General features: G+C 37.6%; 2 protein-coding genes, 2 pseudogenes and 23 gene segments (V, D, J or C); 25 read left to right on the top strand and 2 right to left on the bottom strand.

Moving 5' to 3' along the window:
* The first annotated feature begins 2,239 nt into the window (after nucleotides 1–2,239).
* LOC132861623 (Ig heavy chain V region 6.96-like) lies at nucleotides 2,240–5,290 on the top strand. The segment is given in 4 exon segments: nucleotides 2,240–2,282; nucleotides 2,366–2,447; nucleotides 4,830–4,897; nucleotides 4,983–5,290. Coding segments are annotated over 4 exon segments (501 nt in total).
* A 7,704-nt stretch (nucleotides 5,291–12,994) lies between these two features.
* Nucleotides 12,995–13,427, top strand: LOC132861624 (Ig heavy chain V region 186-1-like; annotated as a pseudogene).
* Nucleotides 13,428–17,586: 4,159 nt separating this feature from the next.
* LOC132860704 (Ig heavy chain V region 5A-like) lies at nucleotides 17,587–18,018 on the top strand (the record flags this gene model as incomplete). The annotated part of the segment is given in 2 exon segments: nucleotides 17,587–17,629; nucleotides 17,723–18,018. Coding segments are annotated over 2 exon segments (339 nt in total), but the record flags the coding sequence as incomplete, so codon positions are not given.
* Nucleotides 18,019–19,031: 1,013 nt separating this feature from the next.
* LOC132861625 (Ig heavy chain V region 914-like) lies at nucleotides 19,032–19,525 on the top strand. The segment is given in 2 exon segments: nucleotides 19,032–19,077; nucleotides 19,167–19,525. Coding segments are annotated over 2 exon segments (405 nt in total).
* Nucleotides 19,526–23,145: 3,620 nt separating this feature from the next.
* Nucleotides 23,146–23,592, top strand: LOC132861626 (Ig heavy chain V region 6.96-like). The segment is given in 2 exon segments: nucleotides 23,146–23,197; nucleotides 23,282–23,592. Coding segments are annotated over 2 exon segments (351 nt in total).
* A 5,174-nt stretch (nucleotides 23,593–28,766) lies between these two features.
* On the top strand, nucleotides 28,767–29,363 carry LOC132861627 (Ig heavy chain V region 914-like). The segment is given in 2 exon segments: nucleotides 28,767–28,872; nucleotides 28,996–29,363. Coding segments are annotated over 2 exon segments (411 nt in total).
* Nucleotides 29,364–30,985: 1,622 nt separating this feature from the next.
* Nucleotides 30,986–33,117, top strand: LOC132861628 (Ig heavy chain V-A2 region P-MU-3-like). The segment is given in 4 exon segments: nucleotides 30,986–31,037; nucleotides 31,125–31,490; nucleotides 32,471–32,747; nucleotides 33,102–33,117. Coding segments are annotated over 4 exon segments (711 nt in total).
* A 440-nt stretch (nucleotides 33,118–33,557) lies between these two features.
* Nucleotides 33,558–34,011, top strand: LOC132861091 (Ig heavy chain V region 914-like). The segment is given in 2 exon segments: nucleotides 33,558–33,609; nucleotides 33,698–34,011. Coding segments are annotated over 2 exon segments (366 nt in total).
* Nucleotides 34,012–36,397: 2,386 nt separating this feature from the next.
* Nucleotides 36,398–40,281, top strand: LOC132861629 (Ig heavy chain Mem5-like; the record flags this gene model as incomplete). The annotated part of the gene is made up of 5 exons (XM_060893199.1): nucleotides 36,398–36,440; nucleotides 36,508–36,797; nucleotides 38,745–38,802; nucleotides 39,760–39,870; nucleotides 39,977–40,281. Coding segments are annotated over exons 1-5 (807 nt in total), but the record flags the coding sequence as incomplete, so codon positions are not given.
* A 6,137-nt stretch (nucleotides 40,282–46,418) lies between these two features.
* Nucleotides 46,419–46,852, top strand: LOC132861630 (immunoglobulin heavy variable 5-51-like; the record flags this gene model as incomplete). The annotated part of the segment is given in 2 exon segments: nucleotides 46,419–46,461; nucleotides 46,560–46,852. Coding segments are annotated over 2 exon segments (336 nt in total), but the record flags the coding sequence as incomplete, so codon positions are not given.
* A 754-nt stretch (nucleotides 46,853–47,606) lies between these two features.
* LOC132861631 (Ig heavy chain V region 914-like) lies at nucleotides 47,607–48,095 on the top strand. The segment is given in 2 exon segments: nucleotides 47,607–47,649; nucleotides 47,743–48,095. Coding segments are annotated over 2 exon segments (396 nt in total).
* Nucleotides 48,096–56,705: 8,610 nt separating this feature from the next.
* Nucleotides 56,706–57,785, top strand: LOC132861632 (immunoglobulin heavy variable 3-7-like). The segment is given in 3 exon segments: nucleotides 56,706–56,757; nucleotides 56,846–57,142; nucleotides 57,742–57,785. Coding segments are annotated over 3 exon segments (393 nt in total).
* A 378-nt stretch (nucleotides 57,786–58,163) lies between these two features.
* LOC132861456 (immunoglobulin heavy variable 4-39-like) lies at nucleotides 58,164–58,615 on the top strand. The segment is given in 2 exon segments: nucleotides 58,164–58,206; nucleotides 58,290–58,615. Coding segments are annotated over 2 exon segments (369 nt in total).
* A 2,701-nt stretch (nucleotides 58,616–61,316) lies between these two features.
* LOC132861634 (Ig heavy chain V region 914-like) lies at nucleotides 61,317–62,690 on the top strand. The segment is given in 3 exon segments: nucleotides 61,317–61,362; nucleotides 61,452–61,758; nucleotides 62,597–62,690. Coding segments are annotated over 3 exon segments (447 nt in total).
* A 636-nt stretch (nucleotides 62,691–63,326) lies between these two features.
* LOC132861636 (Ig heavy chain V region 914-like) lies at nucleotides 63,327–64,857 on the top strand (annotated as a pseudogene).
* A 34-nt stretch (nucleotides 64,858–64,891) lies between these two features.
* LOC132861637 (Ig heavy chain V region 914-like) lies at nucleotides 64,892–65,335 on the top strand. The segment is given in 2 exon segments: nucleotides 64,892–64,943; nucleotides 65,028–65,335. Coding segments are annotated over 2 exon segments (351 nt in total).
* A 517-nt stretch (nucleotides 65,336–65,852) lies between these two features.
* On the bottom strand, nucleotides 65,853–70,913 carry LOC132861249 (Ig heavy chain V region 3-6-like). The segment is given in 3 exon segments: nucleotides 65,853–66,411; nucleotides 66,518–66,987; nucleotides 70,874–70,913. Coding segments are annotated over 2 exon segments (450 nt in total).
* A 554-nt stretch (nucleotides 70,914–71,467) lies between these two features.
* LOC132861638 (Ig heavy chain V region 5A-like) lies at nucleotides 71,468–82,322 on the top strand. The segment is given in 4 exon segments: nucleotides 71,468–71,507; nucleotides 71,614–71,915; nucleotides 81,595–81,652; nucleotides 82,081–82,322. Coding segments are annotated over 4 exon segments (642 nt in total).
* A 2,951-nt stretch (nucleotides 82,323–85,273) lies between these two features.
* Nucleotides 85,274–89,647, top strand: LOC132861639 (uncharacterized). The gene is made up of 4 exons (XM_060893201.1): nucleotides 85,274–85,316; nucleotides 85,400–85,741; nucleotides 88,392–88,686; nucleotides 89,632–89,647. Exons 1-4 carry the CDS (start codon nucleotides 85,274–85,276, stop codon nucleotides 89,645–89,647), a joined length of 696 nt encoding a protein of 231 aa, XP_060749184.1.
* A 2,074-nt stretch (nucleotides 89,648–91,721) lies between these two features.
* LOC132861641 (Ig heavy chain V region 914-like) lies at nucleotides 91,722–92,768 on the top strand. The segment is given in 3 exon segments: nucleotides 91,722–91,767; nucleotides 91,857–92,195; nucleotides 92,647–92,768. Coding segments are annotated over 3 exon segments (507 nt in total).
* Nucleotides 92,769–93,729: 961 nt separating this feature from the next.
* On the bottom strand, nucleotides 93,730–94,714 carry LOC132861499 (Ig heavy chain V region 3-6-like). The segment is given in 2 exon segments: nucleotides 93,730–94,346; nucleotides 94,453–94,714. Coding segments are annotated over 2 exon segments (585 nt in total).
* An 18,460-nt stretch (nucleotides 94,715–113,174) lies between these two features.
* On the top strand, nucleotides 113,175–113,684 carry LOC132861642 (immunoglobulin heavy variable 1-69-2-like). The segment is given in 2 exon segments: nucleotides 113,175–113,226; nucleotides 113,314–113,684. Coding segments are annotated over 2 exon segments (423 nt in total).
* A 1,478-nt stretch (nucleotides 113,685–115,162) lies between these two features.
* Nucleotides 115,163–115,593, top strand: LOC132860602 (Ig heavy chain V region PJ14-like; the record flags this gene model as incomplete). The annotated part of the segment is given in 2 exon segments: nucleotides 115,163–115,205; nucleotides 115,304–115,593. Coding segments are annotated over 2 exon segments (333 nt in total), but the record flags the coding sequence as incomplete, so codon positions are not given.
* A 1,623-nt stretch (nucleotides 115,594–117,216) lies between these two features.
* Nucleotides 117,217–120,728, top strand: LOC132861644 (immunoglobulin heavy variable 3-33-like). The segment is given in 4 exon segments: nucleotides 117,217–117,262; nucleotides 117,341–117,658; nucleotides 118,940–119,125; nucleotides 120,712–120,728. Coding segments are annotated over 4 exon segments (567 nt in total).
* Nucleotides 120,729–120,818: 90 nt separating this feature from the next.
* On the top strand, nucleotides 120,819–121,331 carry LOC132861645 (immunoglobulin heavy variable 1-3-like). The segment is given in 2 exon segments: nucleotides 120,819–120,870; nucleotides 120,958–121,331. Coding segments are annotated over 2 exon segments (426 nt in total).
* A 738-nt stretch (nucleotides 121,332–122,069) lies between these two features.
* Nucleotides 122,070–123,941, top strand: LOC132861646 (Ig heavy chain V region MOPC 141-like). The segment is given in 3 exon segments: nucleotides 122,070–122,109; nucleotides 122,211–122,497; nucleotides 123,933–123,941. Coding segments are annotated over 3 exon segments (336 nt in total).
* A 5,395-nt stretch (nucleotides 123,942–129,336) lies between these two features.
* LOC132861648 (Ig heavy chain V region 914-like) lies at nucleotides 129,337–129,778 on the top strand. The segment is given in 2 exon segments: nucleotides 129,337–129,388; nucleotides 129,471–129,778. Coding segments are annotated over 2 exon segments (351 nt in total).
* Nucleotides 129,779–144,179: the final 14,401 nt, after the last annotated feature.

The following is a 144,179-nucleotide window of genomic DNA, read 5'->3' on the forward strand; positions in this document are numbered from 1 at the left end:
CACTCCTGATTCCATTTCTTGAAGCAGATTATTTTAGACTTTTGATTAAGAAAGAAGAAGAAGAATAAAGAATAGTTTCAACATCTAGCTGTTGTGATATTAGATTTCAGTTTTCTCTTCTGCTCACTAGAGATTACAAATCTTCTTTAGGATGTAAAAACACCTGATCTAGAATCTTCTCATCTCTTTCTCTCTGGATTCGTCAGATAAATCCTCTAGAGTGTTTCAGCCTATACCAGAATTAACGTCATGTTCGGTTACACGGTTTGATTATAATGTTCAATGTAGTTCAGGAAAGTGTTAATTACATCACAACACGTTCATATCATTATTAATAATAACAAACAGCTGAATTATTTCCCACATTAAATTGATATGGAGATGAAACGGGGTGTGTGTGTGTGATTAACAGCTGCAGAGCTGCACTCAACACAGCAATGTTTTGTCTGAAACACATGATGTTTTTATATCTCTAGTGGGTGTGTCATGCAAACCAAATCCTGTGTTTGAACCATTTATGCTGAAACATTCAGCCCAACAACATAGCAGCAGTTTGTGTTCATTTACAGCAGCAGGAATCATTTTAATTCTTTGAGATGGGACTAGGCAGAGTTTTGAGTTACTTTACTCTAGTAATCTTCATTCAATGTTAGTATTATTTATTACATAATTAATTTTTTTTTGTTTTGGTCCTGTTTTAATGTTAATTCCTACCTTTGATTATTCTTCGATTTCAGATTCCTGCAGTCAGACACTGATCGAGTCTGATCCAGTGATCATCAAACCTGATCAGTCCCATAAACTGACCTGCACAGCCTCTGGATTAGACATTAGTAGCCATTACTTGGCTTGGATCAGACAGGCACCTGGAAAAGGGCTGGAATGGGTTGCAAGCATCTACAGTAGTAGCATATATTACTCCAGTGCTGTTAAGGGCCGCTTCACCATCTCCAGAGACGACAGTAAGAAGCAGGTGTATCTGCAGATGAACAACATGAGGACAGAAGACACTGCAGTTTATTACTGCGCCCGTGACACACAGTGATACTTCCCCTTAGACATCAGTACAAAAACACAGACTTGCTATAGACACATGACAAGATCACAGTGTCTGGACATTTATACTGATATAATATTTATTTAATTCCCTGAATATATCTAATATTTATTGACTATATTTCACATTGTGACAAACTGACTACAAAATGTTGTAGAAAGGACATTATTTACATTTACATTATTTACTGTCCTGTGTCACCCAAATGAGGATGAGGTTCCCAACTGAGCCTGGATCCTCTCAAGGTTTCCTCAAAATGTTACTAAATTTAAACTTATTTAATATATATATATATGATTCTGTTCTTTTGTAAAGCTGCTTTGAGACAATGTACATTGTTAAATGTGCTAAACAAATAAATTGAATTGAATTGATAGATTGAGAACTGAGGAAGTAGATGTTCATTTGTAAATAATCATTGAGACAAATATTGATTTCACAATTAATTGATTAGTTAAACCAAATGATTTACTATGTTACTGCTGATACTGTATCTGAGTGTTTTCTCTCTTTTAAACCATGCTGATAAAAATTTCTCCATTTCTGAATTCATACTTTCTTTATTTCCGCTAGTCCATTTGAAAATGTATTGCTATTTAATTGTTTTTTTTTTCTGGCAGCCAGAACATTTTCAACTTCTGTATCTGCACCTGTAGGGGGCAGCAGCTGCTTGTTTTCTAGAAGGATTCATGAAACTATGAAATCTAACAGCTGAAGTGTGTTTATGCAAATTCACTCTGTTATGAAAAAAACACCAAAACAGAAAAAAACATGAGAATCATTTCTGTGTTAATGTAATTCTCTAGAGTGCACCCTACACATGACTGATAATGACATAAAGGATCGTTTATCTAATTATTATCATATTCATGGATTATGGTGGAGATTCAGATTAATTTGTGGGAAGTGGAAATAGATCAGTTTTCAATCTGACCATCACAGGAAGCGTTAATTACATCATAACACGTTCATATCATTATTAATAATAACAAACAGCTGAATTATTTCCCACATTAAATTGATATGGAGATGAAACGGGGTGTGTGTGATTAACAGCTGCAGAGCTGCACTCAACACAGCCTCTCTGTAATGTTTATGCAAATCTGTATCTCCTCTTGTAATATTAGCAGCGTTCTGATCTAGAGAGGAAACACTTCTCATTAGTCTTCCTTCAACACAAACATGTTTGCTTCAGCTCCACTGCTGCTGCTGGCTCTCGCCCCCTGTGAGTGTTTGGATTGAAGCTTTATTATTTCATCTGATCCTTTCAGTTCGACATGTCCACCTTTTCTTTTTCTCTTTTTACAGATGTGTTCTGTGCTACTGAGCTCATCCAGCCAGACTCACTGCTTATAAAGCCAGGAGAGACTTTAACCATCACCTGTAAAGTGTCTGGAGCTTCTATCACTGATGAGAGCAGCCACTATGGAACAGCTTGGATTCGACAACCTGCAGGAAAAGCTTTAGAATGGATCAATTTAATTTATTATGATGGAGATAGGGGGGCACGGTGGCTTAGTGGTTAGCACGTTCGCCTCACACCTCCAGGGTCGGGGTTCGATTCCCGCCTCCACCTTGTGTGTGTGGAGTTTGCATGTTCTCCCCGTGCCTCGGGGGTTTCCTCCGGGTACTCCGGTTTCCGCCCCCGGTCCAAAGACATGCATGGTAGGTTGATTGGCATCTCTGGAAAATTGTCCCTAGTGTGTGATTGCGTGAGTGAATGAGAGTGTGTGTGTGTGTGCCCTGCGATGGGTTGGCACTCCGTCCAGGGTGTATCCTGCCTTGATGCCCGATGACGCCTGAGATAGGCACAGGCTCCCCGTGACCCGAGGTAGTTCGGATAAGCGGTAGAAGATGAATGAATGAATGATGGAGATATTCGTCAAAAAAAATCACTTAAAGACAAGTTTGTGGTCTCTCGAGACACTTCCAGTAACTCCGTGACCTTACGGGGACAGAACAGACAGACTGAAGACACAGCTGTGTATTACTGCGCTCGTGATCCACACAGTGGCACAACAAGCTGCAGTGCTGCACAAAAACCTCATCACAATTCACTTCTTTAATTAAATAACAACTACATTTTACTGAGTAAATAATCCCCATATTACAAATATTTCAACATAGACACTAACACTGGCATTAATAAAATAAATAAATAAAAGTTTACTTAGGAATAATAGTCTCTTTTTATAACTAGTTGAAATGAAATGTGTCTGCAAAAGACATTTATTATAAAGAACAACATCCATTCACACTCAGCACTCAGGCTTTAACTCTTCATCCTGAATGAACAAAAACCATCCAAAAACTCCTCGATCTAAATCTAATAATTAATAAGAATCCCGTGAAATTAAATGTGAAATATGTACATTGTATAATTTGATTACTTATTTTTTGGTAATGTACAAATGAAAAGGAAAAAAACAAACAAAAAGTTTTTTATCATCTCACCAAATAAGTTTTATTAATTGATCATTGGAAAACCAGAATTAGCTAAAATGTAAACTTTAAAATTTTTATTTTATGTTTCTGTACTTGTGTAAAGCTGCTTTGAGACAAAGTCCATTGTTAAATGCATTACAGAAATTAATTGAGTTGAATTGACAGATTGAGAAATATGGAAGTAGATGTTTACAAACTAGAAAAAGAGCTCAGTGCCATAATCATTGAGACTAATATTGATTTCCCAATTAACTGATTATTTAAACCAAATGATTTACTATGTTACTGCTGATACTGTATCTGAGTGTTTTCTCTCTTTTAAACCATGCTGATAAAAATGATAAATTACTGAATTCCTACTTTCTTTATTTTCATTGCTGGTCCATGTGAAAGTTTTTTTAATTGACAGCCAGGACATTTGAAACATTTTCTCATTTAAGGTGTGTATAAATCTGACACCAGGTCTTTTTGCCACTAGAGGGCAGTCTGTACAAACTCAACCATCTCCATCTGTTTCCATCTGCACATTTAGACAATCTCTCTTTTCACATTCTGCTCTGACTGCATCCAGCATCATGACACTCAGATTAAACTCAGTGACATAAAATGTCTGTGGTGACCTGTTTAGTGTTGATCAGTAAATAAGGCTCTTTATTATGGAAAACCTGATTTCATGGAAAATTCAAGTGGAGTCGATCGAGTGAAACGAATGATTGTCTAAGTTTATACAAACAAAAGCCTGATTAAACATTTGATTGATTTAGATCTTGTAGGTATCAATGTTCAAAAGGATCCTCAACCATACATAATAATTATTATGTTAAAATTCATTTGTGTTCCTTGTTTACTTCATCGAGTCTTTAAGATTTCTGGTTTGGGAAAAGGACAGTATTTGATAGAAAGGCTGCTGTTCCATTATGAATTCAGATCAGATGAATCTCCTCCTCATGACATAAATACGTTTCAGATACATTCTCCTCCCATCATCAGCAGATAAACAAATCCAAGTGTCAGAGCTGGATCTCACTCTATTTATATGATGTGATGGTGTGTGTTAAACTTTGGAGAACAGAGAAGACTCCAGTCCAAACAACACACACCATGTTGTCTACATCTCTACTGCTCCTGCTGGCAGCTGCTTCTTGTGAGTGCTTTATCAAATTCATTCATTTACTAGATGAAGAATAAAGGTGCAGCATATATTGTGTGAGATATCACCATGTGTTTTCCTCCACAGATGTGCATGGTGTGGAACTGACTCAGCCTGCTTCCATGACAGTCCAGCCAGGCCAGAGTCTCTCCATCCAGTGCAAGGTTTCATATTCAGTTACGAGCGATTATACAGCTTGGACAATGCAATTTTAGGACAATGTATCTTATTGCTACTCATTTCATGTATGTTTATGTTTTTTTATGTGAAGATTATTAGCATTATAATCAGTATAAGATAACATTACTGAGTTCTATTCTTCTCTTCCAGATTCTTATGGACAGTCCCTGACTTCCTCTGATTCTGTGGTGAAGAGACCTGGAGAGTCGGTCACTCTGTCCTGTACTGTCTCCGGATTCTCAATGAGCTACTACATGCACTGGATCCGTCAGAAACCAGGACAAGGACTGGAGTGGATCGGGCGCATTGATAGTGGCACAGGCACAATATTCGCTCAGTCTCTACAGGGCCAGTTCTCCATCAATAAAGACACCAATAAAAACTTGCTGTACCTAGAAGTGAAGAGTCTGAAAGCCGAAGACACGGCAGTTTATTACTGTGCACGAGAGTCACACTGACACAACAGACTCCAGAGCTGTACAAAAACTCACACAAGCACGTCCTCGTGAGCTGTAAATATTCCCTCAACAGGAAGCTGCACCTCAGAGACCTTTATTATAAACATCATCATCTATTCACACTCAGCACTCAGGTCTTCCTCTTTATTCCAATCTCTTCTAGCAGTTATTAATATTAATAATATTAATAATAACCATCTTATGTATCACATTTACATTATGATGTCTTTATGTATTTGACTGGAGGTAAATCAGCTCTAGGACAATGATTGTGATGACTAGTTGGGACTATATACTGTACTATTCATGTTTTTATTCCTCCTGATTGTGATGCCAGCTGCAGGAACACTACAGGTCGATGGTTCATTTCCTGAATTTAGAAACACAGAGTCTGTTCAGCAGCACAGAATCTGACGAGAGATCAAACTGAAATGCAGATGTTTACTGCAACATCACTACTACAAACTCCTGGAATTAAAAATCACCTGTAGGGGGCAGCAGCTGCTTGTTTTCAAGAAGGATTCATGAAACTATGAAATCTAACAGCTGAAGTGTGTTTATGCAAATTCACCCTGTTATAATACAAAAACATCCTCTTGCTCACCCCAAGTTCAGATTCAGACATGTTCATATTCCGGTTCTTTAAATGACTCTGTAAATAAACTGCAGCTCATTTTCCCCGTCTGCGTCTGCAGGTTTTATGTGTTCAGGAGTCCAGAAGAGAACAAATGTCTGTGCTCTTATTAATAGAGAACAAAACTACTGGAATTAGAGGTGTAAGGATATATATACTGTAACTAATCATATAATCATTCAGTATCACCAGACAATAATCAGGGTAATGTATTCAGTCACTCAGTCATCGTCACGTTCAAACACACTTATTCTGTCTTACTATGACTGACTTTCATTCCTCTTCTTTCCAGAGCAGACATCTAACTTTCCAGGTATTCCTCCACCTGCTCTCTACTCTCACTACAGAATTTCCTGAAATCTCACTTCTTTAAAATAAGGAGACTGATAAAAAGTGTTTGTAAAAGCCACTCTACACTGTGCAATTCCAGTATATTGATATGACTGAGACAGTAAAGGATGAGATAAATGTAGAGATCAGATGATGAACATTGGGACGATGACAAAAGGCATGAGGCTGATCTGAGGAGGTTTTTGTACAGGCACTTCTGTTATCTGTAGCACTGTGTTATGATAGCGCACACAATAATACACAGCTGTGTCTTCCATCTGCACATTCTGACCATGGAGGGTCACTGTGTTACTGGAGGTGTCCTGAGTGATGCTGAACCTGTTTTTCAGTGACTCTGTGCCCCCTGTGCTTCCATCACTACAAATGTATCCAATCCACTGCATATTTTTCCCAGTAGCATGTCGAATCCAGTTTGTACAATAACTGCTATCAGTCAAGCTGTAACCAGACACTTTACAGCCAGTGGTCAAAGTCTGTCCAGGCCGGACAATCACATGACCTGGCTGAGTAAAATCAATTGCGCTAAAAACAACTGCAATAAAAAAAATATATAGATAGTAAACATAATAATATTTTTTCTAATAGATCTCAACATGAAATAGACAAAGTACAACAATGTATGGTTTAAACAAACTTACAGGACGTAGATATGTCCAACACTAGGAGATAAACAAGCAGCATGGTTACAGTTGAAGCTGTACTGGTGGGAGCTGCTCTCTAATCATCCAGCTTTATTGATGTATAGTCAGGGACAGAGTTTACATAATTTACCCTCATGCAAAATAGTACTATTGCTCATTTGGTGTAATGGTGAAGGGGCTGCAGAATACAGCTACTGACATGTCCTAAAGTAGTTACTGTAACAGATAGACTACTTTTTTTACCTTAAACATTTTAGTGTAAATCATGTCTAAATTATAAGAATTAGAATCAGGAGTTTATTGAGACTGGAAGTCATTGGAAATCAGAGATAACATTAAAATATAACATTTAGATTCCTGAAAGAGGGGGGCATGGTGGCTTAGTGGTTAGCGCGTTCGCCTCACACCTCCATGGTTGGGGGTTCGATTCCCGCCTCCACCTTGTGTGTGTGGAGTTTGCATGTTCTCCCCGTGCCTCGGGGGTTTCCTCCGGGTACTCCGGTTTCCTCCCCCGGTCCAAAGACATGCATGGTAGGTTGATTGGCATCTCTGGAAAATTGTCCGTAGTGTGTGAGTGCGTGAGTGAATGAGAGTGTGTGTGTGTGCCCTGTGATGGGTTGGCACTCCGTCCAGGGTGTATCCTGCCTTGATGCCCGCTGATGCCTGAGATAGGCACAGGCTCCCCATGACCCGAGGTAGTTCGGATAAGCGGTATAGAAAATGAGCGAGAGAGTGAGATTTCTGAGAGATTTTTTTTCTTTCCATTCATTAAGGGGTCAAATGTCACTGATTTATGTATATCATAGTTTATTGTCAACCCAAGAATAGTTCGGATAAGCGGTAGAAAATGAATGAATGAATAGTTTACTGTCAAATGTTGTAACTAGTTATTAATTCATTCCACAGAGGATTTTTAGTTATTGTTAACTAAACAGGTGTATTGTTTCTTTTGTTGTTAAAATGTCTGCAAAGTCAGAGTTAATCTTTTTTTTTGTACAAAACCTTTATTCCAACATAGAATTTAAGAATTAATATGATTAGAATTCTCTCTTTGTAAAGAAAATCTTCTCAGTCTATTTGAACACATTCCGTGTCTCTTTCTTAAACACTCTAATCGTTCTCCAGCTTCATTTAACTCACTGGACAGATTAATGATTTTTGGGATTCTGCAAAAGTGATTCATATTTAACTACAATATTCTGTGTATTTTATAAATTCTGCAGTTATATTCACTTTTTGTGGTTTTATAGTTGATTTAAATAATAAATGCTGAATGAGTCGGATCAGGAAAGTTCATGTATTTATGTCAATCTCAGTGCAAGAAAAAGTCTAATTCAAACCCAAGCAGCAGGAGTGTTAGGGAGCGTTAACTAATACTACAAACAGAACAGTTAGTGACCTGACAATGTGAAACTTACAGAAATAGTTTTCTCCTCTCGTCTGTTCCTCTGTGGATGTTTTTATATCTCTAGTGGGTGTGTCATGCAAACCAAATCCTGTGTTTGAACCATTTATGCTGAAACATTCAGCCCAACAACATAGCAGCAGTTTGTATTCATTTACAGCAGCAGGAATCATTTTAATTCTTTGAGATGGGACTAGACAGAGTTTTGAGTTACTTTACTCTAGTAATCTTCATTCAATGTTAGTATTATTATTTACTTCATATAGAGAAACATTTTAATGATTTTTAATATTTCTTCTTTTTTAACTTTAACTAATACTTTTAAATATTTTTCTATTTCAGATTCCTGCAGTCAGACACTGATCGAGTCTGATCCAGTGACAATCAAACCTGATCAGTCTCATAAACTGACCTGCACAGCCTCTGGATTTAACTTTGGTGACTACTGGATGGCTTGGATCAGACAGGCACCTGGAAATGGGCTGGAATGGGTTGCAAGCATCTACAGTAGTAGTAACATATATTACTCCAGTGCTGTTCAGGGCCGCTTCACCATCTCCAGAGACAACAGTAAGAAGCAGGTGTATCTGCAGATGAACAACATGAGGACAGAAGACACTGCAGTTTATTACTGCGCCCGTGACACACAGTGATACTTCCCCTTAGACATCAATACAAAAACACAGACTTACTATAGTCACATGAAAAGCTCACAGTCTGTTACAAAAAATGTTCCAAAATTTAAACTTATTTTATAAGTTCTTATAAAAATTTTTAAATTTTTATTGTATGTTTCTTTTCTTTTTTAAAGCTGCTTTGAGAAAATATCCATTGTTAAATGTGTTATATAAATAAAGTGAATTGAATTAACAGATTAAGAACTATGGAAGTAGATGTTCACAAATCTAGGGAAAAAAAAAATAATATTAATTTCCCTAATAATTAATTTGGTTAAACCAAATGATTTACTATGTTACTGCTGATACTGTATCTGAGTGTTTACTCTATTTTAAACCATGCTGATAAAATATATATATTTTTTCATTGTTGGTCCTTGTGAAAGTTTTTTTTTTACTGACAGCCAGAACATTATAATCTTCTGTATCTGCACCTGTAGGGGGCAGCAGCTGCTTGTTTTTGAGAAGGATTCATGAAACTATGAAATCTAACAGCTGAAGTGTGTTTATGCAAATTCTCTCTGTTATAAAAAAACAGCCTCTTGCTCACCCAAGATCGACAAGTTCGTGTCACACGACTGAATCAAAGAGCATGATGATGGGGCTGAGGGTCACTCAGTACTACATCTTTGTTATAATGTTATATATTTATAACCAAAGGTACCTGAGACTTCTGTACTGTATATTTCTTCCCTCAGAATATCTTGACTGTGTTGATGATGATCTTTCAGACTGGACCAGTCTCCTGCTGTGATAAAGAGACCTGGAGAAACTGTGAAGATCTCATTCATTCTTTCATTTTCTACCGCTTATCCGAACTACCTCGGGTCATGGGCAGCCTGTGCCTATCTCAGGCGTCATCGGGCATCAAGGCAGGATACACCCTGGACGGAGTGCCAACCCATCGCAGGGCACACACACACTCTCATTCACTCACGCACTCACACACTACGGACAATTTTCCAGAGATGCCAATCAACCTACCATGCATGTCTTTGGACCGGGGGAGGAAACCGGAGTACCCGGAGGAAACCCCTGAGGCACGGGGAGAACATGCAAACTCCACACACACAAGGCGGAGGCGGGAATCGAACCCCCAACCCTGGAGGTGTGAGGCGAAGGTGCTAACCACTAAGCCACCGTGACCCCCCACTGTGAAGATCTCCTGTAAGATAAATGGATATTCAATGACAAGCCACAACATACACTGGATCAGACAGAAACCTGGGAAAGCTCTGGAATGGCTTGGCAGGATGGATACAGGCAATAATGCACCAATATATACAGAGTCTGTGAAGAACCAGCTCACTTTAACAGAAGACGTCTCAGCAAGCACACAGTACTTAGAGGCCAAGACCCTGAGGACAGAGGACACTGCGGTTTATTACTGCGCCCGAAGTCCCACAGTGACTGGAGCTGAGGAAGCAGCTGTACAAAAACCAGACACACATTGTAACTGAACTAACTGAAGTTGCTTCACTTATAACTGAAACACAGATGAACAGAGTTTGTATCTATTTACTGCTCCAATTATCTATAAATGTACCTGGATATAACCCTAAAATGGGCGTGGCCTAAATTAATTATCATGAATGAAAATATACATAAACCCTGTTTCTATGCTCATGGAAACATTGGAAAAAGCCACAGGTAGAAATAACAGCTCTGTCAGCATGCTGTGTTAATGTGGTTCTGACTGTTCCTCAAACCAACAAACTAGTAGACGTCCCATTCCCAGTACACACTGTAATACACACATCCCAGTCCAAATACACACTGTAATACACACATCCCATTCCCAATACACACTGTAATACACACATCCCAGTCTCAACACACACTGTAATACACACATCCCATTCACAATACACACTGTAATACACACATCCCAGTCTGACTACACATTGTAATGCATACATCACAGTCACAATACACACTGTAATACACACATCCCAGTCCCAATACACACTGTAATACACACATCCCAGTCCCAATACACACTGTAACACACACATCACAGTCACAATACACACTGTAATACACACATCCCAGTTTCAATATACACTATATTACACAGATCACAGTCACAATACACACTGTAATACACAACCCAGTCATCCCAGTCCCAGTTTAACTCACTGGACAGATTATTGATTTTTTGGATTCTGCAAAAGTGATTCATATTTAACAACAATATTCTGTGTATTTTAGAAATTCTACAGTTTGACACTTTTATATTTATGCATTTATGTGTATCACAGTGCAAGAAAAATCTAAACCCAAGCAGCAGGAGTGTTAGGGAGCGTTAACTAATACTACAAACAGAGACAGAGTGAGAAGTGTAGGTGTGTAGGTATATATATATATATATACACACACACACACACCTACAGTTTTGATCTTAGACTTTTCATTAAGTTATTTATTTCCACTATAACACTTGTGTTCCTGATATTATTGCATTTAATGAGGCCTTGTTGTATTTATTCTTACAATAGATTCCAGATGTGGTCAAGCTACAATTTTTTGACTAAAACTAGACTAAAATTAAAAGACTTTTAGTCGACTAAAACTTGACTAAGATACCTTGAGTTTTCTTTTGACTAAAACTAGACTAAAATGACGAGACTTTTAGTCGACTAAAACTAGGACTAACAAAAAAGATATATGAATGACTAAATATGACTAAAACTAACAAGGACATTTGGCACAAGACTAAGACTAAATTAAAAATAGGTGACGAAATTAACACTACAGCGAGCAGCGTGTGGTTGTGTGTTGAACACCTCCATAGTGGTCATGGACGCTCCCTATTTACATTATGACGTCTTTACTTATTTGACTGGAGGTAAATCAGCTCTAGGACAATGATTGTGATGTATTATTTGTTACATCATTTAAAAAATATTTTGTTTTGTTCTATTTTTAATGTTAATTCCTACCTTTGATTATTCTTCTATTTCAGATTCCTGCAGTCAGACACTGATCGAGTCTGATCCAGTGATCATCAAACCTGATCAGTCTCATAAACTGACCTGCACAGCCTCTGGATTAGACATTAGTAGCTCTTGGATGGCTTGGATCAGACAGGGAAAAGGGCTGGAATGGGTTGCATCAATCTCAGGTAGCAGTAGTTACATATATTACTCCAGTGCTGTTAAGGGCCGCTTCACCATCTCCAGAGACGACGATAAGAAGCAGGTGTATCTGCAGATGAACAGCATGAGGACAGAAGACACTGCAGTTTATTACTGCGCCCGTCACACACAGTGATACTTCCCCTTAGACATCAGTACAAAAACACAGACTTACTATAGACACATGACAAACCCACATTTGGAGATTCTTGAATGTGAAAGACATTTTTGCTGCTGACTTTTACTGGACTATTCTGAACATTGTCTGGACATTTATACTGATGAAAGATCATTAATTTTCTTCTCAACATTTTTGCAGTCATGTGAAAAAGAAAGTGCACCCTCTTGAATTCTGGGTTTAACTATTAAGACATAATAAAAAAAAATCTAGTTTTTAGCAGGTCTTAAAATCAGGTAATAAAACCTCAGATGAACAAGAACACATGACATATTACATCATGCCATTATTTATTTAACAAAAATAAAGCTAATATGGAGAAGCCATGTGTGAAAATATAAGTACACCCTCACTGCTTCCAAAGGAATTAAAAGTCTTTTATATAACAGGCTTATAAGCATTAACTACTTCATACAAGAAGTAGAATGATGTAAATCACAATATAAGATCAATTATAGGATGAATATTGTAAGGAAACCTTTTAACAACTCCAAAGAGAAAGAGTTGAGTTTATGAACCCACACATCCTCCTTTAAATACATTTCAGATACATTCTCCTCCCATCATCAGCAGATAAACAAATCCAAGTGTCAGAGCTGGATCTCACTCTATTTATATGATGTGATGGTGTGTGTTAAACTTTGGAGAACAGAGAAGACTCCAGTCCAAACAACACACACCATGTTCTCTACATCTCTACTGCTCCTGCTGGCAGCTGCTTCTTGTGAGTGCTTTATCAAATTCATTCATTTACTAGATGAAGAATAAAGGTGCAGCATATATTGTGTGAGATATCACCATGTGTTTTCCTCCACAGACGTGCATGGTGAGGAACTGACTCAGCCTGCTTCCATGACAGTCCAGCCAGGCCAGAGTCTCTCCATCCAGTGCAAGGTTTCATATTCAGTTACGAGCTATGGTACAGCAACCTGCAGGAAAAGCTCTGGAATGGGTTGCAACTATGGGCTCTGCTGGTGGCACTTACTACAGTGAGAAACTGAAAAGCAGGTTTCAGGTTTCCAGAGACACGTCCAGCAGCACAGTGACATTAACAGGACAGAACATGCAGACTGAAGACACAGCTGTGTATTACTGCGCTCGTGAACCACAATGAGACGAATAAACAACATCCCTGTACAGAAATTCCTCATTCAGTGTTCACAATAACAGTAAAAAATAAATAAGTAAGTAAGTAAATAAATAAATAAATAATCCACAAATATGAACAAACAGATTAAATTTGTTAATTTAAAAAAAAAATTGTAATATAGATTTTAAACCATAATACAATTTTTTTATGTTTCTGCACATGATAAACACTGTAATAATCATATCACTAACAAGAACTTGTGATAATGTAGGTTGAAGGATTAGTTGTTGTTCCTCTCTGTTACATCATTTGGATCAGACAAGCTGGAAAAGCTCTAGAATGGATTGGGGCTATCTGGCATGATGCCAGTTAAACACTATACGGCAAAGACATTGTGGGACATTTGGAAATGACCAGAGACAACTCCAAAAACATGGTGTATCTGCAGCTGACTGGTTTGAGTGCCCAGGATTCTGCTGTTTATTACTGTGCTAGAAACCACAGTGGTACAAACATGTTAATCAACCGTCCAAAATCCTCCCCAAGATGTGGTCAAAGAGAAAAGAGCTTTCAATATACGGTACATTTTCACAAGATCTGCAGGTGGCGCTACAGCACAACAAATATACTGTAACATTGTAGGTTTATTTAAAGTACAACATATTCTCATATCCTCAGTCAGATCTAGATACTCCACAATTTCTATGTATTTCTGACACAATGAACACTGAGACTGTCTCTTATAGTCATATTCTATAAGGGACCAAAAGGGAAATAAATAACATTTAAAGAAAAATGTCAGACTTTAATTAGTGATTATTAAATACATACATTTCACAAAAGTTCCATAACATTAACTGTAACTATAAACGTAAAAAGAATTCACCATATTCTTCTTTAATTAATAAATAAATTGTCACCGTTCACAAACTGCTGCTGTATAAGAGGAAAAGTGATCATAGTAATCAGTGCCATTGATTATTAGAAAATAATTATCTTCATGTTTGTAGCAGTAACTTCATGTCACAGTAGAGCCAAAGGGTGCAGAATTACACAATTTCATTGGTTTTGTTTGTACTTTACACAATAAATTATCAGCACCTGCATCCACCACCTCTACAATTCCTGACATCACACCACCTGGTCCTTGATTATTGTCCTATAACAACACACACATGTGTTTTACTCCTTACTGAATATGCTGATATGAAGAGTGTGTTCACTTCACATAAATTCACCTGAGAACATCTCTTAATGTTCCTAATATTATAGATTTAAAATCACAGTTCAGAGATGTTCATGAGATTAGGAGGTTTTCACATTTAGAGGAATCTATCACATGTTGACCCTAAGATAAGGAGTGTCTCTATGCAAATCTCCTTCTCTGTTAAAGATTTATGCAACATAGACCAAGAGCTTTTATTATGATGACTAGTTGGGACTATATACTGTACTATTCATGCTTTTATTCCTCCTGATTGTGATGCCAGCTGCAGGAACACTACAGGTCGATGGTTCATTACAGGTCGATGTTTACTGCAGCATCACTACTACAAACTCCTGGAATTAAAAATCACCTGTAGGGGGCAGCAGCTGCTTGTTTTCAAGATGGATTCATGAAACTATGAAATCTAACAGCTGGTGTGTTTATGCAAATTCACCCTGTTATAATACAAAAACATCCTCTTGCTCACCCCAAGTTTAGATTCAGACATGTTCATATTCCGGTTCTTTAAATGACTCTGTAAATAAACTGCAGCTCATTTTCCCCGTCTGCGTCTGCAGGTTTTATGTGTTCAGGAGTCCAGAAGAGAACAAATGTCTGTGCTCTTATTAATAGAGAACAAAACTACTGGAATTAGAGGTGTAAGGATATATATATACTGTAACTAATCATATAATCATTCAGTATCACCAGACAATAATCAGGGTAATGTATTCAGTCACTCGGTCATCATTAGGAAGTGTTTTATTGGGTCAGAGTGCAGGCTCCAGAGTCCATCCCAGGAACACTGAGCGTACATTCTGGTCATGTTACACATTCACACACTCATTCACACCGAGGGGCAATTTAGAGAAGACGAGTCACCTGCTTCACTCCTGATTCCATTTCTTGAAGCAGATTATTGTAGACTTTTGATTAAGAAAGAAGAAGAAGAATAAAGAATAGTTTCAACGTCTAGCTGTTGTGATATTAGATTTCAGCTTTCTCTTCTGCTCACTAGAGATTACAAATCTTTAGGATTTAAAAACACCTGATCTAGAATCTTCTCAGCTCTTTCTCTCTGCATTCGTCACATAAAGCCTCTAGAGGGTTTCAGCCTATACCAGAATGAACGTCATGTTCGGTTACATGATTTGATTATAATGTTCAGTGTAGTTCAGGAAAGTGTTAATTACATCACAACACATTCATGTCATTATTAATAATAACAAACAGCTGAATTATTTTCCACATTAAATTGATATGGAGATGAAACGGGGTGTGAGTGTGATTAACAGCTGCAGAGCTGCACTCAACACAGCAATGTTTTGTCTGAAACACATGATGTTTTTATATCTCTAGTGGGTGTGTCATGCAAACCAAATCCTGTGTTTGAACCATTTATGCTGAAACATTCAGCCCAACAACATAGCAGCAGTTTGTGTTCATTTACAGCAGCAGGAATCATTTTAATTCTTTGAGATGGGACTAGACAGAGTTTTGAGTTACTTTACTCTAGTAATCTTCATTCAATGTTAGTATTATTTTTTTACATTATTAAAATATATACAGTATATATATTTTTTATTCTTTTGTTAATGTTAATTTTTACCTTTGAATATTCTTCTATTTCAGATTCCTGCAGTCAGACACTGATCGAGTCTGATCCAGTGATCATCAAACCTGATCAGTCTCATAAACTGACCTGCACAGCCTCTGGATTAGACATTAGTGGCTACTTGATGGCTTGGATCAGACAGGCGCCTGGAAAAGGGCTGGAATGGGTTGCAACCATCGACGTTACTAGCATATATTACTCCAGCGCTGTTAAGGGCCGCTTCACCATCTCCAGAGACAACAGTAAGAAGCAGGTGTATCTGCAGATGAACAACATGAGGACAGAAGACACTGCAGTTTATTACTGCGCCCGTCACACACAGTGATACTTCCCCTTAGACATCAGTACAAAAACTAAAGCCCCGTTCACACTGCAGGTAAAAGTGGCCCAAATCTGATTTTTTTGGGGTCAAGTGACCAGGTCAGACTTCTTCAGGAGTAGTGTGAACACTCACATGTAGCCCAGATCTGATTTTTTCAAATCAGATTCAGACCACTTCCATATGTGGTCCTGAATCAGACCGAAATCTGATTTTTTCCAATGTGGCCGCAGTGTGAACAACCAAGGCGGATTTGATTACAGTGTCTCTGACTTACACGTTAACACTTGCTGACTTTTACTGGACTGTTCTGAACATTGTCTGGACATTTATACTGATGAAAGATTATTAATTTACTTCAAGAAAGTGCACCCTCTTGAATTCTGGGTTTACTATTAAGACATAATAAAAAATTATCTAGACTTTAGCAGGTCTTGAAATTAGATAATAAAACCTCAGATGAACAAGAACACATAACATTTTACATTCATTATATATTTAACAAAAATGAAGCATCAGCAGTTATCTTAGAGAATCTGTCCGTCAATCTGGAAAGTGTTATAAGGTCATTTTTAAATAATTTGAATGACCATAGAGTTCAGTTGTGTGTACTTTCTATTTAACATGACTGTATTACATCACACCCACAAGTGTTTTATATCTTGTATAACACACTTTTTAGCATGAACTACTTATCATTTGTAAATACACACAGTTAAGAAAGAAAAACTCCAGTCATTCTTTATGTTCATGGTGGCAGTTGAATGATGAAAATCAATTATCAATCAATTATAGCATGAACATTGTTAGAAAACATGTTTACAACTCCAAAGAGAAAGAGTTGAGTTTATAAACCCACACATCCTCCATCAGATGAATCTCCTCCTCATGATTTAAATACATTTCAGATACATTCTCCTCCCATCATCAGCAGATAAACAAATCCAAGTGTCAGAGCTGGATCTCACTCTATTTATATGATGTGATGGTGTGTGTTAAACTTTGGAGAACAGAGAAGACTCCAGTCCAAACAACACACACCATGTTCTCTACATCTCTACTGCTCCTGCTGGCAGCTGCTTCTTGTGAGTGCTTTATCAAATTCATTCATTTACTAGATGAAGAATAAAGGTGCAGCATATATTGTGTGAGATATCACCATGTGTTTTCCTCCACAGATGTGCATGGTGAGGAACTGACTCAGCCTGCTTCCATGACAGTCCAGCCAGGCCAGAGTCTCTCCATCCAGTGCAAGGTTTCATATTCAGTTACGAGCGATTATACAGCTTGGATTCGACAACCTGCAGGAAAAGCTCTGGAGTGGATTGGATACATCAGAAGTGCTGGGAGTACAGTTTACAGTGAGAAACTGAAAAATAAGTTCAGCATCTCCAGAGACACTTCTACTAACACAATAACAATTGGAGGACAGAACATGCAGACTGAAGACACAGCTGTGTATTACTGCGCTCGTGAACCACAGTGAGACAGAATAGTGGATTCCTCTTACAAAAACCTTATGAGACATGTTACAGACATCCTCTCAGTGTAACTAATAAATCATCTCAGTCACACTTTCACTTTCTTCCACTGGAATGAAGTTAGAATCATTTGCAGCATTTTAAAACAGTCACACAAAGTCATTTTTAAATGAAAAAGAAAACATTTTTGAAAGAGTCTTCATTCTGAACCATTATTAATCCCTTCATTTTACAGGATTTTTAACCAGCAGTTGGAATCAGTGTTTAATGAGTGGATTCAGGAATAATACAGCATGTTTCCAGCAGTGTGTTGTGTTTAACACACAGTCTGTTCTCATAGTCTGAGGTTCAATAACTGAAACAACTGAAGGAGGCAGCAGAGCTCAACAAATAAAGTGAAAAAACGTGAATCCACAAACTGCATTCTGTATGAGACTCATTCAGTATCAGTCATTATCAGACAAATATCTACATTTTCTCTTCTTTTTCACTCTTTCCATAATGTGTGATTATTTGGGTTGTTAAACACAGGTTGGACAAATAAAAACACTATAATTTATGTAACTACATCCTCCTGTGGTTGTGAAGTTTCTCAGTAACATGACAAGATGTATTTTATAATGCTGTTATAATGTAAGGTTCTAAATGAAACAGAAGTATAAATGAATAGAAATAAAGTTTCCTGTTCTAAATGAATAATAATTTCTGTAAGTTTTCTTATTATAAATTCACCTGAAAACACCTGATAGTGTATAAACTTACTCATTAACACCTGCCTTAAGCTTCTTATTGGTTCAAACATAAACTCAAGCTGCAGTGATAGATATCTCTAAAAAATACAGACATGTTTAAAAGATGAGGAGGTTTTCTCATTTAAATTTATATACAAGAATCCATCCCATTTTGACCCTAAGATAAGGAGTGTCTCTATGCAAATGTCCTCCTCTGTTATATATTTAAGCAACAAAGACCAAGAGCTTTTACTTCTTCTGCTCCAACACACACCATGATCTCTACATCCCTACTGATGCTGCTGCTGGCAGCCGTACACTGTAAGTGTTTTTACATTTGACATGTAATACAGTTTTGGTTCCTTAAAGCTTTTTGCTTTTACATCATTAAAATAACTTTTCTTTAACAGGTGTTCACAGTGTTGAGCTGATCCAGACCGGATCCACAGTATTAACTCCTGGTCAGTCACTGACTCTGACCTGTAAAGTGTCTGGATATTCATTAACTGATAGCAGCTACTGTACAAGCTGGATACGACAACCTGCAGGAAAAACTCTGGAATGGATTGGATACATATGTTCTAGTGGGGGCACTTCCTACAGTGAGAAACTGAAAAGCAGGTATCAGATTTCCAGAGACACGTCCAGCAACACAGTGACATTAACAGGACAGAACATGCAGACTGAAGACACAGCTGTGTATTACTGCGCTCGGTACACCACAGTGAGACGAATAAACAACATCCCTGTACAAAAACTCCTCATTTAGTGTTCATTATAACAGAATGTTCACAAGACACAACACTGATCTATCTGAGTCTAACAAAATGAAAAATAAATAAATCAATAAATCAATAAATAAATAAATAATCCACAAAAGAGAACAAAGTGATTGAAGTTAGTTAATTCTTTAAATAATTGTAACAGATTTTAAACCATGCACTGGATCAGACAACAAGCTGGAAAAGCTCTAGAATGGATTGGGGTTATCTGGTATGATTCCAGTAAAACAATATACACCAAAGACATTGAGGGACGTTTGCAAATTACCAGAGACAACTCCAAAAACATGGTGTATCTGCAGCTGACTGGTTTGAGTGCCCAGGATTCTGCTGTTTATTATTGTGCTAGACACCACAGTGGTACAAATATGTTAGTCAGCTGTACAAAATCCTCCCCAGACGTAGTCAAAGAGAAAAGTGCATTTAATATAGTGGTCATTTTCACAAAATCTGCAGGTGGCGCTACAGCTCAACAAATATACTGTAACAAGTTTCTTTAAAGTACAACATATTCACATATCCTCAGTCAGATCTAGATACTCCATGTTACGACCTTTTTGGGTGTGGTCTAGGGTAAGGAGTAACATTTATGGCTGTGGTGTTCTTTTGTGGGTGTGATAAGCAAAGAAATGCAGGGACGTGAAATAACCCTGAAATGCGGTTTACTGCCAAAAAAAAAAAAAAAAAAAAAGAGATAACGGGACAACTCTAACGAAAAATATAAAACGGATAAACCAAGAGAAAATGAGACGGTAGTGATGCCAAAGAAAATAAAGAAAAATAACAAAACCAATACTAACACTTTAACCCTCTAACATATCTAATGAAAATAAACTTGAAACAAATATCTTCAGTGCCGAGCGCCGTATACTTCCCTACTCTATCCTACTTAACAAAACATACAGGGGGTGGTGTACACCTCTTACCGAGTGTGTCTAACATCGAGTTACCTACGTGAGGTGCTATGGAAGTCGCGCGACATCTTCCCTGTCCCACTTCCTCTGGTATAACAAAAATGAACAAAAAGGAGCAAAAGCTCCTTAGACAGAGAGAGGAAATGCGACCCCAATGTTTTTAAGGTAACAGTGTGATTAATTATTATACATACTGAATAGCGTGCAACAATAGCAAAAAGAAAGAAAAGCGGAAGGGTTTCCCCTTTGTCGAATTAGCATACACCCAAAAGTAGCTTGGCAACCACAGCACAAGGACAAACGGAAGTCTCCCGTCGCTTCTTTTCCTGGCGCTTCTATATCCGCCGGCTGAAGTTCATTGCCAGCAGATAGGTCAAGCCAAGGGAGGATTGACGTCCCCGAGCCAATCAGTACTCCGGGAAGTGTCTAAGAGTGAGAGAGAGAGAGAGAGAGAGAGAGAGAGAGAGAGAGAGAGAGAGAGAGAGAGACAAAACACCAGCAATCCCCCAAAACAGGGACGCAACACTCCAAAATTTCTATGTATTTCTGTGACACAATGAACACTAAGACTGTCTCTTATTGTGAAATTCTTACAGTGAAACCAAGAAGAAAATAAATAACATTTTTAAAAAAATGTCCGACTTCAATCAGTGATTATGGAATACTTACTTTTCACAAAAATTTCACAACAATAACTGTAATTATAAACATAAAAATAGTTCACCATATTTTTCTTTAATTAATAAATAAATTGTAACATTGACAATTACAGTAAGTGGCATAATTATTGAAAGTGGCATTGATTATTAAAAAATAATTATCTACACATTTGTAGCAGTAACTTCATGTCACAGTAGAACCAAAAGGTGCAGAAATTCACAATTTCATGGGTTTTGTTTGTATTTTACACAATATATCATCGGCACCTGCATCCACCACCTCTACAATTCCTGAGTGTGATGTAACCTGGTCCTTGTGATCCACCTGGTCCTTGATTCTTGTCTTATAACAACACACCCATGTGTTTTACTCCTTACTGAATTTGCCAATTTGAAGAGTGTGTTCACTTTACATAAATTCACCTGAGAACATCTCTCAATGTTCCAAATTTTATAGATTTAAAATCACAGATTTGAGAAGTTTATGCGATGAGGAGGTTTTTACATCTAGAGGAATTCATGTTTCACCCTCTAAGTTTCTCAGAAGTGTGAGAAGACGACATCAGCTAGCTTTCTGTCAGATGATTTAATGAGATTGTAGTGCTAAATTTTAAACTACAATTATATTTTAAACGTATACTTTTTAAATCAAGTAAATTAACACTGACATCTATACATCATATTATAATTGAGTTATGATTTAGATTGATCATGACCAAATTTACAGTCCTGCTCACTGAGTCATTGTTCCTTGTCCCTGTGGGATTGACCTGTACATAATTGTAGGAAATGATAAATTGATATATAGTAAAATTAGTTTTCTTTCAATTTGTATTGTAAATTTGTAAAACAGGATTTATTCTTAAATATGTTAGACAAATTAATCTATTAACATTGATATTATTTAGATATTTTCATTGATTTTCTGTGAATCATGAGGTTTTCTGAATGTCCTTTTTTCTGGCTTCAATGTGTAAGCTCTCACTATGTTCACTTTTTGTTTATGTTTGGTGTTCACGTGTCTGCCAGACACTTTACAGGTGATGGAGCTTCTATCACTGATAGCAGCAGCCACTATGGAACAGCTTGGATTCGACAACCTGCAGGAAAAGCTTTAGAATGGATCAACACCATTTATCATAGTGGGAGTATTGATAAGAAAGATTCACTTAAAGACAAGTTTGTGGTCTCTCGAGACACTTCCAGTAACATGCAGACGGAAGACACAGCTGTGTATTACTGCGCTCGAGATTCACACAGTGAGAGGAGTAAACAACATCCCTGTACAAAAATTCCTTATTCAGTGTTCACAATAACAAGACACAACACTGATCTATCCGAGTCTGAAAAAAAAAAAAAAAACGTAAAATAAATAAATAAATAAGTAAATAAATAATCCACAAATGAGAATAAATAGATTGAAGTTAGTTAATTTTTTAAATAATTGTGATATAGATTTTAAACCGTAATTCAAAATTTTAACATTACTGCACATGATAAACACTGTAATAATTATATCACTAACAAGAAAAATTGTAAATGGTGATGAATAAAAGACTTCATCTTGTGATGATAACAGAAACTCTGCTTTGATTCGTTGTTGATTATTTTTCTGTAACAAAACCTCCCAAAGTGTTTTATTCCTTACTTTCTGTCACTGAGCTTTACTCCTTCTCAATACAGGAGCAGGAGAAAGCCGTCTGTGTGAAATAAACCATCACCACGTAACCATTCCTACATTTAGGTTTCCTAATGTGTTCCTTAGATGAGTGAGGTGTCTTCTAAAAATGATTCGATTTGGTTCCCTTTCTGATAGAGAAACATTCTGTTGTAGAGATTTACATAGTACCTTATCATCCACTCATCTATCCAGTGAGCAGCGTGTGGTTGTGGGTTGAACACCTCCATAGTGGTCATGGACACTCCCTATTCAAATAGAGTGGTGTATAAACAGCATGTTCTTGGCTGCTCTAGTTTACAGTGAGTTCTGTGAGAGATAACACTCCCATACAATTTAAATCTGGGTGAAGCAGAACTCAGAGAAGGATGATTTTAGGACAGTGTATTTTATTGCTACTCATTTCATGTATGTTTATGTTTTTTGTGTGAAGATTATTATCATTATAATCAGTATAAGATAACATTACTGAGTTCTATTCTTCTCTTCCAGATTCTTATGGACAGTCCCTGACCTCCTCTGATTCTGTGGTGAAGAGACCTGGAGAGTCGGTCATTCTGTCCTGTACTGTCTCCGGATTCCCAGTGAGCAGCTACTACATGCACTGGATCCGTCAGAAACCAGGACAAGGACTGGAGTGGATCGGGCGCATTGATGGTGGCACTGGCACAATATTCGCTCAGTCTCTACAGGGCCAGTTCTCCATCAATAAAGACACCAATAAAAACTTGCTGTACCTAGAAGTGAAGAGTCTGAAAGCTGAAGACACGGCAGTTTATTACTGTGCACAAGAGTCACACTGACACAGCAGACTCCAGAGCTGTACAAAAACTCACACAAGCATGTCCTCGTGAGCTGTAAATATTCCCTCAGCAAGAAGCTGCACACCAGAGACCTTTATTATAAACAACATCATCTACTCACACTCAGCACTCAGATCTTCCTCTTTATTCTAATCCCTTCTAGCAGTTATTAATATTAATAATATTACTAATAACCATCTTATGTATCACATTTACATTATGATGTCTTTATGTATTTGACTGGAGGTAAATCAGCTCTAGGACAATGATTGTGATGACTAGTTGGGACTATATACTGTACTATTCATTCTTTTATTCCTCCTGATTGTGATGCCAGCTGCAGGAACACTACAGGTCGATGGTTCATTTCCTGAATTTAGAAACACAGAGTCTGTTCAGCAGCACAGAATCTGACGAGAGATCAAACTGAAATATAGATGTTTACTGCAGCATCACTACTACAAACTCCTGGAATTAAAAATCACCTGTAGGGGGCAGCAGCTGCTTGTTTTCAAGAAGGATTCATGAAACTATGAAATCTAACAGCTGAAGTGTGTTTATGCAAATTCACCCTGTTATAATACAAAAACATCCTCTTGCTCACCTCAAGTTCAGATTCAGCATGTTCATATTCCGGTTCTTTAAACGACTGTAAATAAACTGCAGCTCATTTTCCCCTTCTACGTCTGCAGGTTTTATGTGTTCAGGAGACCAGACGAGAACAAATGTCTGTGCTCTTATTAATAGAGAACAAAACTACTGGAATTAGAGGTGTAAGGATATATATACTGTAACTAATCATATAATCATTCAGTATCACCAGACAATAATCAGGGTAATGTATTCAGTCACTCGGTCATCATTAGGAAGTGTTTTATTGGGTCAGAGTGCAGGCTCCAGAGTCCATCCCAGGAACACTGAGCGTACATTCTGGTCATGTTACACATTCACACACTCATTCACACCAAGGGGCAATTTAGAGAAGACGAGTCACCTGCTTCACTCCTGATTCCATTTCAGATTTCAGAAGCAGATTATTTTAGACTTTTGATTAAGAAAGAAGAAGAAGAATAAAGATACGTTTCAACATCTAGCTGTTGTGATATTAGATTTCAGCTTTCTCTTCTGCTCACTAGAGATTACAAATCTTTAGGATTTAAAAACACCTGATCTAGAATCTTCTCAGCTCTTTCTATCTGGATTCGTCAGATAAAGCCTCTAGAGGGTTTCAGCCTATACCAGAATAAACGTCATGTTCGGTTACACGGTTTGATTATAATGTTCAGTGTAGTTCAGGAAAGTGTTAATTACATCACAACACGTTCATATCATTATTAATAATAACAAACAGCTGAATTATTTTCCACATTAAATTGATATGGAGATGAAACGGGGTGTGAGTGTGATTAACAGCTGCAGAGCTGCACTCAACACAGCAATGTTTTGTCTGAAACACATGATGTTTTTATATCTCTAGTGGGTGTGTCATGCAAACCAAATCCTGTGTTTGAACCATTTATGCTGAAACATTCAGCCCAACAACATAGCAGGAGTTTGTGTTCATTTACAGCAGCAGGAATCATTTTAATTCTTTGAGATGGGACTAGGCAGAGTTTTGAGTTACTTTACTCTAGTAATCTTCATTCAATGTTAGTATTATTTATTACATCATTAAAAAAACATTTTAAATTAATTTTTAACATTAATTCCTACCTTTGAATATTCTTCTATTTCAGATTCCTGCAGTCAGACACTGATCGAGTCTGATCCAGTGACCATCAAACCTGCTCAGTCTCATAAACTGACCTGCACAGCCTCTGGATTAGACATTCTTTACTATGGTATGGTTTGGATCAGACAGGCACCTGGAAAAGGGCTGGAATGGGTTGCATATATCTCCTGGGAAAGTAATGATATATATTACTTCAGCGCTGTTAAGGGCCGCTTCACCATCTCCAGAGACAACAATAAAAAGCAGGTGTATCTGCAGATGAACAGCATGAGGACAGAAGACACTGCAGTTTACTACTGCGCCCGTCACACACAGTGATACTTCCCCTTAGACATCAGTACAAAAACACAGACTTACTATTGACACATGACAAACCCACATTGTCAGATTTTACTGGACTGTTTTAAACATTGTCTAGATCTTTATACTGATGAAATATTAATTCACATGTCAATATATTTACAGTCATGTAAAAAAGAAAGTGCACCCTCTTGAATTCTGGGTTTAAATACTAAGACATAATAAAATTAATCTAGTCTTTAGGCAGTTGAATGATGTAAATCACAAATTAAGATCAATTATAGGATGAGTATTGTAAGAAAACCTTTTAACAACTCCAAAGAGAAAGAGTTGAGTTTATAAACCCACACATCCTCCATCAGATGAATCTCCTCCTCATGATTTAAATACATCTCAGATACAATCTCCTCCCATCATCAGCAGATAAACAAATCCAAGTGTCAGAGCTGGATCTCACTCTATTTATATGATGTGATGGTGTGTGTTAAACTTTGGAGAACAGAGAAGACTCCAGTCCAAACAACACACACCATGTTCTCTACATCTCTACTGCTCCTGCTGGCATATATTGTGTGAGATATCACCATGTGTTTTCCTCCACAGATGTGCATGGTGAGGAACTGACTCAGCCTGCTTCCATGACAGTCCAGCCAGGCCAGAGTCTCTCCATCCAGTGCAAGGTTTCATATTCAGTTACGAGCTATGGTACAGCATGGATACGACAACCTGCAGGAAAAGCTCTGGAATGGGTTGCAACTATGGGCTCTGCTGGTGGCACTTACTACAGTGAGAAACTGAAAAGCAGGTTTCAGGTTTCCAGAGACACGTCCAGCAGCACAGTGACATTAACAGGACAGAACATGCAGACTGAAGACACAGCTGTGTATTACTGTGCTCGTTACTCCACAGTGAGAGGAATAAACAACATCCCTGTACAAAAACTCCGCATTCATTGAAGACACAAGACACAACACTGATCTATCCAAGTCTAAATAAAAAAACAATAATCCCACGAATTATCACAGAAAGTTTCAAGCTAGTTATTTGTTTAAGTTCATTTAAATCCATAATATTATATCTCTAATATTGCTGCACATCATAAAGACTATTATAATAATATCACAATCCTGAACTTTATATACTGTTGTATTTTTAACTAGTACTAATCCCATCAACAAATTAGAATTTGTGTGAACATGTGTGAGAAAGTGTGAGAGCATTATTCCATGACTATAGAAAGGTAAAACTTGTTCTATGATCATAATCATAATCTTCTCATTCATAGATAATAATATAATTCTTGATGGCTGTTTCTACATATGATTCACATTTCCTCCATCAGATGAATCTCCTCATCATGATTTAAATACATTTCAGATTCATTCTGGTTTGACTGGTTTGAGTGCCCAGGATTCTGCTTTTTATTTATTGTGCTAGACAACATAGTGGTACAAACATGTTCATGTGCCATCCAAAATCTTTCCCCAGATGTGGTAAAAGAAAAAAGTGCATTCACTATAGAGGCCATTTTCACAAGATCTGCAGGTGGTGCTAAGGCTTAACAAATATACTGTAACATTTTAGGTTTCTTTAAATTATAACATATTCTCATATCCTCAGTCAGATCTAGATGCTCCACAATTTCAGTGTGTATCTGTGAGACAATGACCACTGAGACTGTCACTTATAGACAAATTCCCACAGAGGAACAACGAGGGAAATAAATAACATTGACAGAAAAATAGTCTTGAAAAAAATCAACTTTTAATTCATAATTATTAAATACATACATTTCACAAAAGTTCTACAACATTAACTGTAAGTATAAACGTAAAAAGAGTTCACCATATTCTTCTATTTAATTAATAAATAAATCAGAACCGTTCACAGACTGCTACTGTATAAGAGGAAAAGTGATCATAGTAATCAGTGGCATTCATTTTTGAAGCAGTAATTTCATGTCACAGCAGAGCCAAAGGGTGCAGAATTACACAATTTCATGGGTTTTGTTTGTACTTTACACAATAAATTATCAGCACCTGCATCCACCACCTCTACAATTCCTGACATCACACCACCTGGTCCTTGATTATTGTTCTATAACAACACACCCCATGTGTTTTACTCCTTACTGAATATGCTGATATGAAGCGTGTGTTCACTGCACAAAAATTTACATGAGAACATCTCTTAATGTTCCAAATTTTATAGATTTAAAAATTACAGATTAGAGATGTTCATGAGATGAGGAGGTTTTTACATCAAGAGGAATCCATGTTTCACCTAAGTTTCTCAGAAGTGTGAGAAGATGACATCAGCTAGCTTTCTGTCAGATGATTTAATGAGATTGTAGTGCTAAATTTTAAACTACAATTAAATATTAAATGTATGCTTTTTAAATCTAGTAAATAAACCCTGAAATCTCTACATCACATTATAACTTTGTGAATCATAAGTTATGATTTAGATTGATCATGACCAGATTACTGTCCTGCTCACTGATTTATTGTTCCTTGTCCAGTGGGATTGACTTCTACATAATTGTAGGAAATGATAAATTGGTATGAAGTAAAATTAAAGTTTTGTTTCGATTTTGCATGTATACAGTAAGCTCTCACTATGTTCACTATTACTTTATATGCATAAGAAACATGCTGCTATCTAAAAGGTGATGTGATGAACACTGGAAAGTGATGTACTTATTATTTATGGTGTATCATTTTTGTAATTTTTTTATGCAGTTAATGCATAATTCTACATATTTTATAAAAAGTCTTTGAATAATACAGTTGTGGTCACTTCATATATATGTCTGTAATAAATGTAACAATTACAGTTAATGTCAATAGTAGGATGTTCTGTGTTCTAAATATTATAGATAGAAGGGGAAAATCATACTGATTGTTAGTCAGAAGCTACAGACTGTATAAATGTATACTAAATCAGTTCAGTCAGGTGTGTATAGAGTAGTGATAATTCCAAATTGAATAAAGTGAGCAGAGACTGCAAGTCCTATTCTGAGAATGTGAATGAAAGAGGATGATGCTCATGATTAAAACACAATATGAGAAATTTGCATGTAAGTCTCTGTCTCCTCCCTCCTCTCCCTTTTTCTCATCAAGTCGGGAACAGAAACGTAATAAAAAGCTCTCTGAACTGTGGAGATTCTGGATCAGCAGCCGTACCCGGTGCTAATCAAATCACCATGCGCTCCATCTGTCTCCTGCTGTTTCTAACAGCTGTGTCCAGTAAGTGCAGTTTTTTCACTCGCTAAAATATCTTTTTTATTTCATTGTGCATCTCTTATGGATATGAAAGAGCATTGACTGTATCGTCAAACAAAGCATTTGATTCTGTGTTGCTCTTTACAGGTGTGGATTCGGTTGAATTTACTCAGTCAGATAATATAGTGGTTCGACCTGGAGAGGTGTTTACCATCTCCTGTAAATTCTCTGGGTTTTCAATATCCAGCTACTGTCCAAACTGGATTCGACAAACGCCATCCAAGGCTATGGAATATATTGGATATGTGTGTAGCAGCAGCTCTTCTGTAAAGGACTCACTCAAGAACAAAATCAGTTTCTCTGCAGACGTTTCCAGCAGCACAGTGTTTTTAAAGGGGCAAAACTTTCAGACTGAGGACACAGCTGTGTATTACTGTGCCCGAGAGCCACAGTCATTCAGATTACTGGTACAGCTGTACAAAAACCAAGGTCATGCTGTGATGATCTCCCTTTAGTCTGCATTTGGTCATGTCAATGATGAACCTTTATGTTTCATGATTTTAGAACTTTATGTGTTTGCTTATTTAAACAAATAAAATGTAATAAATAAAATCTTCAAAATTTTGTATATTCAAGCACATGCAGTAGCAGTCATGTGGAAGTGATACATAACAGAGAGCTACTTAACTCACAGTCATTAAAGCAAATTTAAGTTTATTTGTTATTACATTTGAAAAAAGTGTCTTGGCCATGTGGTCAACATTTGTCTAGTATAAATAAATCTGAAAACTACAGACGGTGGATAGTGGATTCCTCTTGCAAAAACCTTATGAGACATGTTACAGACATCCTCTCAGTGTGACTAATAAATCATCTCAGTAACACTTCATGAATGAAGTCCTAATCGTTGGTAGCATTTTAAAACACAGTCACACAAAGTCATTTTTAAATAAAAAAGAAACAATTGAAAAAGACTATAGGATCAGTGTTTAATGAGTAATCAGCAATGATTTGTGACCTGAATTATTTCTTTAATTAAATTTAGTTTTTATTAGACACACAGATGAACAATGACAGTTTCTGAAAAGGCCAGAATGTTCTTCTGGATGTTCCAGTGATCCACAGTGATGGACTAAAAAGACATGAGATCTAATGACTAAAGAGCAGTGATGAAGCTGACAGCATGAAACACACTCTGAGTTTTACAGGAAGCTTTTTCTCCTCTCGTCTGTTCCTCTGTGGATGTTTTTATATCTCTAGTGGGTGTGTCATGCAAACCAAATCCTGTGTTTGAACCATTTATGCTGAAACATTCAGCCCAACAACATAGCAGCAGTTTGTATTCATTTACAGCAGCAGGAATCTGTATCTGTTCCTAGTGTTTCTAGCCCTTTGTCATTTTTTTCCCTTAATAATACCCTTTATGTTATCCCTGCATTTGGGTCTTTTAATCCTTGAAGACACCCCTGTTTCCTGACACAAGATTTCTTCTTCATATCATCTTAAGAAAATGTTCTTGACTTGTTGCCACAGACTTGCTCATTAAGGATAAATGTTAGAGATAAATATTTATATCAATTTTAAACTATTTTATTTTTCTATAAAAGCTGCTTTGAGACGATATCTATTGTTAAATGTGCTATGCAAATGAATTAAATTGAATTCACAGATTGAGACCTATGGAAGTAAATGTAAATGCATGTGTGTGCCCTGTGATGGGTTTGCACTCCGTGCAGGGTGTATCCTACCTCGATGACCGATGACGCCTGAGAATAGTTCGGATAAGCGGTAGAAAATGAATGAATGAATGAATGAATCAATGAATGAATGATTAGAAATCCAAATTATTTACTATGTTTCTGCTGATACTGTATCTGAGTGTTTTCTCTCTTTTAAACCTTGCTGAAAAAAATGTTCAGTTTCTGAATCCCTCCTTTTTTCTTCTGACAGCCAGAACATTATAATATTTTGTATCTGCACCTGTAGGGGGCAGCAGCTGCTTGTTTTTGAGAAGGATTCATGAAGCTATGAAATCTAACAGCTGAAGTGTGTTTATGCAAATTCACTCTGTTATAAAAAAAACAGCCTCTTGCTCACCCGAAGTTTGTGTCACACGACTGAATCAAAGAGCATGATGATGGGGCTGAGGGTCACTCAGTACTACATCTTTGTTATAATGTTAACCAAAGGTACCTGAGACTTCTGTACTGTTTATTTCTTCCCTCAGAATATCATGACTGTGTTGATGATGATCTTTGTTATGTTTTATCTGCTAGGTGTCAGCAGTGATGAGATCAGACTGGACCAGTCTCCTGCTGTGGTAAAGAGACCTGGAGAAACTGTGAAGATCTCCTGTAAGATTCACGGCTTTGATATGACTGAGTACCTCATGCACTGGATCAGACAGAAACCAGGGAAAGCTCTGGAATGGCTTGGATATGTGAACTCTGGTACAACAGATGAACCCACATACGCAGACTCAGTGAAAGGGCATTTTCTCCTCTCAGAAGACGTCTCAGCAAGCACACAGTACTTAGAGGCCAAGACCCTGAGGACAGAGGATACTGCGGTTTATTACTGCGCCCGAAGTCCCACAGTGACTGGAGCTGAGGAAGCAGCTGTACAAAAACCAGACACACATTGTAACTGAACTAACTGAAGTTGCTTCACTTATAATTCATAGAGAGATAAACACTCTGTATCTGTTTTCTGCTACAATTATCTATAAATATATCTGGCTATAACTCAAATGTGGATGCGGCATAAACTACTTTTTTAAAAATATACATAACATACAAACCCTGTTTCTATGCTCCTGAAAACACTGGTAGAAATAACAGCTCTGTCAGCATGCTGTGTTAATGTGGTTCTGACTGTTCCTCAAACCAACAAACTAGTAGACATCACAGTCCCAATAAACACTGTAATATACACATCCCAGTCCCAATACACACTGTAATACACACATCCCAGTCCCAATACACACTGTAATACACACATCCAGTCCCAATACACACTGTAATACACACATCCAAGTCCCAATACACACTGTAATACACACATCAGAGTCACAACTACACACTGTAATACACACATCCCAGTCTCAATATACACAGCTTCTGTTCTAGAAATGTAACTTACACCTTCTGAACACAGAAACTGTGACTTTATCGTGTAAGGCTCATTTTAGACGATTGTTGATTGAACATGTTCAGTTCAGTTAATCACAGAGACACGTTAGTGTTTTGTTCATTTCACTATAAGACCAATTCTTCTAAGAGGAAGAACATTAATGTATAAATGAGTAAACCTGAGACTTCAAGATCATGATGATGCATTTCATGCAAATCCTCCACTTGTGTCTCTTACATTAAGGAGGTCTGTGTGAGTGTGTGTGTGTGTGTGTGTGTGTGTGAGTGTGTAGTGAGGAGGAGGAGAGCAGCTGAGCATTTTACTTCACTTCACTTTTATATCAACAACAATTCTGTCATTATCAGTGTTGCTGCTGCTTTCAGCTGCATTCTGTACGTCTCCGTGTCGGCTGAATGAATTTAGATTTAATTCTCGTTTCGTGAAAATGACTTGATGACTTTTGATGATGTTCTGTCACTCTTATTCACAGGTGGTGTTGGAGGTGTGGAGCTCACTCAGACAGACTCTGTGCTGGTGAAGCCTGGAGAGTCGTTCTCCATCTCTTGTAAGATCTCAGTGTCGAGTTATTGTATTCACTGGATACGGCAACCTGCTGGAAAAGCACTGGAATGTCTCGGATATCTGTATAGCGGTGATAGCACTGATCTCAAAGACACGATGAAGAGCAAGATCAGTCTCAGCCAGGACAAATCCAGCAGCACAGTTTATTCAAGAGGACAAAACTTTCAGGTCGAGGACACGGCTGTGTATTACTGTGCCAAAGACACAACACTACAAACTCACTGAAGCCTTGTACAAAAACATCCCTGGTCATTTTCCTCTCTCTGCAGTACACATGTCCCCAGAGGGGTCTGGTATATATGAGCTAGCAGAGATAAGACACTTCTGTAGTTCAAAGATATCTACATAAAGTTTCATCTTTGTCTCAACATTAAAATAAATTGTTGTCCTGAACACAAGTGAATACACAGTTAATACATCATTAATACACCACCAATCTATTCCAAAGCTTTTGTGCAGCTTCCTGAAGTGGATGTCGGTGTAACTCACAATTAAAGCTATTATTATGATTATAATTGTCTGTGTTTTTATGCCTCTAGATGTCAGTATTTGTAAAGAAAATCTTTTTAGTCTATTTGAACACATTCATTGTCTCTATCTTTAAACACTCTAATCGTTCTCCAGCTTCATTTAACTCACTGGACAGATTTATAAATGATTTAAATAATAAATGCTGCATTAGTCGGATCAGGAAAGTTCATGTATTTATGTCAATCTCAGTGCAAGAAAAAGTATAATTAAACCCAAGCAGCAGGAGTGTTAGGGAGCGTTAACTAATACTACAAACAGAACAGTTAGTGACCTGACAATGTGAAACTTACAGAAATAGTTTTCTCCTCTCGTCTGTTCCTCTGTGGATGTTTTTATATCTCTAGTGGGTGTGTCATGCAAACCAAATCCTGTGTTTGAACCATTTATGCTGAAACATTCAGCCCAACAACATAGCAGCAGTTTGTGTTCATTTACAGCAGCAGGAATCATTTTAATTCTTTGAGATGGGACTAGGCAGAGTTTTGAGTTACTTTACTCTAGCAATCTTCATTCAATGTTAGTATTTTTTGTTACATAATTAAAATATTTTTCATTCATTCATTTTTAACTTTAATTCCTACCTTTGAATATTCTTCTATTTCAGATTCCTGCAGTCAGACACTGATCGAGTCTGATCCAGTGACTATCAAACCTGATCAGTCTCATAAACTGACCTGTACAGCATCTGGATTAGATTTTGATGCCTATTACATGGCTTGGATCAGACAGGCACCTGGAAAAGGGCTGGAATGGGTTGCATCAATCTCAGGTAGCAGTGGTAGCATATATTACTCCAGCGCTGTTAAGGGCCGCTTCACCATCTCCAGAGACAACAGTAAGAAGCAGGTGTATCTGCAGATGAACAACATGAGGACAGAAGACACCGCAGTTTATTACTGCGCCCGTCACACACTGTGATACTTCCCCTTAGACATCAGTACAAAAACACAGACTTACTATAGACACATGACAAGATCACAGTGTCTGGACATTTATACTGATATAATATTTATTTAATTCCCTGTATATATTTCACATTGTGACAAACTGACTACAAACTGTTGTAGAAAGGATATTATTTACATTTACATTATTTACTGTCCTGTGTCACCCAAATGAGGATGAGGTTCCCAACTGAGCCTGGATCCTCTCAAGGTTTCCTCAAATTGGTACTAAATTTAAATAAAAAAATATATACTGTATACATGATTCTGTTCTTCTGTAAAGCTGCTTTGAGACAATGTACATAGTTAAATGTGCTAAACAAATAAATTGAATTGATAGTTTGAAAACTGAGGAAGTAGATGTTCATTTGTAAATAATCATTAAGACTAATATTGATTTCCCAATTAACTGATTAATTAAACCAATAATTTACTATGTCACTGCTGATACTGTATCTGAGTGTTTTCTCTCTTTTAAACCATGCTGATAAAAATTTCTCCATTTCTGAATTCCAACTTTCTTTATTTCCGCTAGTCCATGTAAAAATGTATTGTTATTTAATTATTTATTTTTCTTTCGGCCAGAACATTGTAATCTTCTGTATCTGCACCTGTAGGGGGCAGCAGCTGCTTGTTTTCGAGAAGGATTTATGAAGCTATGAAATCTAACAGCTGAAGTGTGTTTATGAAAATTCATTTATCATTTATTATAATGGGGGTATTGCTAAGAAAGATTCACTTAAAGACAAGTTTGTGGTCTCTCGAGACACTTCCAGTAACTCCGTGAACCTACGGGGACAGAACATGCAGACTGAAGACACAGCTGTGTATTACTGCGCTCGTGATCCACACAGTGACACAACAAGCTGCAGTGCTGCACAAAAACCTCATCACAATTCACTTCTTTAATTAAACAACAACTACATTTTACTGAGTAAATAATTACAAATATTTCAACACAGACACCAACACTGGCATTAATAAAAATAAATAAATAAATAAAAAATTAAAGTTTACTTAGGAATAATAGTCTCTTTTTATAACTAGTTGAAATGAAATGTGTCTGCAAAAGACATTTATTATAAAGAACAACATCCATTCACACTCAGCACTCAGGCTTTAACTCTTCATCCTGAATGAACAAAAACCATCCAAAAACTCCTGAATCTAAATCTAATAATTAATAAGAATCCCCTGCAATTAAATGTTAAATATAAGCATTGTATAATCTGATTACTTATTTTTTGGTAATGTACAAATTAAAAGGAAAAAAACAAACACAAAAATTGATCATTGGAAAACCAGAATTAGCTAAAATGTAAACTTTAAAATTTTTATTTTATGTTTCTGTACTTGTGTAAAGCTGCTTTGAGACAAAGTCCATTGTTAAATGCATTACATAAATTAATTGAGTTGAATTGACAGATTGAGAAATATGGAAGTAGATGTTTACAAACTAGAAAAAGAGCTCAGTGCCATAATCATTGAGACTAATATTGATTTCCCAATTAACTGATTATTTAAACCAAATGATTTACTATGTTACTGCTGATACTGTATCTGAGTGTTTTCTCTCTTTTAAACCATGCTGATAAAAATGATCCATTACTGAATTCCTACTTACTTTATTTTCATTGCTGGTCCATGTGAAAGTTTTTTTAATTGACAGCCAGGACATTTGAAACATTTTCTCATTTAAGGTGTGTATCATCTGACACCAGGTCTTTTTGCCACTAGAGGGAAGTCTGTACAAACTCAACCATCTCCATCTGTTTCCATCTGCACATTTAGACAATCTCTCTTTTCACATTCTGCTCTGACTGCATCCAGCATCATGACACTCGGATTAAACTCAGTGACATAAAATGTCTGTGGTGACCTGTTTAGTGTTGATCAGTAAATAAGGCTCTTTATTATGGAAAACCTGATTTCATGGAAAATTCAAGTGGAGTCGATCGAGTGAAACAAATGATTGTCTAAGTTTATACAAACAAAAGCCTGATTAAACATTTGATTGATTTAGATCTTGTATGTATCAATGTTCAAAAGGATCCTCAACCATACATAATAATTATTATGTTAAAATTCATTTGTGTTCCTTGTTTACTTCATTGAGTCTTTAAGATTTCTGGTTTGGGAAAATGACAGTATTTGATAGAAAGGCTGCTGTTCCATTATGAATTCAGATCAGATGAATCTCCTCCTCATGACATAAATACGTTTCAGATACATTCTCCTCCCATCATCAGCAGATAAACAAATCCAAGTGACAGAGCTGGATCTCACTCTATTTATATGATGTGATGGTGTGTGTTAAACTTTGGAGAACAGAGAAGACTCCAGTCCAAACAACACACACCATGTTGTCTACATCTCTACTGCTCCTGCTGGCAGCTGCTTCTTGTGAGTGCTTTATCAAATTCATTCATTTACTAGATGAAGAATAAAGGTGCAGCATATATTGTGTGAGATGTGCATGGTGAGGAACTGACTCAGCCTGCTTCCATGACAGTCCAGCCAGGCCAGAGTCTCTCCATCCAGTGCAAGGTTTCATATTCAGTTACGAGCTATTATACAGCTTGGATTCGACAACCTGCAGGAAAAGCTCTGGAGTGGATTGGATACATCTATTCTGGTGGGAGTACAGCTTACAGTGAGAAACTGAAAAATAGGTTCAGCATCTCCAGAGACACTTCTACTAACACAATAACAATTGGAGGACAGAACATGCAGACTGAAGACACAGCTGTGTATTACTGCGCTCGTTACACACAGTGAGACAGAATAGTGGATTCCTCTTACAAAAACCTTATGAGACATGTTACAGACATCCTCTCAGTGTAACTAATAAATCATCTCAGTCACACTTTCACTTTCTTCCACTGGAATGAAGTCAGAATCGTTTGCAGCATTTTAAAACACAGTCACACAAAGTCATTTTTAAATAAAAAAGAAAACATTATTGAAAGAGTCTTCATTCTGAACCATTATTAATCCCTTAATTTTACAGGATATTTAACCAGCAGTTGGAATCAGTGTTTAATGAGTGGATTCAGGAATAATACAGCATGTTTCCAGCAGTGTGTTGTGTTTAACACACAGTCTGTTCTCATAGTCTGAGGTTCAATAACTGAAACAACTGAAGGAGGCAGCAGAGCTCAACAAATAAAGTGAAAAAAAGTGAATCCACAAACTGCATTCTGTATGAGACTCATTCAGTATCAGTCATTATCAGACAAATATCTACATTTTCTCTTCTTTTTCACTCTTTCCATAATGTGTGATTAGTTATTTGGGTTGTTAAACACAGGTTGGACAAATAAAAACACTATAATTTATGTAACTACATCCTCCTGTGGTTGTGAGGTTTCTCAGTAACATGACAAGATGTATTTTATAATGCTGTTATAATGTAAGGTTCTAAATGAAACAGAATGATAAATGAATAGAAATAAAGTTTCCTGTTCTAAATGAATATAAATTTCTGTAAGTTTTTTTATTATAAATTCACCTGAAAACACCTGATAGTGTATAAACTTACTCATTAACACCTGCCTTAAGCTTCTTATTGGTTCAAACATAAACTCAAGCTGCAGTGATAGATATCTCTAAAAAATACAGACATGTTTAAAAGATGAGGAGGTTTTCTCATTTATATTTATATATAAGAATCCATCCCATGTTGACCCTAAGATAAGGAGTGTCTCTATGCAAATGTCCTTCTCTGTTATAGATTTAAGCAACAAAGACCAAGAGCTTTTACTTCTTCTGCTCCAACACACACCATGATCTCTACATCCCTACTGCTGCTGCTGCTGGCAGCCGTACACTGTAAGTGTTTTTACATTTGACATGTAATGCAGTTTTGGTTCCTTAAAGCTTTTTGCTTTTACATCATTAAAATAACTTTTCTTTAACAGGTGTTCACAGTGTTGAGCTGATCCAGACCGGATCCACAGTATTAACTCCTGGTCAGTCACTGACTCTGACCTGTAAAGTGTCTGGATATTCATTAACTGATAGCAGCTACTGTACAGACTGGATACGACAACCTGCAGGAAAAACTCTGGAGTGGATCGGAGAGATATGTGGTGATGGTAACACTTACTACAGTGAGAAACTGAAAAGCAGGTTTCAGGTTTCCAGAGACACGTCCAGCAGCACAGTGACATTAACAGGACAGAACATGCAGACTGAAGACACAGCTGTGTATTACTGTGCTCGTGAACCACAGTGAGACGAATAAACAACATCCCTGTACAAAAACTCCTCATTCAGTGTTCACAATAACAGGACACAAGACACAACACTGATCGATCCAAGGTTAAATTAAAAAAATGATCCCACAAATGATCACAAAACATTTCACTCTATTTATTTGTTTAAGTTAATGATGTTGATTTAAATCCATATTATTATATCTCTAATATTGCTGCACATCATAAAGACTATTATAATCACAACACTTTCCTGAACTTTATATAAAGTAGTGTTTTTGTCTAATAATAATCACATCAACAAATTAGAATTTGTGTAAACATGTCTGAGCAAGTGTGGATCAGACAACTGGATCAGACAACAAGCTGGAAAAGCTCTAGAATGGATTGGATTTATCTGTCTGATGCCAGTAAAACAATATACACCAAAGACATTGAGGGACGTTTAGAAATTACCAGAGACAACTCCAAAAACATGGTGTATCTGCAGCTGACTGGTTTGAGTGCCCAGGATTCTGCTGTTTATTACTGTGCTAGAAACCACAGTGGTACAAACATGTTAATCAATCATCCAAAATCTCAGATGTGGTCAAAGAGAAAAGCGTATTCAATGTAGAGGCCGTTTTCACAAGATCTGCAGGTGGCGCTACAGCTTAACAAATATACTGTAACATTGTAGGTTTCATTAAAGTACAACATATTCTCATATCCTCAGTCACAGCTAGACACTCCACAATTTCTAAGTCTTTCTGTGAGACATTGAACACTGAGACTGTCTCTTATAGTCATAATTTCCTGAAAGAAACAACAAGGGAAATAAATAACATTTACAGAATATTCGCTAACGTTTATCACCAACTTGTATTTTACAAAATTATCACAACAAGAACTGTAACTATAAACGTAAAAAGAATTCACCATATTCTTCTTAGATTAATAAATAAATTGTCACCGTTCACAGACTGCTACTGTATAAAAGGAAAAGTGATCATAGTAATCAGTGCCATTGATTATTAGAAAATAATTATCTTCAGGTTTGTAGCAGTAACTTTATGTCACAGTAGAGCCAAAGGGTGCAGAATTACACAATTTCATGGGTTTTGTTTGTACTTTATACAATAAATTATCAGCACCTGCATCCACCACCTCTACAATTCCTGACATCACACCACCTGATCCTTGATTATTGTCCTATAACAACACACACATGTGTTTTACTCCTTACTGAATATGCTGTTATTAAGAGTGTGTTCACTTCACATAAATTCACATGAGAACATCTCTTAATGTTCCTAATATTATAGATTTATAATCACAGATTAGAAATGTTCATAAGATGAGGAGGTTTTTACATCTAGTGGAATCCATGTTTCACCTGAAGAATTACAGTTTCTGAAAAAAAACAGAAAGTTCTTCTGGATGTTACAGTTGATCCACAGTGATGGACTAAAAACAACACCAGCATAACAATATGCAAATGAATATGTAAAATGTTCCCCTTACAGCTACATATAGAGAAATATCAGCCACGGTCACTGTGGGCTCTGGAGAGTTTAGCACAGCTTTTAGTTATACGATGTTCCTTCCAGTTCTGCTGCTGCTGGTAGCTTCATCCTGTGAGTTTCACTTCACTAATGATCTCAGAGCTGCTAGTAAATTCCTGCAGTTATAACCTACTGTACATAGATTTTTGACTGGAATTGTGACATGTCTTTTTTTCAGATGTGGAATGTGCAGTAGAGCTCACTCAGGACACCTCAGTGATGTCAAAGCCTGGAGATTCTTTAATCCTCAGCTGTAAAGTATCCGGTTACTCAGTTACTGATAACAGCTACGCCACAGCTTGGATTCGACAACCTGCAGGGAAAACTCTTGAATGGATAAACTACATTTGGGGGGGTGGAAGCACGTATCATAAAGAGTCTCTAAAAAGCAAGTTCAGTATTTCTAAAGATGCCTCCAGCAGCACGGTGACACTGAGAGGACAGAACATGCAGACTGAAGACACAGCTGTGTATTACTGCGCTCGTAATCTACACAGTGACACAACAAGCTGCAGTGCTGCACAAAAACCTCATCACAATTCACTTCTTTAATTAAATAATAACTACATTTTACTGAGTAACTAATCCCTACATTCCAAACACTTTATACATTATTTAAAAACTTCTCAAACAATTATGAATACATTGAAGTACAAATTGTTTGTGAACATTTAATTAGAAGATAAAATATCTGCAGTGTTTGATATGATGAAGATTTCTGTAAAGAGAATGTTTATTTCGTGTTGTTGGAAGGAGTCTCCAGTGTCAGAGCTAGATCAGGGTTAAAGCTGTGACTTTATTTTTTTTTTCCTGAAGAGAAAGTCTTCAGGACAGAAAAGTTTGTACTTTTTCCTCAGTTTCAGGACAAGTGTTGAGGGAAGGATTGTTTCTAGCTGTAATAATGAACACGATAACAGGAAATAACTTGTTTTTCTGGCCTTAACACAAGATTAAACATAACTATAAAAAAATAAAAAAAAGAAAAATCGTAAATAGTGATGAATAAAAGACTTCATGTTGTGATGATAACAGAAACTCTGCTTTGATTCATTGTTGATTATTTTTCTGCAACAAAACCTCCCCAAGTGTTTTATTCCTTACTTTCTGTCACTGAGCTTTACTCCTTCTCAATACAGGAGCAGGAGAAAGTCGTCTGTGTGAAATAAACCATCACCACGTAACCATTCCTACATTTAGGTTTCCTAATGTGTTCCTTAGATGAGTGAGGTGTCTTCTAAAAATGATTCGATTTGGTTCCCTTTCTGATAGAGAAACATTCTGTTGTAGAGATTTACATAGTACCTTATCATCCACTCATCTATCCAGTGAGCTAGTGTTAATTTCGTCAGACGAGACTAGACAAAATATGTTCGTCAACAACCTTTTTTTCATGACTAAGACGAGACGATGACAAGACTGCACCACTGTCCAAAAACGCTGACTAAGACTAAATTAACATGCATTATTGATGACGAAAAAAGACGAGACGAAAATGTTTTGTATAAAATAAAAAACTAAGATAAAATCTCTCTTCATTTTCGTCTACAATTGTCTCTGCTTTTTCATCAGCTGTTCCGCCTTTAAAATATTCAGCACGAGTTCGCGGCTTCGCTGTTGCTCAAGTTACAGGTCCGCGAAGCGGATCCCGCTTATTATATTGCTACCTACCAAATAAATCAATAATTTGACTCAAAATGATGATTTAAAAAGGTGTTTATTGATTTAAAAACAATTGTATTGTTTCTGCTAAAGAAAATAGTGTGTCCATGGCAACGCTCTGTTTTTCATGGCAACGGTGTGTTATACAGTAGTTCACAGCGGTCTGTTATCAAGAAATAAAATAGTGTGTGCGTAGAAAGAATTCATCCACACGCCGCTCAAATAAATAAATAAATAAATAAATAAACTCCTGAGCGTAAGTCCACCCTAGTTCTAGGCAGCTTTTTGTGTTAAATTATATTTCCTGTCACTGCTCAGGCTCTTTTATTGTACATGACAGCTTATGTCCCGATGACCGGTCTTTGCATTACGATTAAAAGCAGTATCAATAAAGTAAATAATGTGATGTGCAGTCAAGTTCGAGTGTATGCACTGTTTAAACGAGTGTTCTCAACTTCTCACTGATACTTTTGTGATTCGCAGAGTTTTGACAAGTTTTATAGCCTTGATACTGTTTCTTATTCAAAAGTGGTGACAGAAAAAACTCAGCAACCCGAACCTGAAACCTCTTCCCACCCCCCTGTCACAATCACATCATAATCAAAATTAATCATTAGGCTTAAAAGCAAATGTATATGTAAGGGAATCAAGTTTAACAATTACATGTAATATTGCTCCAAATATCATCAATAATGGTGTGTGCAATACCATGTATAACTTGCATTAAGTCGGTAATTTATATATATAAATTACCGTTTTATACAATTTTTTGACTAAAACTAGACTAAAATTAAAAGACTTTTAGTCGACTAAAACTTGACTAAGATACCTTGAGTTTTCTTTTGACTAAAACTAGACTAAAATGACAAGACTTTTAGTCGACTAAAACTAGGACTAACAAAAAAGATATGTGAATGACTAAATATGACTAAAACTAACAAGGACATTTGGCACAAGACTAAGACTAAATTAAAAATAGGTGACGAAATTAACACTACAGTGAGCAGTGTGTGTTTGTGTGTTGAGCACCTCCATAGTGGTCAAGGACGCTCCCTATTTACATTATGACGTCTTTACGTATTTGACTGGAGGTAAATCAGCTCTAGGACAATGATTGTGATGACTAGTTGGGACTATATACTGTACTATTCATGTTTTTATTCCTCCTGATTATGATGCCAGCTGCAGGAACACTACAGGTCGATGGTTCATTTCCTTAATTTAGAAACACAGAGTCTGTTCAGCAGCACAGAATCTGACGAGAGATCAAACTGAAATGTAGATGTTTACTGCAGCATCACTACTACAAACTCCTGGAATTAAAAATCACCTGTAGGGGGCAGCAGCTGCATGTTTTCAAGAAGGATTCATGAAACTATGAAATCTAACAGCTGAAGTGTGTTTATGCAAATTCACCCTGTTATAATACAAAAACATCCTCTTGCTCACCCCAAGTTCAGATTCAGACATGTTCATATTCCGGTTCTTTAAATGACTCTGTAAATAAACTGCAGCTCATTTTCCCCGTCTGCGTCTGCAGGTTTTATGTGTTCAGGAGTCCAGAAGAGAACAAATGTCTGTGCTCTTATTAATAGAGAACAAAACTACTGGAATTAGAGGTGTAAGGATATATATACTGTAACTAATCATATAATCATTCAGTATCACCAGACAATAATCAGGGTAATGTATTCAGTCACTCGGTCATCATTAGGAAGTGTTTTATTGGGTCAGAGTGCAGGCTCCAGAGTCCATCCCAGTCCTCATTCACCTAAATGGATAATTAATGTAATGTACTGAGCAACGAATCCCTACATTCCAAACACACTGTTATATAATCACAATAATTCCTCCAATAATGTTGATTCAATATATGACACCACACAGAAAGAGGTCTTAGAGGAACAAAAGACGTCCACACATGCTACTGCATACTGTCACCCTGCCCTTGATTATTTTCCTAGAACATCATGCCTCTATGTTTATAATTCCTTACTCTATGTTTCACTGAGCTCTTATGCTTCTGTTGGATTTTAGATAAAGGTCCAGGTCTTCATTTCTTCTAGGAGAAATTAGAAATTATTCTCAATACAGGACCAAGTTACTGATGTTTGATGCCTTGTGAGAGCGATCTGTGTGAACAAGACCATCTTTAACTGTTCATTAATACACATTCAGCTTAAAAAAAAAACATCTAATGAGTAAAGAGCAGTGATGAAGCTGACAGCATGAAACAGACCTTTAGTCTTACAGGAAGCTTTTTCTCCTCTCGTCTGTTCCTCTGTGGATGTTTTAATATCTCTAGTGGGTGTGTCATGCAAACCAAATCCTGTGTTTGAACCATTTATGCTGAAACATTCAGCCCAACAACATAGCAGCAGTTTGTGTTCATTTACAGCAGAAGGAATCATTTTAATTCTTTGAGATGGGACTAGACAGAGTTTTGAGTTACTTTACTCTAGCAATCTTCATTCAATGTTAGTATTATTTATTACATCATTTAAAAAAATGTTTTGTTCCTGTTTTAATGTTAATTCCTACATATTCTACTATTAATGTTAATTACTACATATTCTACTATTAATGTTAATTCCTACATATTCTACTATTAATGTTAATTCCTACATATTCTTCTGTTTCAGATTCCTGCAGTCAGACACTGATCGAGTCTGATCCAGTGATCATCAAACCTGATCAGTCTCATAAACTGACCTGCACAGCCTCTGGATTAGACATTAGTGGCTATTACATGACTTGGATCAGACAGGCACCTGGAAAAGGGCTGGAATGGCTTGCAAGCATCTACAGTAGTAGTTACATATATTACTCCAGCACTGTTAAGGGCCGCTTCACCATCTCCAAAGACGACAGTAAGAAGCAGGTGTATCTGCAGATGAACAGCATGAGGACAGAAGACACTGCAGTTTATTACTGCGCCCGAGGGAGTTACAGCACACAGTGATACTTCCCCTTAGACATCAATACAAAAACACAGACTTACTACAGACACATGAAAAGCTCACAGTCTGTTACAAAAAATGTTACAAAATTTAAACTTTAATTTTTAAATTTTTATTTTATGTTTCTTTTCTTTTTTAAAGCTGCTTTGAGAAAATATCCATTGTTAAATGTGTTATATAAATAAAGTGAATTGAATTAACAGATTAAGAACTACGGAAGTAGATGTTCACAAATCTAGGGAAAAAAATTAATATTAATTTCCCTATTAATTGATTTGGTTAAACCAAATGATTTACTATGTTACTGCTGATACTGTATCTGAGTGTTTACTCTCTTTTAAACCATGCTGATAAAAATGCTCCAATTCTGACTTCCTACTTTCTTTATTTTTATTGTTGGTCCATGTGAAAGTTATTTTTTAATTGGCAGCAAGAACATTATAATATTTTGTATCTGCACCTGTAGGGGGCAGCAGCTGCTTGTTTTCAAGAAGGATTCATGAAACTATGAAATCTAACAGCTGATTTATGCAAATTCACCCTGTTATAAAAATAGCACCCTTTTGCTCACATGACTTTCGTGTCACACAACTGAAGCAAAGATACCTGGATATAACCCTAAAGTGGGCGTGGCCTAAAGTAATTATTAGGAATGAAAATATAAATTAACTATTCTAAGCTCCTGAAAACGCTGGGAAAAGCCCACAGGTATAAATAACAGCTCTGTCAGCATACTGTGTTAATGTGGATCTGACCAACAAACTAGTAGACATCCCAGTCCCAATACACACTGTAATACACACATCCCAGTCCCAATACACACTGTAATACACACATCCCAGTCCCAATACACACTGTAATACACACATCCCAGTCCCAATACACACTGTAATACACACATCACAGTCGCAATACACACTGTAATACACACATCCCAGTCCCAATACACACTGTAATACACACATCCCAGTCCCAATACACACTGTAATACACACATCCCAGTCCCAATACACACTGTAATACACACATCCCAGTCCCAATACACACTGTAATACACACATCCCAGTCCCAATAAACACTGTAATACACACATCCCAGTCCCAATACACACTGTAATACACACATCACAGTCCCAATACACACTGTAATACACACATCACAGTCCCAACACACACTGTAATACACACATCCCAGTCCCAATACACACTGTAATACACACATCACAGTCCCAACAAACACTGTAATACACACACCCCAATCCCAATATAGACTGTAATACACACATCCCGGTCCCAATAAACACTGTAACACACACACCACAGTCCCAATACACACTGTAATACACACATCCCAGTCCCAATACACACTGTAATACACACATCACAGTCCCAATACACACTGTAATACACACATCACAGTCCCAATACACACTGAAATACACACATCACAGTCCCAATACACTATATAATACACACATCCCATCTCAGTACACACTGTAATAGACACACCACAATTCCAATACACACTGTGATACACACATTCCAGTCCAAATAGGCACTGTAATACACACATCCCAGTCCCAATACACACTGTAAAACACACATCCCAGTCCCAATACAAACTGTAATACACACATCAAAATACACAGCTTCTGTTATAGAAATGTAACTAACACCTTCTGAACTCAGAAACTGTGACTTTATCGTGTGAGGCTTATTTTAGACGGTTGTTGATTGAACATGTTCAGTTCAGTTAATCACAGAGACATGTTAGTGTTTTGTTCATTTCACTCTAAGACCAATTCTTCTAAGAGGAAGAACGTTAATGTATAAATGAGTAAACCTGAGACTTCAAGATCATGATGATGCATTTCATGCAAATCCTCCACTTGTGTCTCTTACATTAAGGAGGTCTGTGTGAGTGTGTGTGAGTGTAAGTGTGTAGTGAGGAGGAGGAGAGCAGCTGAGCATTTTACTTCACTTCACATTTATATCAACAACAATGCTGTCATTATCAGTGTTACTGCTGCTTTCAGCTGCATTCTGTACGTCTCCGTGTCGGCTGAATGAATTTAGATTTAATTCTTGTTTTGTGAAAATGACTTGATGACTTTTGATGATGTTCTGTCGCTCTTATTCACAGGTGGTGTTGGAGGTGTGGAGCTCACTCAGACAGACTCTGTGCTGGTGAAGCCTGGAGAGTCGTTCTCCATCTCTTGCAAGATCTCGGTGTCGAGTTATTGTATTAACTGGATACGGCAACCTGCTGGAAAAGCACTGGAATGGCTCGGATATCTGTGTAGCGGTGATAGCACTAATCTCAAAGACACGATGAAGAGCAAGATCAGTCTCAGCCAGGACAAATCCAGCAGCACAGTTTATTTAAGAGGACAAAACTTTCAGGTCGAGGACACGGCTGTGTATTACTGTGCCAAAGACACACAACACTACAAACTCACTGAAGCCCTGTACAAAAACATCCCTGGTCATTTTCCTCTCTCTGCAGTACACATGTCCCCAGAGGGGTCTGGTATATATGAGCTAGCAGAGCTAAGACACTTCTGTAGTTCAAAGATATCTACATAAAGTTTCATCTTTGTCTCAACATTAAAATAAATTGTTTTCTTGAACACAAGTGAATACACAGTTAATCCATCATTAATGCAACACCAATCTATTCCAAAGCTTTTTGTAACTCACAATTTAAGCTATTATTATAATTATAATTCTTTATGTGCCTCTAGATGTCAGTCTTTTTAAAGAAACTCTCTCACTTTAAACATTATAATCGTTCTCCAGCTTCATTTAACTCACCGGACAGATATTTGATTATTGGGATTCTGCAAAACTGATTCATATTTAACTACAATAATCTGTGTATTTTATAAATTTTACAGTTATTGTTTAGGTCAATTATAGCATAAATATTGTGAGAAAACATGTTTACAACTCCAAAGACAACATTCCAAATAAAAAATCTTGTTGAAAGTTGAGTTTATAAACCAACACATCCTCCATCAGATGAATCTCCTCCTGATGATTTAAATACATTTCAGATACAATCTCCTCCCATCATCAGCAGATAAACAAATCCAAGTGTCAGAGCTGGATCTCACTCTATTTATATGATGTGATGGTGTGTGTTAAACTTTGGAGAACAGAGAAGACTCCAGTCCAAACAACACACACCATGTTCTCTACATCTCTACTGCTCCTGCTGGCAGCTGCTTCTTGTGAGTGCTTTATCAAATTCATTCATTTACTAGATGAAGAATAAAGGTGCAGCATATATTGTGTGAGATATCACCATGTGTTTTCCTCCACAGATGTGCATGGTGAGGAACTGACTCAGCCTGCTTCCATGACAGTCCAGCCAGGCCAGAGTCTCTCCATCCAGTGCAAGGTTTCATATTCAGTTACGAGCTATTATACAGCTTGGATTCGACAACCTGCAGGAAAAGCTCTGGAGTGGATTGGATACATCGATAGTGGTGGGAGTACAGCTTACAGTGACAAACTGAAAAATAAGTTCAGCATCTCCAGAGACACTTCTACTAACACAATAACAATTGGAGGACAGAACATGCAGACTGAAGACACAGCTGTGTATTACTGCACTCGTCTGCGCACAGTGAGACGAATAAACAACGTCCCTGTACAAAAACTCCTCATTCAGTGATCACAATAACAAGACACAACACTAATCTATCCAAATCTTAAAAGATGTAAAATAAATAAACAAATAAATAATCCACAAATGAGAACAAAGAGATTGAATTAGTTCATTTTTTAAATAATTGTAATAAAGATTTTAAACCATAATACAATTTATTTTTATGTTACTGCACATGATAAACACTGTAATAATCATATCACTAATAAGAACTTCTGATAATGTAGGTTGAAGGATTAGTTGCAGTTCCTCTCTGTTACATCATCAAGACTCCCACATGCTTTCTATCATGGCAGTATTTATGTGCAGCTGAGCTGAGTGGAGCGATCGAGTCTCATCAACACTCACCATGAAGCTCCCACTCTCCTTATTCCTGCTACTAATCAGCCTCATAGGTGAGTTCTCATGCTGAATCCCAAATATATTTTATTATTTATTTTTAAATGCACTAATGTCTTTTTTTCTGTATCAGGTATTCAGTGTCAGAGTCTTTAGTCTATTCCCACTGGTTCAGTGGTGAAAAAAACCTGGAGAAACTCTGAGTCTTTCCTGTAAAGGATCTGGGTTTAACTTTGGTGGCTATGGCATGAACTGGATCAGACAACAAGCTGGATAAGCTCTAGAATGGATTGGGGTTATCTGGTCTGATGCCAGTAAAACAATATACGCCAAAAACATTGAGGGATGTTTAGAAATGACCAGAGACAACTCCAAAAACATGGTGTATCTGCAGCTGACTGGTTTGAGTGCCCAGGATTCTGCTGTTTATTACTGTGCTAGAAACCACAGTGGTACAAACATGTTAATCAATCATACAAAATCTCAGATGTGGTCAAAGAGAAAAGTGCTTTCAATATTTGGGGCATTTTCACAAGATCTGCAAGTGGTGCTACAGCTCAAGAAATATACTGTAACATTATAGGTTTCTTTAAAGTACAACATTTTCTCATATCCTCAGTCAGATCTAGATACTCCACAATTTCTATGTATTTCTGTGACACAATGAACACTGAGACTGTCTCTTATAGTCATATTCTTACAGAGGAACCAAAAGGGAAATAAATAACATTTACAGAAAAATGTCAGACTTTAATTAGTGATTATTAAATACATACATTTCACAAAAGTTCCATAACATTAACTGTAACTATAAACATAAAAAGAGTTCACAATATTCTTCTTTAATTAATAAATAAATTGTCACCGTTCACAAACTGCTGCTGTATAAGAGGAAAAGTGATAATAGCAATCAGTGCCATTGATTATTAGAAAATAATTATCTTCAGGTTTGTAGCTTTATGAATTGAATATCTCAACTTCAACTGTGAAGATCTCCTGTAAGATACACAGCTTTGATATGACTGAGTATGTAGTGATACAGTATGGATTCAAGTAGTCATGCATGTGTTGTTTCTCATTAGTATTATTAGTTATCATTTGTTCAATATGGTTCTTGTGTTAAATGTATATGCAAATATATTTGTATATAGTACTGTGCAATGATGCCAGCTTGAACATCATCTAGACCTGTAGATGCTGGCGAGTGACGCTAGAGGGTGATCGTGAGCCGCAGGACATAGAGCTTCATTTACTGTATATATGAATAAGCCACTCTGGCAGTCACTGTTACACAGTTGAAAGATAACTAATTTCTATCTTTGTTTAGGTGTTTTTACAGGTAAGATGAGTGATGTGGCATCACAGTTTGTGTTCATAAAATGTTTATTCGTTAGTTATATGTGTTAGTTTGATCAATGTGTATATTTTATTGATAAATAGAGCGGTTGAGGTACGGCTGGCTGCACCCGCGCAATTGTGAGTATTATTGTCTGTCTGATGTCATGAAAATGTTAATGTGTTACAGACAGTATTCAGCAATATATTCTCATTTTCTTTTGATGTGTTGTCATAAGATTGTGCAAAGTGAGTTTGAGGACATAGACCTTCATTTATATATGAAGAAGCCACTCTGGAGTCACTGTTACACAGTTGAAAGATAACTAATTTGTATCTTTGTTTATGTGTTTTTACAGCAATAAAACAATATATGTGCCACCAGAAGTTTCTGCCTTTTCTGTGTGTGCAACAAGTACATACATCATTTAAAAACTTCTCAAACAATTAGGAATACGTTGAAGTACAAATTGTTTGAGAACATTTAATTAGAAGATAAAATATCTGCAGTGTTTGATATGATGAAGATTTCTGTAAAGAGAATGTTTATTTCGTGTTGTTGGAAGGAGTCTCCAGTGTCAGAGCTAGATCAGGGTTAAAGCTGTGACTTTATTTTCAGCATGAGAAAGTCTTCAGGACAGAAAAGTTTGTACTTTTTCCTCAGTTTCAGGACAAGTGTTGAGGGAAGGACTGTTTCTAGCTGTAATAATGAACACGATAACAGAAAATAACTTGTTTTTCTGGCTCTAACACAAGATTAAACATAACTATAAATAAATAAAAAGAAAAGAAAAATTGTAAATAGTGATGAATAAAAGACTTCATGTTGTGATGATAACAGAAACTCTGCTTTGATTCATTGTTGATTATTTTTCTGTAACAAAACCTCCCCAAGTGTTTTATTCCTTACTTTCTGTTCTTCTACCTAATCTATTGTTTGAATCTTTAAGTAGAAGAACTTGAAGAGGATCCTTTGTTAGAAGACCGAGGGGACTTGGAAGGACACCTGAGTTCATGGTCAGACCAACTCTGATAGTTTATCTTGTGTTTTCAACACTAACCCGTGCAAACTAGGACACATTCCTTAGTGGGATTGTGGAAGGGTTTCCTACACAATACGAAAACGTGTCACTAAATTACTTCAAAAAGCACGTCCTTGTGAGCTGTAAATATTCCCTCAGCAGGAAGCTGCACCCCAGAGACCTTTATTATAAACAATATCATCCAATCACATTCAGCACTCGGATCTTCCTCTTTATTCCAATCTATTCTAGCGGTTATTAATATTTATAATTGTAATGACCGAGACAACACCTGAGACGTGTACTTTACAAAGAGGTTTACTGCATACTTTTCTTAGCAACACTACATGCTCTCCGTTCATAAATCACAACAGCAATCAACGCCGGGAACGTTATTTCTTAAAGGGGCAGTACAACACTACATCCCTCCCTTTGTTTTAGAAGAAAAATGTCTAAACATGACAACAATAACACATTATCCTAGACATGTTCATTATTGATAAGACTTGAGAGAACTGGGAATGCATTTTCTCGAAATTATGTTCGCTTAAATCCTCAACAGAATTATAGTACATTCCGCATTGTGACTAAAAAACTCAGAACATATTAACTTTCTTTTTAATGCTATAACTGTTCCTCATAGTGCTTTAATCTTAGTTCATCAAGTGTAATCCATTAGCTTTCGAGGTCTTTTCCTATTCTCTCTTCTAGGATAACGTCTTTCTCGTTGCTCAGGATTTTCAGGAACATTTGGAGGTCTTCTTTGTTCTTGAGGTCTGTCTCTATAATCGAATTCATCCATTTCATCATCAGAGAGATCACAGAGTGGTACATGTACTCTTTGTTTCAGGGGTTTAAAGTGTGAGGTGTTTCTTGTAATGATGTGTTGTCCTCTTTGTGCTGTAATCATTGTGCCTTTTGTTTTTATCACTTTGCATGGTTTTGGATTATATGGCGTTTTGAGTTTTCCTTTTGTCTTTTCACGAATGAGTTGAGAATCTCCTGTCATGGGTTCAGATGTTGAAACTCTTTTTCTCTTGTCCGAGTATTGCTTCATCTTCTCCTTTTTGTGGCAATCAGCTTGCCTAAGTGCATCGTCGTGTACTGGGCTGTGCACTGTCGGTAATTTGATGTGCATAGGTCTTCCGAACAACAATTCGGCCGGGGATATTCCAGTGGTCTGATGGGGGGTTGCTCTGTAGTTCCTCAGAAATTTGTACAATTCTTGTTTCCAAGGTTTTCCTTCAGCAAAAGCTGTCGACATGGCTTTTTTTACCGTTCTCATGAATCTCTCAACTTCACCATTGGCTTGAGGCCAGTACGGAGTGATCTTGCGATAGTGTATTAGTGGGTGTATACCTAGGTGTGTAGTGAAGTTAGCTAGTTCTTGGCTGAAGAAAGGAGGGCCATTATCAGATTTCATTACGTTAGGGATTCCTGCGATGGAGAAGACTTTGTCTAGCAATGGAATGACTTTGTTTGCTGATGTTGATGGTGTTATCTCTACAAAAGGAAATCTGGAGTATTCGTCCAAGATAACTAAAAGATAGTCACCTGATGGGAATGGACCGCAAAAATTCACAGAAACATTTTGCCATGGACCTTCAGGTAGTTCAGACATCTGAAGTGGTGAGTGTTTGATCTGCGTTGAGGATGCTTGGCATGGTATACAGTTTGAAAGTAAATGTTCTGCCTGTTTGTCGATTCCCAGAAACCAAACTTTTTCCCTGAGTAGTTGTTTAGTTTTCACTAGGCCGAAGCAAGGGCTTCTCTCTCTGTCTGTGAGTATCTTTGCTCAACTGGGGTTAATGCTCTACTAGCATAAGCGACAACGTAGGTGTGATCTGTGGTTCTATCTCTCTGAGCTAGTATGCCTCCTAGACCAACGGGACTAGCATCGACAATTACGTTGGTTTCTCTGTCAGGATGGAAGTAACTCATTACAGGAGCATTCACCAGGTTGTGTTTGAGTGTTTTCAGTGCATCTCTTTGTTCTTTTCCCCATATCCACTTTGAGTCTTTCTTTGTGAGCTCTCTCAGAGGTTGAGTTGTTGATGAGTAGTTAGGAATGAATCTCACACTGTAGTTGGCCATACCTAGTAAACTTCTCATCTCACTTTGGTTTTGTGGGGGTGGCATGTCTGTGATTGCCTCAATTTTTTTGGGGTCAGGTGCGATACCTTTGTTGGAAAAGAGGTATCCGAAAAACTCAAGGGACGTTTTGTGAAAGTCACATTTGCCTTTGTTGATTGTCAGATTGTTTTCATGTAGCCGTTGGAAGACTGCTTCGAGGGATCTGTTGTGTGCGTCAGCTGTGGTACCATATACCAGAATGTCGTCACTGAAATTTCAAACTCCAGGGATGCCTTGTAGGACCTGTTGGATGGTGTTTTGGAAGACTTCAGCAGCTGATGAGATACCAAAAATGAGTCTTGTGTATCTTCGTAATCCAACATGTGTGGAAAATGTTGTGATGTATCTGGATTCAGGTGCTAATTCAAGTTGGTGATATCCTGAATTGAGATCCAGTTTGGAGAACATTACCGCACCATTTAGGTCACGAATAATGTCATCAACGGTTGGTGAAATGTGTCTCTCTCTCAATACAGCTTGATTTGGTAATCTCATGTCAACACAAATTCGGATTTTCTCAGGGTTTTTTGGTTTTGGCATCGCAACAATAGGTGAAACCCAAGGTGTTGGACCCTCTACCTTTTCTATGATTCCCTCATCTTCCAGAAGTTGTAATTCCTTCTCAACTTTCTTTCGAACATGGAAAGGAATTCTACGATGTGGTTGAGCAACAGGTTTGACTGTCTCATCAATGTGTAGCTTAACTTGAACATTTTTCAGCTTTCCTATGCCATTTGTGGTGTTTGGGTACTTTGACAAGAGCTGGTCAGCGACAGAAGGTGTAGGTTGAATTATGTCTGTAGAAAGGACAATGTGAATGAGTCCAATTTCAGTAGCCGTTTTGTGACTGAGCAGAGATCCATGATCTCCTTCAACTACATAGAATGTTGCCTCAGTGGTTTTACCATGTGCTGAGATGTTTGTAGTTAGCTTTCCTAGTAATGGAAGTGGTTGTTGTTTACCATATGGCAGTATTTTCTTGTTGGTTGGTTGTAGTTTTGTTGACGTTTTGATTTGGTCATGTGCGTTTTTGTCTAACAGGTTGATTGTAGCACCTGTGTCTATTAATATATCTAGAGGTTGTTGGGCTATCCAGACTTTTGTCATTGGTTGTTTGACATTTGCAGGTTCTTGTGTGACATAGACATATTCATCATCTGTGCTTGAAGTTGTATCCGGCTCCAGTGTTTTTGTTGGTGGGCTGTTTTCACTTAGCTTTACTGCTCTCACCTTTTGTGAGATGTCTTGTCTTTGTCGTGGCTTTGTGTATCTTTTGTTGTCCCGCTGCGTCCGTGGTCTGCTGAGACAACAACGAGCAAAGTGATTTGGTTTACCACATAATTTGCATGATGCTCCTTTAGCTGGGCATGTTAACTGTCCTCCAGGATGTGGGAAAGGGCCACCACAGTTCCTGCATGTCATATGTGGTGTTCTCTGTGTTATTTTCTGCTGGTGGTTTGTAAGTGCTCTCTTATTGAGGTTTGTTTTTGGTACTGCTGCAACACTTTCGAAGGTATTAGCCTGTGTGTCATTTTCAATTCCAGCCGCCTGCTGCTCTGAAGTTTCAAATGCTCTGGCAAAGTCTAGCAATTGTTTTAATGTGAGATTACTATCCCTCAATGCTCTTCTTCGCCAATTGAGATGATGTGCATGTGAGTATGATCTGAGATTTTATTTCTCTGTCTGCATTTGAAAATTCACAAGTCGTTGCAAGCTGTCTTAATCTTGTGTGAAACGCATCAATTGTCGCTCCTGATTTTTGTTTAGCCTGTCTGAACACATACACTTCATACCCCGTATTACGGCTTGGGCTGAAATATTCAGTCAGAACTTGTGCTGCTTTATCATAATCATCACTGTCGCCATTTTCTGGAATTGTGTCGAAAATGTCCTGTACTTGTTCTCCTGCATAGTGCAGTAACATCGCCCTTTGCCTGGTCTTGTTCGTTACACCAGCTGTTAGAAATGTTCCAAATCTTGATAACCATTTCTTCCATTTCACTGCAAGTGAGCCTTGATCTGAGTCAATGTCAAATCTTGGAAAATGTGGAAGTACAGCAGTGGCATCCATGTTTTATCGAATAATGGTAGCTTTGTTGTTGAGCACGTTTTTAGCTTTTGCTTTTAGCGTTTATTCGGGCTTGGCAAAGCGTGTGAAGCTGTATGAAATTTACACACGCGTGTGTGAAATCCACTTTATACTTTTCTGCGTTTTGGTTTAGTTTCTTTCTTGATCGTTTCTGTGTAGTTTTACAGAAACGATCTGTAGTTTTTGTGTAGGTAACTTTTTTTTCGTGCCGCGTCTCAGGCTTTCCCTGCGTCTTTTTCTTTTTTCTTTTTTTCTTTAGTTTGTCCTCTCTTTGTGGTTTCGGATTTTTTTTTTCACGTTATTTTGCCTTTTACTCACTCGTCGCCATTGTAATGACCGAGACAACACCTGAGACGTGTACTTTACAAAGAGGTTTACTGCATACTTTTCTTAGCAACACTACATGCTCTCCGTTCATAAATCACAACAGCAATCAATGCCGGGAACGTTATTTCTTAAAGAGGCAGTACAACACTACAATAATATTCCCCATCTTATGTATCACATTTACATTATAACATCTTTACGTTTTTGACTAGAGGTAAATCACCTCTAGGACAATGATTGTGATGACTAGTTGGGATTATATACTGTACTATTCATGCTTTTATTTCTCCTGATTGTGATGCCAGCTGCAGGAACACTACAGGTCGATGGTTCATTTCCTGAATTTAGGAACACAGTCTGTTCAGCAGCACAGAATCTGACGAGAGATCAAACTGAAATGTAGATGTTTACTGCAGCATCACTACTACAAACTCCTGGAATTAAAAATCACCTGTAGGGGGCAGCAGCTGCTTGTTTTCAAGATGGATTCATGAAACTATGAAATCTAACAGCTGAAGTGTGTTTATACAAATTCACCCTGTTATAATACAAAAACATCCTCTTCTTCACCCGAAGTTCAGATTCAGACATGTTCATATTCCGGTTCTTTAAATGACTCTGTAAATAAACTGCAGCTCATTTTCCCCGTCTGCGTCTGCAGGTTTTATGTGTTCAGGAGTCCAGAAGAGAACAAATGTCTGTGCTCTTATTAATAGAGAACAAAACTACTGGAATTAGAGGTGTAAGGATATATATACTGTAACTAATCATATAATCATTCAGTATCACCAGACAATAAAGCAGATTATTTTAGACTTTTGATTAAGAAAGAAGAAGAAGTATAAAGAATAGTTTCAACGTCTAGCTGTTGTGATATTAGATTTCAGCTTTCTCTTCTGCTCACTAGAGATTACAAATCTTCTTTAGGATTTAAAAACACCTGATCTAGAATCTTCTCAGCTCTTTCTCTCTGGATTCATCAGATAAAGCCTCTAGAGGGTTTCAGTCTATACCAGAATAAAAGTCAAGTTCGGTTACACGGTTTGATTATAATGTTCAGTGTAGTTCAGGAAAGTGTTAATTACATCACAACACGTTCATATCATTATTAATAATAACAAACAGCTGAATTATTTCCCACATTAAATTGATATGGAGATGAAACGGGGTGTGAGTGTGATTAACAGCTGCAGAGCTGCACTCAACACAGCAATGTTTTGTCTGAAACACATGATGTTTTTATATCTCTAGTGGGTGTGTCATGCAAACCAAATCCTGTGTTTGAACCATTTATGCTGAAACATTCAGCCCAACAACATAGCAGCAGTTTGTGTTCATTTACAGCAGCAGGAGTCATTTTAATTCTTTGAGATGGGACTAGGCAGAGTTTTGAGTTACTTTACTCTAGTAATCTTCATTCAATGTTAGTATTATTTGTTACATAATTAAAATATTTTTCACTCATTCATTTATAATATTAATACCTACCTTTGAATATTCTTCTATTTCAGATTCCTGCAGTCAGACACTGATCGAGTCTGATCCAGTGATCATCAAACCTGATCAGTCTCATAAACTGACCTGCACAGCCTCTGGATTTAACTTTGGTGGCTCTTGGATGGCTTGGATCAGACAGGCGCCTGGAAAAGGACTAGAATTTGTTGCAACTATCGAGTATGATAGTGCTAGGAAGTTTTACTCCAGTGCTGTTCAGGGCCGCTTCACCATCTCCAGAGACAACAGTAAGAAGCAGGTGTATCTGCAGATGAACAGCATGAGGACAGAAGACACTGCAGTTTATTACTGCGCCCGTGACACACAGTGATACTTCCCCTTAGACATCAGTACAAAAACACAGACACATGTATATACTGTAATATTTATTTAATTCCCTGAATATATCTAATATTTATTGACTATATTTCACATTGTGACAAACTGACTACAAACTGTTGTAGAAAGGACATTATTTACATTTACATTATTTACTGTCCTGTGTCACACAAATGAGGATGAGGTTCGCAACTGAGCCTGGATCCTCTCAAGGTTTCCTCAAAATGTTACTAAATTTAAATAAAAAAAATATGTGATTCTGTTCTTTTGTAAAGCTTCTTTGAGACAATGTACATTGTTAAATGTGCTAAACAAATGAATTGAATTGATAGATTGAGAACTGAGGAAGTAGATGTTCATTTGTAAATAATCATTGAGACTAATGTTGATTTCCCAATTAAATGATTAATTAAACCAGATGATTTACTATGTTACTGCTGATACTGTATCTGAGTGTTTTCTCTCTTTTAAACCATGCTGATAAAAATTTCTCCATTTCTGAATTCCAACTTTCTTTATTTCCGCTAGTCCATGTAAAAATGTATTGTTATTTAATAATTTATTTTTCTGGCAGAATCATCAAATGAGAATCATTTCTGTGTTAATGTAATTCTCTAGAGTGCAGCCTACACATGACTGATAACGAAATAAAGGATCGTTTATCTAATTATTATCATTTTCATTTATTATTGTGGAGATTCAGATTAATTTAAGAGAACTGGAAATAGATCAGTTTTCAATCTGACCATCACAGGAAGCGTTAATTACATCACAACATGTTCATATCATTATTAATAATAACAAACAGATGAATTACTTTCCACAGTAAATTGATATGGAGATGAAATGGGGTGTGAGTGTGATTAACAGCTGCAGAGCTGCACTCAACACAGCCTCTCTGTAATGTTTATGCAAATCTGCATTTCCTCTTGTAATATTAGCAGCGTTCTGATCTAGAGAGGAAACACTTCTCATTAGTCTTCCTTCAACACAAACATGTTTGCTTCTGCTCCACTGCTACTGCTGGCTCTCGCCCCCTGTGAGTGTTTGGATTGAAGCTTTATTATTTCATCTGATCCTTTCAGTTCGACATGTCCACCTTTTCTTTTTCTCTTTTTACAGATGTGTTCTGTGCTACTGAGCTCATCCAGCCAGACTCACTGCTTATAAAGCCAGGAGAGACTTTAACCATCACCTGTAAAGTGTCTGGAGCTTCTATCACTGATGGCAGCAGCCACCGAGGAACAGCTTGGATTCGACAACCTGCAGGAAAAGCTTTAGAATGGATCAACATCATTTATTATAATGGAGATATTTATAAGAAAGATTCACTTAAAGACAAGTTTGTGGTCTCTCGAGACACTTCCAGTAACTCCGTGACCTTACGAGGACAGAACATGCAGACTGAAGACACAGCTGTGTATTACTGCGCTCGAAGACCACAGTGACACGACAAGCTGCAGTGCTGCACAAAAACCTCATCACAATTCACTTCTTTAGTTAAATAATAACTACATTTTACTGAGTAACTAATCCCCATATTACAAATATTTCAACATAGACACCAACACTGGCATTAATGAAATAAATAAATAAATAAAAGTTTACTTAGGAATAATAGTCTCTTTTTATAACTAGTTGAAATGAAATGTGTCTGCAAAAGACATTTATTATAAAGAACAACATCCATTCACACTCAGCACTCAGGCTTTAACTCTTCATCCTGAATGAACAAAAACCATCCAAAAACTCCTCAATCTAAATCTAATAATTAATAAGAATCCCGTGAAATTAAATGTTAAATGTGAACATTGTATAATTTGATTATTATTTTTTGATAATGTACCAATGAAAAGGAAAAAAACAAACACAAAAAGTTTTTTATCATGTCACCAAATGAGTTTTATTAATTGATCATTGGAAAACCAGAATTAGCTAAAATGTAAAGTTTTAAATTTTTATTTTATGTTTCTGTACTTGTGTAAAGCTGCTTTGAGACAAAGTCCATTGTTAAATGCATTACAGAAATTAATTGAGTTGAATTGACAGATTGAGAAATATGGAAGTAGATGTTTACAAACTAGAAAAAGAGCTCAGTGCCATAATCATTGAGACTAATATTGATTTCCCAATTAACTGATTATTTAAACCAAATGATTTACTATGTTACTGCTGATACTGTATCTGAGTGTTTTCTCTCTTTTAAACCATGCTGATAAAAATGATCCATTACTGAATTCCTACTTACTTTATTTTCATTGCTGGTCCATGTGAAAGTTTTTTTAATTGACAGCCAGGACATTTGAAACATTTTCTCATTTAAGGTGTGTATAAATCTGACACCAGGTCTTTTTGCCACTAGAGGGCAGTCTGTACAAACTCAACCATCTCCATCTGTTTCCATCTGCACATTTAGACAATCTCTCTTTTCACATTCTGCTCTGACTGCATCCAGCATCATGACACTCAGATTAAACTCAGTTACATAAAATGTCTGTGGTGACCTGTTTAGTGTTGATCAGTAAATAAGGCTCTTTATTATGGAAAACCTGATTTCATGGAAAATTCAAGTGGAGTCGATCGAGTGAAACGAATGATTGTCTAAGTTTATACAAACAAAAGCCTGATTAAACATTTGATTGATTTAGATCTTGTACGTATCAATGTTCATAAAGATCCTCAACCATACATAATAATTATTATGTTAAAATTCATTTGTGTTCCTTGTTTACTTCATCGAGTCAAATTCATGACTCAAATTCATTCTTTACTAGATGAAGAATAAAGGTGCAGCATATATTGTGTGAGATATCACCATGTGTTTTCCTCCACAGATGTGCATGGTGAGGAACTGACTCAGCCTGCTTCCATGACAGTCCAGCCAGGCCAGAGTCTCTCCATCCAGTGCAAGGTTTCATATTCAGTTACGAGCTATGATACAGCTTGGATTCGACAACCTGCAGGAAAAGCTCTGGAGTGGATTGGATACATCAATAGTGCTGGGGGTACAGCTTACAGTGACAAACTGAAAAATAAGTTCAGCATCTCCAGAGACACTTCTACTAACACAATAACAATTGGAGGACAGAACATGCAGACTGAAGACACAGCTGTGTATTACTGCGCTCGTGAACCACAGTGAGACAGAATAGTGGATTCCTCTTACAAAAACCTTATGAGACATGTTACAGACATCCTCTCAGTGTAACTAATAAATCATCTCACTCACACTTTCACTTTCTTCCACTGGAATGAAGTCAGAATCGTTTGCAGCATTTTAAAACACAGTCACACAAAGTAATTTTTAAATAAAAAAGAAAAGATTATTAAAAGAGTCTTCATTCTGAACCATTATTAATCCCTTAATTTTACAGGATTTTTAACCAGCAGTTGGAATCAATGTTTAATGAGTGGATTCAGGAATAATACAGCATGTTTCCAGCAGTGTGTTGTGTTTAACACACAGTCTGTTCTCATAGTCTGAGGTTCAATAACTGAAACAACTGAAGGAGGCAGCAGGGCTCAACAAATAAAGTGAAAAAAAGTGAATCCACAAACTGCATTCTGTATGAGACTCATTCAGTATCAGTCATTATCAGACAAATATCTACATTTTCTCTTCTTTTTCACTCTTTCCATAATGTGTGATTAGTTATTTGGGTTGTTAAACACAGGTTGGACAAATAAAAACACTATAATTTATGTAACTACATCCTCCTGTGGTTGTGAGGTTTCTCAGTAACATGACAAGATGTATTTTATAATGCTGTTATAATGTAAGGTTCTAAATGAAACAGAATTATAAACGAATAGAAATAAAGTTTCCTGTTCTAAATGAATATAAATTTCTGTAAGTATTTTTATTATAAATTCACCTGAAAACACCTGATAGTGTATAAACTTACTCATTAACACCTGCCTAAAGCTTCTTATTGGTTCAAACATAAACTCAAGCTGCAGTGATAGATATCTCTAAAAAATACAGACATGTTTAAAAGATGAGGAGGTTTTCTCATTTGTATTTATATATAAGAATCCATCCCATGTTGACCCTAAGATAAGGAGTGTCTCTATGCAAATGTCCTTCTCTGTTATATATTTAAGCAACAAAGACCAAGAGCTTTTACTTCTTCTGCTCCAACACACACCATGATCTCTACATCCCTACTGCTGCTGCTGCTGGCAGCCGTACACTGTAAGTGTTTTTACATTTGACATGTAATACAGTTTTGGTTCCTTAAAGCTTTTTGCTTTTACATTATTAAAATAACTTTTCTTTAACAGGTGTTCACAGTGTTGAGCTGATCCAGACCGGATCCACAGTATTAACTCCTGGTCAGTCACTGACTCTGACCTGTAAAGTGTCTGGATATTCAGTAACTGATAGCAGCTACTGTACAGACTGGATAGGACAACCTGCAGGAAAAACTCTGGAATGGATCGGAGAGATATGTGGTGATGGTAACACTTACTACAGTGAGAAACTGAAAAGCAGGTTTCAGGTTTCCAGAGACACGTCCAGCAGCACAGTGACATTAACAGGACAGAACATGCAGACTGAAGACACAGCTGTGTATTACTGCGCTCGTAAACCACAGTGAGACGAATAAACATCATCCCTGTACAAAAACTCCTCCTTCGATGTTCACAATAACAAAACACAAGACACAATACTGATCGATTCAAGGTTAAATAAAAAAATTATCCCACAAATGATCACAAAACATTTCAATCTAGTTATTTGTTTAAGTTAATGATGTTGATTTGAATCCATATTATTATATCTCTAATATTGCTGCACATCATAAAGACTATTATAATCACAACACTTTCCTGAACTTTATATAAAGTAGTGTTTTTGTCTAATAATAATCACATCAACAAATTAGAATTTGTGTAAACATGTCTGAGCAAGTGTGGATCAGACAACTGGATCAGACAACAAGCTGGAAAAGCTCTAGAATGGATTGCGGTTATCTGGTCTGATGCCAGTAAAACAATATATACCAAAGACATTGAGGGACGTTTAGAAATAACCAGAGACAACTCCAAAAACATGGTGTATCTGCAGCTGACTGGTTTGAGTGCCCAGGATTCTGCTGTTTATTACTGTGCTAGAAACCACAGTGGTACAAAAATGTTAATCAACCGTCCAAAATCTCAGATGTGGTCAAAGAGAAAAGCGTATTCAATGTAGAGGCCATTTTCACTAGATCTGCAGGTGGCGCTACAGCTTAACAAATATACTGTAACATTGTAGGCTTCATTAAAGTACAACATATTCTCATATCCTCAGTCACAGCTAGACACTCCACAATTTCTAAGTCTTTCTGTGAGACATTGAACACTGAGACTGTCTCTTATAGTCATAATTTCCTGAAAGAAACAACAAGGGAAATAAATAACATTTACTGAATATTCGCTAACGTTTATCACCAACGTGTATTTTACAAAATTATCACAACAAGAACTGTAACTATAAACATGAAGAGTTCACCATATTCTTCTTTAATTAATAAATAAATTGTCACCGTTTACAGACTGCTGCTGTATAAGAGGAAAAGTGATCATAGTAATCAGTGCCATTGATTATTAGAAAATAATTATCTTCAGGTTTGTAGCAGTAACTTCATGTCACAGTAGAGCCAAAGGGTGCAGAATTACACAATTTCATGGGTTTTGTTTGTACTTTATACAATAAATTATCAGCACCTGCATCCACCACCTCTACAATTCCTGACATCACACCACCTGGTCCTTGATTATTGTCCTATAACAACACACACATGTGTTTTACGCCTTACTGAATATGCTGATATGAAGAGTGTGTTCACTTCACATAAATTCACCTGAGAACATCTCTTAATGTTCCTAATATTATAGATTTATAATCACAAATTAGAAATGTTCATAAGATGAGGAGGTTTTTACATCTAGCGGAATCCATGTTTCACCTGAAGAATTACAGTTTCTGAAAAAAAAAAACCAGAAAGTTCTTCTGGATGTTACAGTTGATCCACAGTGATGGACTAAAAAGAAAACCAGCATAACAATATGCAAATGAATATGTAAAATGTTCCCCTTACAGCTACATATAGAGAAATATCAGCCACGGTCACTGTGGGCTCTGGAGAGTTTAGCACTGCTTTTAGTTATACGATGTTCCTTCCAGTTCTGCTGCTGCTGGCAGCTTCATCCTGTGAGTTTCACTTCACTAATGATCTCAGAGCTGCTAGTAAATTCCTGCAGTTATAACCTACTGTACATAGATTTTTGACTGGAATTGTGACGTCTTTTTTCAGATGTGGAATGTGCAGTAGAGCTCACTCAGGACACCTCAGTGATGTTAAAGCCTGGAGATTCTTTAATCCTCAGCTGTAAAGTATCCGGTTACTCAGTTACTGATAGCAGCTACGCCACAGCTTGGATTCGACAACCTGCAGGGAAACTCTGGAATGGATAAACCGCATTTGGGGGGGTGGAAGCACGTATCATAAAGAGTCTCTAAAAAGCAAGTTCAGTATTTCTAAAGATGCCTCCAGCAGCACGGTGACACTGAGAGGACAGAACATGCAGACTGAAGACACAGCTGTGTATTACTGTGCTCGTGATCCACACAGTGACACGACAAGTGCTGCAGTGCTGCACAAAAACCTCATCACAATTCACTTCTTTAATTAAATAATAACTACATTTTACTGAGTAACTAATCCCTACATTCCAAACACTTTATACATTATTTAAAAACTTCTCAAACAATTGGAAAATGAATTACAAATTGTTTGTGAACATTTAATTAGAAGATAAAATATCTGCAGTATTTGATATGATGAAGATTTCTGTAAAGAGAATGTTTATTTCGTGTTGTTGGAAGGAGTCTCCAGTGTCAGAGCTAGATCAGGGTTAAAGCTGTGACTTTATTTTCAGCATGAGAAAGTCTTCAGGACAGAAAAGTTTGTAGTTTTTCCTCAGTTTCAGGACAAGTGTTAAGGGACTGTTTCTAGCTGTAATAATGAACACGATAACAGGAAATAACTTGTTTTTCTGGCCCTAACACAAGATTAAACATAAATAAATATAAAAAGAAAAATTGTAAATAGTGATGAATAAAAGACTTCATGTTGTGATGATAACAGAAACTTTGATTCATTGTTGATTATTTTTCTGTAACAAAACCTCCCCAAGTGTTTTATTCCTTACTTTCTGTCACTGAGTTTTACTCCTTCTCAATACAGGAGCAGGAGAAAGTCGTCTGTGTGAAATAAACCATCACCACGTAACCATTCCTACATTTAGGTTTCCTAATGTGTTGCTTAGCCCTGCGATGGGTTGGCACTCCGTCCAGGGTGTATCCTGCCTTGATGCCCGATGACGCCTGAGATAGGCACAGGCTCCCCGTGACCCGAGGTAGTTCGGATAAGCGGTAGAAGATGAATGAATGAATGTGTTCCTTAGATGAGTGAGGTGTCTTCTAAAAATGATTCGATTTGGTTCCCTTTCTGATAGAGAAACATTCTGTTGTAGAGATTTACATAGTACCTTATCATCCACTCATCTATCCAGTGAGCAGCATGTGGTTGTGGGTTGAACACCTCCATAGTGGTCATGGACGCTCCCTATTCAAATAGAGTGGTGTATAAACAGCATGTTCTTGGCTGCTCTAGTTTACAGTGAGCTCTGTGAGAGATAACACTCCCATACACTTTAAATCTGGGTGAAGCAGAACTCAGAGAATGATGATTTTAGGACAATGTATCTTATTGCTACTCATTTCATGTACGTTTATGTTTTTTATGTGAAGATTATTAGCATTATAATCAGTAGAAGATAACATTACTGAGTTCTATTCTTCTCTTCCAGATTCTTATGGACAGTCCCTGACCTCCTCTGATTCTGTGGTGAAGAGACCTGGAGAGTCGGTCACTCTGTCCTGTACTGTCTCCGGATTCTCAATGAGCTACTACATGCACTGGATCCGTCAGAAACCAGGACAAGGACTGGAGTGGATCGGGTGCATTGATAGTGGCACAGGCACAATATTCGCTCAGTCTCTACAGGGCCAGTTCTCCATCAATAAAGACACCAATAAAAACTTGCTGTACCTAGAAGTGAAGAGTCTGAAAGCCGAAGACACAGCAGTTTATTACTGTGCACGAGAGTCACACTGACACAACAGACTCCAGAGCTGTACAAAAACTCACACAAGCACGTCCTCGTGAGCTGTACATATTCCCTCAACAGGAAGCTGCACCTCAGAGACCTTTATTATAAAGAACATCATCTATTCACACTCAGCACTCAGATCTTCCTCTTTATTCCAATCTCTTCTAGCAGTTATTAATATTAATAATATTAATAATAACCATCTTTTGTATCACATTTACATTATGATGTCTTTACGTATTTGACTGGAGGTAAATCAGCTCTAGGACAATGATTGTGATGACTAGTTGGGACATATACTGTACTATTCATGCTTTTATTCCTCCTGATTTTGATGCCAGCTGCAGGAACACTACAGGTCGATGGTTCATTTCCTGAATTTAGAAACACAGAGTCTGTTCAGCAGCACAGAATCTGATGAGAGATCAAACTGAAATGAACACACTTATTCTGTCTTACTATGACTGACTTTCATTCCTCTTCTTTCCAGAGCAGAAATCTAACTTTCCAGGTATTCCTCCACCTGCTCTCTACTCTCACTACAGAATTTCCTGAAATCTCACTTCTTTAAAATAAGGAGACTGATAAAAAGTGTTTGTAAAAGCCACTCTACACTGTGAAATTCCAGTATATTGATATGACTGAGACAGTAAAGGATGAGATAAATGTAGAGATCAGATGATGAACATTGGGACGATGACAAAAGTCATGAGGCTGATCTGAGGAGGTTTTTGTACAGGCACTTCAGTGATCTGTAGCACTGTGTTATGGTAGCGCACACAATAATACACAGCTGTGTCTTCCATCTGCACATTTTGACCATGGAGGGTCACTGTGTTACTGGAGGTGTCCTGAGTGATGCTGAACCTGTTTTTCAGTGACTCTGTGCCCCCTGTGCTTCCATCACTACAAATGTATCCAATCCACTGCATATTTTTCCCAGTAGCATGTCGAATCCAGTTTGTACAATAACTGCTATCAGTCAAGCTGTAACCAGACACTTTACAGCCAGTGGTCAAAGTCTGTCCAGGCCGGACAATCACATGCCCTGGCTGAGTAAAATCAATTGCGCTAAAAACAACTGCAATAAAAAAAAATATAGATAGTAAACATAATAATATTTTTTTCTTAAAGATCTCAACATGAAATAGACAAAGTACAACAATGTATGGTTTAAACAAACTTACAGGACGTAGATATGTCCAACACTAGGAGATAAACAAGCAGCATGGTTACAGCTGAAGCTGTACTGGTGGGAGCTGCTCTCTAGTCATCCAGCTTTATTGATGTATAGTCAGGGACAGAGTTTACATAATTTAACCTCATGGGGAGCCTGTGCCTATCTCAGGCGTCATTGGGCATCAAGGCAGGATACACCCTGGACGGAGTGCCAACCCATCGCAGGGCACACACACTCTCATTCACTCACGCACTCACACACTACGGACAATTTTCCAGAGATGCCAATCAACCTACCATGCATGTCTTTGGACCAGGGGAGGAAACCGGAGTACCCGGAGGAAACCCCCGAGGCACGGGGAGAACATGCAAACTCCACACACACAAGGCGGAGGCGGGAATCGAACCCCCAACCCTGGAGGTGTGAGGCGAAGGTGCTAACCACTAAGCCACCGTGACCCCCCACTGTGAAGATCTCCTGTAAGATAAATGGATATTCAATGACAAGCCACAACATACACTGGATCAGACAGAAACTTGGGAAAGCTCTGGAATGGCTTGGCAGGATGGATACAGGCAATAATGCACCAATATATGCAGAGTCTGTGAAGAACCAGCTCACTTTAACAGAAGACGTCTCAGCAAGCACACAGTACTTAGAGGCCAAGACCCTGAGGACAGAGGACACTGCGGTTTATTACTGCGCCCGAAGTCCCACAGTGACTGGAGCTGAGGAAGCAGCTGTACAAAAACCAGACACACATTGTAACTGAACTAACTGAAGTTGCTTCACTTATAACTGAAACACAGATGAACAGAGTTTGTATCTATTTACTGCTCCAATTATCTATAAATGTACCTGGATATAACCCTAAAATGGGCGTGGCCTAAATTAATTATCATGAATGAAAATATACATAAACCCTGTTTCTATGCTCCTGGAAACACTGGAAAAAGCCACAGGTAGAAATAACAGCTCTGTCAGCATGCTGTGTTAATGTGGTTCTGACTGTTCCTCAAACCAACAAACTAGTAGACATCCCAGTCCCAGTACACACTGTAATACACACATCCCAGTCCAAATACACACTGTAATACACACATCCCATTCCCAATACACACTGTAATACACACATCCCAGTCTCAATACACACTGTAATACACACATCCCATTCCCAATACACACTGTAATACACACATCCCAGTTTCAATACACACTGTAATACACACATCCCAGTCCCAATACACACTGTAACACACACATCACAGTCACAATACACACTGTAATACACACATCCCAGTTTCAATATACACTATATTACACAGATCACAGTCACAATACACACTGTAATACACAACACAGTCTTCCATCCCAGTCATCCCAGTCCCAGTTTAACTCACTGGACAGATTATTGATTTTTTGGATTCTGCAAACGTGATTCATATTTAACAACAATATTCTGTGTATTTTAGAAATTCTACAGTTTGACACTTTTATATTTATGCATTTATGTGTATCACAGTGCAAGAAAAATCTAAACCCAAGCAGCAGGAGTGTTAGGGAGCGTTAACTAATACTACAAACAGAGACAGAGTGAGAAGTGTAGGTGTGTGTGTGTGTGTGTGTGTGTGTGTGTGTGTATATATATATATATATATATATATATATATATATATATACACACACCTACAGTTTTGACTTTTCATTAAGTTATTTATTTCAACTATAACACTTGTGTTCCTGATATTATTGCATTTAATGAGGCCTTGTTGTATTTATTCTTACAATAGATTCCAGATGTGGTCAAGCTACAATTTTTTGATTAAAACTAGACTAAAATTAAAAGACTTTTAGTCGACTAAAACTAGGACTAACAAAAAAGATATGTGAATGACTAAATATGACTAAAACTAACAAGGACATTTGGCACAAGACTAAGACTAAATTAAAAATAGATGACGAAATTAACATAGTGGTCATGGACGCTCCCTATTTACATTATGACGTCTTTACGTATTTGACTGGAGGTAAATCAGCTCTAGGACAATCATTGTGATGACTAGTTGGGACTATATACTGTACTATTCATGCTTTTATTCCTCCTGATTGTGATGCCAGCTGCAGGAACACTACAGGTTGATGGTTCATTTCCTGAATTTAGAAACACAGAGTCTGTTCAGCAGCACAGAATCTGACGAGAGATCAAACTGAAATGTAGATGTAAACATGCAGCATCAATACTACAAACGCCTGGAATTAAAAATCACCTGTAGGGGGCAGCAGCTGCTTGTTTTCAAGAATGATTCATGAAACTATGAAATCTAACAGCTGAAGTGTGTTTATGCAAATTCACCCTGTTATAATACAAAACCATCCTCTTGTTCACCCCAAGTTCAGATTCAGACATGTTCATATTCCGGTTCTTTAAATGACTCTGTAAATAAACTGCAGCTCATTTTCCCCGTCTGCGTCTGCAGGTTTTGTGTGTTCAGGAGTCCAGAAGAGAACAAATGTCTGTGCTCTTATTAATAGAGAACAAAACTACTGGAATTAGAGGTGTAAGGATATATATACTGTAACTAATCATATAATCATTCAGTATGACCAGACAATAATCAGGGTAATGTATTCAGTCACTCGGTCATCATTAGGAAGTGTTTTATTGGGTCAGAGTGCAGGCTCCAGAGTCCATCCCAGTCCTCATTCACCTAAATGGATAATTAATGTAATGTACTGAGCAACGAATCCCTACATTCCAAACACACTGTTATATACTCACAATAATTTCTCCAATAATGTTGATTCAATACACAACATAGAAAGAGGTCTTAGAGGAACAAAAGACGTCCACACATACTACTGCATACCGTCACCCTGCCCTTGATTATTTTCTTAGAACATCATGCCTCTGTCTTTAATTCCTTACTCTATGTTTCACTGAGCTCTTATGCTTCTGTTGGATTTTAGATAAAGGTCCAGGTCTTCATTTCTTTTAGCAGAAATTAGAAATTATTGTCAATACAGGACCAAGTTACTGATGTTTGATGCCTTGTGAGAGCGATCTGTGTGAACAAGACCATCTTTTACTGCACATTCAGCTTCAAAAAAAGACATGAGATCTAATGAGTAAAGAGCAGTGATGAAGCTGACAGCATGAAACACACCTGTAAAACTCCAGGAAGCTTTTTCTCCTCCCGTCTGTTCCTCTGTGGATGTTTTTATATCTCTAGTGGGTGTGTCATGCAAACCAAATCCTGTGTTTGAACCATTTATGCTGAAACATTCAGCCCAACAACATAGCAGCAGTTTGTGTTCATTTACAGCAGCAGGAATCATTTTAATTCTTTGAGATGGGACTAGACAGAGTTTTGAGTTACTTTACTCTAGCAATCTTCATTCAATGTTAGTATTATTAAATACATCATTTAAAAAGACATATTTAATTCATTTTTAATGTTAATTCCTACCTTTGAATATTCTTCTATTTCAGGTTCCTGTAGTCAGACACTGATCGAGTCTGATCCAGTGACCATCAAACCTGCTCAGTCTCATAAACTGACCTGCACAGCCTCTGGATTTGACTTTAGTTGCTCTTGGATGGCTTGGATCAGACAGGTGCCTGGAAAAGGGCTGGAATTTGTTGCAACTATTGAGTATGATAGTGATAGTAAGTATTACTCCAGTGCTGTTCAGGGCCGCTTCACCATCTCCAGAGACAACAGTAAGAAGCAGGTGTATCTGCAGATGAACAGCATGAGGACAGAAGACACTGCAGTTTATTACTGCGCCCGTCACACACAGTGATACTTCCCCTTAGACATCAGTACAAATACACAGACTTACTGTTCTGTCCTCACTAGACATGTAACTTCTCTATCCAGTTAGACAGACAGTGAACAAGTGAGATGTTGGTTCATGGCTTTTATTCTTTCAATAGCTTTCATGAATCTTTTCTCAATTAACTTTAACATGAATATTTTTTGTAAAACTGTAAACAGACAAAGAATATACAGCAATTAGAATTGTATTCAATTACATATTCAAGCATAGATAACTAAACAGTATTTACTGCCCAGAAACATTCAAAATAAACACAAATCAACACAATAAGCATTAAACTTTACATTGTCATGTGCATCTGGTTCTTATATACTTAGTTATAGGTAATGGCTTGTAATCACAAAATCCAAATTACCTTAATTAGCATAACAAAAGACCGCTAGCATACGGCGCTACCTAATGCTAAGTCTTTGCACTTTATGTTTGTTTTTAGCAATATTTGCATCTCTAGATTAATGTATTTACTGTCAAACATCTTAAATTACTAATCTTTATATTTATATGACAAATAATAGCGACTTACAGCTTTATGCAGGTCACAACTTCACTGTACAAGCCGCTCTTCGGCCATGACACTTAACAATGAACTCAACACGTGAAATACGGAAGTTATCATCCCAATCCGCGCCACAAGATGGCGCTTAAAGATCAACATATAAACAAAATCATCTCTTTACAATTAACAATTAAACTGAACCAGTACACTTACTATAGACACATAACAAACCCACATTCATAGAGGAGACAGAAACAAAATGTTTACAGTGTCTCTGACTTACATGTTACCACTTGCCACTTTCAGGAGTCTGTGTAATGAGATCCAGTCAGTAGAAAAGTTTCACAGTGTGACAGAGTGAGAACTATGGAAGCAGTTTAAAATCAGAGGATGAAAGTCATTTACATACTAAATGTAACTTACATATTCAGTGTTAAATAAATACAAACTAATTTAAACACCAGGGAACATTTTTCACTGTGATTATTGACACCTGTAGAAGACCAGCATAACAATATGCAAATGAATATGTAAAATGTTCCCCTTACAGCTACATATAGAGAAATATCAGCCACGGTCACTGTGGGCTCTGGAGAGTTTAGCACTGCTTTTAGTTATACGATGTTCCTTCCAGTTCTGCTGCTGCTGGCAGCTTCATCCTGTGAGTTTCACTTCACTAATGATCTCAGAGCTGCTAGTAAATTCCTGCAGTTATAACCTACTGTACATAGATTTTTGACTGGAATTGTGACATGTCTTTTTTTCAGATGTGGAATGTGCAGTAGAGCTCACTCAGGACACCTCAGTGATGTTAAAGCCTGGAGATTCTTTAATCCTCAGCTGTAAAGTATCCGGTTACTCAGTTACTGATAACAGCTACGCCACAGCTTGGATTCGACAACCTGCAGGGAAAACTCTGGAATGGATAAACCACATTTGGGGAGGTGGAAGCACGTATCATAAAGAGTCTCTAAAAAGCAAGTTCAGTATTTCTAAAGATGCCTCCAGCAGCACGGTGACACTGAGAGGACAGAACATGCAGACTGAATACACAGTTGTGTATTACTGCGCTCGAAGACCACACAGTGACACAACAAGCTGCAGTGCTGCACAAAAACCTCATCACAATTCACTTCTTTAATTAAATAATAACTACATTTTACTGAGTAACTAATCCCTACATTACAAATCCTCATACATTATTTAAAAGCTTCTCAAACAATTAGTAATATGTTGAAGTACAAATTGTTTGTGAACATTTAATTAGAAGATAAAATATCTGCAGTGTTTGATTTGATGAAGATTTCTGTAAAGAGAATGTTTATTTCGTGTTGTTGGAAGGAGTCTCCAGTGTCAGAGCTAGATCAGGGTTAAAGCTGTGACTTTATTTTCAACATGAGAAAGTCTTCAGGACAAAAAAGTTTGTACTTTTTCCTCAGTATCAGGACAAGTGTTGAGGGAAGGACTGTTTCTAGCTGTAATAATGAACTATAAATAAATAAAAAAAGAAAAATTGTAAATGGTGCTGAATAAAAGACTTCATGTTGTGATAATAACAGAAAGTCTGCTTTGATTCATTGTTGATTATTTTTCTGTAACAAAACCTCCCCAAGTGTTTTATTCCTTACTTTCTGTCACTGAACTTTACTCCTTCTCAATACAGGAGCAGGAGAAAGCCGTCTGTGTGAAATAAACCATCCCCACGTAACCATCCCTACATTTAGGTTTCCTAATGTGTTCCTTAGATGAGTGAGGTGTCTTCTAAAAATGATTCGATTTGGTTCCCTTTCTGATAGAGAAACATTCTGTTGTAGAGATTTACATAGTACCTTATCATCCACTCATCTATCCAGTGAGCAGCGTGTGGTTGTGGGTTGAACACCTCCATAGTGGTCATGGACGCTCCCTATTCAAATAGAGTGGTGTATAAACAGCATGTTCTTGGCTGCTCTAGTTTACAGTGAGCTCTGTGATAGATAAGACAGCTGTACAAAAACTTACACAATGTTGTTAGAATGGTAGGTAGAATGGATGATGAAGGAAATGAATGTTTAATTTCATGCTCATTAGATGAACCTTATCAATGCTATCCAACTTCACAAACCTGCTCTCATTTATTCTCATTTTACCAGAAAACGTAGCGCTAGGCGAGAAAGACAAAAAGAAGAAAAAAGAAGAGAATAGAAAAAGCAGCAGAAGAAATAAAACAACTGTTGAATAAAATAAAGAATACAAAGCTTGAGGAATGAAGAAATCAATGGATAAAAAAAGAATCAGATTCTGTACTGAGACAGAAATGAAGAATGGATCAATATCAAGAATATTAAAGTGATTAAGTTTTCTTCATTTCTTTGTATATTTTTTCTTTCTTTGCTTTCAAAATATGTATCCAATAATATTGCTTGTGTGTTAAAAGATAAGACGTGCTGAGTATGTTATATGGAGGCTCTCTTTTAAAAAAAAGTCAACCTTCAGTGCTCAGAAGGATACCGCTGACAGTAATCCGTAAAGGGAAACCCCAACACTCGTGGGGGAGGGACTTAGTTAGTAAGATGATATTGCAAGCTTGTGCTGTTTAAAAGGAATGTATACCTTAAAGAATACAACTGGTCACTGACCACAGGGTTACCGGTTTGGGGAAAGAGGAATGGGAAGGAATGTAGGCTTTAAAGTCAATAAGAATTGATATTGAAATATTAAATATTGGTGAAAGGCTTGGAAACGTATAAAAGCTTGTCTTGAATTACATTGTGTGTGCATTCTATTGTAGACAGACTCAGTGCATGTTATACTCTGTGTGCATCATAGAACAAACGCAAGCTTACACTTGGAGAGTGTTTCTTGGTTTGTTATAATCTTTACATTTTAATTACTTTTACTTATTCTAATACTGTTTGATTATTTGAAGGAGATTTTATTTGTAATTTTCTTTTATTTTACTTTACATATATTACACACACTTATCTGTATTACACTACTTTTAATAAAAACAAGGCCTCCCATTGTGAGGACCCTGAAAAGACAAAGTCTGACTCCTTCATTTAAAGATTCACACAATAGATTAGGTAGAAGAACTTGAAGAGGATCCTTTGTTAGAAGACCGAGGGGACTTCGAAGGACACCTGAGTTAATGGTCAGTCCAACTCTGATAGTTAATCTTGTGTTTTCAACACTAACCCATGCAAACTAGGACCCATTGCTTAGTGGGATTGTGGAAGGGTTTCCTACACAATACGAAAACATGTGTCACTAAATTACTTCAACAAGCATGTCCTTGTGAGCTGTAAATATTCCCTCAGCAGGAAGCTGCACCCCAGAGACCTTTATTATAAACAACATCATCTATTCACACTCAGCACTCAGGTCTTCCTCTTTATCCCCTTCCAGCTGCAGGAACCTGTTAAGTTTAGAATCGACTACAAACTGCTGCTACTTCCATACAAGGCTCTTAACGGTTTAGCTCCCACGTATCTACCTAGTCTTCTAACACGTTACAATCCTTCACGCTCTCTGAGATAAAAAAACTCAGGACTTCTGGTAGTTCCCAGAATATCTAAGTCTATTAAAGGCGGTAGAGCGTTTTCTCATTTAGCTCCCAAACTCTGGAATAGTCTTCCTGATAGTGTTCGGGGCTCAGACACACTTTCCCAGTTTAAATGTAGATTAAAAACTCATCTCTTTAGTCAGGCATACACATAACACATCCCATTATATTGTGCACTATTACACTAGACTTGAACATTTTTATGAACAGCAGATATGTTAATCCCTCTGCACTGCTCTTCTCTTTTTCTACCCATGCCGAGACACCCAGACATTGTACCATCTCCGATCGTCTTCCATGCGATGAAGTTTTTGGACTTCCAACTAGATGAGGCCGACTCTGTGAGAATCCTGAGACATCTACAGATCTACCAGCTCCAGTTGGACTCTGTGATACTAAGAGGAGATCTGAACTCCATGTGATCCCTACACCAATACAACACTTGTCTAACTGTATATTTGTAATCACACCATCTAGTGTCACCCATATGAGGATGGGTTCCCCTTTGAGTCTGGTTCCTCTCAAGGTTTCTTCCTTTACCAATTTAAGGGAGTTTTTACTTGCCACTGCTGCCTGAGTCACCTCAGACTTGCTGATTGGGGATAAATACATACATACATACATACATACATACATACATACATACATACATACATACATACATACATACGTACATACATACATACATACACACTGTGAACTATATATATTTTTAATTTTTATTATATTAATTCTTTATACTACTCCTTATGTTTATCTTCTGTTCTATGTTTATGTTCTGTAAAGCTGCTTTGAGACATTGTCCATTGTAAAAAGCGCTATACAAATAAACCTGAATTGAACTGAATTATTCCAATATCTTCTAGCAGTTATTAATATTTATAATAATGATAATCCACATGTTATGTATCACATTTACATTATGATGTCTTTACGTATTTGACTGGAGGTAAATCAGCTCTAGGACAATGATTGTGATGACTAGTTGGGACTATATACTGTACTATTCATGCTTTTATTCCTCCTGATTGTGATGCCAGCTGCAGGAACACTACAGGTCGATGGTTCATTTCCTGAATTTAGAAACACAGAGTCTGTTCAGCAGCACAGAATCTGACGAGAGATCAAACTGAAATGCAGATGTTTACTGCAACATCACTACTACAAACTCCTGGAATTAAAAATCACCTGTAGGGGGCAGCAGCTGCTTGTTTTCAAGAAGGATTCATGAAACTATGAAATATAACAGCTGAAGTGTGTTTATGCAAATTCACCCTGTTATAATACAAAAACATTCTCTTGATCACCCCAAGTTCAGATTCAGACATGTTCATATTCCGGTTCTTTAAATGACTCTGTAAATAAACTGCAGCTCATTTTCCCCCTCTGCGTCTGCAGGTTTTATGTGTTCAGGAGTCCAGAAGAGAACAAATGTCTGTGCTCTTATTAATAGAGAACAAAACTACTGGAATTGGAGGTGTAATGATATATATACTGTAACTAACAGAGGTGGGAGTAAGTCACACATGTGCAAGTCACAAGTAAGTCTCAAGTCTTAACCTTCAAGTCTCAAGCAAGTCCGAGTCATTTTTTGTGAGAGTCAAGTCAAGTCAAGTCAAGTCATAGCTTTATGTCAAGCAAGTCAAGTCAAGTCGTAGCTTGAGTCAAGCAAGTCACTGGCAAGTCATACAGATGTTTGATGATTTAACTAAATGTATATATTAAACAAAGTTATAACTACAGTATTTATGGACTATGAGAGTTTTATTTGCAACAAAAATGATTATATGCATTTATTTTTAAAAGGTGTCCACATACAGGTGAGTTGTAAATACAATAAAAATCTAAAAATGAATAAAAATCAAAACTACAAAGAATAAGATGTAAATGTAATTGAAATAAGGCCAACATAAAAGCATGAAAAGTTTCAATATGCCTCAAACATGGCAGAAGACCATGGAAAAGTAGATATATAATAAAGTACAATGGTTACTTTGCAACCAAATGGCATTTTTTGTACAGGCATTCACCTTTAACGGGACATGAACACATCCTTAAATTAGATCCTTCCTTTTTAACAACAGAATAACAACAACAATCAATCACGTCAACCAAAAAATGTAAATTATTGAATCCCACAAACCTTGAGGTGAATTAACTATGGGGGGGGGGGGGGAGAGAGAGAGAGAGAGAGAGAGAGAGAGAGAGAGAGAGAGAGAGAGAGAGAGAGAGAGAGATGATTGAAGTGAGTGTAATTTATTAAAGGGATAGTTCACCTAAAAATGAAAATTCTGATATCATTTTCTCACCCTCATGATGTTACAAACCTGTATAGATTTCTTTGTTTTGATGAACACACATGTAGATATTTTGCGGAATGTTTGTAACCAAATCATTTATGAGCCCCATTCAATTCTATAGTGGGAAAAAAGAATACTGTAAAAGTGAATGGGGCTCATGAATGGTTTAGTTACAAACATTCCTTAAAATATCTTCCATCATGAGGGTGAGAAAATTATGAAAGATTTTTATTTTTTATTTTTGGGTGAACTGTCCCTTTAAATTGAATGTGTGTGCGTGTGCATGCGAGACAAGAATATGACTGTGCTTGCAACTCTGAAGTTTTTTTATTTTTTTTATTTTTATATATGTGCATCCCCATATACGATCCATGCGCTTTTCACTCAAAGCCTAACACTGAAGACCAATTACAAGTGCTATTGCAAAACAGCTGACATTCCCAACCATTTACACTACATTGTGCATGCAAAAAAAATTTACTTTGATAGAACTTTGTCATTCAATTGTGAGCGATGTGGTCGCATCCTTCTGTTCTTCTCTTCTCCATCTCGCACAAAATCCCGGTACCTGAACTTAATTATTTTTGGTGTAGCGCCTTCCATGTTTCGTCACGACTGTTAAAGTTTATTAGTTAGTGCGCGCGCTCCCTCTGCTTGCCTGCTGCGTCACGTGGTTAGATTACGTTCTTGCGTGCGTTTAAAAACAGATTTAAAAACAAGATAAAACAAAAAAACAAGTTATTTCGAGTCATTTAACTCAAGTCCGAGTCAAGTCTCAAGTCATGAATGTCAAGTCAAAGTCAAGTCGAGTCTTTTTTTAATATTTGCCAAGCAAGTCTCAAGTCTCAAATGTGCAACTTAAGTCCGACTCGAGTCAAGTCATATGACTCGAGTCCCCCATCTCTGGTAACTAATCTCATAATCATTCAGTATCACCAGACAATAATCAGGGTAATGTATTCAGTCACTCGGTCATCATTAGGAAGTGTTTTATTGGGTCAGAGTGCAGGCTCCAGAGTCCATCCCAGTAACACTGAGCGTACATTCTGGTTATGTTACACATTCACACACTCATTCACACCGAGGGGCAATTTACAGAAGATGAGTTACGTTATTTACACCTGATTCCATTTCTTGAAGCAGATTATTTTAGACGTTTGATTAAGAAAGAAGAAGAAGAAGAAAGAATAGTTTCAACATCTAGCTGTTGTGATATTAGATTTCAGCTTTCTCTTCTGCTCACTAGAGATTACAAATCTTTAGGATTTAAAAACACCTGATCTAGAATCTTCTCAGCTCTTTCTCTCTGGATTCATCAGATAAAGCCTCTAGAGGGTTTCAGCCTATACCAGAATGAATGTCATGTTCGGTTACACAGTTTGATCATAATGTTCAGTGTAGTTCAGGAAAGTGTTAATTACATCACAACACATTCATATCATTATTAATAATAACAAACAGCTGAATTATTTTCCACATTAAATTGATATGGAGATGAAACGGGGTGTGAGTGTGATTAACAGCTGCAGAGCTGCACTCAACACAGCAATGTTTTGTCTGAAACACATGATGTTTTTATATCTCTAGTGGGTGTGTCATGCAAACCAAATCCTGTGTTTGAACCATTTATGCTGAAACATTCAGCCCAACAACATAGCAGCAGTTTGTGTTCATTTACAGCAGCAGGAATCATTTTAATTCTTTGAGATGGGACTAGACAGAGTTTTGAGTTACTTTACTCTAGTAATCTTCATTCAATGTTAGTATTATTTATTACATTATTTAAAAAATATTTTGTTTTGTTCTATTTTTAATGTTAATTCCTACCTTTGAATATTCTTCTATTTCAGATTCCTGCAGTCAGACACTGATCGAGTCTGATCCAGTGATCATCAAACCTGATCAGTCTCATAAACTGACCTGCACAGCCTCTGGATTAGACATTAGTAGCTATTACATGGCTTGGATCAGACAGGCGCCTGGAAAAGGGCTGGAATGGCTTGCAAGCATCTACAGTAGTAGTTACATATATTACTCCAGTGCTGTTAAGGGCCGCTTCACCATCTCCAGAGACAACAGTAAGAAGCAGGTGTATCTGCAGATGAACAGCATGAGGACAGAAGACACTGCAGTTTATTACTGCGCCCGTGACACACAGTGATACTTCCCCTTAGACATCAGTACAAAAACACAGACTTACTACAGACACATGAAAAGCTCACAGTCTGTTACAAAAAATGTTACAAAATTTAAACTTTAATTTTAAATTTTTTATTGTTTGTTTCTTTTCTTTTTTAAAGCTGCTTTGAGAAAATATCCATTGTTAAATGTGTTATATAAATAAAGTAAATTGAATTAACAGAATAAGAACTATGGAAGTAGATGTTCACAAATCTAGGGAAAAAAATTAATATTAATTTCCCTATTAATTGATTTGGTTAAACCAAATGATTTACTATGTTACTGCTGATACTGAATCTGAGTGTTTACTCTCTTTTAAACCATGCTGATAAAAATGCTCCAATTCTGACTTCCTACTTTCTTTATTTTTATTGTTGGTCGATGTGAAAGTTATTTTTTAATTGGCAGCAAGAACATTATAATATTTTGTATCTGCACCTGTAGGGGGCAGCAGCTGCTTGTTTTCAAGAAGGATTCATGAAACTATGAAATCTAACAGCTGATTTATGCAAATTCACCTGTTATAAAAATAGCACCCTTTTGCTCACATGACTTTCGTGTCACACAACTGAAGCAAAGATACCTGGAGATAACCCTAAAGTGGGCGTGGCCTAAAGTAATTATTAGGAATGAAAATATAAATTAACTATTCTAAGCTCCTGAAAACGCTGGAAAAAGCCCACAGGTAGAAATAACAGCTCTGTCAGCATACTGTGTTAATGTGGATCTGACTGTTCCTCAAACCAACAAACTAGTAGACACCACAGTCCCAATAAACACTGTAATACACACATCCCAATCCACACTGTAATACACACATCCCAGTCCCAATACACACTGTAATACACACATCACAGTCCCAATACACACTGTAATACACACATCCCAGTCCCAACACACACTGTAATACACACATCCCAGTCCCAATACACACTGTAATACACACATCCCAGTCCCAATACACACTGTAATACACACATCCCAGTCCCAACACACACTGTAATACACACATCCCAGTCCCAACACACACTGTAATACACACATCCCAGTCCCAACACACACTGTAATACACACATCCCAGTCCCAATACACACTGTAATACACACATCCCAGTCCCAACACACACTGTAATACACACATCCCAGTCCCAATACACACTGTAATACACACATCCCAGTCCCAACACACACTGTAATACACACATCCCAGTCCCAATACACACTGTAATACACACATCCCAGTCCCAATACACACTGTAATACACACATCCCAATCCCAATACACACTGTAATACACACATCCCAATCCCAATACACACTGTAATACACACATCCCAGTCCCAATACACACTGTAATACACACATCCCAGTCCCAATACACACTGTAATACACACATCCCAGTCCCAACACACACTGTAATACACACATCCCAGTCCCAATACACACTGTAATACACACATCCCAGTCCCAATACACACTGTAATGCACACATCCCAGTCCCAATACACACTGTAATACACACATCCCAGTCCCAATACACACTGTAATACACACCTCCCAGTCCCAATACACACTGTAATACACACATCCCAGTCCCAATACACACTGTAATACACACATCCCAAATGTAACTTACACCTTCTGAACACAGAAACTGTGACTTTATCATACAAGGCTCATTTTAGACGATTGTTGATTGAACATGTTCAGTTCAGTTTATCACAGAGACAATTAACAATCAACAATTAACGTTAGTAACAGAAAGCGCTCTGTTCAGGGGCGCTGAGTTTTGACGGGTTTTTTTGTTATGCTGTTTAATCTCACTGTGACGGATGACGCTGTCTTGTGTTGGCGGTTTCAGGTGCTAGGAATGGTTTAAGTGCTCGAATGTTTTCAGCAAATGGTGACGGGTAAGCAGGTTATATTAACCTTGTTAATCTCAATATCATGTGCAAGGGGAATGCACAGCAAACTAAAGCATGCATGACGGCATTGGCCTGAGAAAGGAAAGAGTATTAATATGTGCGGTCTTTTTATTTTACAAATGCTGAAATTTCATTCACATGACATGACTTCATTTAATGACTTCTGAAAACAGAGGACAGGAAATTTGCAGACAATCTAGCAAAGACCTACAAGCAACCACTGTAGATGTTGAACGTGGCAATCAGGAAAGCACAGCTTTTCAAGTATCCAATACAAATGAAGAGGCAACATGCTCAGACCCACAAAGCAACTCAACACTGTCAAAGTTCTTTTCCAGCCAACCTGTGCTTGAAGCCGAGATTCGTTGGGTAATCAAAATGGTCAGGTCACACTACTCATTCAACTCCAGCTCTGATGTGTCAGTCATTTTTCATCAAATGTTCCCAGACAGTGGTATTTCCTTTGAAGTTCTGTGCTCATCGATGGGTAGAAGACTTGGCAGTTGCAGAGAGAGCAATCGAAATTTGGCCCACAGTGCAAATGTACATCAACAGCCATAGGAAACTTCCGAAAAGTAAAGTTCCATCATCAGCATCATACTGCACAGTAAAGGAGGCTACTGCAGACCCTCATTTGTTGCTAGACAGCTGAAGCCATTTTTGGAAAAATTCCAAGCGCTCCAATGGTTCCTTTTATAGCAAAGGAGCTCCAGTCAACCACGAGAGGCTTGCTATCAAGCTATATCAAAAGGGAAGAACTGGAAAAGTTAAAGACACCTCTCCAACTGCTAATACTAGATCCACAATGTAGTCAATGAAGACAATGTACCACTTAAACTGCTTGACATTGGATTTGGTACGAAGCAAGCTTTAGAAAAGGCATCTGAAAACCTCTTTTTTTCCTAAATTTGAAATGTCCTGGAAAAATCCTTGAAAATGATCTCTGAAAAAGAGTGGGAACCCTGATTAATGTATAAATGAGTAAACCTGAGACTTCAAGATCATGATGATGCATTTCATGCAAATCCTCCACTTGTGTCTCTTACATTAAGGAGGTCTGTGTGAGTGTGTGCGTGTGTGAGTGTGTAGAGAGGAGGAGAGCAGCTGAGCATTTTACTTCACTTCACATTTATATCAACAACAATGCTGTCATTATCAGTGTTACTGCTGCTTTCAGCTGCATTCTGTACGTCTTCGTGTCGGCTGAATGAATTTAGATTTAATTCTCGTTTCGTGAAAATGACTTGATGACTTTTGATGATGTTCTGTCGCTCTTATTCACAGGTGGTGTTGGAGGTGTGGAGCTCACTCAGACAGACTCTGTGCTGGTGAAGCCTGGAGAGTCTTTCTCCATCTCTTGTAAGATCTCAGTGTCGAGTTATTGTATTAACTGGATACGGCAACCTGCTGGAAAAGCACTGGAATGGCTCGGATATCTGTGTAACGGTGATAGCACTGATCTCAAAGACACGATGAAGAGAAGATCAGTCTCAGCCAGGACAAATCCAGCAGCACAGTTTATTTAAGAGGACAAAACTTTCAGGTCGAGGACACGGCTGTGTATTACTGTGCCAGACACACAACAATACAAACTCACTGAAGCCCTGTACAAAAACATCCCTGGTCATTTTCCTCTCTCTGCAGTACACATGTCCCCAGAGGGGTCTGGTATATATGAGCTAGCAGAGCTAAGACACTTCTGTAGTTCAAAGATATCTACATAAAGTTTCATCTTTGTCTCAACATTAAAATAAATTGTTTTCCTGAACACAAGTGAATACACAGTTAATCCATCATTAATACCACACCAATCTATTCCAAAGCTTTTGTGCAGCTTCCTGAAGTGGATGTCGGTGTAACACAATTTAAGCTATTATTATAATTCTAATTCTTTATGTGCCTCTAGATGTCAGTCTTTGTAAAGAAAATCTTCAGTCTATTGAATACATTCAAAATCTATCTTTAAACACTCTAATCGTTCTCCAGCTTCATTTAACTCACTGGACAGATTTATAGTTGATTTAAATAATAAATGCTGAATGAGTCGGGTCAGGAAAGTTAATGTATTTATGTCAATCTCAGTGCAAGAAAAAGTCTAATTCAAACCCAAGCAGCAGGAGTGTTAGGGAGCGTTAACTAATACTACAAACAGAACAGTTAGTGACCTAACAATGTGAAACTTACAGAAATAGTTTTCTCCTCTCGTCTGTTCAAAACAAAAGTGAGATTAAGGCTACAAATACCAGAAAACCTAGAGCTAGGAGAGAAAGACAAAAAGAAGAAAAAAAGAAGAGAATAGAAAAAGCAGCAGAAGAAATAAAACAACTGTTGAATAAAATAAAGAATATAAAGCTCGAGGAATGAAGAAATCAATGGATGAAAAAAGAATCAGACTCTGTACCGAGACAGAAATGAAGAATGGATCAATATCAAGAATATTAAAGTGATTAAGTTTTCTTTATTTCTTTGTATATTTTTTTCTTTCTTTGCTTTCAAAATATGTATCCAATATTATTGCTTGTGTGTTAAAAGATAAGACGTGCTGAGTATGTTATATGGACGCTCTCTTAAATAAAAAAAGTCAACCCTCAGTGCTCAGAAGGATACCGCTGACAGTAATCCGTAAAGGGAAACCCCAACACTCGTGGGGGAGGGACTTAGTTAGTAAGATGATATTGCAAGCTTGTGCTGTTTAAAAGGAATGTCTACCTTAAAGAATACAACTGGTCACTGACCACAGGGTTACCGGTTTGGGGAAAGAGGAATGGGAAGGAATGTTGGTTTTAAAGTCAATAAGAATTGATATTGAAATATTAAATAATGGTGAAAGGCTTGGAAACGTATAAAAGCTTGTCTTGAATTACATTGTGTGTGCATTCTATTGTAGACAGACTCAGTGCTTGTTATACTCTGTGTGCATCATAGAACAAAAGCAAGCTTACGCTTGGAGAGTGTTTCTTTGTTTGTTATAATCTTTGCATTTTAATTACTTTTACTTATTCTAATAGTTTGATTATTTGAAGATTTTATTTGTAAGTTTCTTTAATTTTACTTTACATATATTACACACACTTATCTGTATTACACTACTTTTAATAAAATCAAGGCCTCCCATTGTGAGGACCCTGAAAATACAAAGTCTGACGAGGGGACTTGGAAGGACACCTGAGTTCGTGGTCAGACCAACTCTGATAGTTGATCTTGTGTTTTCAACACTAACCCGTGCAAACTAGGACACATTCCTTAGTGGGATTGTGGAAGGGTTTCCTACGCAATACGAAAACATGTGTCACTAAATTACTTCGAAAAGCACGTCCTTGTGAGCTGTAAATATTCCCTCAGCAGGAAGCTGCACCCCAGAGACCTTTATTATAAACAACATCATCTATTCACACTCAGCACTCAGATCTTGATCTTTATTCCAATCTCTTCTAGCAGTTATTAATATTTATAATATTCCCCATCTTATGTATCACATTTACATTATAACATCTTTACGTTTTTGACTGGAGGTAAATCAGCTCTAGGACAATGATTGTGATGACTAGTTGGGACTATATTCTGTACTATTCATGCTTTTATTCCCCCTGATTGTGATGCCAGCTGCAGGAACACTACAGGTCGATGGTTCATTTCCTGAATTTAGAAACACAGAGTCTGTTCAGCAGCACAGAATCTGACGAGAGATCAAACTGAAATGTAGATGTTTACTGCAGCATCACTACTACAAACTCCTGGAATTAAAAATCACCTGTAGGGGGCAGCAGCTGCTTGTTTTCAAGAATGATTCATGAAACTATGAAATCTAACAGCTGAAGTGTGTTTATGCAAATTCACCCTGTTATAATACAAAAACATCCTCTTCTTCACCCCAAGTTCAGATTCAGACATGTTCATATTTCGGTTCTCTAAATGACTCTGTAAATAAACTGCAGCTCATTTTCCCCGTCTGCGTCTGCAGGTTTTATGTGTTCAGGAGTCCAGAAGAGAACAAATGTCTGTGCTCTTATTAATAGAGAACAAAACTGCTGGAATTAGAGATGTAAGGATATATATACTGTAACTAATCATATAATCATTCAGTATCACAAGATTTAAAAACACCTGATCTAGAATCTTCTCAGCTCTTTCTCTCTGGATTCGTCAGATAAAGACTCTAGAGGGTTTCAGCCTATACCAGAATGAACGTTATATTCGGTTACATCGTTTGATTATAATGTTCAATGTAGTTCAGGAAAGCGTTAATTACATCACAACACGTTCATATCATTATTAATAATAACAAACAGCTGAATTATTTCCCACATTAAATTGATATGGAGATGAAACGGGGTGTGAGTGTGATTAACAGCTGCAGAGCTGCACTCAACACAGCCTCTCTGTAATGTTTATGCAAATCTGCATCTCCTCTTGTAATATTAGCAGCGTTCTGATCTAGAGAGGAAACACTTCTCATTAGTCTTCCTTCAACACAAACATGTTTGCTTCAGCTCCACTGCTGCTGCTGGCTCTCGCCCCCTGTGAGTGTTTGGATTGAAGCTTTATTATTTCATCTGATCCTTTCAGTTCGACATGTCCACCTTTTCTTTTTCTCTTTTTACAGATGTGTTCTGTGCTACTGAGCTCATCCAGCCAGACTCACTGCTTATAAAGCCAGGAGAGACTTTAACCATCACCTGTAAAGTGTCTGGAGCTTCTATCACTGATAGCAGCAGCCACTATGGAACAGCTTGGATTCGACAACCTGCAGGAAAAGCTTTAGAATGGATCAACACCATTTATCATAGTGGGGGTATTCATAAGAAAGATTCACTTAAAGACAAGTTTGTTGTCTCTCGAGACACTGCCAGTAACTCCATGACCTTACGGGGACAGAACATGCAGACTGAAGCCACAGCTGTGTATTACTGCACTCGTGATCCACACAGCGACACAACAAGCTGCAGTGCTGCACAAAAACCTCATCACAATTCACTTCTTTAATTAAATAATAACTACATTTTACTGAGTAATTAATCCCCATATTACAAATATTTCAGCATAGACACCAACACTGGCATTAATAAAATAAATAAATAAAAGTTTTCTTACGAATAATAGTCTCTTTTTTTAAGTAGTTGAAATGAAATGTGTCTGCAAAAGACATTTATTATAAAGAACAACATCCATTCACACTCAGCACTCAGGCTTTAACTCTTCATCCCGAATGAACAAAAACCATCCAAAAACTCCTCAATCTAAATCTAATAATTAATAAGAATCCCATGTAATTAAATGTGAAATATGAACATTGTATAATCGATCATGAATTTCTGGTAATGTACAAATTAAAATGAATAAAAGAAACACAAAGTGTTTTATCATCTCACCAAATGATTTTTATTAATGGATCATCAGAAAACCAGGATTAGCTAAAAAATTACAACATCATGAAGGACTGGACACGTTTGTGTTGTTCAGTGATAATCAGTGATCAGAAAACTTTACCTTCTTTTGGATGTTCCAGTGATCCACAGAGATGGACTAAAAAGACATTAGATCTAATGAGTAAAGAGCAATGATGAAGCTGACAGCATGAAACACACCCGGAGTTTTACAGTAGCTTTTTCTCCTCTCGTCTGTTCCTCTGTGGATGTTTTTATATCTCTAGTGGGTGTGTCATGCAAACCAAATCCTGTGTTTGAACCATTTATGCTGAAACATTCAGCCCAACAACATAGCAGCAGTTTGTGTTCATTTACAGCAGCAGGAATCATTTTAATTCTTTGAGATGGGACTAGACAGAGTTTTGAGTTACTTTACTGTAGTAATCTTCATTCAATGTTAGTATTATTTATTACATCATTTAAAAAATATTTTGTTTTGTTCTATTTTTAATGTTAATTCTTACCTTTGATTATTCTTCTATCTCAGATTCCTGCAGTCAGACGCTGATCGAGTCTGATCCAGTGATCATCAAACCTGATCAGTCTCATAAACTGACCTGCACAGCCTCTGGATTTACCTTCGGTGACTACCGGATGGCTTGGATCAGACAGGCGCCTGGAAAAGGGCTGGAATGGCTTGCAAGCATCTACAGGAGTAGCATATATTACTCCAGCACTGTTAAGGGCCGCTTCACCATCTCCAGAGACGACAGTAAGAAGCAGGTGTATCTGCAGATGAACAGCATGAGGACAGAAGACACTGCAGTTTATTACTGCGCCCGTCACACACAGTGATACTTCCCCTTAGACATCAGTACAAAAACACAGACTTACTATAGACACATGACAAGATCACAGTGTCTGGACATTTATACTGATATAATATTTATTTAATTCCCTGAATATATCTAATATTTATTGACAATATTTCACATTGTGACAAACTGACTACAAAATGTTGTAGAAAGGACATTATTTACATTTACATTATTTACTATCCTGTGTCACCCAAATGAGGATGAGGTTCCAAACTGAGCCTGGAACCTCTCAAGGTTTCCTCAAAATGTTACTAAATTTAAACTTAAAATATATATATATATATATATATGATTCTGTTCTTTTGTAAAGCTGCTTTGAGACAATGTACATTGTTAAATGTGCTAAACAAATAAATTTTTTGATTTCAATTGAATTGAATTGATAGATTGAGAACTGAGGAAGTAGATGTTCATTTGTAAATAATCATTGAGACAAATATTGATTTCCCAATTAATTGATTAATTAAACCAAATGATTTACTATGTTACTGCTGATACTGTATCTGAGTGTTTTCTCTCTTTTAAACCATGCTGATAAAAATTTCTCCATTTCTGAATTCATACTTTCTTTATTTCCGCTAGTCCATTTGAAAATGTATTGTTATTTAATTATTTATTTTTCTGGCAGCCAGAACATTTTCAACTTCTGTATCTGCACCTGTAGGGGGCAGCAGCTGCTTTTTTTCTAGAAGGATTCATGAAACTATGAAATCTAACAGCTGAAGTGTGTTTATGCAAATTCACTCTGTTATGAAAAAAACAAAAAACAGCCTCTTGCTCACCAAAACAGAAAAAAAGGAACTTTGTAGACATGAGAATCATTTCTGTGTTAATGTAATTCTCTAGAGTGCAGCCTACACACGACTGATAACGAGATAAAGGATCGTTTATCTAATTATTATCATTTTCATGGATTATGGTGGAGATTCAGATTAATTTGTGGGAACTGGAAATAGATCAGTTTTCAATCTGACCATCACAGGAAGCGTTAATTACATCACAACACGTTCATATCATTATTAATAATAACAAACAGCTGAATTATTTCCCACATTAAATTGATATGGAGATGAAACGGGGTGTGAGTGTGATTAACAGCTGCAGAGCTGCACTCAACACAGCCTCTCTTGTAATGTTTATGCAAATCTGTATCTCCTCTTGTAATATTAGCAGCGTTCTGATCTAGAGAGGAAACACTTCTCATTAGTCTTCCTTCAACACAAACATGTTTGCTTCAGCTCCACTGCTGCTGCTGGCTCTCGCCCCCTGTGAGTGTTTGGATTGAAGCTTTATTATTTCATCTGATCCTTTCAGTTCGACATGTCCACCTTTTCTTTTTCTCTTTTTACAGATGTGTTCTGTGCTACTGAGCTCATCCAGCCAGACTCACTGCTTATAAAGCCAGGAGAGACTTTAACCATCACCTGTAAAGTGTCTGGAGCTTCTATCACTGATAGCAGCCACTATGGAACAGCTTGGATTCGACAACCTGCAGGAAAAGCTTTAGAATGGATCAACAGTATTTATTATGATGGGAGTATTCATAAGAAAGATTCACTTAAAGACAAGTTTGTGGTCTCTCGAGACACTTCCAGTAACTCCGTGACCTTACGGGGACAGAACATGCAGACTGAAGACACAGCTGTGTATTACTGCACTCGTGATCCACACAGTGGCACAACAAGCTGCAGTGCTGCACAAAAACCTCATCACAATTCACTTCTTTAATTAAATAACAACTACACTACTACTGAGTTACTACTGATTACTACTGAGTAAATAATCCCCATATTACAAATATTTCAACATAGACACTAACACTGGCATTAATAAAATAAATAAATAAAAGTTTACTTAGGAATAATAGTCTCTTTTTATAACTAGTTGAAATGAAATGTGTCTGCAAAAGACATTTATTATAAAGAACAACATCCATTCGCACTCAGCACTCAGGCTTTAACTCTTCATCCTGAATGAACAAAAACCATCCAAAAACTCCTCGATCTAAATCTAATAATTAATAAGAATCCCGTGAAATTAAATGTGAAATATGTACATTGTTTAATTTGATTACTTATTTTTTGGTAATGTACAAATGAAAAGGAAAAAAACAAACAAAAAGTTTTTTATCATCTCACCAAATAAGTTTTATTAATTGATCATTGGAAAACCAGAATTAGCTAAAATGTAAACTTTAAAATTTTTATTTTATGTTTCTGTACTTGTGTAAAGCTGCTTTGAGACAAAGTCCATTGTTAAATGCATTACAGAAATTAATTGAGTTGAATTGACAGATTGAGAAATATGGAAGTAGATGTTTACAAACTAGAAAAAGAGCTCAGTGCCATAATCATTGAGACTAATATTGATTTCCCAATTAACTGATTATTTAAACCAAATGATTTACTATGTTACTGCTGATACTGTATCTGAGTGTTTTCTCTCTTTTAAACCATGCTGATAAAAATGATCCATTACTGAATTCCTACTTTCTTTATTTTCATTGCTGGTCCATGTGAAAGTTTTTTTAATTGACAGCCAGGACATTTGAAACATTTTCTCATTTAAGGTGTGTATAAATCTGACACCAGGTCTTTTTGCCACTAGAGGGCAGTCTGTACAAACTCAACCATCTCCATCTGTTTCCATCTGCACATTTAGACAATCTCTCTTTTCACATTCTGCTCTGACTGCATCCAGCATCATGACACTCGGATTAAACTCAGTGACATAAAATGTCTGTGGTGACCTGTTTAGTGTTGATCAGTAAATAAGGCTCTTTATTATGGAAAACCTGATTTCATGGAAAATTCAAGTGGAGTCGATCGAGTGAAACGAATGATTGTCTAAGTTTATACAAACAAAAGCCTGATTAAACATTTGATTGATTTAGATCTTGTAGGTATCAATGTTCAAAAGGATCCTCAACCATACATAATAATTATTATGTTAAAATTAATTTGTGTTCCTTGTTTACTTCATCGAGTCTTTAAGATTTCTGGTTTGGGAAAAGGACAGTATTTGATAGAAAGGCTGCTGTTCCATTATGAATTCAGATCAGATGAATCTCCTCCTCATGACATAAATACGTTTCAGATACATTCTCCTCCCATCATCAGCAGATAAACAAATCCAAGTGTCAGAGCTGGATCTCACTCTATTTATATGATGTGATGGTGTGTGTTAAACTTTGGAGAACAGAGAAGACTCCAGTCCAAACAACACACACCATGTTGTCTACATCTCTACTGCTCCTGCTGGCAGCTGCTTCTTGTGAGTGCTTTATCAAATTCATTCATTTACTAGATGAAGAATAAAGGTGCAGCATATATTGTGTGAGATATCACCATGTGTTTTCCTCCACAGATGTGCATGGTGAGGAACTGACTCAGCCTGCTTCCATGACAGTCCAGCCAGGCCAGAGTCTCTCCATCCAGTGCAAGGTTTCATATTCAGTTACAAGCTACACTACAGCTTGGATTCGACAACCTGCAGGAAAAACTCTGGAGTGGATTGGATACATCAATAGTGGTGGGAGTACAGTTTACAGTGAGAAACTGAAAAATAAGTTCAGCATCTCCAGAGACACTTCTACTAACACAATAACAATTGGAGGACAGAACATGCAGACTGAAGACACAGCTGTGTATTACTGCGCTCGTTACACACAGTGAGACAGAATATTGGATTCCTCTTACAAAAACCTTATGAGACATGTTACAGACATCCTCTCAGTGTAACTAATAAATCATCTCAGTCACACTTTCACTTTCTTCCACTGGAATGAAGTCAGAATCATTTGCAGCATTTTAAAACACAGTCACACAAAGTCATTTTTAAATAAAAAAGAAAACATTATTGAAAGAGTCTTCATTCTGAACCATTATTAATCCCTTCATTTTACAGGAATTTTAACCAGCAGTTGGAATCAGTGTTTAATGAGTGGATTCAGGAATAATACAGCATGTTTCCAGCAGTGTGTTGTGTTTAACACACAGTCTGTCCTCATAGTCTGAGGTTCAATAACTGAAACAACTGAAGGAAGCAGCAGAGCTCAACAAATAAAGTGAAAAAAAGTGAATCCACAAACTGCATTCTGTATGAGACTCATTCAGTATCAGTCATTATCAGACAAATATCTACATTTTCTCTTCTTTTTCACTCTTTCCATAATGTGTGATTAGTTATTTGGATTGTTAAACACAGGTTGGACAAATAAAAACACTATAATTTATGTAACTACATCCTCCTGTGGTTGTGAAGTTTCTCAGTAACATGACAAGATGTATTTTATAATGCTGTTATAATGTAAGGTTCTAAATGAAACAGAATGATAAATGAATAGAAATAAAGTTTCCTGTTCTAAATGAATATAAATTTCTGTAAGTTTTTTTATTATAAATTCACCTGAAAACACCTGATAGTGTATAAACTTACTCATTAACACCTGCCTTAAGCTTCTTATTGGTTCAAACATAAACTCAAGCTGCAGTGATAGATATCTCTAAAAAATACAGACATGTTTAAAAGATGAGGAGGTTTTCTCATTTATATTTATATATAAGAATCCATCCCATGTTGACCCTAAGATAAGGAGTGTCTCTATGCAAATGTCCTTCTCAGTTATAGATTTAAGCAACAAAGACCAAGAGCTTTTACTTCTTCTGCTCCAACACACCCCATGATCTCTACATCCCTACTGCTGCTGCTGCTGGCAGCCGTACACTGTAAGTGTTTTTACATTTGACATGTAATACAGTTTTGGTTCCTTAAAGCTTTTTGCTTTTACATCATTAAAAAAACTTTTCTTTAACAGGTGTTCACAGTGTTGAGCTGATCCAGACCGGATCCACAGTATTAACTCCTGGTCAGTCACTGACTCTGACCTGTAAAGTGTCTGGATATTCATTAACTGATAGCAGCTACTGTACAGACTGGATACGACAACCTGCAGGAAAAACTCTGGAGTGGATCGGAGAGATATGTGGTGATGGTAACACTTACTACAGTGAGAAACTGAAAAGCAGGTTTCAGGTTTCCAGAGACACGTCCAGCAGCACAGTGACATTAACAGGACAGAACATGCAGACTGAAGACACAGCTGTGTATTACTGCGCTCGTGAACCACAAAATGAGACGAATAAACAACATCCCTGTACAAAAACTCCTCATTCAGTGTTCACAATAACAGGACACAAGACACAACACTGATCGATTCAAGGTTAAATTAAAAAAATGATCCCACAAATGATCACAAAACATTTCACTCTATTTATTTGTTTAAGTTAATGATGTTGATTTAAATCCATATTATTATATCTCTAATATTGCTGCACATCATAAAGACTATTATAATCACAACACTTTCCTGAACTTTATATAAAGTAGTGTTTTTGTCCAGTAATAATCACATCAACAAATTAGAATTTGTGTAAACATGTCTGAGCAAGTGTGGATCAGACAACTGGATCAGACAACAAGCTGGAAAAGCTCTAGAATGGATTGGGGTTATCTGGTCTGATGCCAGTAAAACAATATACATCAAAGACATTGAGGGACGTTTAGAAATGACCAGAGACAACTCCAAAAACATGGTGTATCTGCAGGTGACTGGTTTGAGTGCCCAGGATTCTGCTGTTTATTAAAAATCTCAGATGTGGTCAAAGAGAAAAGTGTATTCAATGTAGAGGCCATTTTCACAAGATCTGCAGGTGGCGCTACAGCTTAACAAATATACTGTAACATTGTAGGTTTCATTAAAGTACAACATATTCTCATATCCCCAGTCACAGCTAGACACTTCACAATTTCTAAGTCTTTCTGTGAGACATTGAACACTGAGACTGTCTCTTATAGTCATAATTTCCTGAAAGAAACAACAAGGGAAATAAATAACATTTACAGAATATTCACTAACGTTTATCACCAATGTGTATTGAAAGCATGTATTTTACAAAATTATCACAACAAGAACTGTAACTATAAACATGAAAAGAGTTCACCATATTCTTCTTAGATTAATAAATAAATTGTCACCGTTTACAGACTGCTGCTGTATAAAAGGAAAAGTGATCATAGTATATACTGTACTATTCATGCTTTTATTCCTCCTGATTGTGATGCCAGCTGCAGGAACACTACAGGTCGATGGTTCATTTCCTGAATTTAGAAACACAGAGTCTGTTCAGCAGCACAGAATCTGACGAGAGATCAAACTGAAATGCAGATGTTTACTGCAACATCACTACTACAAACTCCTGGAATTAAAAATCACCTGTAGGGGGCAGCAGCTGCTTGTTTTCAAGAAGGATTCATGAAACTATGAAATCTAACAGCTGAAGTGTGTTTATGCAAATTCACCCTGTTATAATACAAAAACATCCTCTTGCTCACCCCAAGTTCAGATTCAGACATGTCCATATTCCGGTTCTTTAAATGACTCTGTAAATAAACTGCAGCTCATTTTCCCCGTCTGCGTCTGCAGGTTTTATGTGTTCAGGAGTCCAGAAGAGAACAAATGTCTGTGCTCTTATTAATAGAGAACAAAACTACTGGAATTAGAGGTGTAAGGATATATATACTGTAACTAATCATATAATCTTTCAGTATCACCAGACAATAATCAGGGTAATGTATTCAGTCACTCAGTCATCGTCACGTTCAAACACACTTATTCTGTCTTACTATGACTGACTTTCATTCCTCTTCTTTCCAGAGCAGAAATCTAACTTTCCAGGTATTCCTCCACCTGCTCTCTACTCTCACTACAGAATTTCCTGAAATCTCACTTCTTTAAAATAAGGAGACTGATAAAAAGTGTTTGTAAAAGCCACTCTACACTCTGCAATTCCAGTATATTGATATGACTGAGACAGTAAAGGATGAGATAAATGTAGAGATCGGATGATGAACATTGTGACGATGACAAAAGGCATGAGGCTGATCTGAGGAGGTTTTTGTACAGGCACTTCAGTGATCCATATCACTGTGTTATGGTAGCGCACACAATAATACACAGCTGTGTCTTCCATCTGCACATTTTGACCATGGAGGGTCACTGTGTTACTGGAGGTGTCCTGAGTGATGCTGAACCTGTTTTTCAGTGACTCTGTGCCCCCTGTGCTTCCATCACTACAAATGTATCCAATCCACTGCATATTTTTCCCAGTAGCATGTCGAATCCAGTTTGTACAATAACTGCTATCAGTCAAGCTGTAACCAGACACTTTACAGCCAGTGGTCAAAGTCTGTCCAGGCCGGACAATCACATGACCTGGCTGAGTAAAATCAATTGCGCTAAAAACAACTGCAATAAAAAAAATATATAGATAGTAAACATAATAATATTTTTTCTAAAAGATCTCAACATGAAATAGACAAAGTACAACAATGTATGGTTTAAACAAACTTACAGGACGTAGATATGTCCAACACTAGGAGATAAACAAGCAGCATGGTTACAGCTGAAACTGTACTGGTGGGTGCTGCTCTCTAATCATCCAGCTTTATTGATTTATAGTCAGGGACAGAGTTTACATAATTTACCCTCATGCAAAATAGTACTATTGCTCATTTGGTGTAATGGTGAAGGGGCTGCAGAATACAGCTACTGACATGTACTAAAGTAGTTAATGTAACAGATAGACTACTTTTTTTACCTTAAACATTTTAGTGTAAATCATGTCTAAATTATAAGAATTAGAATCAGGAGTTTATTGGGACTGGAAGTCATTGGAAATCAGAGATAACATTAAAATATAACATTTAGATTCCTGAAAGAGGGGGTCACGGTGGCTTAGTGGTTAGCACGTTCGCCTCACACCTCCAGGGTTGGGGGTTCGATTCCCGCCTCCGCCTTGTGTGTGTGGAGTTTGCATGTTCTCCCCGTGCCTCGGGGGTTTCCTCCGGGTACTCCGGTTTCCTCCCCCGGTCCAAAGACATGCATGGTAGGTTGATTGCCATCTCTGGAAAATTGTCCGTAGTGTGTGAGTGCATGAGTGAATGAGAGTGTGTGTGTGTGCCCTGTGATGGGTTGGCACTCCGTCGGGGGTGTATCCTGCCTTGATGCCCGATGACGCCTGAGATAGGCACAGGCTCCTCATGACCCGAGGTAGTTCGGATAAGCGGTAGAAAATGAGCGAGAGAGTGAGATTTGAGAGATTTTTTTTCTTTCCATTCATTAAGGGGTCAAATGTCACTGATTTATGTATATCATAGTTTATTGTCAACCCGAGAATAGTTCGGATAAGCGGTAGAAAATGAATGAATGAATAGTTTACTGTCAAATGTTGTAACTAGTTATTAATTCATTCCACAGAGGATTTTTAGTTATTGTTAACTAAACAGGTGTATTGTTTCTTTTGTTGTTAAAATGTCTGCAAAATCAGAATTAATCTTTTTTTTGTACAAAACCTTTATTCCAACATAGAATTTAAGAATTAATATGATTAGAATTCTCTCTTTGTAAAGAAAATCTTCTCAGTCTATTTGAACACATTCCGTGTCTCTTTCTTAAACACTCTAATCGTTCTCCAGCTCCGTTTAACTCACTGGACAGATTAATGATTTTTGGGATTCTGCAAAAGTGATTCATATTTAACTACAATATTCTGTGTATTTTATAAATTCTGCAATTATATTCACTTTTTGTGGTTTTATAGTTGATTTAAATAATAAATGCTGAAAGAGTCGGATCAGGAAAGTTCATGTATTTATGTCTTTATATCTCAGTGCAAGAAAAATTCTAATTCAAAGCCAAGCAACAGGAGTGTTAGGGAGCGTTAACTAATACTACAAACAGAACAGTTAGTGACCTGACAATGTGAAACTTACAGAAATAGTTTTCTCCTCTCGTCTGTTCCTCTGTGGGTGTTTTTATATCTCTAGTGGGTGTGTCATGCAAACCAAATCCTGTGTTTGAACCATTTATGCTGAAACATTCAGCCCAACAACATAGCAGCAGTTTGTGTTCATTTACAGCAGCAGGAATCATTTTAATTCTTTGAGATGGGACTAGACAGAGTTTTGAGTTACTTTACTCTAGTAATCTTTATTCAATGTTAGTATTATTATTTACTTCATATAGAGAAACATTTTAACGATTTTTAATATTTCTTCTTTTTTAACTTTAACTAATACTTTTAAATATTTTTTCTATTTCAGATTCCTGCAGTCAGACACTGATCGAGTCTGATCCAGTGACCATCAAACCTGATCAGTCTCATAAACTGACCTGCACAGCCTCTGGATTTGACTTTAGTAGCTACTGGATGGCTTGGATCAGACAGGCACCTGGAAAAGGGCTGGAATGGGTTGCAACTATAAGATATGATAGTAAGGAGATATATTACTCCAGTGCTGTTCAGGGCCGCTTCACCATCTCCAGAGACAACAGTAAGAAGCAGGTGTATCTGCAGATGAACAGCATGAGGACAGAAGACACTGCAGTTTATTACTGCGCCCGTGACACACAGTGATACTTCCCCTTAGACATCAGTACAAAAACACAGACTTACTACAGACACATGAAAAGCTCACAGTCTGTTACAAAAAATGTTCCAAAATTTAAACTTTAATTTTAAAATTTTTATTGTATGTTTTTCTTTTTTAAAGCTGCTTTGAGAAAATATCCATTGTTAAATGTGTTATATAAATAAAGTGAATTGAATTAGCAGATTAAGAACTATGGAAGTAGATGTTCCCAAAGCTAGGGAAAAAAAATTAATATTAATTTCCCTAATAATTAATTTGGTTAAACCAAATGATTTACTATGTTACTGCTGATACTGTATCTGAGTGTTTACTCTATTTTAAACCATGCTGATAAAATATATATATTTTTTCATTGTTGGTCCTTGTGAAAGTTTTTTTTTACTGACAGCCAGAACATTATAATCTTCTGTATCTGCACCTGTAGGGGGCAGCAGCTGCTTGTTTTTGAGAAGGATTCATGAAACTATGAAATCTAACAGCTGAAGTGTGTTTATGCAAATTCTCTCTGTTATAAAAAAACAGCCTCTTGCTCACCCAAGATCGACAAGTTCGTGTCACACGACTGAATCAAAGAGCATGATGATGGGGCTGAGGGTCACTCAGTACTACATCTTTGTTATAATGTTATATATTTATAACCAAAGGTACCTGAGACTTCTGTACTGTATATTTCTTCCCTCAGAATATCTTGACTGTGTTGATGATGATCTTTCAGACTGGACCAGTCTCCTGCTGTGATAAAGAGACCTGGAGAAACTGTGAAGATCTCATTCATTCATTCATTTTCTACCGCTTATCCGAACTACCTCGGGTCATGGGGAGCCTGTGCCTATCTCAGGCGTCATCGGGCATCAAGGCAGGATACACCCTGGACGGAGTGCCAACCCATCGCAGGGCACACACACACTCTCATTCACTCACGCACTCACACACTACGGACAATTTTCCAGAGATGCCAATCAACCTACCATGCATGTCTTTGGACCAGGGGAGGAAACCGGAGTACCCGGAGGAAACCCCCGAGGCACAGGGAGAACATGCAAACTCCACACACACAAGGCGGAGGCGGGAATCGAACCCCCAACCCTGGAGGTGTGAGGCGAAGGTGCTAACCACTAAGCCACCGTGAACCCCCACTGTGAAGATCTCCTGTAAGATAAATGGATATTCAATGACAAGCCACAACATACACTGGATCAGACAGAAACCTGGGAAAGCTCTGGAATGGCTTGGCAGGATGGATACAGGCAATAATGCACCAATATATGCAGAGTCTGTGAAGAACCAGCTCACTTTAACAGAAGACGTCTCAGCAAGCACACAGTTCTTAGAGGCCAAGACCCTGAGGACAGAGGACACTGCGGTTTATTACTGCGCCCGACGTCCCACAGTGACTGGAGCTGAGGAAGCAGCTATACAAAAACCAGACACACATTGTAACTGAACTAACTGAAGTTGCTTCACTTATAACTGAAACACAGATGAACAGAGTTTGTATCTATTTACTGCTCCAATTATCTATAAATGTACCTGGATATAACCCTAAAATGGGCGTGGCCTAAATTAATTATCATGAATGAAAATATACATAAACCCTGTTTCTATGCTCCTGGAAACACTGGAAAAAGCCACAGGTAGAAATAACAGCTCTGTCAGCATGCTGTGTGAATGTGGTTCTGACTGTTCCTCAAACCAACAAACTAGTAGACATCCCAGTCCCAATACACACTGTAATACACACATCCCAGTCCCAATACACACTGTAATACACACATCCCAGTCCAAATACATAATCATTCAGTATCACCAGACAATAATCAGGGTAATGTATTCAGTCACTCGGTCATCATTAGGAAGTGTTTTATTGGGTCAGAGTGCAGGCTCCAGAGTCCATCCCAGTCCTCATTCACCTAAATGGATAATTAATGTAATGTACTGAGTAACGAATCCCTACATTCCAAACACACTGTTATATACTCACAATAATTTCTCCAATAATGTTGATTCAATACACAACACAGAAAGAGGTCTTAGAGGAACAAAAGACGTCCACACATGCTACTGCATACCGTCACCCTGCCCTTGATTATTTTCTTAGAACATCATGCCTCTGTCTTTAATTCCTTACTCTATGTTTCACTGAGCTCTTATGTTTCTGTTGGATTTTAGATAAAGGTTCAGGTCTTCATTTCTTTTAGCAGAAATTAGAAATTATTGTCAATACAGGACCAAGTTACTGATGTTTGATGCCTTGTGAGAGCGATCTGTGTGAACAAGACCATCTTTTACTGCACATTCAGCTTCAAAAAAAGACATGAGATCTAATGAGTAAAGAGCAGTGATGAAGCTGACAGCAAGAAACACACCTGGAGTTTTACAGGAAGCTTTTTCTCCTCTCGTCTGTTCCTCTGGGGATGTTTTTATATCTCTAGTGGGTGTGTCATGCAAACCAAATCCTGTGTTTGAACCATTTATGCTGAAACATTCAGCCCAACAACATAGCAGCAGTTTGTGTTCATTTACAGCAGCAGGAATCATTTTAATTCTTTGAGATGGGACTAGGCAGAGTTTTGAGTTACTTTACTCTAGCAATCTTCATTCAATGTTAGTATTATTAAATACATCATTTAAAAAAACATATTTAATTCATTTTTAATGTTAATTCCTACCTTTGAATATTCTTCTATTTCAGGTTCCTGTAGTCAGACACTGATCGAGTCTGATCCAGTGACCATCAAACCTGCTCAGTCTCATAAACTGACCTGCACAGCCTCTGGATTTGACTTTAGTAGCTCTTGGATGGATTGGATCAGACAGGCGCCTGGAAAAGGACTGGAATGGGTTGCATGGATCTCCTGGGGCCGTAGTAGCATATATTACTCCAGTGCTGTTCAGGGCCGCTTCACCATCTCCAGAGACAACAGTAAGAAGCAGGTGTATCTGCAGATGAACAACATGAGGACAGAAGACACTGCAGTTTATTACTGCGCCCGTCACACACAGTGATACTTCCCCTTAGACATCAGTACAAATACACAGACTTACTATAGACACATGACAAACCCACATTTTCAGATTCATGGAGGTGAAAGGACTAGAATTTTTACAGTCACTCTTACATGTTACCACTTGCTCACTTTTACTGGACTGTTCTGAACATTGTCTGGATATTTACACTAATGTTAGATGAATGAATTCATTTCTGAATAAATGCAATATTACAATAAATAGTATTCTTTGACTTTGAAATAAGCTCCAGTCGGTATAAAAGTTTTCCTTTCATGCTGTTTTTTAGGTTTTTATTTACGTCTTTTAAGCCCGACTATTACTAGCACATGGACATCAGAGACAGCGGTGTTCATGTATACAACTTCCAGAAGTGAATAAAATATTCATCTCGAAAAAATCAGAGATGATCTCGAAAAAATCTCGAAAAAATCTCGAAATATTCATCTCGAAATCATCGAGATAAGGCCTCCGGTCCTCGGCCTCGCCTGATATGGGAGACCAGGTGAGGGGAAGGCTAAAGTGGTGCTCGAGGAAGCAGAAGCGTGGTAAGCGGGTGGGTGTCAGTGCTAGTCTAAAAACAAACCTCAGCCGGCCGGCTTTCCCGTCCATTCTATTTTCCAATGTTTGCTCCCTGGACAACAAACTGGACTACATCCGACTAGAACGCACTACACGGCGAGAGTTTAGAAACTGCTTCGTCTTTGTTTTCACAGAGACGTGGCTCAGTGACAGAGTTCCGGACACTGCCATTCAGCTAGATGGGCTCACCTCATTTTGAGCTGACAGAAATGCAGCTCTCTGCGATAAGTCTCACGGTGGAGGTGTGTGTGTTTACATCAACATGGAATGGTGCAAGAACTCTGTGTTTGATTCTAGTTACTGCACATCGCTAGTGGAGTTTGTGACCATTAGATGCAGGCCATTTTATTTACCACAGGAATTCACCACAGTGATCATTGTCGGAGTGTACATTCCCCCCAGCACTAACGCTAAAGAGGCACTATGTAAACTCTATGGGGCTATTATTATGGGACTGTTTATCATCGCCAGAGATTTCAATCATGCAAATCTCAAATCAGTGCTCCCTAAACTCCATCAGTATGTGGACTTTGCAACGAGAGGGGAAAACACACTAGATCTTGTTTACACAAACGTTCCTGGCACGTATCGTGCGGAGCCCCGCCCCCACCTCGGCAACTCAGACCACAATTCTGTTATGCTAATTCCAGCATACAGACCAATCGCCAGATGCTCTAAACCGGTTCTGGTCTAAAGCAGGTGAAAACCGGGCCAGCAGGAGCCACCTCTGCTCTTCAGGACTTTGAGTGCACTGACTGGAACATCTTCAGGAAGGCTGCAACCAACGGTGACTCCATCAACTTGAAGGCGTACACGGCATCAGTGACCAGCTACATCGGCAAGTGTATTGATGACGTGACTGTCTCCAAGAGCATCACCACACGCTTAAACCAGAAGCCGTGGATGACTGCTAAAGTACGTTCGCTGCTGAAGACAAGAGACCTATCTTTCAGAACAGGGGCAATTACTGTTCTTTGGGCCAAACTGTCCCTTCATTTAGCCCTCACCCACATGTAAAATAAAAGACACGTAAGTACAATTGCTGTTCATAGACTTTAGTTCAGCATTCAATACACTCATCCCTCAGCACCTGATTGGTAAGCTGAGCCTGCTGGGATTGAACTCCCTCGGCAACTGGATCCTGAACTTCCTGACTGAGAGACCTCCTCAGTCAGTACGGATCGGGAGCACTGGAGCCCCTCAGGGCTGCATGCTCAGCCCACTGCTGTTCACCATACAGACTCACGACTGTGCAGCAATGCACAGATCGAACCGTATTATCAAGTTCGCCAATGACACGACCGTGGTGAGTCTCATCAGCAAGAACAGCAGTTAAACAGTTTCTTTCCACAACCCATCAGACTCTTTAACAACTGAACCGAACAGTACTGAGCACAACACACACACAAGCACATCAACTGTATGGACTGCACAGACCTACACCATATACACAATCTTCCAATATATATATATATATATATATATATATATATATATATATATATATATATATATATATATATATATATATATATATATTATATATTATATACAATATATATCCATCAAACTGTTTACATGCTCTTTTACACACTGTTTTTGCTCTTTGCACATGCTGTCTCACATTTCAGTCGATTGCTGTTTTGCACAATACTTGTACAATACCTCATGCGACTGCTGCTATAATACTAATGTGTTCCTTCCAGTATTTCTGCACATGCAATATAGTTTGAACATACACTGGTCAGCGCTGTTTCTCTTTATTGTTTTTTATGAATTGTCTCCAGTGTATTGTCTTGTATTTTTTGTTTGCACCAGGTTCCACAGATGCACTTTATGTATCTAGGACTAACTTACTAAGTCCTTCACTCTTTTTGTTTTATGTAGCACCCTGATCCTTTAGAAACGTTGTCTCATTTCACTGTGTACTGCAACAGCTATACATGGTTAAAAATGACAATAAAAGCTTTATGACATGAATTGACTTGTTTAAACACAGCAATATTTCCCTGTGTGATAGTGAGAGAACTGTAGAAGCAATTGTTTAGGAAACTAAGGAGCAGAGCTTAATGTTATAATCACCGACACTGACATTGAATGCTGTGACTTGACTGTGTGTTTATAAGAACATCTGGAGTAAGCAACATTTTGTGAAATCTCTAAAATAAGGAGACTGAAATAAAGACTTTGTAAAAGACATTCTTCTCTGTATATTGATATGACTGAGACAGCAAAGGATGAGATAAATTTAGAGCTCAAATTGTGACGATGACAAAAGGCATGAGGCTGATCTGAGGAGGTTTTTGTACAGGCACTTCAGTGATCCATATCACTGTGTTATGGTAGCGCACACAATAATACACAGCTGTGTCTTCCATCTGCACATTTTGACCATGGAGGGTCACTGTGTTACTGGAGGTGTCCTGAGTGATGCTGAACCTGTTTTTCAGTGACTCTGTGCCCCCTGTGCTTCCATCACTACAAATGTATCCAATCCACTGCATATTTTTCCCAGTAGCATGTCGAATCCAGTTTGTACAATAACTGCTATCAGTCAAGCTGTAACCAGACACTTTACAGCCAGTGGTCAAAGTCTGTCCAGGCCGGACAATCACATGCCCTGGCTGAGTAAAATCAATTGCGCTAAAAACAACTGCAATAAAAAAATATATAGATAGTAAACATAATAATATTTTTTTCTTAAAGATCTCAACATGAAATAGACAAAGTACAACAATGTATGGTTTAAACAAACTTACAGGACGTAGATATGTCCAACACTAGGAGATAAACAAGCAGCATGGTTACAGCTGAAGCTGTACTGGTGGGAGCTGCTCTCTAGTCATCCAGCTTTATTGATGTATAGTCAGGGACAGAGTTTACATAATTTAACCTCATGGGGAGCCTGTGCCTATCTCAGGCGTCATTGGGCATCAAGGCAGGATACACCCTGGACGGAGTGCCAACCCATCGCAGGGCACACACACTCTCATTCACTCACGCACTCACACACTACGGACAATTTTCCAGAGATGCCAATCAACCTACCATGCATGTCTTTGGACCAGGGGAGGAAACCGGAGTACCCGGAGGAAACCCCCGAGGCACGGGGAGAACATGCAAACTCCACACACACAAGGCGGAGGCGGGAATCGAACCCCCAACCCTGGAGGTGTGAGGCGAAGGTGCTAACCACTAAGCCACCGTGACCCCCCACTGTGAAGATCTCCTGTAAGATAAATGGATATTCAATGACAAGCCACAACATACACTGGATCAGACAGAAACTTGGGAAAGCTCTGGAATGGCTTGGCAGGATGGATACAGGCAATAATGCACCAATATATGCAGAGTCTGTGAAGAACCAACTCACTTTAACAGAAGACGTCTCAGCAAGCACACAGTACTTAGAGGCCAAGACCCTGAGGACAGAGGACACTGCGGTTTATTACTGCGCCCGAAGTCCCACAGTGACTGGAGCTGAGGAAGCAGCTGTACAAAAACCAGACACACATTGTAACTGAACTAACTGAAGTTGCTTCACTTATAACTGAAACACAGATGAACAGAGTTTGTATCTATTTACTGCTCCAATTATCTATAAATGTACCTGGATATAACCCTAAAATGGGCGTGGCCTAAATTAATTATCATGAATGAAAATATACATAAACCCTGTTTCTATGCTCCTGGAAACACTGGAAAAAGCCACAGGTAGAAATAACAGCTCTGTCAGCATGCTGTGTTAATGTGGTTCTGACTGTTCCTCAAACCAACAAACTAGTAGACATCCCAGTCCCAGTACACACTGTAATACACACATCCCAGTCCAAATACACACTGTAATACACACATCCCATTCCCAATACACACTGTAATACACACATCCCAGTCTCAATACACACTGTAATACACACATCCCATTCCCAATACACACTGTAATACACACATCCCAGTCCCAATACACACTGTAATACACACATCCCAGTCCCAATACACACTGTAACACACACATCACAGTCACAATACACACTGTAATACACACATCCCAGTTTCAATATACACTATATTACACAGATCACAGTCACAATACACACTGTAATACACATCCCAGTCATCCCAGTCCCAGTTTAACTCACTGGACAGATTATTGATTTTTTGGATTCTGCAAACGTGATTCATATTTAACAACAATATTCTGTGTATTTTAGAAATTCTACAGTTTGACACTTTTATATTTATGCATTTATGTGTATCACAGTGCAAGAAAAATCTAAACCCAAGCAGCAGGAGTGTTAGGGAGCGTTAACTAATACTACAAACAGAGACAGAGTGAGAAGTGTAGGTGTGTGTGTGTGTGTGTATATATATATATATATATATATATATATATATCTATATATATAAATATATATATATATATATATATATATATATATATAAAAATATATATATAAAAAAAAAAAAATATATATATATATATAAAAAAAAATATATATATATATATATATATATATATATATATATATATATATATATATATATATATATATATATATACATACATATATACATACACACACACACCTACAGATTTGACTTTTCATTAAGTTATTTATTTCAACTATAACACTTGTGTTCCTGATATTATTGCATTTAATGAGGCCTTGTTGTATTTATTCTTACAATAGATTCCAGATGTGGTCAAGCTACAATTTTTTGATTAAAACTAGACTAAAATTAAAAGACTTTTAGTCGACTAAAACTAGGACTAACAAAAAAGATATGTGAATGACTAAATATGACTAAAACTAACAAGGACATTTGGCACAAGACTAAGACTAAATTAAAAATAGGTGACGAAATTAACATAGTGGTCATGGACGCTCCCTATTTACATTATGACGTCTTTACGTATTTGACTGGAGGTAAATCAGCTCTAGGACAATGATTGTGATGACTAGTTGGGACTATATACTGTACTATTCATGCTTTTATTCCTCCTGATTGTGATGCCAGCTGCAGGAACACTACAGGTCGATGGTTCATTTCCTGAATTTAGAAACACAGAGTCTGTTCAGCAGCACAGAATCTGACGAGAGATCAAACTGAAATGTAGATGTTTACTGCAGCATCACTACTACAAACTCCTGGAATTAAAAATCACCTGTAGGGGGCAGCAGCTGCTTGTTTTCAAGATGGATTCATGAAACTATGAAATCTAACAGCTGAAGTGTGTTTATGCAAATTCACCCTGTTATAATAAAAAACATCCTCTTGCTCACCCCAAGTTCAGATTCAGACATGTTCATATTCCGGTTCTTTAAATGACTCTGTAAATAAACTGCAGCTCATTTTCCCCGTCTGCGTCTGCAGGTTTTATGTGTTCAGGAGTCCAGAAGAGAACAAATGTCTGTGCTCTTATTAATAGAGAACAAAACTACTGGAATTAGAGGTGTAAGGATATATATACTGTAACTAATCATATAATCATTCAGTATCACCAGACAATAATCAGGGTAATGTATTCAGTCACTCGGTCATCATTAGGAAGTGTTTTATTGGGTCAGAGTGCAGGCTCCAGAGTCCATCCCAGTCCTCATTCACCTAAATGGATAATTAATGTAATGTACTGAGTAACGAATCCCTACATTCCAAACACACTGTTATATAATCACAATAATTTCTCCAATAATGTTGATTCAATACACAACACAGAAAGAGGTCTTAGAGGAACAAAAGACATCCACACATGCTACTGCATACTGTCACCCTGCCCTTGATTATTTTCTTAGAACATCATGCCTCTGTCTTTAATTCCTTACTCTATGTTTCACTGAGCTCTTATGTTTCTGTTGGATTTTAGATAAAGGTTCAGGTCTTCATTTATTTTAGCAGAAATTAGAAATTATTGTCAATACAGGACCAAGTTACTGTTGTTTGATGCCTTGTGAGAGCGATCTGTGTGAACAAGACCATCTTTTACTGCACATTCAGCTTCAAAAAAAGACATGAGATCTAATGAGTAAAGAGCAGTGATGAAGCTGACAACAAGAAACACACCTGGAGTTTTACAGGAAGCTTTTTCTCCTCTCGTCTGTTCCTCTGGGGATGTTTTTATATCTCTAGTGGGTGTGTCATGCAAACCAAATCCTGTGTTTGAACCATTTATGCTGAAACATTCAGCCCAACAACATAGCAGCAGTTTGTGTTCATTTACAGCAGCAGGAATCATTTTAATTCTTTGAGATGGGACTAGACAGAGTTTTGAGTTACTTTACTCTAGCAATCTTCATTCAATGTTAGTATTATTAAATACGTCATTTAAAAAAAAGATATTTAATTCATTTTTAACTTTAACTCTACTTTTAAATATTCTTCTATTTCAGATTCCTGCAGTCAGACACTGATCGAGTCTGATCCAGTGACCATCAAACCTGATCAGTCTCATAAACTGACCTGCACAGCCTCTGGATTTGACTTTAGTAGCTCTTGGATGGCTTGGATCAGACAGGCGCCTGGAAAACGGCTGGAATTTGTTGCAACTATTGAGTATGATAGTGATAGTAAGTATTACTCCAGTGCTGTTCAGGGCCGCTTCACCATCTCCAGAGACAACAGTAAGAAGCAGGTGTATCTGCAGATGAACAACATGAGGACAGAAGACACTGCAGTTTATTACTGCGCCCGACACACACAGTGATACTTCCCCTTAGACATCAGTACAAAAACACAGACTTACTGTTCTGTCCTCACTAGACATGTAACTTCTCTATCCAGTTAGACAGACAGTGAACAAGAGAGATGTTGGTTCATGGTTTTTAATCTTTCAATAGCTTTCATGAATCTTTTCTCAATTAACTTTAACATGAATATTTTTTGTAAAACTGTAAACAGACAAAGAATATACAGCAATTAGAATTGTATTCAATTACATATTCAAGCATAGCAAACTAAACAGTATTAACTGCCTAAAACATTCAAAAGAAACATTAAATCAACACATTAAGCATTAAACGTCATGTGTATCTGGTAACTATGTCCTTAGTTTTAGGTAATGGCTTGTAATCCCGAAATCCCAATGACCTTAATTAGCATAACAAAGGACCGCTAGCATACGGCGCTACATAATGCTAACTCTTTGCACTTTATGTTTGTTTTTAGCAATATTTGCATCTCTAGATTAATGTATTTACTGTCAAACATCTTAAATTACTTATCTTTATATTTATATGACAAATAATAGCGACTTACAGCTTTATGCAGGTCACAACTTCACTGTACAAGCCGCTCTTCGGCCATGACACTTAACAATGAACTCAACACTTGAAATACGGAAGTTACCATCCCAATCCGCGCCACAAGATGGCGCTTAAAGTTCAACATATAAACAAAATCATCTCTTTACAATGAACAATTAAACTGAAAAAGTACACTTACTATAGACACATAACAAACCCACATTCATAGAGGAGACAGAAACAAAATGTTTACAGTGTCTCTGACTTACATGTTACCACTTGCTGACTTTTACTGCACTGTTCTGAACATTGTCTGGACATTTACTCTGATGTTAGATTATTTAATACATTTTTTAATTCATCCAGTAAAAATATAACACAACACACACACCAGTGTGACTTTCCTAAAGACTTTCAGGAGTCTGTGTAATGAGATCCAGTCAGTAGAAAAGTTTCACAGTGTGACAGAGTGAGAACTATGGAAGCAGTTTATAATCAGAGGATGAAAGTCATTTACATACTAAATGTAACTTACAGATTCAGTGTTAAATAAATACAAACTAATTTAAACACAAGGGAACATTTTTCACTGTGATTATTGACACCTGTAGAAGACCAGCATAACAATATGCAAATGAATATGTAAAATGTTCCCCTTACAGCTACATATAGAGAAATATCAGCCACAGTCACTGTGGGCTCTGGAGAGTTTAGCACTGCTTTTAGTTATACGATGTTCAGCTTCAGTTACTGATAACAGCTACGCCACAGCTTGGATTCGACAACCTGCAGGGAAAACTCTGGAATGGATGAATGACATTTGGGGAGGTGAAAGTATAGGTAATAAAGAGTCTCTAAAAAGCAAGTTCAGTATTTCTAAAGATGCCTCCAGCAGCACGGTGACACTGAGAGGACAGAACATGCAGACTGAAGACACAGCTGTGTATTACTGCGCTCGTTATCCACACAGTGACACAACAAGCTGCAGTGCTGCACAAAAACCTCATCACAATTCACTTCTTTAATTAAACAATAACTACATTTTACTGAGTAACTAATCCCTACATTCCAAACACTTGATACATTATTTAAAAACTTCTCAAACAATTAGGAATACATTGAAGTACAAATTGATTGTGAACATTTAATTAGAAGATAAAATATCTGCAGTGCTTGATATAATGAATTCTGTAAAGAGAATGTTTATTTCGTGTTGTTGGAAGGAGTCTCCAGTGTCAGAGCTAGATCAGGGTTAAAGCTGTGACTTTATTTTCAGCATGAGAAAGTCTTCAGGACAGAAAAGTTTGTACTTTTTCCTCAGTTTCAGGACAAGTGTTGAGGGAAGGACTGTTTCTAGCTGTACTAATGAACACGATAACAGGAAATAACTTGTTTTTCTGGCCCTAACACAAGATTAAACATAACTATAAATAAATAAAAAAGAACAATTGTAAATAGTGATGAATAAAAGACTTCATGTTGTGATGATAACAGAAACTCTGCTTTGGTTCATTGTTGATTATTTTTCTGTAACAAAACCTCCCCAAGTGTTTTATTCCTTACTTTCTGTCACTGAGCTTTACTCCTTCTCAATACAGGAGCAGGAGAAAGTCGTCTGTGTGAAATAAACCATCACCACGTAACTATTCCTACATTTAGGTTTCCTAATGTGTTCCTTAGATGAGTGAGGTGTCTTCTAAAAATGATTCGATTTGGTTCCCTTTCTGATAGAGAAACATTCTGTTGTAGAGATTTACATAGTACCTTATCATCCACTCATCTATCCAGTGAGCAGCGTGTGGTTGTGGGTTGAACACCTCCATAGTGGTCATGGACGCTCCCTATTCAAATAGAGTGGTGTATAAACAGCATGTTCTTGGCTGCTCTAGTTTACAGTGAGCTCTGCTATAGATAACAAAACTTAAACAAAAACTGTACAAAAACTTACACAATGTTGTTAGAATGGTAGGTAGAATGGATGATGAAGGAAATGAATGTTTAACTTCATGCTCATTAGATGAACCTTATCAATGCTATCCAACTTCACAAACCTGCTCTCATATTCCATACAAAACAAAAGTGAGATTAAGGCTTCAAATACCAGAAAACCTAGAGCTAGGAGAGAAAGACAAAAAGAAGAAAAAAGAAGAGAATAGAAAAAGCAGCAGAAGAAATAAAACAACTGTTGAATAAAATAAAGAATACAAAGCTTGAGGAATGAAGAAATCAATGGATGAAAAAAGAATCAGATTCTGTACTGAGACAGAAATGAAGAATGGATCAATATCAAGAATATTAACGTGATTAAGTTTTCTTTATTTCTTCATATATTTTTTTCTTTCTTTGCTTTCAAAATATGTATCCAATAATATTGCTTTTGTGTTAAAAGATAAGACGTGCTGAGTATGTTATATGGAGGCTCTCTTAAAAAAAAGTCAACCCTCAGTGCTCAGAAGGATACCGCTGACAGTAATCCGTAAAGGGAAACCCCAACACTCGTGGGGGAGGGAGGGACTTAGTTAGTAAGATGATATTGCAAGCTTGTGCTGTTTAAAAGGAATGTATACCTTAAAGAATACAACTGGTCACTGACCACAGGGTTACCGGTTTGGGGAAAGAGGAATGGGAAGGAATGTTGGTTTTAAAGTCAATAAGAATTGATATTGAAATATTAAATATTGGTGAAAGGCTTGGAAACGTATAAAAGCTTGTCTTGAATTACATTGTGTGTGCATTCTATTGTAGACAGACAGTGCTTGTTATACTCTGTGTGCATCATAGAACAAACGCAAGCTTACACTTGGAGAGTGTTTCTTGGTTTGTTATAATCTTTACATTTTAATTACTTTTACTTATTCTAATACTGTTTGATTATTTGAAGGAGATTTTATTTGTAATTTTCTTTTATTTTACTTTACATATATTACACACACTTATCTGTATTACACTACTTTTAATAAAAACAAGGCCTCCCATTGTGAGGACCCTGAAAAGACAAGTCTGAAAAGTCTGACTCATTCATTTAAAGATTCACACAATAGATTAGGTAAAAGAACTTGAAGAGGATCCTTTGTTAGAAGACCGAGGGGACTCCGAAGGACACCTGAGTTAATGGTCAGTCCAACTCTGATAGTTAATCTTGTGTTTTCAACACTAACCCGTGCAAACTAGGACCCATTGCTTAGTGGGATTGTGGAAGGGTTTCCTACACAATACGAAAACATGTGTCACTAAATTACTTCAACAAGCATGTCCTTGTGAGCTGTAAATATTCCCTCAGCAGGAAGCTGCACCCCAGAGACCTTTATTATAAACAACATCATCTATTCACACTCAGCACTCAGGTCTTCCTCTTTATCCCCTTCCAGCTGCAGGAACCTGTTAAGTTTAGAATCGACTACAAACTGCTGCTACTTCCATACAAGGCTCTTAACGGTTTAGCTCCCACGTATCTAACTAGTCTTCTAACACGTTACAATCCTTCACGCTCTCTGAGATAAAAAAAACTCAGGAATTCTGGTAGTTCCCAGAATAACCAAGTCTACTAAAGGCGGTAGAGCGTTTTCTCATTTAGCTCCCAAACTCTGGAATAGTCTTCCTGATAGTGTTCGGGGCTCAGACACACTTTCCCAGTTTAAATGTAGATTAAAAACTAATCTCTTTAGTCAGGCATACACACATAACACATCCCATTATATTGTGCACTATTACACTAGACTTGCACATTTTTATGAACAGCAGATATGTTAATCCCTCTGCACTGCTCTTCTCTTTTTCTACCCATGCCGAGACACCCAGACATTGTACCAGCTCCGATCGTCTTCCATGCGATGAAGTTTTTGGACTTCCACCGAGATGAGGCCGACTCTGTGAGAATCCTGAGACATCTACAGATCTACCAGCTCCAGTTGTACTCTGTGATACTAAGAGGAGATCTCAACTCCATGTGATCCTTACACCAATACAACACTTGTCTGACTGTATATTTGTAATCACACCATCTAGTGTCACCCATATGAGGATGGGTTCCCCTTTGAGTCTGGTTCCTCTCAAGGTTTCTCAAGGAGTTTTTACTTGCCACTGCTGCCTGAGTCACCTCAGACTTGCTGATTGGGGATAAATACATACATACATACATACATACATACATACATACATGTTCTGTAAAGCTGCTTTGAGACAATGTCTATTGTAAAAAGCGCTATACAAATAAACTTGAATTGAATTATTCCAATATCTTCTAGCAGTTATTAATATTCATAATAATAATAATCCACATGTTATGTATCACATTTACATTATGATGTCTTTACTTATTTGACTGGAGGTAAATCAGCTCTAGGACAATGATTGTGATGACTAGTTGGGACTATATACTGTACTATTCATGCTTTTATTCCTCCTGATTGTGATGCCAGCTGCAGGAACACTACAGGTCGATGCTTCATTTCCTGAATTTAGAAACACAGAGTCTGTTCAGCAGCACAGAATCTGACGAGAGATCAAACTGAAATGTAGATGTTTACTGCAGCATCACTACTACAAACTCCTGGAATTAAAAATCACCTGTAGGGGGCAGCAGCTGCTTGTTTTCAAGAAGGATTCATGAAACTATGAAATCTAACAGCTGAAGTGTGTTTATGCAAATTCACCCTGTTATAATACAAAAACATCCTCTTGCTCACCCCAAGTTCAGATTCAGACATGTTCATATTCCGGTTCTTTAAATGACTCTGTAAATAAACTGCAGCTCATTTTCCCCGTCTGCGTCTGCAGGTTTTATGTGTTCAGGAGTCCAGAAGAGAACAAATGTCTGTGCTCTTATTAATAGAGAACAAAACTACTGGAATTAGAGGTGTAAGGATATATATACTGTAACTAATCATATAATCATTCAGTATCACCAGACAATAATCAGGGTAATGTATTCAGTCACTCGGTCATCATTAGGAAGTGTTTTATTGGGTCAGAGTGCAGGCTCCAGAGTCCATCCCAGGAACACTGAGCGTACATTCTGTTACACATTCACACACTCATTCACACCGAGGGGCAATTTAGAGAAGATAGTTACGTTATTGACTCTTGATTCGATTTCTTGAAGCAGATTATTTTAGACTTTTGATTAAGAAAGAAGAAGAAGAATAAAGAATAGTTTCAACATCTAGCTGTTGTGATATTAGTTTTCAGCTTTCTCTTCTGCTCACTAGAGATTACAAATTAGGATTTAAAAACACCTGATCTAGAATCTTCTCATCTCTTTCTCGTTGGATTCATCAGATAAAGCCTCTAGAGGGTTTCAGCCTATACCAGAATGAACGTCATGTTCGGTTACATTGTACGTTGTTAAATGTGCTAAACAAATAAATTGAATTGAATTGACATACTAAGAACTGAGGAAGTAGATGTTCATTTGTAAATAATCATTGAGACTAATATTGATTTCCCAATTAACTGATTAATTAAACCAGATGATTTACTATGTTACTGCTGATACTGTATCTGAGTGTTTTCTCGCTTTTAAACCATGCTGATAAAAATTTCTCCATTTCTGAATTCCAACTTTCTTTATTTCCGCTAGTCCATGTAAAAATGTATTGTTATTTAATTATTTATTTTTCTGGCAGCCAGAACATTTTCATCTTCTGTATCTGCACCTGTAGGGGGCAGCAGCTGCTTGTTTTCGAGAAGGATTCATGAAACTATGAAATCTAACAGCTGAAGTGTGTTCATGCAAATTCACCCTGTTATAAAAAAATAACAGCCTCTTGCTCACCCGAAGTTTGTGACACACGACTGAATCAAAGAGCATGATGATGGGGCTGAAGGTCACTCAGTACTACATCTTTGTTATAATGTTAACCAAAGGTACCTGAGACTTCTGTACTGTTTATTTCTTCCCTCAGAATATCTTGACTGTGTTGATGATGATCTTTGTTATGTTTTATCTGCTAGGTGTCAGCAGTGATGAGATCAGACTGGACCAGTCTCCTGCTGTGGTAAAGAGACCTGGAGAAACTGTGAAGATCTCCTGTAAGATTCACGGCTTTGATATGACTGAGTACTACATACACTGGATCAGACAGAAACCAGGGAAAGCTCTGGAATGGCTTGGCAGGATGGATGCAGGCAGTAATAAAGCAACATATGCAGAGTCTGTGAAGAACCAGCTCACTTTAACAGAAGACGTCTCAGCAAGCACACAGTACTTAGAGGCCAAGACCCTGAGGACAGAGGACACTGCGGTTTATTACTGCGCCCGACAAGCCACAGTGACTGTAGCTGAGGAAGCAGCTGTACAAAAACCAGACACACATTGTAACTGAACTAACTGAAGTTGCTTCACTTATAATTGTAACACAGATGACCAGAGTTTGTATCTATTTACTGCTCCAATTATCTATAAGTGTACCTGGATATAACCCTAAAGTGGGCGTGGCCTAAATTAATTATCATGAATGAAAATATACATAATCCAGCTTTCTCTGCTCCTGGAAACACTTAAAAAAAGCCACAGGTAGAAATAACAGCTCTGTCAGCATGCTGTGTGAATGTGGTTCTGACTGTTCCTCAAACCAACAAAGTAGTAGACACCACAGTCCCAATACACACTGTAATACACTCATCCCAGTCCCAGTACACACTGTAATACACAAATCTCAGTCCCAATAAACACTGTAATACACACACACACCAGTCCCAATACACACTGAAATACACACACACCAGTCCCAATACACACTGTAATACAAACATTACAGTCACAACTACACAATGTAATACACATGTCCCAGTCCCAATACACACTGTAATACAAACATCCCAATTCACACTGTAATAAATACACCACAATCCCAATAAACACTATAATACACACATCATACTGTAACACACACCCCAGTCCCAGTTCACACTGTAACACACACATCATAGTATAAAACACACCTGCACACCTGTTCCTCACGTGTTTAATTGTCATGTCTATTCAGCCATCCCGCGTTGTCTTTGGCAGTGCTGAATCCTTGTTCTCATCTGTCATCCTGTGTCTAGTCGTGTCATGTGTGGTATCGTCTGTGTCCTTGTCCCTGTTTTGTGTTTTTTAGTTAATAAACCATTTTATTTTATCTATCCTGCATTTGGGTCTGTTTTTATCCCCACATCACTGCCAAATACACACTGTAATAAACACACTACAATCCCAAATACACACTGTAATACACACATCCCAGTCCCAATACACACTGTAATACACACATCACAGTCCCAATGCACACTGTAATACACACATCACAGTCCTAATACACACTGTAATACACACAGCCCAGTCCTAATACACACTGTAATACAGACAGCCCAGTCCTAAAACACACTGTAATACACACATCCCAGTACCAATACACACTGTAATACACACATTTCAGTCCACATACACGCAGAAATACACATCCCAGTCTCAACATACACAGCCTCTGTTCTAGAAATGTAACTAACACCTTCTGAACGCAACAACTGCAACTTTATTGTGTGATGCTCTTGTTGGAAGATTGTTGATCGAAAATGTTCAGTTCATTTAATCACAGAGACACGTTAGTGTTTTGTTCATTTCACTCTAAGACCAATTCTTCTAAGAGGAAGAACGTTAATGTATAAATGAGTAAACCTGACACTTCAAGATCATGATGATGCATTTCATGCAAATCCTCCACTTACATTAAGGAGGTCTGTGTGAGTGTGTGTGAGTGTGTAGTGAGGAGGAGGAGAGCAGCTGAGCATTTTACTTCACTTCACTTTTATATCAACAACAATGCTGTCATTATCAGTGTTGCTGCTGCTTTCAGCTGCATTCTGTACGTCTCCGTGTCAGCTGAATGAATTTAGATTTAATTCTCGTTTCGTGAAAATGACTTGATGACTTTTGATGATGTTCTGTCGCTCTTATTCACAGGTGGTGTTGGAGGTGTGGAGCTCACTCAGACAGACTCTGTGCTGGTGAAGCCTGGAGAGTCGTTCTCCATCTCTTGTAAGATCTCAGTGTCGAGTTATTGTATTAACTGGATACGGCAACCTGCTGGAAAAGCACTGGAATGGCTCGGATATCTGTGTAGCGGTGATAGCACTGATCTCAAAGACACGATGAAGAGCAAGATCAGTCTCAGCCAGGACAAATCCAGCAGCACAGTTTATTTAAGAGGACAAAACTTTCAGGTCGAGGACACGGCTGTGTATTACTGTGCCAGACACACAACACTACAAACTCACTGAAGCCCTGTACAAAAACATCCCTGGTCATTTTCCTCTCTCTGCAGTACACATGTCCCCAGAGGGGTCTGGTATATATGAGCTAGCAGAGCTAAGACACTTCTGTAGTTCAAAGATATCTACATAAAGTTTCATCTTTGTCTCAACATTAAAATAAATTGTTGTCCTGAACACAAGTGAATACACAGTTAATCCATCATTAATACCACACCAACCTATTCCAAAGCTTTTTGTAACTCACAATTTAAGCTATTATTATAATTATAATTCTTTTTGTGCCTCTAGATGTCAGTCTTTGTAAAGAAACTCTCTCACTTTATACATTGTAATCGTTGTCCAGCTTCATTTAACTCACCGGACAGATATTTGATTATTGGGATTCTGCAAAACTGTTTCATATTTAACTACAATAATCTGTGTTTTTTAGAAATGTTACAGTAATTGTTTAGATCAATTATAGCATAAATATTGTGAGAAAACATGTTTAAAACTCCAAAGACAACGTTCCAAATAAAAAATCTTGTTGAAAGTTGAGTTTATAAACCAACACATCCTCCATCAGATGAATCTCCTCCTCATGATATAAATACATTTCAGATACATTCTCCTCCCATCATCAGCAGATAAACAAATCCAAGTGTCAGAGCTGGATCTCACTCTATTTATATGATGTGATGGTGTGTGTTAAACTTTGGAGAACAGAGAAGACTCCAGTCCAAACAACACACACCATGTTCTCTACATCTCTACTGCTCCTGCTGGCAGCTGCTTCTTGTGAGTGCTTTATCAAATTCATTCATTTACTAGATGAAGAATAAAGGTGCAGCATATATTGTGTGAGATATCACCATGTGTTTTCCTCCACAGATGTGCATGGTGAGGAACTGACTCAGCCTGCGTCCATGACAGTCCAGCCAGGCCAGAGTCTCTCCATCCAGTGCAAGGTTTCATATTCAGTTACGAGCTATGATACAGCTTGGATTCGACAACCTGCAGGAAAAACTCTGGAGTGGATTGGATACATTGCTCCTAGTGGGAGTACAGCTTACAGTGACAAACTGAAAAATAAGTTCAGCATCTCCAGAGACACTTCTACTAACACAATAACAATTGGAGTACAGAACATGCAGACTGAAGACACAGCTGTGTATTACTGCGCTCGTCTGCGCACAGTGAGACGAATAAACAACGTCCCTGTACAAAAACTCCTCATTCAGTGATCAGAATAACAAGACACAACACTGATCTATCCAAATATTAGAAAATGTAAAATAAATAAATAAATAAATAATCCACAAATGAAAACAAAGAGATTGAATTTAGTTCATTTTTTAAATAATTGTAATATAGATTTTAAACCATAATACAAATTCTTTAATGTTACTGCACATGATAAACACTGTAATAATCATATCACTAATAAGAACTTATGATAATGTAGGTTGACGGATTAGTTGCTGTTCCTCTCTGTAACATCATCATGACTCCCACATGTTTTCTATCATGACGTCATGATGCAAATCCAGACTGCTGTGTGTCCATGCAGTATTTATGTGCAGCTGAGCTGAGTGGAGCGATCGAGTCTCATCAACACTCACCATGAAGATCCCACTCTCCTTATTCCTGCTACTAATCAGCCTCATAGGTGAGTTCTCATGATGAATCCGGAATGTATCTTATTATTTATTTTTAAATACACTCATGTTTTTTTTTTCTGTATCAGGTATTCAGTGTCAGAGTCTTGAGTCTATTCCCATTGTTTCAGTGTTGAAAAAACCTGGAGAAACTCTGAGTCTTTCCTGTAAAGGATCTGGGTTTAACTTTGGTGGCTATGGCATGAACTGGATCAGACAACAAGCTGGAAAAGCTCTAGAATGGATTGGGGTTATCTGGTCTGATGCCAGTAAAACAATATACGCCAAAGACATTGAGGGACGTTTGGAAATGACCAGAGACAACTCCAAAAACATGGTGTATCTGCAGCTGACTGGTTTGAGTGCCCAGAATTCTGCTGTTTATTACTGTGCTAAACACCACAGTGGTACAAACATGTTAATCAACCGTCCAAAATCCTCCCCCAGATGCAATAAAAGAGAAAAGTGCTTTCAATATACGGGGCATTTTCACAAGATCTGCAGGTGGCGCTACAGCACAACAAATATACTGTAACATTGTAGGTTTCTTTAAAGTACAACATATTCTCATATCCTCAGTCAGATCTAGATACTCCACAATTTCTATGTATTTCTGTGACACAATGAACACTGAGACTGTCTCTTATAGTCATATTCTTACAGAGGAACCAAAAGGGAAATAAATAACATTTACAGAAAAAATGTCAGACTTTAATTAGTGATTATTAAATACATACTTTTCACAAAAGTTCCATAACATTAACTGTAACTATAAACGTAAAAAGAGTTATTCTTTAATTAATAAATAAATTGTCACCGTTCACAGACTGCTGCTGTATAAGAGGAAAAGTGATTATAGTAATCAGTGCCATTGATTATTAGAAAATAATCATCTTCAGGTTTGTAGCAGTAACTTCATGAATTGAATATCTCAACTTTAACTGTGAAGATATTCTGTAAGATACACGGCTTTGATATGACTGAGTACAACATGCACTGGATCAGACAGAAACCAGGGAAAGCTCTGGAATGGGTTGGATATGTGAACTCCGTAGTCTAACTGTACCTCTGTACTGTAGGTTTGGCTTTAACAGCTTCAGCCATGTTCATATTCACCTTCTCAAAACAGAAACCAGGAACTTTGTAGACATGAGAATCATTTCTGTGTTAATGTAATTCTCTAGAGTGCAGCCTACACATGACTGATAACAACATAAAGGATCGTTTATCTAATTATTATCATTTTCATGGATTATGGTGGAGATTCAGATTAATTTAAGGGAACTGGAAATAGATCAGTTTTCAATCTGACCGTCACAGGAAGCGTTAATTACATCACAACACGTTCCTATCATTATTAATAATAACAAACTGCTGAATTATTTCCCACATTAAATTGATATGGAGATGAAACGGGGTGTGAGTGTGATTAACAGCTGCAGAGCTGCACTCAACACAGCCTCTCTGTAATGTTTATGCAAATCTGCATCTCCTCTTGTAATATTAGCAGCGTTCTGATCTAGAGAGGAAACAATTCTCATTAGTCTTCCTTCAACAAAAACATGTTTGCTTCAGCTCCACTGCTGCTGCTGGCTCTCGCCCCCTGTGAGTGTTTGGATTGAAGCTTTATTATTTCATCTGATCCTTTCAGTTCGACATGTCTACCTTTTCTTTTTCTCTTTTTACAGATGTGTTCTGTGCTACTGAGCTCATCCAGCCAGACTCACTGCTTATAAAGCCAGGAGAGACTTTAACCATCACCTGTAAAGTGTCTGGAGCTTCTATCACTGATAGCAGCCACTATGGAACAGCTTGGATTCGACAACCTGCAGGAAAAGCTTTAGAATGGATCAACACCATTTATTATGATGGGAGTATTTATAAGAAAGATTCACTTAAAGACAAGTTTGTGGTCTCTCGAGACACTTCCAGTAACTCTGTGACCTTACGGGGACAGAACATGCAGACTGAAGACACAGCTGTGTATTACTGCGCTCGTGATCCACACAGTGACACGACAAGCTGCAGTGCTGCACAAAAACCTCATCACAATTCATTTATTTAATTAAATAACAACTACATTTTACTGAGTAAATAATCCCCATATTACAAATATTTCAGCATAGACACCAACACTGGCATTAATAAAATAAATAAATTAAAGTTTACTCAGGAATAATAGTCTCTTTTTATAACTAGTTGAAATGAAATGTGTCTGCAAAAGACATTTATTATAAAGAACAACATCCATTCACACTCAGCACTCAGGCTTTAATTCTCCATCCTGAATGAACAAAAACCATCCAAAAACTTCTCAATCTAAATCTAATAATTAATAAGAATCCCATGCAATTAAATGTGATATGTGAACATTGTGTAATTTGATTATGAATTTCTGGTAATTTACAAACAAAAAGGGAAAATAAAAGAAACACAAAGTGTTTTATCATCTCACCAAATAATTTTTATTAATAGATCATCAGAAAACCAGGATTAGCTAAAAAATGACAACATCGACACGTTTTTGTTGTTCAGTGATAATCAGTGATCAGAAAACTTTACGTTCTTCTGGATGTTCCAGTGATCCACAGTGATGGACTAAAAAGACATGAGATCTAATGAGTAAAGAGCAGTGATGAAGCTGACAGCATGAAACACACCCGGAGTTTTACAGGAAGCTTTTTCTCCTCTCGTCTGTTCCTCTGTGGATGTTTTTATATCTCTAGTGGGTGTGTCATGCAAACCAAATCCTGTGTTTGAACCATTTATGCTGAAACATTCAGCCCAACAACATAGCAGCAGTTTGTATTCATTTACAGCAGCAGGAATCTGTATCTGTTCCTAGTGTTTCTAGCCCTTTGTCATTTTTTTCCCTTAATAATACCCTTTATGTTATCCCTGCATTTGGGTCTTTTAATCCTTGAAGACACCCCTGTTTCCTGACACAAGGTTTCTTCTTCATATCATCTTAAAAAAATGTTCTTGACTTGTTGCCACAGACTTGCTCATTAAGGATAAATGTTAAAGATAAATATTTATCTCAATTTTAAACTATTTTATTTTTCTATAAAAGCTGCTTTGAGACGATATCTATTGTTAAATGTGCTATGCAAATGAATTAAATTGAATTCACAGATTGAGACCTATGGAAGTAAATGTAAATGCATGTGTGTGCCCTGTGATGGGTTGGCACTCCGTGCAGGGTGTATCCTACCTCGATGACCGATGACGCCTGAGAATAGTTCGGATAAGCGGTAGAAAATGAATGAATGAATGAATGAATGAATGAATCAATGAATCAATGATTAGAAATCCAAATTATTTACTATGTTTCTGCTGATACTGTATCTGAGTGTTTTCTCTCTTTTAAACCTTGCTGATAAAAATGTTCAGTTTCTGAATCCCTCCTTTTTTTTTCTGACAGCCAGAACATTATAATATTTTGTATCTGCACCTGTAGGGGGCTGCTGCAGCTGAAGTGTGTTTATGCAAATTCACTGTTATAAAAAAAACAGCCTCTTGCTCACCCGAAGTTTGTGACACACGACTGAATCAAAGAGCATAATGATGGGGCTGAGGGTCACTCAGTACTACATCTTTGTTATAATGTTAACCAAAGGTACCTGAGACTTCTGTACTGTATATTTCTTCCCTCAGAATATCTTGACTGTGTTGATGATGATCTTTGTTATGTTTTATCTGCTAGGTGTCAGCAGTGATGAGATCAGACTGGACCAGTCTCCTGCTGTGGTAAAGAGACCTGGAGAAACTGTGAAGATCTCCTGTAAGATTCACGGCTTTGATATGACTGAGTACTACATGCACTGGATCAGACAGAAACCAGGGAAAGCTCTGGAATGGCTTGGATATGTGAACTCTGGTACAACAGATGAACCCACATACGCAGACTCAGTGAAAGGGCATTTCCTCCTCTCTGAAGACGTCTCAGCAAGCACACAGTACTTAGAGGCCAAGACCCTGAGGACAGAGGACACTGCGGTTTATTACTGCGCCCGAGACCCCACAGTGACTGGAGCTGAGGAAGCAGCTGTACAAAAACCAGACACACATTGTAACTGAACTAACTGAAGTTGCTTCACTTATAATTCATAGAGAGATAAACACTCTGTATCTGTTTTCTGCTCCAATTATCTATAAATATATCTGGCTATAACTCAAATGTGGATGTGGCATAAACTACTTTTTTAAAAATATACATAAACCCTTTTTTTTATGCTCCTGAAAACACTTGTGTGTTAACGCTGTGTTAATGTGTTTCTGACTGTTCCTCAAACCAACAAACTAGTAGACATCCCAGTCCCAATAAACACTGTAATACACACATCACACTCCCAATACACACTGTAATACACACATCACAGTCCCAATACACACTGTAATACACACATCACAGTCCTAATACACACTGTAATACACACACCCCAGTCTCAATATACACAGCTTCTGTTCTAGAAATGTAACTAACACCTTCTGAACACAGAAACTGTGACTTTATCGTGTGAGGCTCATTTTAGACGATTGTTGATTGAACATGTTCAGTTCAGTTAATCACAGAGACACGTTAGTGTTTTGTTCATTTCACTCTATGACCAATTCTTCTAAGAGGAAGAACATTAATGTATAAATGAGTAAACCTGAGACTTCAAGATCATGATGATGCATTTCATGCAAATCCTCCACTTGTGTCTCTTACATTAAGGAGGTCTGTGTGAGTGTGTGTGTGAGTGTGTGTGTGTGTAGTGAGGAGGAGAGCAGCTGAGCATTTTACTTCACTTCACTTTTATATCAACAACAATGATGTCATTATCAGTGTTGCTGCTGCTTTCAGCTGCATTCTGTACGTCTCAGTGTCGGCTGAATGAATTTAGATTTAATTCTCGTTTCTCTCGTTTCTTGACTTGATGACTTTTGATGATGTTCTGTCGCTCTTATTCACAGGTGGTGTTGGAGGTGTGGAGCTCACTCAGACAGACTCTGTGCTGGTGAAGCCTGGAGAGTCGTTCTCCATCTCTTGCAAGATCTCGGTGTCGAGTTATTGTATTAATTGGATACGGCAACCTGCTGGAAAAGCACTGGAATGGCTCGGATATCTGTGTAGTGGTGATAGCACTAATCTCAAAGACACGATGAAGAGCAAGATCAGTCTCAGCCAGGACAAATCCAGCAGCACAGTTTATTTAAGAGGACAAAACTTTCAGGTCGAGGACACGGCTGTGTATTACTTTGCCAAACACACAACACTACAAACTCACTGAAGCCCTGTACAAAAACATCCCTGGTCATTTTCCTCTCTCTGCAGTACACATGTCCCCAGAGGGGTCTGGTATATATGAGCTAGCAGAGATAAGACACTTCTGTAGTTCAAAGATATCTACATAAGGTTTAATCTTTGTCTCAACATTAAAATAAATTGTTGTCCTGAACACAAGTGAATACACAGTTAATCCATCATTAATACAACACCAATCTATACCAAAGCTTCTTGTAACTTACAATTTAAGCTATTATTATAATTATAATTCTTTATGTGCCTCTAGATGTCAGTCTTTGTAAAGAAACTCTCTCACTTTATACATTATAATCGTTGTCCAGCTTCATTTAACTCACCGGACAGATATTTGATTATTGGGATTCTGCAAAACTGATTCATATTTAACTACAATAATCAGTGTTTTTTTTAGAAATTTTACAGTTATTGTTTAGATCAATTATAGCATAAATATTGTGAGAAACATGTTTAAAACTCCAAAGACAACGTTCCAAATAAAAAATCTTGTTGAAAGTTGAGTTTATAAACCAACACATCCTCCATCAGATGAATCTCCTCCTCATGATATAAATACATTTCAGATACATTCTCCTCCCATCATCAGCAGATAAACAAATCCAAGTATCAGAGCTGGATCTCACTCTATTTATATGATGTGATGGTGTGTGTTAAACTTTGGAGAACAGAGAAGACTCCAGTCCAAACAACACACACCATGTTCTCTACATCTCTACTGTTCCTGCTGGCAGCTGCTTCTTGTGAGTGCTTTATCAAATTCATTCATTTACTAGATGAAGAATAAAGGTGCAGCATATATTGTGTGAGATATCACCATGTGTTTTCCTCCACAGATGTGCATGGTGTGGAACTGACTCAGCCTGCTTCCATGACAGTCCAGCCAGGCCAGAGTCTCTCCATCCAGTGCAAGGTTTCATATTCAGTTACGAGCTATTATACAGCTTGGATTCGACAACCTGCAGGAAAAGCTCTGGAGTGGATTGGATACATCGATAGTGCTGGGGGTACAGCTTACAGTGAGAAACTGAAAAATAAGTTCAGCATCTCCAGAGACACTTCTACTAACACAATAACAATTGGAGGACAGAACATGCAGACTGAAGACACAGCTGTGTATTACTGCGCTCGTTACACACAGTGAGACAGAATAGTGGATTCCTCTTACAAAAACCTTATGAGACATGTTACAGACATCCTCTCAGTGTAACTAATAAATCATCTCAGTCACACTTTCACTTGCTTCCACTGGAATGAAGTCAGAATCGTTTGCAGCATTTTAAAACACAGTCACACAAAGTCATTTTTAAATAAAAAAGAAAACATTATTGAAAGAGTCTTCATTCTGAACCATTATTTATCCCTTCATTTTACAGGATTTTTAACCAGCAGTTGGAATCAGTGTTTAATGAGTGGATTCAAAAATAAAGCATGTTTCCAGCAGTGTGTTGTGTTTAACACACAGTCTGTTCTCATAAGCCCTATTCGGACGGGAACGACGTTTGAGTTAGATTTTTTTTCAGCCAATGTCTGTCATTTCGTGTATGGATTCAGACGGGACTAACATCTCTGTGTTTATTACGGAGGTAGGAGTGTCTGTGTTTTACATGTGGTCGTTGCACAAGACCACATGTCCAGGATGCGTGGATTGCATATGGTCATATTTCTATAAAGAACTCCTTATAAACCCACTGGAATAAATACGTTTTTATATAATTTTCACGTTATGTAATTGACTATAGAAATGAAAGTACTCTTACCTGAAACTGATTACAGTAGCCAGTATTAACAATTTACGTGATTTGGCTCTTCTTATTGATTTCATTTTTTTATTTCTTCGCAGGGTAGCAAACACATTTACATCCATTATTGGTGTGCAGAAAGCAGAAACTTGAATACCGGTGTGTAAGGGTTAATACGGTAGTTCATGTTGAATGAAACAGACAAGAAAACGCGTTTTGGAAAAAACATTTTCGGCAATCACAGACATTCGCATTCAGACGGGATTAGATTTCTCAGAGGAGCGCCGATTTGCTGAAAAACTTTGATGCAAAAAAAAAATTTTGCTGTAGGTAATTTGCTCTGGAATTTTTACACAGGTCATGTGAGAAAAAGACAGAAATGGCAGATTTGGACGGGATTAAAATCACAAAGTACGTCTGTGAAACTGAAATTTCTCTAACGACCCCCTGTAAAACTAGTCCCGTCCGAATAGGGCTATAGTCTGAGGTTCAATAACTGAAACAACTGAAGGAGGCAGCAGAGCTCAACAAAATTGGTGTGTGATTTATTCACACACCATTTAAGCAACATGTTGTGGCTGAAAGGACTGACTGTGTCATAAATATGAGAACATGTTCTCCTGGGATTTACATCATTACATTCTTATTCTTATTAAGACGTTCCAGCGGCATTTTATCACCATCTCATCTCATCCACACTGTTTCATCAGCTACATTGTAAGAAACTAATATTTTGTGATTGTGTTGTTTTAACATTAGTAGGAAATGCCTCATGTCTTCTGAAAGCCTAAACACTGTCATGCAAATCAAACCCCTTCATAAATGATTAGAGGTGTACTCAGGAGAAGTGAGGGTCTGGGTTCAGGTTCAGATCAAACCATGTTCTCTACACTTCTACTCTTGCTGTTAACAGCTACATCTGGTAAGTGTGTGGAGAATTTTGGAAGATATGCATTCAGTATCAGTCATTATCAGACAAATATCTACATTTTCTCTTCTTCTTCACTCTTTCCATAATGCGGGATTAGTTATTTGGGTTGTTAAACACAGGTTGGACAAATAAAAACACTATAATTTATGTAACTACATCCTCCTGTGGTTGTGAGGTTTCTCAGTAACATGACAAGATGTATTTTATAATGCTGTTATAATGTAAGGTTCTAAATTAAATATAGCAATACATGTATAAAAAATAACTTCCTGATTTAAATGAATAATAATTTCTGTGAGTTTTCTTATTATAGATTCACCTGAAAACACCTGATAGTGTATAAACTTACTCATTAACACCTGCCTTAAGCTTCTTATTGGTTCAAACATAAACTAAAGCTGCAGTGATAGATATCTCTAAAAAATACAGACATGTTTAAAAGATGAGGAGGTTTTCTCATTTATATTTATATATATAAGAATCCATCCCATGTTGACCCTAAGATAAGGAGTGTCTCTATGCAAATGTCCTCCTCTGTTATATATTTAAGCAACAAAGACCAAGAGCTTTTACTTCTTCTGCTCCAACACACACCATGATCTCTACATCCCTACTGCTGCTGCTGCTGGCAGCCGTACACTGTAAGTGTTTTTACATTTGACATGTAATACAGTTTTGGTTCCTTAAAGCTTTTTGCTTTTACATCATTAAAATAACTTTTCTTTAACAGGTGTTCACAGTGTTGAGCTGATCCAGACCGGATCCACAGTATTAACTCCTGGTCAGTCACTGACTCTGACCTGTAAAGTGTCTGGATATTCATTAACTGATGGCAGCTACTGTACAGACTGGATACGACAACCTGCAGGAAAAACTCTGGAATGGATCGGAGAGATATGTTCTGGTGGTGAAACTTACTACAGTGAGAAACTGAAAAGCAGGTTTCAGGTTTCCAGAGACACGTCCAGCAGCACAGTGACATTAACAGGACAGAACATGCAGACTGAAGACACAGCTGTGTATTACTGCGCTCGGCAACCACAGTGAGACGAATAAAAAACATCCCTGTACAAAAACTCCTCCTTCGATGTTCACAATAACAGGACACAAGACACAACACTGATCGATCCAAGGTTAAAATTTGTGTTTTTAGAATTTAGAATTTGTGTAAACATGTCTGAGCAAGTGTGGATCAGACAACTGGATCAGACAACAAGCTGGAAAAGCTCTAGAATGGATTGGGGTTATCTGGTCTGATGCCAGTAAAACAATATACACCAAAGACATTGAGGGACGTTTAGAAATTACCAGAGACAACTCCAAAAACATGGTGTATCTGCAGGTGACTGGTTTGAGTGCCCAGGATTCTGCTGTTTATTAAAAATCTCAGATGTGGTCAAAGAGAAAATCGTATTCAATGTAGAGGCCATTTTCACTAGATCTGCAGGTGGCGCTACAGCTTAACAAATATCCTGTAACATTGTAGGCTTCATTAAAGTACAATATATTCTCATATCCCCAGTCACAGCTAGACACTTCACAATTTCTAAGTCTTTCTGTGAGACATTGAACACTGAGACTGTCTCTTATAGTCATAATTTCCTGAAAGAAACAACAAGGGAAATAAATAACATTTACTGAATATTCACTAACGTTTATCACCAACGTGTATTTTACAAAATTATCACAACAAGAACTGTAACTATAAACATAAAAAGAATTCACCATATTCTTCTTTAATTAATAAATAAATTGTCACCGTTCACAGACTGCTGCTGTATAAAAGGAAAAGTGATCATAGTAATCAGTGCCATTGATTATTAGAAAATAATCATCTTCAGGTTTGTAGCAGTAACTTCATGTCACAGTAGAGCCAAAGGGTGCAGAATTACACAATTTCATGGGTTTTGTTTGTACTTTATACAATAAATTATCAGCACCTGCATCCACCACCTCTACAATTCCTGACATCACACCACCTGGTCCTTGATTATTGTCCTATAACAACACACACATGTGTTTTACTCCATACTGAATATGCTGATATGAAGAGTGTGTTCACTTCACATAAATTCACCTGACAACATCTCTTAATGTTCCTAATATTATAGATTTATAATCACAAATTAGAAATGTTCATAAGATGAGGTGGTTTTTACATCTAGTGGAATCCATGTTTCACCTGAAGAATTACAGTTTCTGAAAAAAAAAAAACAGAATGTTCTTCTGGATGTTACAGTTGATCCACAGTGATGGACTAAAAAGAAACCAGCATAACAATATGCAAATGAATATGTAAAATGTTCCCCTTACATATAGAGAAATATCAGCCACGGTCACTGTGGGCTCTGGAGAGTTTAGCACTGCTTTTAGTTATACGATGTTCCTTCCAGTTCTGCTGCTGCTGGCAGCTTCATCCTGTGAGTTTCACTTCACTAATGATCTCAGAGCTGCTAGTAAATTCCTGCAGTTATAACCTACTGTACATAGATTTTTGACTGGAATTGTGACATGTCTTTTTTTCAGATGTGGAATGTGCAGTAGAGCTCACTCAGGACACCTCAGTGATGTTAAAGCCTGGAGATTCTTTAATCCTCAGCTGTAAAGTATCCGGTTACTCAGTTACTGATAACAGCTACGCCACAGCTTGGATTCGACAACCTGCAGGGAAAACTCTGGAATGGATAAACTACATTTGGGGGGGTGGAACCATGTATCATAAAGAGTCTCTAAAAAGCAAGTTCAGTATTTCTGAAGATGCCTCCAGCAGCACGGTGACACTGAGAGGACAGAACATGCAGACTGAAGACATGAAGATGTGTATTACTGCGCTCGAAGGCCACACAGTGACACAACAAGCTGCAGTGCTGCACAAAAACCTCATCACAATTCACTTCTTTAATTAAATAATAACTACATTTTACTGAGTAACTAATCCCTACATTCCAAACACTTTATACATTATTTAAAAACTTCTCAAACAATTGGAAAATGAATTACAAATTGTTTGTGAACATTTAATTAGAAGATAAAATATCTGCAGTATTTGATATGATGAAGATTTCTGTAAAGAGAATGTTTATTTCGTGTTGTTGGAAGGAGTCTCCAGTGTCAGAGCTAGATCAGGGTTAAAGCCGTGACTTTATTTTCAGCATGAGAAAGTCTTCAGGACAGAAAAGTTTGTACTTTTTCCTCAGTTTCAGGACAAGTGTTAAGGGAAGGACTGTTTCTAGCTGTAATTATGAACACGATAACAGGAAATAACGTTTTTCTGGCCCTAACACAAGATTAAACATAAATATAAATAAATATAAAAAGAAAAATTGTAAATAGTGATGAATAAAAGACTTCATGTTGTGATGATAACAGAAACTTTGATTCATTCATTCATTCATTCATTCATCTTCTACCGCTTATCCGAACTACCTCGGGTCACGGGGAGCCTGTGCCTATCTCAGGCATCATCGGGCATCAAGGCAGGATACACCCTGGACGGAGTGCCAACCCATCGCAGGGCAGAAACTTTGATTCATTGTTGATTATTTTTCTGTAACAAAACCTCCCCAAGTGTTTTATTCCTTACTTTCTGTCACTGAGTTTTACTCCTTCTCAATACAGGAGCAGGAGAAAGTCGTCTGTGTGAAATAAACCATCACCACGTAACCATTCCTACATTTAGGTTTCCTAATGTGTTCCTTAGCCCTGCGATGGGTTGGCACTCCGTCCAGGGTGTATCCTGCCTTGATGCCCGATGACGCCTGAGATAGGCACAGGCTCCCCGTGACCCGAGGTAGTTCGGATAAGCGGTAGAAGATGAATGAATGAATGTGTTCCTTAGATGAGTGAGGTGTCTTCTAAAAATGATTCGATTTGGTTCCCTTTCTGATAGAGAAACATTCTGTTGTACAGATTTACATAGTACCTTATCATCCACTCATCTATCCAGTGAGCAGCATGTGGTTGTGGGTTGAACACCTCCATAGTGGTCATGGACGCTCCCTATTCAAATAGAGTGGTGTATAAACAGCAGGTTCTTGGCTGCTCTAGTTTACAGTGAGCTCTGTGAGAGATAACACTCACATACACTTTAAATCTGGGTGAAGCAGAACTCAGAGAATGATGATTTTAGGACAATGTATCTTATTGCTACTCATTTCATGTATGTTTGTTTTTTATGTGAAGATTATTAGCATTATAATCAGTATAAGATAACATTACTGAGTTCTATTCTTCTCTTCCAGATTCTTATGGACAGTCCCTGACTTCCTCTGATTCTGTGGTGAAGAGACCTGGAGAGTCGGTCACTCTGTCCTGTACTGTCTCCGGATTCTCAATGAGCTACTACATGCACTGGATCCGTCAGAAACCAGGACAAGGACTGGAGTGGATCGGGAGCATTGATAGTGGCACAGGCACAATATTCGCTCAGTCTCTACAGGGCCAGTTCTCCATCAATAAAGACACCAATAAAAACTTGCTGTACCTAGAAGTGAAGAGTCTGAAAGCCGAAGACACGGCAGTTTATTACTGTGCACGAGAGTCACACTGACACAACAGACTCCAGAGCTGTACAAAAACTCACACAAGCACGTCCTCGTGAGCTGTAAATATTCCCTCAACAGGAAGCTGCACCTCAGAGACCTTTATTATAAACATCATCATCTATTCACACTCAGCACTCAGATCTTCCTCTTTATTCCAATCTCTTCTAGCAGTTATTAATATTAATAATATTAATAATAACCATCTTATGTATCACATTTACATTATGATGTCTTTATGTATTTGACTGGAGGTAAATCAGCTCTAGGACAATGATTGTGATGACTAGTTGGGACTATATACTGTACTATTCATGTTTTTATTCCTCCTGATTGTGATGCCAGCTGCAGGAACACTACAGGTCGATGGTTCATTTCCTGAATTTAGAAACACAGAGTCTGTTCAGCAGCACAGAATCTGACGAGAGATCAAACTGAAATGCAGATGTTTACTGCAACATCACTACTACAAACTCCTGGAATTAAAAATCACCTGTAGGGGGCAGCAGCTGCTTGTTTTCAAGAAGGATTCATGAAACTATGAAATCTAACAGCTGAAGTGTGTTTATGCAAATTCACCCTGTTATAATACAAAAACATCCTCTTGCTCACCCCAAGTTCAGATTCAGACATGTTCATATTCCGGTTCTTTAAATGACTCTGTAAATAAACTGCAGCTCATTTTCCCCGTCTGCGTCTGCAGGTTTTATGTGTTCAGGAGTCCAGAAGAGAACAAATGTCTGTGCTCTTATTAATAGAGAACAAAACTACTGGAATTAGAGGTGTAAGGATATATATACTGTAACTAATCATATAATCATTCAGTATCACCAGACAATAATCAGGGTAATGTATTCAGTCACTCAGTCATCGTCACGTTCAAACACACTTATTCTGTCTTACTATGACTGACTTTCATTCCTCTTCTTTCCAGAGCAGACATCTAACTTTCCAGGTATTCCTCCACCTGCTCTCTACTCTCACTACAGAATTTCCTGAAATCTCACTTCTTTAAAATAAGGAGACTGATAAAAAGTGTTTGTAAAAGCCACTCTACACTGTGCAATTCCAGTATATTGATATGACTGAGACAGTAAAGGATGAGATAAATGTAGAGATCAGATGATGAACATTGGGACGATGACAAAAGGCATGAGGCTGATCTGAGGAGGTTTTTGTACAGGCACTTCTGTTATCTGTAGCACTGTGTTATGATAGCGCACACAATAATACACAGCTGTGTCTTCCATCTGCACATTCTGACCATGGAGGGTCACTGTGTTACTGGAGGTGTCCTGAGTGATGCTGAACCTGTTTTTCAGTGACTCTGTGCCCCCTGTGCTTCCATCACTACAAATGTATCCAATCCACTGCATATTTTTCCCAGTAGCATGTCGAATCCAGTTTGTACAATAACTGCTATCAGTCAAGCTGTAACCAGACAGTTTACAGCCAGTGGTCAAAGTCTGTCCAGGCCGGACAATCACATGACCTGGCTGAGTAAAATCAATTGCGCTAAAAACAACTGCAATAAAAAAAATATATAGATAGTAAACATAATAATATTTTTTCTAATAGATCTCAACATGAAATAGACAAAGTACAACAATGTATGGTTTAAACAAACTTACAGGACGTAGATATGTCCAACACTAGGAGATAAACAAGCAGCATGGTTACAGTTGAAGCTGTACTGGTGGGAGCTGCTCTCTAATCATCCAGCTTTATTGATGTATAGTCAGGGACAGAGTTTACATAATTTACCCTCATGCAAAATAGTACTATTGCTCATTTGGTGTAATGGTGAAGGGGCTGCAGAATACAGCTACTGACATGTCCTAAAGTAGTTACTGTAACAGATAGACTACTTTTTTTACCTTAAACATTTTAGTGTAAATCATGTCTAAATTATAAGAATTAGAATCAGAAGTTTATTGAGACTGGAAATCAGAAATCATTGGAAATCAGAGATAACTTTAAAATATAACATTTAGATTCCTGAAAGAGGGGGGCATGGTGGCTTAGTGGTTAGCGCGTTCGCCTCACACCTCCAGGGTTGGGGGTTCGATTCCCGCCTCCGCCTTGTGTGTGTGGAGTTTGCATGTTCTCCCCGTGCCTCGGGGGTTTCCTCCGGGTACTCCGGTTTCCTCCCCCGGTCCAAAGACATGCATGGTAGGTTGATTGGCATCTCTGGAAAATTGTCCGTAGTGTGTGAGTGCATGAGTGAATGAGAGTGTGTGTGTGCCCTGCGATGGGTTGGCACTCTGTCCAGGGTGTATCCTGCCTTGATGCCCGATGACGCCTGAGATAGGCACAGGCTCCCCATGACCCGAGGTAGTTCGCATAAGCGGTAGAAAATGAGAGAGAGAGAGAGTGAGATTCCTGAGAGATTTTTTTTCTTTCCATTCATTAAGGGGTCAAATGTCACTGATTTATGTATATCATAGTTTATTGTCAACCCGAGAATAGTTCGGATAAGCGGTAGAAAATGAATGAATGAATAGTTTACTGTCAAATGTTGTAACTAGTTATTAATTCATTCCACAGAGGATTTTTAGTTATTGTTAGCTAAACAGGGGTATTGTTTCTTTTGTTGTTAAAATGTCTGCAAAGTCAGAGTTAATCTTTTTTGTACAAAACCTTTATTCCAACATAGAATTTAAGAATTAATATGATTAGAATTCTCTCTTTGTAAAGAAAATCTTCTCAGTCTATTTGAACACATTCCGTGTCTCTTTCTTAAACACTCTAATCGTTCTCCAGCTTCATTTAACTCACTGGACAGATTAATGATTTTTGTGATTCTGCAAAAGTGATTCATATTTAACTACAAATCTTTGTTCTATTCTATTCATATTCTGTGTATTTTATAAATTCTGCAGTTATATTCACTTTTTGTGGTTTTATATTTGATTTAAACAATAAATGCTGAATGAGTCGGGTCAGGAAAGTTCATGTATTTATGTCAATCTCAGTGCAAGAAAAATTCTAATTAAACCCAAGCAGCAGGAGTGTTAGGGAGCGTTAACTAATACTACAAACAGAACAGTTAGTGACCTGACAATGTGAAACTTACAGAAATAGTTTTCTCCTCTCGTCTGTTCCTCTGTGGATGTTTTTATATCTCTAGTGGGTGTGTCATGCAAACCAAATCCTGTGTTTGAACCATTTATGCTGAAACATTCAGCCCAACAACATAGCAGCAGTTTGTGTTCATTTACAGCAGCAGGAATCATTTTAATTCTTTGAGATGGGACTAGGAAGAGTTTTGAGTTACTTTACTCTAGTAATCTTCATTCAATGTTAGTATTTTTTGTTACATAATTAAAATATTTTTCATTCATTCATTTTTAACTTTAATTCCTACCTTTGAATATTCTTCTATTTCAGATTCCTGCAGTCAGACACTGATCGAGTCTGATCCAGTGACCATCAAACCTGATCAGTCTCATAAACTGACCTGTACAGCATCTGGATTAGATTTTGATGCCTATTACATGGCTTGGATCAGACAGGCACCTGGAAAAGGGCTGGAATGGGTTGCATCAATCTCAGGTAGCAGTGGTAGCATATATTACTCCAGCACTGTTAAGGGCCGCTTCACCATCTCCAGAGACAACAGTAAGAAGCAGGTGTATCTGCAGATGAACAGCATGAGGACAGAAGACACTGCAGTTTATTACTGCGCCCGTGACACACAGTGATACTTCCCCTTAGACATCAGTACAAAAACACAGACTTACTATAGACACATGACAAACCCACATTTTCAGATTCATGGAGGTGAAAGAACCAAAATGTTTACAGTGTCTCTGACTTACATGTTACCACTTGCTGACTTTTACTGGACTGTTCTGAACATTGTCTGGACATTTACACTGATGTTAGATTAATTAATGCATTTTTGAATTTGTCCAGTAAAAATATAACACAACACACACAACAGTGTGACTTTCCTACACACTTTCAGGGGTCTGTGTAATGAGATCCAGTCAGTAGAAAAGTTTCACAGTGTGACAGAGTGAGAACTATGGAAGCAGTTTAAAATCAGAGGATGAAAGTCATTTACATACTAAATGTAACTTACAGATTCAGTGTTAAATAAATACAAACTAATTTAAACACTAAGGAACGTTTTTCACTGTGATTACTGACACCTGTAGAAGACCAGCATAACAATATGCAAATGAATATGTAAAATGTTCCCCTTACAGCTACATATATAGAAATATCAGCCACGGTCACTATGGGCTCTGGAGAGTTTAGCACTGCTTTTAGTTATACGATGTTCCTTCCAGTTCTGCTGCTGCTGGCAGCTTCATCCTGTGAGTTTCACTTCACTAATGATCTCAGAGCTGCTAGTAAATTCCTGCAGTTATAACCTACTGTACATAGATTTTTGACTGGAATTGTGACATGTCTTTTTTCAGATGTGGAATGTGCAGTAGAGCTCACTCAGGACACCTCAGTGATGTTAAAGCCTGGAGATTCTTTAATCCTCAGCTGTAAAGTATCCGGTTACTCAGTTACTGATAACAGCTACGGCACAGCTTGGATTCGACAACCTGCAGGGAAAACTCTGTAATGGATGAATGACATTTGGGGAGGTGGAAGTATAGGTAATAAAGAGTCTCTAAAAAGCAAGTTCTGTCAGCGAACGCGGGATAAAAATGGACCCAAATGCAGGACAGCTTAACAAAAACAGGGAATTTAATAACTGAAATACACACGAAACAGGACACAGACATAACCGGCCATGACGACGACAGGAGACAATAGGATTCCGCGCTGCACGAGGCAACGCGGCTCAATTAAATAATACAGATAATCAATAAACATGAGGGACAGGTGTGCAGAGGCGGGGCAGACACGTGAACATGAAAACATAAACAAAAGGCACATGGCCAAAGTCCAGGCAGAGTCCTGACAGAACCCCCCCCTCAAGGCGCGGCTCCTGACGCGACAAACCATCCTGACAGTCCCGACGGGTCCAGGAGGGGGGAGCAAGGCACACGGCGAGGCAGGTGGGGGGAGCAAGGCACACGGCGAGGCAGGTGGGGGGAGCAAGGCACACGGCAAGGCAGGTGGGGGGAGCAAGGCACACGGCAAGGCAGGTGGGGGGAGCAAGGCACACGGCAGCGCAGCCAGAGTGGCCGAGCGACGTCCACAGCCGAACAGGAGGGCCGAGCGACGTCCACAGCCGAACAGGAGGGCCAAGCGACGTCCACAGCCGAACAGGAGGGCCGAGCGACGTCCACAGCCGAACAGGAGGGCCGAGCGACGTCCACAGCCGAACAGGAGGGCCGAGCGACGTCCACAGCCGAACAGGAGGGCCGAGCTCAACCCCCGACGCACCACGGCCAGACCCACCTCTCAGAACCAGGAAAAGGGGAGGGAGGGCAGGGAAAAAACAAAAACCTCCACAGAACAGAAAAAAAATCCAGTGGGCAAAACCCGGGCCTGCAACACCCCCCGCGGACAGGAAGTGGGGCGGCGTCCCCCACGGAAACCAGATGTGAAGCGACGCCCCCCACCGGACAGATGCGGGGCGATGTCACAGGACACCGAAAAAACAAAACAAAACTCGGGCTGGTGACACGGCCCGCAACCAGGAAGTGGAGCGGCGCCCCCCGCGGAAAAGCCGGAAGCGGAGCGGCGTCCCCCACCGGAAAAATGCGGACCGATGTCACCAAAACCCGCAAAGTCCAAGGGAAAAAAAAAAATCCAATAAAAAAAAATGCTCCCAAGCGGCCGGTCCAAGCTGCAGCTGTCCTGCTGGGTCCTGGTCTGGCGGAATCCTTCTGTCAGTGAACGCGGGATAAAAATGGACCCAAATGCAGGACAGCTTAACAAAAACAGGGAATTTAATAACTGAAATACACACGAAACAGGACACAGACATAACCGGCCATGACGACGACAGGAGACAATAGGATTCCGCGCTGCACGAGGCAACGCGGCTCAATTAAATAATACAGATAATCAATAAACATGAGGGACAGGTGTGCAGAGGCGGGGCAGACACGTGAACATGAAAACATAAACAAAAGGCACATGGCCAAAGTCCAGGCAGAGTCCTGACAAGTTCAGTATTTCTAAAGATGCCTCCAGCAGCACGGTGACACTGAGAGGACAGAACATGCAGACTGAAGACACAGCTGTGTATTACTGCGCTTGTTATCCACACAGTGACACAACAAGCTGCAGTGCTGCATAAAAACCTCATCAAAATTAACTTCTTTAATTAAACAATAACTACATTTTAGTAACTAATCCCTACATTCCAAACACTTGATACATCATTTAAAAACTTCTCAAACAATTAGGAATACATTGAAGTACAAATTGATTGTGAACATTTAATTAGAAGATAAAATATCTGCAGTGTTTGATATGATGAAGATTTCTGTAAAGAGAATGTTTATTTCGTGTTGTTGGAAGGAGTCTCCAGTGTCAGAGCTAGATCAGGGTTAAAGCTGTGACTTTATTTTCAGCATGAGAAAGTCTTCAGGACAGAAAAGTTTGTACTTTTTCCTCAGTTTCAGGACAAGTGTTTAGGGAAGGACTGTTTCTAGCTGTAATAATGAACACGATAACAGGAAATAACTTGCTTTTCTGGCCGTAACACAAGATTAAACATAAGTATAAATAAATAAAAAGAAAAGAAAAATTGTAAATAGTGATGAATAAAAGACTTCATGTTGTGATGATAACAGAAACTCTGCTTTGGTTCATTGTTGATTATTTTTCTGTAACAAAACCTCCCCAAGTGTTTTATTCCTTACTTTCTGTCACTGAGCTTTACTCCTTCTCAATACAGGAGCAGGAGAAAGCCGTCTGTGTGAAATAAACCATCACCACGTAACCATTCCTACATTTAGGTTTCCTAATGTGTTCCTTAGATGAGTGAGGTGTCTTCTAAAAATGATTCGATTTGGTTCCCTTTCTGATAGAGAAACATTCTGTTGTAGAGATTTACATAGTACCTTATCATCCACTCATCTATCCAGTGATCAGCGTGTGGTTGTGGGTTGAACACCTCCATAGTGGTCATGGACGCTCCCTATTCAAATAGAGTGGTGTATAAACAGCATGTTCTTGGCTGCTCTAGTTTACAGTGAGCTCTGTGATAGATAACACAGCTGTACAAAAACTTACATAATGTTGTTAGAATGGTAGGTAGAATGGATGATGAAGGAAATGAATGTTTAATTTCATGCTCATTAGATGAACCTTATCAATGCTATCCAACTTCACAAACTTGCTCTCATATTCCATACAAAACAAAAGTGAGATTAAGGCTACAAATACCAGAAAACGTAGCGCTAGGCGAGAAAGACAAAAAGAAGAAAAAAGAAGAGAATAGAAAAAGCAGCAGAAGAAATAAAACAACTGTTGAATAAAATAAAGAATATAAAGCTTGAGGAATGAAGAAATCAATGGATGAAAAAAGAATCAGACTCTGTACCGAGACAGAAATGAAGAATGGATCAATATCAAGAATATTAAAGTGATTAAGTTTTCTTTATTTCTTCATATATTTTTTTCTTTCTTTGCTTTCAAAATATGTATCCAATAATATTTCTTTTGTGTTAAAAGATAAGACGTGCTGAGTATGTTATATGGAGGCTCTCTTAAAAAAAAAGTCAACCCTCAGTGCTCAGAAGGATACCGCTGACAGTAATCCGTAAAGGGAAACCCCAACACTCGTGGGGGAGGGACTTAGTTAGTAAGATGATATTGCAAGCTTGTGCTGTTTAAAAGGAATGTATACCTTAAAGAATACAACTGGTCACTGACCACAGGGTTACCGGTTTGGGGAAAGAGGAATGGGAAGGAATGTAGGCTTTAAAGTCAATAAGAATTGATATTGAAATATTAAATATTGGTGAAAGGCTTGGAAACGTATAAAAGCTTGTCTTGAATTACATTGTGTGTGCATTCTATTGTATACTCTGTGTGCATCATAGAACAAACGCAAGCTTACACTTGGAGAGTGTTTCTTGGTTTGTTATAATCTTTAAATTTTAATTACTTTTACTTATTCTAATACTGTTTGATTATTTGAAGGAGATTTTATTTGTAATTTTCTTTTATTTTACTTTACATATATTACACACATTTATCTGTATTACACTACGTTTAATAAAAACAAGGCCTCCCATTGTGAGGACCCTGAAAAGACAAAGTCTGACTCCTTCATTTAAAGATTCACACAATAGATTAGGTAGAAGAACTTGAAGAGGATCCTTTGTTAGAAGACCGAGGGGACTTGGAAGGACACCTGAGTTCGTGGTCAGACCAACTCTGATAGTTGATCTTGTGTTTTCAACACTAACCCGTGCAAACTAGGACACATTCCTTAGTGGGATTGTGGAAGGGTTTCCTACGCAATACGAAAACATGTGTCACTAAATTACTTCAACAAGCATGTCCTTGTGAGCTGTAAATATTCCCTCAGCAGGAAGCTGCACCCCAGAGACCTTTATTATAAACAACATCATCTATTCACACTCAGCACTCAGGTCTTCCTCTTTATCCCCTTCCAGCTGCAGGAACCTGTTAAGTTTAGAATCGACTACAAACTGCTGCTACTTCCATACAAGGCTCTTAACGGTTTAGCTCCCACGTATCTAACTAGTCATCTAACACGTTACAATCCTTCACGCTCTCTGAGACAAAAAAAAACTCAGGACTTCTGGTAGTTCCCAGAATATCTAAGTCTATTAAAGGCGGTAGAGCGTTTTCTCATTTAGCTCCCAAACTCTGGAATAGTCTTCCTGATAGTATTCGGGGCTCAGACACACTTTCCCAGTTTAAATGTAGATTAAAAACTCATCTCTTTAGTCAGGCGTACACACATAACACATCCCATTATATTGTGCACTATTACACTAGACTTGCACATTTTTATGAACAGCAGATATGTTAATCCCTCTGCACTGCTCTTCTCTTTTTCTACCCATGCCGAGATACCCAGACATTGTACCAGCTCCGATCATCTTCCGTGCGATGAAGTTTTTGGACTTCCACCAAGATGAGGCCGACTCTGTGAGAATCCTGAGACATCTACAGATCTACCAGCTCCAGTTGGACTCTGTGATACTAAGAGGAGATCAGAACTCCATGTGATCCTTACACCAATACAACACTTGTCTGACTGTATATTTGTAATCACACCATCTAGTGTCACCCATATGAGGATGGGTTCCCCTTTGAGTCTGGTTCCTCTCAAGGTTTCTTCCTTTACCAATTTAAGGGAGTTAATTGGGACTATATACTATACTATTCATGCTTTTATTCCTCCTGATTGTGATGCCAGCTGCAGGAACACTACAGGTCGATGGTTCATTTCCTGAATTTAGAAACACAGAGTCTGTTCAGCAGCACAGAATCTGACGATAGATCAAACTGAAATGCAGATGTTTACTGCAGCATCACTACTACAAACTCCTGGAATTAAAAATCACCTGTAGGGGGCAGCAGCTGCTTGTTTTCAAGAAGGATTCATGAAACAAAAACATCCTCTTGCTCACCCCAAGTTCAGATTCAGACATGTTCATATTCCGGTTCTTTAAGTGACTTTGGTTCTTTAAGCGTCTGCAGGTTTTATGTGTTCAGGAGTCCAGAAGAGAACAAATGTCTGTGCTCTTATTAATAGAGAACAAAACTACTGGAATTAGAGGTGTAAGGATATATATACTGTAACTAATCATATAATCATTCAGTATCACCAGAAAATAATCAGGGTAATGTATTCAGTCACTCGGTCATCATTAGGAAGTGTTTTATTGGGTCAGCGTGCAGGCTCCAGAGTCCATCCCAGGAACACTGAGCGTACATTCTGGTCATGTTACACATTCACACACTCATTCACACCGAGGGGCAATTTACAGAAGACGAGTTACGTTATTTACTCCTGATTCGATTTCTTGAAGCAGATTATTTTATACTTTTGATTAAGAAAGTAGAAGAAGAAGAAGAAAGAATAGTTTCAACATCTAGCTGTTGTGATATTAGATTTCAGCTTTCTCTTCTGCTCACTAGAGATTACAAATCTTTAGGATTTAAAAACACCTGATCTAGAATCTTCTCATCTCTTTCTCTCTGGATTCATCAGATAAAGCCTGTAGAGGGTTTCAGCCTATACCAGAATGAATGTCATGTTCGGTTACACAGTTTGATTATAATGTTCAGTGTAGTTCAGGAAAGTGTTAATTACATCACAACACATTCATGTCATTATTAATAATAACAAACAGCTGAATTATTTTCCACATTAAATTGATATGGAGATGACACGGGGTGTGAGTGTGATTAACAGCTGCAGAGCTGCACTCAACACAGCAATGTTTTGTCTGAAACACATGATGTTTTTATATCTCTAGTGGGTGTGTCATGCAAACCAAATCCTGTGTTTGAACCATTTATGCTGAAACATTCAGCCCAACAACATAGCAGCAGTTTGTGTTCATTTACAGCAGCAGGAATCATTTTAATTCTTTGAGATGGGACTAGACAGAGTTTTGAGTTACTTTACTCTAGTAATCTTCATTCAATGTTAGTATTATTTATTACATTATTTAAAAAATATTTTGTTTTCTTCTATTTTTAATGTTAATTCCTACCTTTGATTATTCTTCTATTTCAGATTCCTGCAGTCAGACACTGATCGAGTCTGATCCAGTGATCATCAAACCTGATCAGTCTCATAAACTGAACTGCACAGCCTCTGGATTAGACATTAGTAGTCATTTTTTGGCTTGGATCAGACAGGCGCCTGGAAAAGGGCTGGAATGGGTTGCAAGCATCTACAGCAATGACATACGTTACTCCAGTGCTGTTCAGGGCCGCTTCACCATCTCCAGAGACGACAGTAAGAAGCAGGTGTATCTGCAGATGAACAGCATGAGGACAGAAGACACTGCAGTTTATTACTGCCCCCGTGGCACACAGTGATACTTCCCCTTAGACATCAGTACAAAAACACAGACACATGACACATGACAAGATCACAGTGTCTGGACATTTATACTGATATAATATTTATTTAATTCCCTGTATATATCTAATATTTATTGACTATATTTCACATTGTGACAAACTGACTACAAACTGTTGTAGAAAGGACATTATTTACATTTACATTATTTACTGTCCTGTGTCACCCAAATGAGGATGAGGTTCCCAACTGAGCCTGGATCCTCTCAAGGTTTCCTCAAATTGGTACTAAATTTAAATAAAAATATATGTGATTCTGTTCTTTTGTAAAGCTGCTTTGAGACAATGTACATTGTTAAATGTGCTAAACAAATGAATTGAATTGAATTGACATACTAAGAACTGAGGAAGTAGATGTTCATTTGTAAATGATCATTGAGACTAATATTGATTTCCCAATTAACTGATTAATTAAACCAAATGATTTACAATGTTACTGCTGATACTGTATCTGAGTGTTTTCTCTCTTTTAAACCATGCTGATAAAAAATTTCTCCATTTCTGAATTCCAACTTTCTTTATTTCCGCTAGTCCATGTAAAAATGTATTGTTATTTATTTACAATGTTATTATTTTCTGGCAGCCAGAAAATTTTCATCTTCTGTATCTGCACCTGTAGGGGGCAGCAGCTGCTTTTTTTCGAGAAGGATTTATGAAGCTATGAAATCTAACAGCTGAAGCGTGTTGATGCAAATTCACCCTGTTATAAAAAAAACAAAAAACAGCCTCTTGCTCACCAGGAAATTTGCAGACATGAGAATCATTTCTGTGTTAATGTAATTCTCTAGATTGCAGCCTACACATGACTGATAACGACATAAAGGATCGTTTATCTAATTATTATCATTTTCATGGATTATGGTGGAGATTCAGATTAATTTAAGAGAACTGGAAATAGATCAGTTTTCAATCTGACCATCACAGGAAGCGTTAATTACATCACAACACGTTCATATCATTATTAATAATAACAAACAGCTGAATTATTTCCCGCATTAAATTGATATGGAGATTTACATGCATAAGAAGAGTGCTGCTATCTAACAGGTGATGTGCTGAACACAGGAAAGTGATGTACTTATTATTTATGGTGTATCATTTTTGTTATATTTGTTACGTAGTTAACCAGACTGCAAAATTCTACATATTTTATAAATAGTCTTTGAATCATGCAGTTGTGGTCATTTCATATATATGTCTGTAATAAGTGTAATAAGTACAATATATGACAATAATAGGATGTGCTGCTTTCTAAATAGTATAGATAGAAGGAGAAAATCATACTGATTGAGAGTAAGAAGCTGGAAACTGTATAAATGTATACTATATCAGTTCAATCAAGTGTGTATGGAGTAGGGAAAACTCCAAATTGTTGAATAAAGTGAGCAGAGACTGCAAGTGCTACTCTGTGAATGTGAATGAAAAAGGATGATGCTAAATTATAATATGAGAAATTTGCATTTAAGTCTCTGTCTCCTACTGCACTTCTCCATGAACCTCATGCACTGGATCCAACAGAAACCAGGGAAAGATTCAGATTAATTAGCCGTAACTGGAAATAGATCACTTTTCAATCTGACCATCACAGGAAGCGTTAATTACATCACAACACGTTCATATCATTATTAATAATAACAAACAGCTGAATTATTTCCCACATTTAATTGATATGGAGATGAAACGGGGTGTGAGTGTGATTAACAGCTGCAGAGCTGCACTCAACACAGCCTCTCTGTAATGTTTATGCAAATCTGCATCTCCTCTTGTAATATTAGCAGCGTTCTGATCTAGAGAGGAAACACTTCTCATTAGTCTTCCTTCAACACAAACATGTTTGCTTCAGCTCCACTGCTGCTGCTGGCTCTCGCCCCCTGTGAGTGTTTGGATTGAAGCTTTATTATTTCATCTGATCCTTTCAGTTCGACATGTCCACCTTTTCTTTTTCTCTTTTTACAGATGTGTTCTGTGCTACTGAGCTCATCCAGCCAGACTCACTGCTTAGAAAGCCAGGAGAGACTTTAACCATCACCTGTAAAGTGTCTGGAGCTTCTATCACTGATAGCAGCAGCCACTATGGAACAGCTTGGATTCGACAACCTGCAGGAAAAGCTTTAGAATGGATCAATTTAATTGACTATGATGGAGATATTTATAAGAAAGATTCACTTAAAGACAAGTTTGTGGTCTCTCGAGACACTTCCAGTAACTCCGTGACCTTACGGGGACAGAACATGCAGACTGAAGACACAGCTGTGTATTACTGCGCTCGTGATCCACACAGTGACACGACAAGCTGCAGTGCTGCACAAAAACCTCATCACAATTCACTTCTTTAATTAAATAACAACTACATTTTACTGAGTAAATAATCCCCATATTACAAATATTTCAACACAGACACCAACACTGGCATTAATGAAATACATAAATAAATAAAAGTTTACTTAGGAATAATAGTCTCTTTTTATAAATAGTTGAAATGAAATGTGTCTGCAAAAGACATTTATTATAAAGAACAACATCCATTCACACTCAGCACTCAGGCTTTAACTCTTCATCCTGAATGAACAAAAACCATCCAAAAACTCCTCGATCTAAATCTAATAATTAATAAGAATCCCATGAAATTAAATGTTAAATTTAAGCATTGTATAATCTGATTACTTATTTTTGGTAATGTACAAATTAAAAGGAAAAAAACAAACACAAAAAGTTTTTTATCATCTCACCAAATAAGTTTTATTAATTGATCATTGGAAAACTAGAATTAGCTAAAATGTAAACTTTAAAATTTTTATTTTACGTTTCTGTACTTGTGTAAAGCTGCTTTGAGACAAAGTCCATTGTTAAACGCATTACAGAAATAAATTGAATTGAATCGACAGACTGAGAAATATGGAGTATTTCTCAGTGCCATAATCATTGAGACTAATATTGATTTCCCAATTAACTGATTATTTAAACCAAATGATTTACTATGTTACTGCTGATACTGTATCTGAGTGTTTTCTCTCTTTTAAACCATGCTGATAAAAATGATCCATTACTGAATTCCTACTTACTTTATTTTCATTGCTGGTCCATGTGAAAGTTTTTTTAATTGACAGCCAGGACATTTGAAACATTTTCTCATTTTAGGTGTGTATCATCTGACACCAGGTCTTTTTGCCACTAGAGGGCAGTCTGTACAAACTCAACCATCTCCATTTGTTTCCATCTGCACATTTAGACAATCTCTCTTTTCACATTCTGCTCTGACTGCATCCAGCATCATGACACTCGGATTAAACTCAGTTACATAAAATGTCTGTGGTGACCTGTTTAGTGTTGATCAGTAAATAAGGCTCTTTATTATGGAAAACCTGATTTCATGGAAAATTCAAGTGGAGTCGATCGAGTGAAACGAAT

The sequence above is a fragment of the Tachysurus vachellii genome, chromosome 18 (genome assembly GCF_030014155.1).
Source record: "Tachysurus vachellii isolate PV-2020 chromosome 18, HZAU_Pvac_v1, whole genome shotgun sequence".
NCBI lineage: Eukaryota > Metazoa > Chordata > Actinopteri > Siluriformes > Bagridae > Tachysurus > Tachysurus vachellii.

Excerpts from the sequence above, each read along its gene's own strand:
- LOC132861639 (XM_060893201.1), top strand. The coding sequence starts at position 85,274 with ATGTTTGCTTCAGCTCCACTGCTGCTGCTGGCTCTCGCCCCCT. Across the intron at positions 85,317-85,399 it reads GCTGCTGGCTCTCGCCCCCT|ATGTGTTCTGTGCTACTGAG; the intron begins GTGAGTGTTTGG and ends CTCTTTTTACAG. Across the intron at positions 85,742-88,391 it reads CAGCGACACAACAAGCTGCA|ATGTGTTCTGTGCTACTGAG; the intron begins GTGCTGCACAAA and ends CTCTTTTTACAG.